Source organism: Meriones unguiculatus, chromosome 15, assembly GCF_030254825.1.
Source record: "Meriones unguiculatus strain TT.TT164.6M chromosome 15, Bangor_MerUng_6.1, whole genome shotgun sequence".
Lineage (NCBI taxonomy): Eukaryota > Metazoa > Chordata > Mammalia > Rodentia > Muridae > Meriones > Meriones unguiculatus.
The window spans coordinates 24,054,166-24,198,344 of NC_083362.1; the positions used below are offsets into that span (position 1 = coordinate 24,054,166).

Genomic DNA, 144,179 nt, shown 5'->3' on the forward strand with positions numbered 1-144,179 from the left:
CACTGTTTACACACAGACACCCAGGAACACACACACACACACACACACACACACACACACATACATTCCAAAGAAAGAAAGACAGACAGAAGAGCAAGAAAGATTTTGAAGTGAACTAAAAAATAATTATACATGGAGGATGTGAAATATTCAAACTATGTATCAGTGATAAAAATACTATGCCTTGATGATTCTAATAAAGTCTCCAAATAATAGGGGATAATAAATCCCACCTGGACATTTCTTGTCATTAAATGAAGCTTCTGGTACTGGGACTTGGCTAATTCCAATTGAGTTGTTGGCCAAAGTTTGATTGGGAATTTCCCAAACAAACCAGCTATGGCCATGACAATATGTTGCTCCCCATCAACTGAGAGCAAGAACCCTTTGTTGAAGAAAACTCCCACAAAATTCATTGAACATGGAGAGGTTGAGCTCATGCCTACAAAGAGACTTTATCCCTATGTTCTAATATCTTTGGCACAGAAAGTTACTCTGCAGTCTACCAAAATAGAAACATAAACACCAACTCATCCACAAAAGCTTTGATCTACAATGCTGTCTTGCCTTCAAAACATTCTAGGGCAATGGTAAAAGAATGCTTGTGCAAGGAACCAATCAATATCTGATTTGATTAAAGGCCAACTCCATCAGATTGAGCCCATGCCCAACACGGCTTGGGTGAGCAAGAACCAGATACCAGATAGTTCAGATAGTTCATAGACCTAGGACAAAACCAGTAAAGGCTTGTCTGAAAAAAAAAAAAGTGATAAAATGATTACACACACATACACACACACACACACACACACACACACACACACACACAGAGACAGAGAGACAGAGACAGAGAGACAGACAGAGACAGAGACACACAAATGCACACACACACACAGAGAGAGAAAGAGAGTGACTAGGCCCCAAATGGAATGTCTTCATCAAACCCTTCCTTCAGAGCTGAGTTACCTGCATAGAAAGAAATGTGGAGTGTATAAGACAAAAGGAAAAAATAATGCTCTCTAAATCAACTGAGCAAACTCCTGTGAACTCACCGAGACTGAAAGAGCAAGCACAGGTCCTACATGGGTCTAAACCAGGTTATTTGTGTACATACTATGGCATTCAGTTCATTTTATTTTAATTCTTTACTTACTTATCTATAAAAATACATTTATTTTATTACAGTTTATTCATTTTGTATCCCGGCTGTAGCCCCCTCCCTTGTCCCTTACAAGCTCACTCTCCCTCCCTCATCTCCTCCCATGCTTTTACCCAAGTCCACTGATATGGGAGGTCCTCCTCCCCTTCCTTCTGACCATAGCCTATCAGCTCTCATCGGGACTGGCTGTATTGTCTTGCTCTGTGACCTAGTAAGACTGCACCCTCCAGGAGCAGGTGATCAAAGAACCTGTCAATGACAGACCCTGTTCCCATTACTAGGGTACCCACTTGGATAATGAGCTGCCATAGGCTACATCTGTGCAGAGTTTCTAGATTATCTTGGTTGGAGTATCAGTCTCGGAAAAGACCCCTGGGCCCAGACATTTTGGTTCTGTTGATCTCCTTGTGGAGTTCCTGTCCCCTCCAGGTCTTTCTATCTCCCCCTTCTTTCATAAGATTCCCTGCACTCTGCACAAAATTTGGTTATGAGGCTCAGTATCTGCTTTGATACCCAGCTGTGTAGAGTCTTTCAAAGGCCCTCTGTGGTAGGCTCCTCTCCTCTTCCCTGTTTTCTCCCTCTTCTGATGTTCTTCCCATTTGCCTTTCTGAGTGAGGATTGATCACCTTACACAGGGTCCTCCTTCTTGCTTAGCTTCTTTAGGTGTACATATTTCAGTATGTTTATCCTGTATTATATGTTTGTATCCCTATTATGGACTTTTTCCTCATCTCCTTTCAATCCCTCCCTCCCTCCCATTTCTCCTACTATTCACCTCCCCTTGTCCACTGATAGGGGAGGTCCTCCTCCTCTTCTGTCTGACCCTAGCCTATCAAGTCTTATCAGGACAGGCTGCATTGTCTTCCTCTGTGGCCTGGAAAGGTTGTACCCTCAAGGGGAAGGTGATCAGAGAGCCTGCAACTGAGTTCACGCCAGAAACAGCACCGTCTTATCTTACTAGGGAAGCCACTTGGGGACTGAGCTGCCATGACTACATCTGAGCAGGGGTTTTAGGTCCTCTCCATGCATGGTCCTTGGTTGGGGTATCAGTCTCTGCAGGGATCCCAGGACCCAGCTATTTGGGCTCTGTTGTTCTCCTTTTGGAGCTCCTGTCCTCTCCAGGTCTTTCTATCTCCCCTTACTTTCATAAAATTCCAATCACTGTGCCCAAAGTTTGCCTATGAGTCTCAGTCTCTGCTTCAACACCTTGATCATTAGAGTATTTCAGAGGCCCTCTATGGTAGGCTCCTGTCCTGTTTTCTGTTTTCTCCTTCTTCCAATGTCCATCCTGTTTGTCTTTCATAGCAGCTTTATTCATAATAGCCAGAACCTGGAAACAACCCAGATGTTCCTCAGTGGAGGAATGGATACAGAAAGTATGGTATATTTACACGGTGGAATACTACTCAGCAATTAAAAACAAGGAAATCATGAAATTTGCAGGCAAATGGTGGGATCTAGAAAAGATCATCCTGAGTGAGGTATCCCAGGAGCAGAAAGACACACACAGTATTTACTCATTTATAAGTGGATATTAGACATATAATATAGGATAAACATACTAAAATCTGTTCATGTAATGAAGCTAAGCAAGAAGGAGAACTCTGGATAATATGATTAATCCTCACTCAGAAGGACACCTGATTTTTGGTTAAGATGCCAGAACCATAAAATGGAAAGAAAATGACATCTTTAACAAATGGTGCTGGTCAAACTGGATATCTACATGTAGAAAAATGCAAATAGATCCATAATTATGACCCTGCACAAAACTAAGTCCAAGTGGATCAAAGACCTCAACATAAAACAAGACACACTAAACCTTTTAGAAGAAAAAGTGGAGAAGAGCCTGGAACTCATTGGCACAGGTGACAACTTCCCGAACAGAACACCAACAGCACAGGCTCTAAGAGCAACAATCAATAAATGGGACTTAATGAAACTGAAAAGTTTCTGTAAAACAAAGGACACTGTCATTAGAATAAAATGACAGCCTACAGACTGGGAAAGGATCTTCACCAACCCTATATCTGACAGAAGGTTAATGTCCAGAATATATAAAGAACTAAAGAAGTTAAACAGCAACAAATCAAGTAACCCAATTAAAAAAAAATGGTGTACAGAACTAAACAAAGAATTCTCAAAAGAGGAATATCGAATGACAGAGGAACACTTAAAGAAATGCCCAATATCCTTAGCTGTCATGGAAATGCAAATCAAAATGACCCTGAGATGTCACTTAATTTTTTGATCTTAGCCATTCTGATGTGTGTAAGGTGATATGAAATATATTCCCTATAGGTAGCAGTAAACCATCTTTTACAGATGATTCTGACACCTATATCATGAAAGAATTGCTACGAAGTTTGACAGACCTTGCAACTTGCAAAATGTACTTACAAGTCAAAAGTTTCCTCATCAATTGTGATCACGAGTCTATATTGATCTGCTAAAGTTGAATTCTCAAATACAAAGTTTTTCTGAACCCTATGTTCCATGATAATACCATAGGCAAACTCACACACACAAACACATCCATATGTATGTGTGTGTATGTATATGTATGTATGTATATATATATATGTGTGTGTGTGTGTTTACCCATATATATGTATATATATATGTTATCCATATATTTATATATGTGTATATTGATAAACATACACATATACAATTGAAAGAAAAGAGGTCATAAATTTTAAAGACTTTCCATCACAGTGATTGTCTTCTCATGTTTCTGATTTTCTCTCTTTCTCTCTGTGGTTCTTTCTTTCTTTCTTTCTTTCTTTCTTTCTTTCTTTCTTTCTTTCTTTCTTTCTTTCTTTCTTTCTTTCTTTCTTTCTTTCTTTCTTTCTTTCTTTCTTTCTTTCTTTCTTTCTTTCTTTCTTTCTTTCTTATTTTAGCGCTTTTAAACAAATTTGTAACAAGTGCGATTATCCAGCTGTAGAGACATCACCCTGAAGCAAACGTGGAGATGCTGGAGGTTGGATCCCCTTTCCTACGCTTACATATCCCCCTGCCACCCTGTTTCTTTTAAAAATATTTTATTAGTTATTTCAACATTCTGTTCAACTTGATTTGATCATATTCACCTCGTCCCCCTCCCCCTGTTTTCTATCCTTCTCCTCCTCCTTTCTGAAGAAGGAACAGAGCATTAGAACCTCTGCGCGTCACTCAACCCTTCTGCAGGGACGTTGGCTTCCTACACTGGAAGTACTGTTGCCTGCAGTCTCCACAGAGCTGCTTCTGATAAGCCATGACTGAGGAGGATCCGGGACGGATACAAGACCACCCTGAGAAGATTCCGGTGAAAGATGAGAGTGAGAAAGGAAGTGTGGGCTCCAAGAAACCAAATCCTTTTCTGACAGTTACCCTGATGAAGTTTTCATATTTCCGAAGAGCTAAAAACTTTTTCGAAACAAAAGTGATTCCAGGTCCAAAACAGGTCCCTTTAGTGGAGGGGCCATTCGGCTTGGGGAGTCTGGTTTTTACTCCTTTCCAGCGTTTCAACAACATTAAGTGCTTCTTGACTTTTTATTGTCTTCTGGTCCTAGCTCAAGGTAAGTTGGAGAGGCTCTGGTGAGTGGAGAAGTAAGGGAGAAATGAACTCTGGCTTGTGTTCTAGGAATGAGAGAGCACGTTGTTACCTCCTTGCCGTTGGCCACCTGTTTGGCAGGGTGCACTCCATACTATGGGTATCGGCTTCTAGCTTCCAATAAAGAGATGATGAATAGGTGGTATTGCGTTAACGCCTGTTATCTGACAACCAAGTTACATTCTGGTTGAATCTTCAAGATTAAAATAAAGTTGAAAACAACATTGCCATCATGGTGTAGTTTCGAAGCTCAGGATTTTGAAACACTCTGGCAAAACAGCTTTCTGTGTGAATTTTATTTCCTCATCTGTGAACTGAGGAGGTGGTGAGATTTTTAGTGGTCTACATCACAGGAAGAATCACAAGGGCGTTTTTATCCACATGCTGTCTCATTTCTTCCTCCTCCTCTATGTTTTTAGTTATATTTTTATCAATATTTTATTATTATAAAACTCTTACTTTCTTGCACGTAGTCATTAAATTTTATCACTGTACCTCTGAATATACTTTTAATCAAAAGTGCTCATTTTAGCTTGGAAACTACATTTGCCCACTGCCTTCCACCCAGCTCCCACATTTAGATGTTGCCAGTGAGAGGCTGGAGCAGTATCAAAAGTGTAGCGAGAATCTTCTATGGTTTTCTGGTTTGGGTGGTGATTTTTCACAGCAGGAGCAACACTGAGGGACATTTAGAGTTAAAGTAGGGAATAAATATTCCATCAGCACCTGTCGTGACTCTTTCAGTAGCACTGTGCTCCTAGGTATGGCCCTGGTAACTGCTGGGGCAGCAGAGCAGCAGGTGTGAGTTGACTTTTAGAGCTCTAGAAAGGGTATGGACTCCCGCATCCTTAAAAACCAAGGGGTGTCACAGTAGCTATGGTGACTGCACTAATGGCCTGTGGTCCAGACACTTCGCAGACATCCATGTATTTTCATTTGTAATTATTTTCTGTTTTCACTCCATCAAATGTAAATCTTTTGTAGCTTTTCTTTGTATCAAGTTATTTTTGTTTTGTTTAGTATGATTTTTTCTTCCTTACATGATGGATGATAGTTGTATACACATTATATTATCACTTATTTAATGTTTAAGAACATAAAACAATTTGCTGAAAGTATAAATTTAAAAAAAATTGAAATTGCTCAGAAATGTTGAACTTCAAGCACAAAATCCTAGCTATGGGTGGGTGTATACATAACATTGTATCATTTATTTAATCCTTAAGAACATGAAAAAATATATTTAATACACAAAACTAAAGTCCAAGTGGATCAAAGACCTCAACACAAAAACACACACACTAAACCTGTTGAAGAAAAAGTGGGGAAGAGCCTTGACCTCATTGGCACAGGAGACAACTTCCTGGCCAGAACACCAACAGCACAGGCTCTAAGATCAACAATCAATAAATGGAACCTCATGAAACTGAAAAGCTTCTGTAAAACAAAGGACACTGTCATCAGAACACAACAGCCTACAGATTGGGAAAGGATCTTTACCAACCATATACCTGACAGAGGGCTAATATCTAGAATATATAAAGAATTCAAGAAGTTAAACACGAATAAACCAAGTAATCTAATTAAAAAATGGGGTACAGAGCTAAACAGAGAATTCTCAACAGAGGAATATGGAATATCAGAGAAACACTTAAAGTAATGTTCAACATCCTTAGTCATCAGGGAGATGCACATAAAAACAACTCTGAAATTTACACCCGTCAGAATGGCTAAGAATGCATGCATTTTTAAAAGATTAAAAATACCTTGAAATAGTACACAGAATACTAGCTATGGAAGAAGACTATATTTAAAGATACAAGCTGTGTTTCAACTGTCTTATACTTTCAATTTTAAAAACTAGGTAAACACCCACTCCATTATTTATTAATTATTCAGAGTTGATGCATAATATATTTAAAAAGAGATGATACAACTATAATTGAGCTTTAAGAAACTAATAGAAGTACTCACAGACTGCTTCTAAAATTTAAGTAAAAATATTCATGGAGGTTCATGAAATCATTTTGTAGTTTCCAAGCTAAACTGAGCACTTTTGAATGAAAGTATGTAGTGTATTTAAAAAAAAAAAATCTCACCGTCAACTTCTTCCACGGGTTTTACAAAATCATTTTGTTTATAGATTTTACTCATTCATAATAACATGTCACTGTGAAAGTTATATGTCTTGCTTATTAAAATGTGTTATATTGTCTTTTGTCTTTTTTTGACTTTTTAGGAATGGTATTTGGTCTTACTGATCTGAGTATTGGAAATTTTGAGAAGGAACTTTATCTGTCAAGAACAGAAAGATACGTATTGCCCCTCACTTACGATATTTCATCTTTATCAGTAGCAATACTTGTAGCATACTGTGGAAGTAGAGGGAACAGGGCAAGATGGATGGCAGTTTCTGCCTTTTTGGTAGGACTTGGATCGCTTTTACTTGCTATTCCATACATGAAATATGAAATTGTAAAACCCATGGAAGAAGTTGACGGTGAGATTTTTTTTTTAAAAAATATGCTACATACTTTCATTCAAAAGTGCTCAGTTTAGCTTGGAAACTACATTAAAAAATTAAATAGTTCATGATGTCTGTGTATTCTTTCTTGTTTATGTGACTATGCTAATTAATTAATTACCTGTAGCTCTATGATTTACCCTCATAGATGAATCTAGGAAAGAATATTGTGAAATAATTTATAAAATTATTTCTTTTATACAATTTTATGGATGTTACAAATATCTTGAGAAGTCTAGTAGTTCATTTTATTTTTTACTAGATGCTTTAATTATTGTCTTCATTACCTTCGTAGCATAGACCACTGTAAGTTCAAATACAGGAATAAGCTTACACATATAGAAGCGTAATTTTCTAGTTAATCCTGCCATTTCAATATTTGGACACTACTCTTGATAATCATTTGAACCTGGAAAGATCATGTTTTTGTCACATTGTTCATTGTTCATTCTACAATCTTTTTTTCTAGTAAATAAAATATACTTGAAGTAACACTACAGTAGATTTCTAACACTGTTGTCACAGATTTTTTTCCTTATCATGTAATGGCCTTAATTATCTGTAAAGCTGGGTGTTAATAAAACTTCATGAATAAGAGAAGTGTATCCATGTATGCATGTATATGAATGTTTTTAAAATTTACAATATATGGTATATTTATGTTGTTTCCAAAATGTTAAATTTAAAAGTAGTTAATAAAAGCACACTATCTTCATATTAATGTAGTTACATGCTATGTAATTCATACAACTGTAAGAACTGTATGTTACATATATCTTCGATACTTATAGAACTGACATTTGCTTTAGTGAGAAGACTATGGGGAGGTGAAAAGCATTTCCTCCTTTTCTTTACTTAAAGGTATTCTGGGCAGAAATTATAAAATCCTCAGGAACTTGTCTTGACAAATATTTTTAAAATCTTGTCAGTTGTTAAGAACATATACTCTCCTTGCAGAGTACCTGCGCTTGGTTCCAAGTATGCACATCAGGCAGTTAGCAACCGCCTATAACTACAGCTCTGGGAGATCTGATACCTTCGTCTGGTCTCTCCAGGGATTGGTGCATGCACACAAGCTCACATGCACAGACAAGCACAATTTAAAAAAATAAAAATAAATCTTTAAAAATTTGTTATCAGCCCTTGGGAAGGAATTGTAGCGGTATAAATTGCTATTTTTTCTTCCGACTGAAACTTGTTTATGTCATCTGCAATTTACACATATTGTTTTACTTGGGAATGGGTACCCAGCGTTCATCATTCTAGGTGGCTGATAGCAGGGAAGCAGATATAATTCACGGTTGAAAGTGTCCAATCATTTTTTTTGTACAAATATTTTACTTATGCTTATGATTTATTTTCTCACAACTTTTGATTATGTGCTCATATTTAATACACACACACACAGTGAGTTTCTCCATTTGTTTATCTACCCCTCTTCTCTTACTGTGATGTCTGCTGATTTTTTTTTGTGCTCTTTCCTTTTTGTGCTTAAGATTCTCACAAGTGTCATCTCACTTCATTTCTAACTTGTTTTCTGTTTGCCATCATGACATATCAAAATCTTTTAAACCTCCTCTCATGATGTCCTCAGCTCTATTATCTCACTGGCCTTATCTCCTGCTTGTAAATCTTGGGAATGAGTCATTCCCCTGCCCTTTTCCTGAGCCAGGTTTCAGCAGAGTCCTGTGATGAAACTGGGCTGCTTACTGGAAGTACTGATTTCTTCACAAGTGGGTCCATTCACCTGGAAGTCTTCGGAGCCCCCACTCTATTCTAACCTTTAAAAGTATTTTAGGCTTTCTTACTGGATTCCTAAGATGTCCTGTATTGCATGGAAAGTTATATCTTGGAGAAAAATTGCCTTAATTGCTTAACACTGAAATTTTACTATGGCTTACATTTGCATATTAGCACTCTTCATTATTTCTTTACTATGAAAATGAAGGTGTTCTCTGGCAATCAGTGTGCTCCTGTCTGATACTTTGCTCCATTAGTGATCCCCTTCTACAGCTATCTTCAAGTGGCCTTCTCTGTCAGTTCTCCCTTACTTAATTAGCACTTAAATGCACTCATGTTCTTCATATTACATGTTTAAATGTTGAACACTTATTATATTTTTGGTTTTTAAAGTAAAATAAAATTATTCTCCTCTTTCCTTTTTTTTGTCTTCCAACACTCCCCCGCACTCCACATCTCTTCCTCCCAACCCCTTCTATGGTGTTCCCTCTGCTCAATTTCTTATATTCCCCACTTAGTCACTCTAAAACTCATGGCCTCTTTTTATACTATTGCTACACCTTAATTGAGAAAAAAAGGGGTCCTTTAAATTTATTTTAAAGTTTTAAATATTAATTTTGTTTTATCTGTTTGAGTGTTTTGTATATATGAATGCATACACACTGCGTGCAGCTGATGCTGCTGTCCAGAGGGGTTGTCAGATTCCATGGAATTGGAATGACTGTTCCATGGAACTACACTTCCACTGCAGAGGACTGTGAGCCTCTCTTTGGCTGTTGGAAACACAACTCAGGCTCTCTGGAAGAACACCCAGAACTCTGAGTAGCTGAGCCTCCTCTCCAGCTCTAAGTTCTTCTCACTGTTAAAGAATAGCAATAGCAGGGAGGCTTGCAGTCAGACCTGTTTTGATCACCTGTTGAAATATTGTATGCAGACATGATTTTGTGAAAGACCTGTTCATGTTTCTTAATTTTCTATACTGATTTCTTTGGTGAACTTCAACATGATTTTATCCAAAATGTTGCAAAAGAATTATTTTCAACAAGTCACTAGTGTAATTCATGCTATTTACTATAATGAAAATTTAACTTGTTATGAATTTAGAACTTTAAACAGTATTTGCAATACTGAGAACTTTTTATGTCTTGATAGTTTCTCTTTGGGGATTTGCTATGTATTTATAATCTTCCATTTTCCTAATGGAGAATGTTTTTTATTGTTAAGACTCCGAAAGATTATATTTTATTATAGAAGTACAAAACATTTGTTTTTAGATACTATTCAATGGAAATCTGAGAAATATGATCCTTAGGAGTAAGTAGACAAGTTAGTTCAACTTTCTAGAACAATGGTCTCAGGAGGTATTCTATGATTGTTGTAGAATTATGTATTATTACACAGAAAGTAGTCATTTCATTAGTTCAATAAGTTGTAACCTTCTCTTTAATAGTTTTTCTACTATATATCAAGAGCATATGTTAAATTTCACCCAGGATGGTCATGGTTGATATGGTTTAGTATCACCTGCTTAGCTCTACCAATCTACTAATAAGTATAAAAAACACAAACCCTATAGCTTGTAAGAAAAATAAGAAATAACCTGTGACCCAAGTGATCTGAAGGATTTAAAAATCTTATGGGTAGATGCACACATAGTAACTACAGCAGTTTTGGTTTTTTGGTTTTGTTTGTTTGCTTTTAGTTTTTTGATACAGGGTTTCTCTGTGTAACTCTGGCTGTTCTAGAACTCATTATGTAGAGCAGGTTGGCCTCAAACTCAAGAGATCCTCTTACTTCTCCATCCCAATACTGGGATTAAAGGCAGGCCCCACATTATTTAACTTGATGCCTTAATACCTTGTTTTTATGATCCCAGGGTGTGCTTAGTTGTCTTGTTGCTGTGAACAAATGCTAGACACAAATAACTCAAGAATAAGAAAGTTGAGTGTTTCACTCATGGTTTCAGGCCTCTGTGGGTGCTAGTCTCCATTGTCTCTGAACTCCTGGTCACACAGTAAACTGTGAGTGTGAAAAGGAGTCTGCTTACCTCATGGTGGGAACAAAGCAGAGTGAAGATAGGAGGGAGCTGGGACAAGATATACCTTTCAGAGACCAGGTGGCCTCTCTTTCTCTCTCTCTCTCTCCAGTTATAAGAACTCTCCAAATCATATCAACATGGAATTAAGCATTTTATACACAAGACTTAGGGGGTATTTCATATACAAGCCATGGTAATATACAATAGAAGCTCAAGGCTCTAAAATAGGAAATTATTTAATCAAAGTCATAGTACACATGTAATTTAATCATTGCTAAAGAAAGTACCATGGAACTAAACTCATATGGTGAACCTTCTAGAGCTTTGCAAGTACTTTTATTCTGAGGACAAACATTAGAAGAACAGGATTGAAAGTATAGGAAAATGACTGCATATGTATTCTATAAATGAATGAATGTATATGTATATAAGCATATCTGTGTGCATGTAATCTTGTTATATATAAATAATCATGCCGTTTCATTCATAATATGTATGCCTCCTCTTGCAGTCCCACACATTTTATTTTAGGGTCAGATGGAAAGGGAGGAGGACTGCCCCTATCAGTGGACTGGGGGAGGGGCAAGGGAGGAGTAGAGGGAGGGAGAAAGGTCGAGATTGGGAGAGGATGAGAGAGGGGGCTACAGCGGGGATACAAAGTGAATAAATTGTAATTAATAAAAAATAAATTAAAATACGCTCTTTCTATTTAGAATATAATTAATTGTATGGCCACACTCATAGTGGTGGTAGCAACTGCAAATTAATTGTGCATTTTATTTTGAATTCAATTCAGTAAAATATAATTCTTATCTTTCAAAAGAGTTGTGTACAGAAGAAGAACATAGGACAGTAACAGTGTGTGAGGAAAACATATCACCATACAAATCACAAATTATCTCTCTCTTCATCGCTGGCCAGTCTCTCCAGGGATTTGCAGGGATGCCGATTTACATACTTGGCTTGACCTTCATTTATGACCACATTTCCACACACTCGGCTGGCTTCTACCTAGGCAAGTGTGCCTTTTCTAATATGCATTGCCTATTTTAAATATTCATTAGATTTCTGTCTGTTTTAAGAGACATAGAAACACTGTTGGCCCTGAGATGACACTGCAATAAGAACTGATGATCTGTTTGCTCAATCTCAAAACCATGTTGGTCTACCTAACTGTGAGATAAGGAAAATTAGGTGAATTATCTAATATCACTGCAAGATGTAGACAAATAGAAAACACATGTATGTCTTAAGGAGAGAGAGACAGAGTTAGCTGAACACAGTGTCATCTTGTGTCTTGTGTGAACTGTGTCCTAAGTAAGCATTGATAGATTCCAACAGTCTAACTTTAGCTTAATACAGTCTGATCCTACAGGTCAGAATGAATGTGTACTATAACCTAGAAATCATTTTCAAAAATATAAAATTATTTTTGTACTTACTTTGAAATCATTTCATGAGTTTATCATCTCAGTCACAAGAAGACTAAGGCATAAGCATTATGAGTTTAAAACTCTGTCTAAGGAACCCCCTAAGGAGAGCAACAGAATCAGAAAATTTGAACACAGCCAACTTCCCAGAGACTCATACTCCAACCAAGTACCATGCATGGAGATAACCTAGAACCCCTGCACAGATGTAGCCCATGGCAGTTTAGTGTACGAGTGGGTTACATAGAAATGGGAAGAGGGACTGCCTCTGACATAATCTAATTGACCTGCTCTTTGATCACCTCCCCCTGATGGGGGAGCAGACTTATCTGGCCACAGAAGATGACAATGCAGCCACTCCTGATGTGATCTGATAGACTAAGATCAGAAGGAAGGAGAGAAGGACCTCCCTTATCAGTGGACTTGGGGAGAGGCATGAGTGAAGAAGGGGATGGGAGGGTGGGACTGGGAGGGGAGGTGGGAGGGGCTTATGGGGGATACAAAGTGAATAAAGTGTAATTAATAAAAAAAATTTAAAAATAATGTAATTAAAAAAAAACACTGTCTAGATTGCACAGCAAATACCAAGCCTATTTCAGTCATAGCTATATAACAAGACTATCTGAAATGACAACTACAACAAAAAGAAATAAGCAATAGCTTGCACTGAAATAATGTAAATTTCCCCCCAGAGTAAGATAATCTTTCCAATAGACTAAAATAAAGAATATACCTATTGACATATACCTTTAAAAAAATTGTGTCTTAATACTGTTGGTCAAGAATGGTAGAAAATAACAATTTTAGTTCTACTAAACAGAAATTAAAACACATATCTTATATATAGAGAGGCGTACGATATTACCACCTCCTAATACTCTAGATGCTTAGGCAAATAATGCAAAAGTAACTATGAGAATGTATTATATTAATCTAATAAACAATTAAAGGGAATATGCTTTATGTATATATTAAATACAGATATCTTTATGCTACATTAAATATATAGATTAAGAAACAATTAAGTTCATAATTAAATTATCTGAGTATCTAGGACTTGATTAGGTAAGAAGATCTGCCACATGGCCGTACTGTCAGTTTAGATTGTTCTCTGACATTGTCTTAGGTATGATTAACATTCACAATCAGTAGACACCGAGTAAAGCAGATGACATTTATAATAAAAACAGGTCTCACTCAAGCAATATAGAGTCCTAACAAGATAGACCGACTCTTCCCCGAAAAGCAGCAATTGTAGCACAGGACTAGCATCAACTATGAGATTATCATCAACTCTTGTGTGAATTTCCCACCAGCTTCCTGGCCTACTTACTAATATGGAATTTGTTAGAATTAATTCTGAAATTATTTACAATTTTTTCTCTCCCTCTTTCATGCCCTTTTCTCCACCTCTGTCTCTTCTACCCATCAACCTTCTCTCAAGTAACAGAGAACGACATGAAAGATTTTCAAATACTGCAGATAATTCAGTTGTTTTTCTTATGACCAAGTTAAATTGTGAAGCTTTTTGGTGCTCTGTGTTCCTCAAGGTCTCGGAGAAGCTATGCAAATACTGGGCTATGGTGTGGGTTACACGGTGGGAGCACCAAATCTTAGGCCTTCACATAATCACACTGAAGAGGACTGGTAAGTCATACTGTTGACTTTTCTACTTACATTTACACTTACATGGTTTACATTGTATAGAATGTTTTCTGAATAGATACCATAGCTCATAGATAATACATAGGGAAGTACATGCAACTGTGGGTGATACATGCAGGTTAAATACATTTGTAGTGTGCATTCACATTTTTATTGTTTGAAATATAACCAAACTTTACTTAAAAATTCATTAATCTTTATGTTTTGTTGATCGAAACATATAATTTTCATTCAGTGCAATACAATAGCAATAGTTATGTTCATGATATGTAGAAGTTTTAATTTTTTAATTAACAGGTTGTGAATAGGATAGTCTGATCATATTCTTTTCCACATCACACTTCCCTAAGGTTCCCTCTACCTTCCTATCTGCCTAACATTATGATTCTTTCTCATTCATTCATTAAAAAACAAAAACAAGAAGAAAGAACCCCCATTCAAAAACACAAAAATGAAAATCAAAACAAACAATCAAAAGGCCAATAAGACAAAATTGTACCCCGCCAAAAGAAAACAAAACAAAACAAAAAACAATTCACACACACACACACACACACACACACCTCACTGATTTCATTTTGTATTGGGCAACTACTCTGGATGATAAGAGCTGTTCTGGAGTGTTATTTGTTACACATAGTGACTACTTTATTGGAGGTAACTTGTTGTTCTTTTGTAAATGGTCATCCATTGGAAATAGCTTCATAGTTTGGATTTGGACCCCATATGTACTCCCCATCTAAGTGCTAGGACCCCATCTTCATGTTCGGTTCAGGTCTTCTGTGTGATAGCATTGTCTCTGTGTGTTCACATAAATACCATTCATATTGTATCTAAAAAATACTATGTCCTTAGAGTCAGTCATCTCTTCCAGTTCCTATAATCTTTTCACCTCCTCTTCCACACAGAGCCCTGAGTCTTGAGGATAGGTGTTTTATGAAGATATTCTGTTCAAGAATTAGTACTCCAAAGTATCTCACTCCACAATATACACTTGTTGATCTTTGAATTATTTAGGCTCTACTGCATGAAGAAGCTTCTCTAATGTGGGTTGAATAAGGCACTCATGTATAGATATATGAGAATGTTAAATGGGGCCATTTTATTGCTACCGTCCTATATAAGAATAGTACTATTAGGTTTGCCCCAGGTCCAGGATTTAGCTAGTCTCTGGTTTTGACCACTTTAGCAGTGTCACTTATGGGTTATCTTATAGAGTGGATTTTAAGAACAATCAAAAAGTACTTGGCTACTTCCAGGACATTTGTAACACTATTGCACTAACATAATTTGTAGGTAGGAAACTTGTTTTAGGTCACAGGGTTTATAGCTTGGGGATATTATTACCTTTCTTTCCTACTAGCATGTAGAGCCCCTCCCACAGCATGAATGCTGGTCTGTAGGGACAAAAGCTCTAGTTAGTCACTAGCTCAACTTTTCTGTGTTTGATCACATAAATTACATGTTCTGTTCAGCAACTGGCCCTGACTATCAGGTTCCCAAGAGCAACCAATAGCCTTGACAATAGGCTTTGATATGTTGGAATTTGTAGCATGCCTTTGGTAAATGACTTAGCAAAATTTAACTGATTACTTGAACTTGATGCGATAAGATCCCTAATTGGGGCATTGTCTTGTCTATTATTTTGTGACTACATTTGGATTTTTTTCATATATGTGTCCATTTACTTGCAACTTATATAATTTCATTTTAACAGATAAATAATACTCTGTTTTGTCAATTAACAGTCAATTTTATTGACTGTTCATGAGCTGATTAACTTTTAGGTTATTTCAAACTTCTGGCTACTATGAACACAGCAGCAATGAAGATGGATAAACAAATATCACTGTATAGTCCTTTGGGTGTATGCCCACTAGTGATATAATTGGATCTTGAGGCAGACTTACTCCTAGCTTTCTGAGGAAAACTTGTCTTGGATTTCCATAACACCTGTAACACTCTGCATTCTATCAGCATTTACTATCATTTATTTTATTGATTTGGACAGCCTGAATAATGTGAGACAAAAGTAGTTCCAACTTGCATTTCAATCATGCTTAAAGGGGATGAGCATTTCTTTCAATGTTTCCATCCCTTTGTGTTTCATCTATAAAGACTCTGCTTACTTTTATACTCCATTCTTAAACTGGATTATTTTCTTGTTGTTCAGTGTTTTAGTTCTTTATATATTGTAAATAATAACATTTTATCCGACATATAATCGGTAAAGATCTTTATTCACTCTGTTTGCTGCTGCTTACTTGAATAACTGTGTGTCCTTAGAAAGATTTTCCTGTATGAATGAGTTAAAGCTTACTCCCCACTCTTTCTCTTCTATCAAATTCATCATATCTAGTCTCATGTTGAGCTCACTGACCCACTTGGAGTTTACTTTTATGCAAAGTGACTGATAGAGATGTATTTGCATTCTTGCACATGCAGCTATCCAGTTTCACCAACACCATTTTTGAAGATAATAACTTTTCTCCAGTGTGTATTTTTGTTTTTGTTTTTGTTTTTTTTTTAGTCAAAAATTCAATGTAGGTACATGAGTGGATCTTCAATTTGATTCCATTGATCAATGTGTCATTATTACAAGTTAAATTTGGAGATGGTACCTTCAGCAACTCTTTGATTATTCAGGATTATTTTGGCTTACTATGGTGCTCTCTGAGAAGAAAGTTTGTGTGTGTGTGTGTGTGTGTGTATCTATGTGTGTTTTGGCCATTTCTAGTATATCAATCCCATCTCATTGTCTTTTTCAGTGACTAAAAGTTGTTATTTTAAAAAATTTTCCCACATTTGGTTATAGTGATCTGAAGATATTTTTGAGGAACTTGTAAAACTACTGTTTCTCTAATTTTCTCTATTTGTCATTTGCACATAGGAAGGATACTAATTTTTGTGTGTTAAGTTTGGAATACTGATACTTTGCTGAAACTGTTTATGAAATGTAGTTTAATGCTGGAGTCTATATGGTGTTCTATTCATAAAATTATTTAATCTGCTCACAGAGATAATTTGACTTCATTCTTTCTTCTTTGTATCACCTTGAACTCCTTCACTGTTCTTATTACTCTAGCTAAAACTAAAAGTACTACAATGACTATGTGTAGAGAGTTATTTGATTTTGTATCTAATTTTAGTGGGAATGCTTTGGGTTTCTCTCCATTTAGTTGATGCTGGCTATAAGAGGGATGTAAATCACCTTTGTTAATGTTGAGGTATGTCCCTCATATCCCTAGTCTCTCCAGGACTTTCATCATAAAATAATGTATCTTGTAAAAGGCAAAATATCTGTGTCTTGCCTTTGTATTTAATGAAGTAATCATGTAGTTTTTGTCTTTTATTGATGTGATAGTCAATGTTTATTGATTTAAACATGTCAAACCATACCTGCATCTCTGGGATCAAGCTTACTTGATTATGGTGGGTGGCCTTTTTGTTTTACTCTTTTATTTGGTATGCAAGTATTTATTAAGAAATTTTGCATCCACTTATAAGTGAGTATATACTTTAGGTATCTTTCTGCTTCTGGGTTACCTCAGTCAGAATGATCTTTTCTAGTTCTATCCATTTGCCTGAAATTTCATGATTTCCTTGTTTTTAATTATTGGGTAGTATTACATTGTGTAAATGCACCACAATTTCTGCATCCATTCCTTGGTTGAGGGACATCTAGGTTATTTTCCATATAATATAGAATAAACATATTAAAATCTATAGTCCTAAAGAAGCTAAACAACAAGGAGGACCCTAGCAAAGATGCTTAATCGTCATTCAGAAGGGTAAACAGATAGACATTAGAAGTGGGAGAAGATAGGTAACAGGGCAGAATCCTACCACAGAGGACCTCTGAAAGAATCTGCATAGCAGGTATTTAAGCAGATGCTGAGTCTCATAGCCTAATCTTGTGCAGGGTGCAAGTAATCTTATGGAAGAAGGGTGAGATGGAAATGTCTGGACAGGACAGGAGATCTACAAGAACAACAGACCCAAAAAAATCTGGCCCCAGGAGGGCCTGCAGAGACTGATGCTCCAATCAAGGACAATGCATGGAGAGGACTTAGAACCCCTGCTCAGGTGTATCCCACAGGTAGCTCAGTTTCAATGTGCATTCCCTAATAAGAGGAGCAGGTGCTGTCTCTGGCTTGGACTCAGTGGCCTGCTCTTTGATCACCTCTTGGTTTGAGGAGTGGAGGGTCGGGGGCAGCTTTGCTAGGCCACAGAAAAACACAATGTAGCCAGTCCTAATGAGACCTGATAGGCTAGGGTCAGATAGTAGGGGAAGAGGACCTCCCCTATCAGTGGACTAGATGAGGAACATAGAGGGAAAAGAGGAAGAGAGAGTGGGACTGGAAGCAAATGAAGGATGGGGCTACAGCACGGATACAACTGAATAAATTGTAATAAATAATAGCTTAAAAAAGATAATTTTATTCAATTTATCCATTATAGTTCTGAAAAATCTACATTGCTTTAATCTTAGCAAACCTGAATTTAGGTTGTTGTCTGGTTTTTAAAAAATAAAAGTGACTACAAAATCAGAAAACAAATATCTTGGTTAGAATTTCTGATAAACTAGTGACAAAGCTGTTGATGTCATATGGTTAAAATAGGGCCAGCAAGATGCCTTATTGTCTAAAGATGCTTGCTTCCAAACCTGAAGACTTTTCTTGAATCACCAGATCCTACATGATAGAATGTACCAACTCCTGAAAATTATACAATAACTTCTTTTCATAGCATATAATAAACAGGAATGCAGAATTGAAAAAATAAAATTTGAAAAACACTTTTAAAAGAAAAAATCATTTCTAGATCCCACCATTTGCCTGCAAATTTCATGATTTCCTTGTTTTTAATTGCTGAGTAGTATTCCATTGTGTAAATGTACCACAATTTCAGTATCCATTCCTCAGTTGTGGAACAACTGTGCTGTTTCTAGGTTCTCACTATTACCAATAAAGCTGCTATGAGATGTTTGAGCAAATGTTCTTTTGTGTACTTGAGCATATTTTGGATATATGCTTAGGAGTAGTATAGCTGGATCTTGAGGAAACACTATTCCTAATTGTCTGAGAAAATGCCAGACTGATTTCTAAAATGGTTGTACAAGTTTACATTCCCAACAGCAATGGAGTAGGCTTCCCCTTTCTTCATACCCTCTCCAGCATGTACTATCACATGAGTTTTTGATGAGTGAGTTATTCCAGAAGCAGAAAGACAAACACAGTATGCACTCACTTATACGTGGATACTAGAACAATAATATAGGATAAACATACTAAAATCTGTACACCTAAAGAAGCTAAGCAAGAACAAGGACCGTGGGTAAGATGATCAATCCTCACTTAGAAAGACAAATGGGATGGACATTGGAAGAAGGAGAAAACAGGAAAAATTACAGGAGCCTACCACGGAGGGACTCTGAAAGACTCTACCCAGCAGTGTATCAAAGCAGATGCTAAGACTCATAACCAAACCTTGGGCAGAGTTCAGGGAATCTTATGAAAGAACGGGGAGATGGTAAGACCTGGAGAGGACATTGAGCTCCACAAGGAGAGCAACAGAACCAAAGTGTTTGGGCACAGGAGTCTTTTCTGAGACTGATACTCCAACCAAGGACCATGCATGGAGATAACCTAGAATCCCTGCTCAGATGTAGACCTTGACAGCTCAGTGTCTGAATGGGTTCCCTGGTAAGGGCAACAGGGACTGTCTCTGACATAAACTCAGTGTTGGGCTTTTTGACCACACCCCCTGAGGGGGAAACAGACTTACCAGGCCACAGTGAAAGACAATGCAGCCAGTCCTGATGAGACCTGATAAGCTAGGGTCAGATGGAAGAGGACCTCCCCTATCAGAGGACTTGGAAAGGAGGAGATGAGAGAGGAAAGGTGGGATTGGGAGGGAATGAGAGAGGAGGCTACAGCTGGAATACAAAGGTAATAAACTGTAATCAATATAAAAAATTAATTAAAAATATAAAAAGAAAATCTGGACTAAATATTATATTTTTATAGAGATAAAAATTTTAAAATCTTATCTTGACTGCATGGTACTGGCATAGAAAGAGAATGATGGATCAATGGAATCAAATTGAAGACCCAGAAATAAACCCACCCGGATACTTAATTTTTGAGAAGGAAGCCAAAACCATACAATGGAAAAAAGACAGCATCTTCAACAAATTGTGTTGGTCTAACTGGATGTCTACAGGTAGAAAAAATGCAAATAGATCCATACTTATCACCCTACACAAAACTGAAGTACAAGCAGATCAAAGACCTCAACATAAAACCAGACTCACTAAATCTGTTAGAAGAAAAAGTGGAGAAGAGCCATGAACTCATTAGCACAAGAGAACAGAATATCAACAGCACAGACTCTAAGATCAACAATCAGTAAATGGGACCTCATGAAACTGAAAAGCTTCTGTAAAGCAAAGGACACTGTTGTCAGCACAAAACGACAGCCTACAGACTGGGAAAGGATTTTCACCAACCCTATATCTGACAGAGGGCTGATATCCAGAATATATAAACAACTCAAGAAGTTAAAAAGCAACAAATCAAGTAATCCAATTAAAAAATGGGGTACAGATCTAAACAGAGAATCCTCAACAGAGGAATATTGAATGGCAGAGAAACAGTTAAAGAAATGCTCAATGTCCTTAAGCATCAGGGAAACGCAAATCAAAAAGACCCTGAGATTTCATCTTACACCCATTCAGAATGGCTAAGATCAAAAACCTCCCCTATCAGTGGACTGGGGAAGGGGCATGGGTGCAGAAGAGGGAGGGAAGGTGGGATTGGGAGGGGAAGAGGAAGGGAGCTACAGGGGGGATTCAAAGTGAATAAACTATAACTAATAAAAATAAAAAATAAATTTAGAAAAAGCCTAAATGCTGGAGAGGATGTGGAGAAAAGGGAGCCCTCCTCCATTGCTGGTGGGAACGTAAACTTGAACTACCACTTTGGAAATCAATACCACTCTTTCTCAGAAAATTCGGAATAGTACTACCTCAAGATCCATAATATGTCCTACAGACTCCATTAATCCACCAGTCTATTTCTATGCTGGTACCATGCTATTTTTATTACTGTTACTCTATAGTACAGCTTGATATCAGGAATGGATATACTCCTGAAGATCTTTTATTGTACAGTATTGTTTTAGTTACCATGGGTTTAATAATAATATGGCACATGAGCAAATTTAAAAAAAAAAAAATTTGGTAATTTCTCCTTCCTTGCATTTCCTCAGACACTTAAGCTGTTTATGGTCTTTGTGTCTCCATCTGAATTTTAGGATATTTCTTCTAATTAAAAAAAAATGCCATTAGTATTTGATTCTTATTCCGTCTATATATAACACATTTCAGTAATATTTTGATTTTCACAATATTAATTCTATTAATTCTCCTAACTCATGTATACAGAAGTCAATCCATCTCTTACTGGCTTTTTTTTCTCCAGTTCTTGAAGATTTTCTATGGTCTATTATTTTGTGTACTTTACCATATTGTTCTTTACTTTCATTAGTTTTCTGTAGGTACTTTATTCATGCTTTGGTGCAACTGTGAATGTCGTTCCCTGGTTTCTTTCTCAGTTTGCTTCTTATTGGTTCTAGGAAAGTCCCTAATCTTTATACACAAATTTTCTCTTCTGCTACTCTGATATAAGTGTTTATAATAATACTCTCTTAAGAGTTTTCAGGCTGAGTCTTTAGGGTGTTTTAAATATAGGATCTTATCATCTTTAAATAGATTTGTTTTCCCCCTTCCTGTGTATAATTTCTTCTATTTCTTTTCCTTGCCCAGCTGCTCCAGTTAAGGCTTTAAGGGCTCTCTCGAGTAAGGGATGCAGAGATTCAATATGCATTTTACATTCCCAGCTGCAGAGGAAATGTTTTCAGGTTGTGCTTGTTTAGCACAATGCCAGCTTATGTACTCTATTGTATTTGAGTGTCCATGATCCTTCTAAAACTACTTTCTTTGGAGTTTTTACAGTTTTTTCTTCTTTTATACTGTAATATGTTCCATGACATATTTACTTATTTCTGTGTAAAAGCTCCACTTTTTAATATTTTATATTTTATTGTAAATTTTACTTTCCATAAGCACACATCCAAATTGTCAGACTTTATCAATTAACAGGGTCTAGTTTTACAAAAGTATCTTTCAGGCTGAAAAGACGGGTCACCAACAGCAATCACTTGTTCATTTAGAGAACCTTGGTTGTACTCTGCATATGGTGTACTACATACATGCAGGCAAAACACTCATGTATCTCTACACACCACACACACACACACACACACATATATACATACATACATATATTTTTAAAAATAAATTGGATTTGGAATTACTTAAAATAAATTTGATTACTCTTCTTGGTTAATTCAGCATTCTGATAATGACCAAAGCATTTAGATTTCAATTAAATTCATGTGTCTCATTGAAAATCATTATTACTTTTCCATAACTGAAAACAACATACAGTGATATTTTTCCTAGTCTTTATGTTTTAAGTGGAATCATAATAATCTTTAGTTTTTAAACATCTATTTCTAGGATGAGGAAAATACTTTGATTTCAAAATGTATCTGGTAAATATAATCACCTGCCAAAGTTTTGCTTACATTTAATAGTTTGTTTAAGGATTTACATATAGTTGTGGCCTCAGCTATTCTAGATGTACAATTATACATTGTATGAAATAATTGTGTCATGTGTGATACTATAGTAAAAAAAAAAAAAAAAAAAAAAAAAACCAGACAGGTGAATTCAAAGTACTAAGAAGCACATTTCTGGATACTAAAAGCAACAGTCAGCCAAGGCAGTGGTGAGCCATAGATGCTCAAGAGTTTGGGGGTTAAGGTGAGGCTGTGCATCTTAGAGTGGCCTTGAAATCTTTCTAAAAGAAGAATAGGGTGTTCTTTAGTTACGGAGCTCCTGCTTAACATGTGGAAGGACCTGGGTTCAATCCTCAGTACAACAATAAGTAAATAATGACAGTAAACAAACAACAGTAAACAGATAATAACAAGAAAAAAAAAGATGTAGCTCCGATGGATGTTACATATTAACATATAGGACAAGCTGAGTGTGAAAGTGAAGGTTGGGACACTATGTCACTGCGGGTTGAAAACCTATATTTCTGAATGACACCCTCGAAAGGTAAGGAGTTACCTCACCAGTGACTAACACTGCAAACATTTCCACATTTTATAAAAGAGAAAGCCTGATGAACTCATCAACTATTGTAGGACAAGAGCTCCTTCAAAGCAAGTTGGTGTAAAAGAGAGCGTCTTACAATATCTGGTTGGTGAAGACTTTTGGTTTAGTTTTGTTTGTTTTGGTTTCAGTTTTGGTTCTTTTTTGAGACAGGATTTCTTGGTGTAGAGTTGGTTGTCTTGGACTCGATCTGTATACAAGGCTGGCTTTGAGCTCAGAAAGATCCACCTGCATCTACCTCCCAAGTGCTGGGATTCAAGGCATGCACCACCACTGCCCAGCTACAAAGATTTTAGTTTAAAAAAAGAAGATTTATTTGGTGTGTGTGTGTGTTTGTGTGTGTGTTTGCAGTACATATGTCTGTATCTTGTGTGTGAGCTGCCTGCAGAGTGGAGAAGAGGGTGTTGAATCCTTTGTAACCTAACATACAGATGATTGTTATTTTAATGTCTACTACTACTATTATTATTATTTATTCACTTTGTATCCCAGTTGTAACCACCTTCCTCTCTCTCCCTCCCTTCTATCCTTCCCCTAGTTCACTGATAGGGGAAGTCCTCCTCTTCTACTGTCTGACCCTAGCCTATCAGGTACCATCAGTACTTTCCAGATCCTCTTTCTCTGTGTACTGGTTAGGATGGCCCACCATAGAGAAGTGAGCAAGTAGCAGACCACCAAGTTCACGTCAGAGAACTCTCTTCCCCTCCTACTAGGGAACCCACATGAGGACTGAGCTGTCTATGGGCTACATCTGGGCAGGAGATCCAGGTCCTTCCTATGCATGGTCTTTGGTTGATACATCAATCTCTGCAGTCCTCCCTGGGCCCAGATGTTTTGGCTTTGTTGGTCTCCTTGTGGGTCTCCTCTTCCCTCCCAGTCCTTCTATCTGCCCCTTCTTCCATAAGACTCCCTGTGCTCTGTCCAAAGTTTGGCTGCGAGTCTCTGCATCTGCTTCAATCCCCTACTGGGTGGAGTGTTTTAGAGGACATCTGTGGTAGGCTCCCATCCTGTTAACCACTATGTGAGTACTGGAACCCAAACCCTGTTCTCTGAAAGGGCATCCATTGTTTATAATGTCTGGCTGGGCACTGTTAAGTTTTCCACAGGTGTGGAGCTGAAATATTATTACTACTGTATTCATTGACTTCTGTAGGTCTTATTTCTAAATCACTAAAACAAACAAACAAAAAACCCTTGGTAACTTTGAAAATCATTCCAAGTATACTCAGCTGCTAAACTCTGTGAGAAACAAAGGAAATCTTAGGAAGAAAATAAATTGGTCCTATAGGAAAACTGGAAAGACCACACTAAGTATCAAGTACACCTAACACAAGGGACTGGAAGGAAGGGATTTCAGATGACATGTGACCTCAAGGGTCAGATGTCATATACAAGATAAGTTGTGCAACTTTTAAAGAATAAAGCTTCCTGCTACAGAGGTCCAGGTTCAAGATTTAAAGGAGCAGGATAAAGAGGCATGACTTGGTTTTCCAGAGGCACAAAATAAAAAGAAGAAAGCTTTAAATAAGAATAAACAGCAACTTCTGCTACCTTAGTAGTGTCACTGGAAAGGCAAGTGGGAAAGCTAGGCTCTGATAGGAGTAAAAACAAACCATAACATTGAGTACTAACAAGCAACCATTGTCAGCAAAATCCAAAAATTAATAGTGACAAATTACAGGTGGATGTAACTTAACAGAAAATTCTTCCTTTCTCCCAACTAATTATGATTTGTCTTTTTTTTTAATGCCCCTAATTGAAATTTCCTACTTTTCTCTATTCAAGGTCAAATCATCAGTATAAATGGTGGCAGAGCAATTGGTTGGTTGGATTTCTTGGTGCCACTCTACTTGCTTGGTTCTTATTTTTTCCACTGATGTGTTTTCCAACTAATTTACCTGGTGAGTGTTAAAATATAATTAATTAGTTATAGTAATTTATACCCTCAGTTCCTATTCTCAAGGTACCAATAAACTACATATCTTTATGAATATGCTCCTCTTACTGGTATTGTTCTATAATAAAGAAATATACTGTCATGGTGTATTTTTAACCAAATCAAGCAATATCATATCCAAAAATTATATTTATGCACTATGTTATATGAACTTCATTAGTATATATTTATGCTGCATATTATTTGTTTTTAATAATCTCATTTTTAAAGTGCGTAGCTGTCTTTTAAAAATGAAGTATATGCAATTTTATTTTTCTAGTGTGAGGGTCATAATTCTCTAGAGTAAAAGAACTTATAGAATGAATCTTTCTCTATATATAGAAAGGGGTTTATTAGAATGACTCATAGGCTGTGGCCCAGCTAATCAAAAAATATCTACCTATAAGTGTGGGGTCCAAGACCCCTGTAGTTTTTCAATTCATGAAGCTGGATGTCTCAGCTAGTCTTCAGTATACATTAGAATCCCAAAGAAGTTTTGAATGCAGTGAATGAATGGACTTCCTAGTGATGACAAGAGCAAGTAGCCATAAAACAGATATAGCCAGGAAAAAAATCTGATTATTCAGTTATTAAGCAAACACAAATAGAAATGAAAGATGAAAATACAATATACACAAACATTTGGGACATAGCTGAAAGAGTTCTGAAAATAAAAGCTCACCATTAACAAAACATATGTTAAAACTAAGTAATTTCTTAATGAAACACAGAAGGACAATAAATATTTGAAAAATGCTCAACATCCTTTCCCATTAAGTACAAACTAAACCTGCATTGAAATTCTGAATCCTCTTGGGTAGAACATCTGTAATCAAGAGAATAAATGCTAATGAGGATGTGTTGAAAGAAAAGCTTTTATTCACTGCTTGAGGAAGTATAAACTTGTAAAATTATATATAAACTCTGCAGGGTTCTCAAAAATGTCTTGAAAATAAGGAGCTGGAGAGACGTCTTAGTAGTTAAGAATGCAAGCCACTCTTGCACAGGAGTTAAGTCAGGTCACAACTGCCTATATCTCTGGGATCCACGAGCAATTGCCTATTTGCGCAAACACACACACACACACACACATACACACACTACACATAGACACCCCAAACCCACATATTTCACATAATTAAAAACCTTTTTTTAAAAATTTAAGCTATAATTATCATATGACATAGTTATATGTATGTATATGTATGCCTGAGGATTCTGTCACAAATACAGCTCTGTATCGTTGCTTAACTGCTTCACTACTTACAGTAACTGAAAAAACTGAACCAGTCAAGATTTTCATAGCTTTATAGAATAAAAAATAAATGTGGTATGTGTGTGCTGGGAGCACGAAGGTTCTTATACCCACAAGTCTCCAGAGAAAGCAGGAATGTTAAGCACACAGGATTGTCCTCTCAAAGATATGGACACATAACTTGTTTTTCCATCCAGAGAGCTGGGAATTGGAGGCTGGTGGTCTGTGTTATCTGCTGGATCAGGCCATAGAAGCTCCTACAGTCAGGACCAGAAGTGTCTAGTAATCTTAATGACACTTACATTACCTGAACAGCCAGGGGCTCCTCCAAGCTACCATAACCAGGACCTGAGATAACTAATAATTCTCTTCTCTCTCTCTCTCTCTCTCTCTCTCTCTCTCTCTCTCTCTCTCTCTCTCTCTCTTTTATTTTGAGACAGGGTTTCTCTGTGTAGCCTTGGCTGTCCTGGACTCACTTTGTAGATCAGGTGGCCTCGAACTCACAGAGATCTTCCTGCCTCTGCCTCCCCAACTGCTGGGATTACAAGCGTGCACCACCACATTCAGCTAAATGACTCTTATATTATCCTTTTCTCCAAGGGTTCCCACAAGTGGGATCAGAGGGACTGATAACCAAAATGAACTAGATGTTGTCTATATGACCAAGAGCTGGCCAGATTTTATTTAGGTCCTTAAGCCAATAGAGGTAGCCTATCTCTGGAACCCATCTTCTTGTAAAAAATGACATGTAGAGCTCTTTGACCTCCCCACCTCCCAAGGGAGGAGCAGTACTCTTAGGCCACAGAGGAAGACTTTGCAGCCAGTCCGGAAAATACTTGACAAAAGCGAGTCATATGAAAGGGGAGGAGGTCCTCCCCTATTAGTGGACTTGGATAGGGGCAGGGAGGAGATGAGGGAGGGAGGGTGGGATTGGGAGGGAATGAGGGATACAGCTGGGATACAGAATTAACAAAATGTAACTAATCAGAAAAATAAAATTATGGAAAAAAAAAAAGAAAGTGAAAGGCTACATACAATACAGTAGTTTAAAGGAACTTAATAAAAAATGTAACAATAAAAAAAAATGACATGTACCCTGTGCTGAGACTGGATGTAATTATTGCCTCCTTATGCACTAGGAATTGTGTTACTCCAGAAAACATTTTTCCAGATTATATTGTGTTTAAATATGCTGACAACAAACTGCTTGGAATCAGATCTCTTGTGGTTTGATTCAGGAATCAGGAAGTCAGTCTGAACTGAGTTTGCATTCTCACTTTTTCATGGCTTGTTTCCCTGCCTGACACCTGCAGACACCGTGATCTATGAAAACTAGATTTTTATTCTACCATAAGTAAAAAACGAAACCATGAACATTTTAAGAAAACTGATAGAACTAGAAATTATGTTAATTCAAACCAGTTAGACTCAAAAGGTCAAATATCAAATGTTTTTCATCCATATGTGGTATATGAATTTTATGAATTTTAGAATATGTATGTCTGTACACATTGTGTGTGTGTGTGTGTGTGTGTGTGTGTGTGTGTGAATGTGCACATGTGGGGTGGAGAGAGGGTTATGGTTGTGACTGAACTAGAAAGGATATCATGTGAGGGTCTAAAAAGAACTTAAGGGAAGTTGGATATACTGTAATGAAATACAAATAACACGTAAGTAGAACTTGAGAAAGGGTTTGGCTGGAAGGGGTAGATGATGTATGGAAGAGCAATAGGAAGAGGGAACAAATAAGAGCAGAGTATGATGACATATACACATGAAAATAAAGTTAAAGATCCCTAGGGATGCTTCACTTTGATGTAGAGAAAACTCATTAAACTTGCAGGAATAAGACTGAAAAGGCACATACATTTAGGACATGAAAGGGGAACAGGAGCTATGTGAGAAGAAAGATGAAAGGACGAGGACAGGATAATGGATGTCTGTAAGAAAAAGTGTAGTGATTCATGTATGAGAATAAAAATGTTATAGTTAACGTTTGTTAATATTACTACTACTACTACCATGTTATTACTCTGTACTATTACAAAATGTTCCCACTCAGCAGTGCTTTTTATTTACCACAAAACACTTTATGATATTTGAAAGCAGTTCTTTGAGCTCATTTTAGATCTTTGTCATCAAAGATATTTATTGAATGTGGCTATTGAATTATATATTAAGAATAAACTATTTCAGCTATAGGAATGACTGACAACTAAGGAACCCACTCCCAGTACCTAAGAACCCACAGAGTGGTGGACTACAGTCCTGGGCAGTACAGATGTGAGAAATTTTCATTATCAAATAATTGTCTTTTGCAAAGCACTACTGTCAAAGAATTTACATTCTAAAATATGCATTGATGTTAGTTCTTTTAAAGTAATTCCTTGCATTTTCGTGTCAAACTGAGATTATTAAAATGTGTACAAATGCATGATTCATATTTTCTTACTGACCTTGAAATATCATAAGATTATTTTTCTTGTGACCTATAGGTGCACAAAAGATAAGACTTCGGAAAGAAAGGAAACCTTCCACCGTTGACAGGAGGCTTAAAGATAAGGAGATGGAACTTCATGTGATGGGTTTGTGGCAAGCTCTTAAGGTATAATATTTTTGTTAACAAGCGAGTTAGGGTGACCTATTTAAATTTTTTATAAAATTAAGAAAATTACAAAGGGCTTACTAAATTTGGGTGAAAGTTTTGGAGCCTCATTTAAATTACTAATTTTTCTTATAATGGAAAAAAACTCATTATTTGGTGTTGTTAAGGATATGTCTAGTATAAATACAAAATAATATAAATACAAAATAATGTAAAATATGACAAACAGAAATAAATATGACATTTAACAAGATGATATGAATTGGAAAAACTTGTATCAACACATACTCCCTTCTCCTCACACACACAATATTGAATATTAAATCTTTTGTTGCTATAGATGAGAAATAGGCCTACTTAAGTAATAGATGCCAAGATGCAGAGGAAGTCTCTTAGTCCTACTAGTCCTACATTGTACTAGTCCTACATTGAGTGGTTTTCTTCTACTTAAAACTTTCTGTCTGGCATATAGATTACATGGTTGTAATTTTCATATATCAGTTTTATTTATTTTTAGTGATTTTTACACTCTGAGTATAACTTCCAGAAGTCTTCAAAATAACATCAATTGATTCTTTTTTTAAGTTCACGTTAGAATTGTATCTCTATCTTCCCATTTTCCAGTTACTTTTTCTTTCCTGCAGATACTTGATATTTCATTGCTCAGCCTGTTGCTCTACTCAAAATATCCCACCCCTTTTAAAATTACTTTTTACTTGTAAATTAAAACATATTATGACTCTTCCCTATGGCTCTTCCCTTTTTCCCTTCCTTTTCTCCTTCTCTTTCCAACCCCCTTCATCTATGTCTCAACTGTAGAGAATGAACTATAGGCAATTAAGGAACACTGAGAACTAGAGAAATAAGCTTCATCAAGGAAGAGGCCCTTGTTCCTTTGAAAATATTTACTAGCTATATTTCCTTCCTCTTTAGAGAACTCTGAGCACAGTTCCCTACAAAGTTTGTTTGCTTCTTTTAGGTTTAGTTGTCTCTTGTACATCCTAGTCATCTGTCACACATATACCAGGGAAAGAGGTTCTTTCATTTACTAGACTACACATTCATTCAATTAATAGTTTCCTTTGCAGAAAAGCAATTATTTGATCTCATGAGATTCCACATTCCATTGTTTACATTACCTCTCAATTCATTGGAATCAATGTTTAGAAATTCCTTTATTTATATATAAATGTACTCCCAACTTTATCCTCTAGTTATTTCAGAGATTCTAGACTATTACTGGCTTCATTGGTCTAGTTAGATCTGATTCTTTGTGCAGAGTGAGAGATATCAAATTTCATTCTTATCCCTATAAATATCCAGTTTTTTCAGCATCATTTATTAAATAGGCTAACTTCTCTAATCTGTATTTTTGGGCTTCATTTTCAAAACTCAGATAGCCATAGTTGAAAGGAGTAGTATGTAAAGTTTATTCTTCTTATTATTATTTTTATTATTCTTATTTTCAATTTATTTATTTTGGTTTTTAGAGACAGGGTTTCTCCATGTAGCCGTGGCTGTCTTGGATTCACTTTGTAGAGCAGGCTAGCCTAGAACTCACAGAGGATTCTCTGCTTCTGCCTCCCCAAGTGCTGAAATTATAGGTGTGTACCCCTACACCCAGCTAAAATGTAGATCTTTTATTCAATTGGTTGACTAGTCTACTTTTGTTCCAGTACCATGCTCTTTTTATATGTGGTTCTGTAGCATAACTTGAAATCATGTCTTATGCTTCGAGCTGTGTCCTTACTGTCCAAAATGATTTTGACTGTCCTTGGTCTTACTGTGAATTTTAAGATATATATTGTTTTTAGAACTGAACTGTCATTTTTATATTTGAATTAAATTGTTGAAGAAGGTATGAAGTAGATGAATTCTTTAAAAATTAAGTAGATGCGCAATATAAGATTTATTTTCACCTGCACTTATTCAATCTCTCTTTATTAAATCCAGAAACCTTTGAAGTAAGTGATTATATTCCAACAAGACTTTAATTTAATTTTAAATTTGCACTACATTGCTCAGGCTACTCTTGAACATTTAACCTGTCTTCAGCCTCTGGAGTTATATAGTTTAAGATATGAAGCACCACAGCTAGTTATCTATTCTACACAAATTTATTGTTATTTTTTATATTTTTAACATTTATTTTATTTTTTATATTAATTACAGTTTATTCATTTGTGTCCCAGATATAGCCACCTACCTTGTCCCCTACAATCCCACCCTCCATCCCTTATCTCCTTCCATGCCCCTCTCCAAGTCCACTGATAGGGAAGGTCCTTCTCCAATTCCATCTGACCCCCAAGCCTATCAGGTCTCATCAGGACTGGCAGCATTGTCTTTCTCTGTGGCCTGGTAAGGCTGCTTCCCCCTCAAAAGGAGGTGATTAAAGAGCCAGCCACTGAATTCCTATCAGAAACAGTCCCTGTTCCCCTAACTAGGAAACCTACACAGACACTGAGCTGCCATCAGCAACATCTGAGCAGGGGTTCTAAGTTATCTCCTTGCATGGTCCTTGGTTGGAGTATCAGTCTCAGAAAAGACCCAAGTGCCCAGACACTTTGGTTCTGTTGCTCTCCTTGTGGAGCTCCTGTTCCTTCCAGGTTTTTCATCTCCCCCTTCTTTCATAAGATTCCCTGCACTCTGCCCAAAGTTTGACTATGAGTCTCAGTATCTGCTTTGATACCCTGCTGGGTAGGGCCTTTCAGAGGTCCTCTGTGATAGGCTCCTGTCCTGTCCTCTGTTTTCTCCCTCTTCAGATGTCTATACCATTTGTCTTTCTGAGTGAGGATTTATCATTTTACCCAGCATTCTCCTACTTGTTTAGCTTCTTTAGGTATACAGATTTTTCTCTTGTTTTAAAACTTTGTTTTATTTTTATTTATAACAGTTTATTGTTTTTATCCCAACAGTAGTCCCCTCCCCCAACCCTCTCAACCCCACCCTCCCTCCCTCCCTCTTCTTTTCCTATGCCCCTTCCCTAGTCATATGACCCTAGTCTATCAAGTCTCATCAGGACTGGCTTCATTGTCTTCATCTGTGGACTGGTAAGGATGTTCCCCACTCAGGTGAAGGTGATCAAAGAGCCACCCCATGAGTTCATGTCACAGACAGTCCCTGTTTCTATTACTAGGGAACCCTCTTGGACAGTGAATTGCCATGGGCTACATCTGTACAGGGGATCTAGGTTATCTCCATGCATTATCCTTGGTTGGAGTTATCAGTCTCCCAAAAGACCACTTTGTCCAGATTTTTTGGTACTTTTTCTCTCATTGTGAGGCTCCTGTCCCCTCCAGGTCTTTCTATCTCCCCTTTTTTTCATAAGGTTCCCTGCACTCTGCCCAAAGTTTGGTTATGAGTCTCACCATATGTTTTGATACCCTGCTGGGTAGACTTTTTCGGAGACTCTCTGTGATAGGCAGCTGTCCTGTTCCATGTTTTCTCACTCTTCTGAAGTCCATCCCTTTTGCCTTTCTGAATGAAGACTGAGCATCCTACCCAGGATCCTAGTTCTTGATTAGCTTTCTCAGGTATGCAGTTTTTTTGTGTGATTACCCTATATTATATGTGTAATATCCACTTATGAGTGAGTATATACCAATTGCGTCTTTCTGCTCCTGGGATACCTCACTCAGGATGATCTTTAATAGATCTCACCATATACCTGCATATTTCATGATTTCCTTGTTTTTAATTGCTGAGTAGTATTCCATTGTGTATCTATACCACAATTTCTGTACCCATTCTTCAACTGAGGGAAATCTGGGTTGTTTCCAGCTTCTGGCTATTACAAATAAAGCTGCTACAAACATGGTTGAGCAAATGTCTTTGTTGTATCCTTGAGCATCTTGTGGATATATGCCAAGGAGTGGTATAGCTGGATCTTGATGAAGCAGTATTCCTAATTGTGTGAGAAAGTGCCAGATTGATTTCCAAAGTGGTTGTACAAATTTACATTGCCAACAGCAATGGAATAGGGTTCCTCTTTCTCCACATCCTCTCCAGCATGTGTTGTCACTTGAGTTTTTGATCTTAGCCATTCTGATAGGTGTAAGGTGAAATCTCAGGGTCGGTTTTATTTGCATCTCCCTGATGGCTAAGGACATTGAGCATTTCTTTAGGTGTTTCTATGTCATTCAATGTTCCTCTATTGAGAATTCTATGTTTATCTCTGTTCTACATATTTTAATTGGATTACTTGATTTGTTGCTTTTTAACTTTTTTAGTTCTTTATATATTCTGGATATCAGCCCTCTGTCAGATATAGGATTGGTGAAGATCCTTTCCCGGTCGTTTTGTTCTAACAACAGTGTCTTTTGCTTTACAAAAACAGAAGCTTTTTCAGTTTCATGAGGTCTCATTTATTGATTGTTGCTGTTGGTGTTCTGTTCAGGAACTTGTCACCTATGCCAATGAGGTCAAGGCTCCTCCCCACTTTTTCTTCTAACCGATTTAGTGTGTCTGGTTTTATGTTGAGGTCTTTGATCCACTAGGACTTTAGTTTGTGCAGGATGATAAATATGGATCTATTTTCATTTTTCTGCATGTAGACATCCAGTTGGACCAGCAGCATTTGTTGAAGATGCTGGGTTTTTTTTAACATTGAATGGTTTTGGCTTCTTTGTCAAAAATCAAGTATCCATAGGTGTGTGGGTTTATTTCTTTGTCTTCTGTTCATTCCATTGATTCACTATTCTGTTTCTATGCCAATACCATGCAGTTTTTATTACTATTGCTCTGTAGTACAGTTTGAGATCAGGGATGGACATACCTCCAGAAAATCATTTATTGCAGAAGATTGATTTTGAGATTCTGGGTTTCTTGTTATTCCATATGAATTTGAGAAGTTTTCTTTTAAGGTCTGTAAAGAATTGTGTTAGTATTTGATGGGAGTTGCATTGAATGTATAGATTGCTTTTGGTAAGATAGCCATTTTTACTATGTTAATCTTGCCAAGCCATGAGCATGGGAGATCTTTATATCTTCTGATATTTTCATCTATTTCTCTCTTCAGAAACTGAAAGTTTTTTTCATACAAGTCTTTGACTTGCTAGGTTAGAGTCACACCAAGATACTTTATGTTATTAGTGGCTATTGTGAAGGGTGTTATTTCCTTAATTTCTTTCTTAGCCCATTTGTCTTTGGAATACAGAAGGGCTACTGATAGGTTTGAGTTGAATTTGTATCCAGCCACTTGGCTGAAGGTGTTTATCAGGTGTAGGAGTTCCTGGTAGAATTGTGGGAATCACTCAGGTATACTATCATATCATCTGCAAACAGTGATACTTTAACTTCTTCCTTTCTGAACTGAATCCCTGTGATCTCCTTTAATTGTCTTATTGCTCTAGCAAGGACTTCAAGTACTATGTTTAAGAGGTGTGGAGATAGTGGGCAGCCTTGCCTTGTACCTGATTCCAGTGGGATTGATTTAAGTTTCTCTCCATTGAGTTTGATGCTGGCTATAGGCTTGCTGTATATTGCTTTTACTATGTTTAAGCAAGTGCCTTGTATCCCTGATCTCTCCAGGACTTTAAAAATAAATGAATGCTGGATTTGTTCAACTGCCTTTTCAGCATCTAAAAAGATTATCATGTGGTCTTTTTCTTTTAGCTTGTTTATATGGTGGATCACATTGATGGATTCCCATATATTGAACCACCTATGCATACATAGATGTAACCTACTTGGTCATAGTGGATGATATCTTCGATATGTTCTTGGTTTCGGTTTGCAAGTATTTTATTGAATATTTTTGCATCAATGTTCATAAGGGACATTGGCCCGAAATTCCCTTTCTTAGTTGGGTCTTTGTAAAGTTTGGGTATCAAGGTGACTGAGGCTTCATAGAATGAGTTTGGTAATGTTCCTTCAGTTTCTATTTCGTGGAATAGTTTGAAGAGAACTGGAGTTAGCTCTTCTTTGAAGGTCTGGTAGAATTCGGAGCTGAAAACATCTGGCCCTGGGTTTTGTTGTTGTTGTTCTTGTTTTGGATGGGAGGCTTTTGATGACAGCTTCTATTTCCTTAGGGGATATAGCAGTATTCAACTCATTTACCTGGTCTTGATTCAGCTTTGGCAAGTGGAATCTACCAAGAAAATTGTCCATTTCATTTAGATTATCAATTTTGTGGCGTATAGGCTTTTGAAAGAAGACTTAATTATTGTTTGGATTTCCTCAGTGTCTGTTGTTATGTCGCCCCTTTTCATTTCTGATTTTGTTGATTTGCATAGTGTCTCTCTGCCTTTTAGTTAGTTTGGCTAAGGGTTTGACTCTCTTGTTGATTTTCTCAAAGAACCAGCTCTTGGTTTCACCGATTCTTTGTTTTATTTGTTTTTAATTTATTGATTTCAGCCCTGAGTTTGATTGTTTGTACCCATCTACTCCTCTTGGTGATTATGTCTACTTCTTTTTTATTCCCCTAGGGCTTTCAGGTGAAGCATTAAGTTGTTTGCATGAGATGTTTTGAATTTCTTCTTGAAGGCACTTAGTGTTATGAATTTTTCTCTTAGCACTACTTTCATTGTGTTCCATAAGTTTATGCATGTTGTGAGTTCATTTTCATTGAATTCTAGGAAGACTTTGATTTCTTTTTTTATTTCTTCCCTGACCCAGCTGTCATTGAGTAGCAAGTTCTTCAGTTTCCATGTGTGTGTAGGCTTTTTACTATTTCTGTTGTTTTTGAGGTCCAGCTTTAGTCCATGCTGGTCAGATAGGATTCAAGGGATTGTTTCAATTTTCTTGTATCTGTTGAGGCTTGCTTTGTGACCAACCATATGGTCTATTTTAGAGAAGGTTCTGAGGTGCTGAGAAGAAGGCAAATCTTTTTGTGTTTGGGAGAAAAGTTCTGTAGAAAACTGTTAATCCATTTGATTCATGACCTGGAGGAGCCAGCCAGCAGAGTCTAACGGTTCTTGAGTCGAGAGTGAGGATTAATATTAATAAAATAAACACACGGCATACAGGAAACTTGTCAAAGGTCCAGACTCGACAGCCACAGCAAAAAGCAGGCTGCTGCAGCAAGCAGCAAGTCTCAAGTCTCTGCCTCCTCCCTGCCTCCAGCCCTCTGACCTCTTTATTTGTGAGGAGTTACTTTCAGCCAATAAAACTTCTCAGAACAATAGGTTAATTTGCACAAGGAGCCTGAGGAAGAGGTGTGCCCCTCACAAGCTATCCCACCTGCTGTCACAAACAAAAGGAGATGGACTTGCAAGTTCTACCCTGCCTTTAGTAAAGGCCTCCTAAAAGCCATCTCTCCACTGAGATTTAAATATCAAAGCAGGCTGCTGGAGTCACGGCTCCCTCCAATGACCTCTGTCAGAGTCATTGTTTCTTTGTTTAATTTCTACCTTGTTAACTGGTCCTTTGTTGAGGGTAGGGTGTTGAAGTCTCCCACTATTAATGTGTGGCAATCTATGTGTGGTATCAATTTTACTAATGTTTCTTTTACAAATGTGTGTGCTCTCATAATTGGAGCATAGATGTTCAGAATTGTGATGTCTTTTTAGTGGAATTTTCCTTTGATGAGTATGAAATGCCCTTCCCCATCTCTTTTGATTAATTTTTTTTTTCTTTTGATTAATTTTGGTTGAAAATCTCTTTTATTAGGCATTAGAATGGCTATTCCTGCTTGCTACTTGGATCCATTTGCTTGGAAAACTGTCTCCCAGTCCTTTACTGTCAGGTAATGTCTATCTTTGTGACTTAGGTGTGTTTCTTGTATTAAACAGATTGTTGGATCTTCTTTATGTATGTATTGTTAGCCTGTGTCTTTTTATTGGAGAGTTGAGTCCATTGATGTTGAAGGAGATTAATGACTAGTGGCTGTTAGATGCTTTGATTTTTCTGTTGGTTGTGGTAGTGTGTTTGTGTGTTTGACTACTTTTAGTTTTGCTGTAGTGAGGTTATTTATTTCCTGTGTTTTCCTGAATGTAGTTAGCATCCCTGGGTGTATTTTCCCTTCTAGTGTCTTCTGTACTGCTGAATTTGTGGGTAGGTATTTTTAAAATTTGTTTCTGTCATTGCATATCTTGTTTTCTCCACCTATGATGACTGAGAATTTTTCTGGGTAGAGTAGCCTGGGCTGACATCTGTATTCTCTTAGAATCTGAATGTTATCCATCCAGGGTTTCATAGTCTCTGTTGAGAAATCAGGTGTGATTCTGATGGGTTTGCCATTATATGTTACTTAGTCTTTTTCCCTTCCAGCTTTTAGTATTTTTTCTTTGTTCTGTGTAATTACTTTAAAACAGCATGTTTTTATTTTCTGGTCTAATTTATTAGGTGGTCTGTAGGCCTCTCGTATTCTTATAGGCATGTCCTTTAAGTTTGAGAAATTTTCTTCTATGATTTTGTTGAAAAATATTTTTTAGGTCTCGGAGGAGGGAATCTTCTTTTCCCTCTATTCCTATTATTCTTAGGTTTTATCTTTTCATGTTGTTTTGGATTTCTTGAATGATGTGTGTCAGGCATTTTTTAACATTTTCTTTGACTATTACATTGATTTCTTCCATTGTTTCTTCCACATCTGAGATTCTTCCATCTCTTGTAGTCTATTGGTTATGGTTACCTTTATAAAGCCTGTTTTCTTCCCTAAGTTCTTCCTCTCCATGATTTCCTCTGTTTGTGTCTCCTTTAATTTTTCCAATTCTATCTTCAGATCTTGAGCCATTTTATTGATTTCCTTTACCTGTCTGACTGTATTTTCCTGTTTTTCCTTCAGTTCCTTCAGCTGTTTGTTTGAATATTCCTTGGTTTCTTTTATTTCTTTCAGTGATTTAATTATTTCCTCTTTAAGGGCCACAAACTGTTTGCTGCATCTTCCCATATTTCTTTACAGATGGCCATAATCTGTTTGACTTTATCTTCCTCAATTTCTTTATGCATTTTGTTTGTTTTCTCTATATCCTCTTCATAGGCATAGATGTAAGGTCATCTTCTTTAATTTCATTTATTCTGGGGTGTCCAGGGCTGCTTGCCTCTGGATAACAGGGTTCTGGAGATGCCATATTGCTCTGTCTTTTGTTGGTTGAGCTTTTACACTGGCCTCTACCCATTGGTCTATCTTGGGTGTTGGTTGTTAGCTTCTGGTGCTTCCTGGAGTCCTGGGGTAGGGAGAATCCCCTTGGCAGGAAGATAATTTTTCCTGAAGGAGGCCTACCCAGCTTTTTGGGTATGGTCACTAAATGGCTGGAGTTTCTCAGGAATTGCCACAGCTCACCTCAGGCGTGTAGACCTGAGTGATAACTGTGGTCCTTGTTAGTCAGGGAGGCTCCCTCTCACCCAGAGAAGTCCTGGAGACAGCTGCCCTGCTTCTGGGTTTCTTGCTCTGAATTTAGGGAGCTATTACTGTTGTTCTTACACTTTTTCTAGGCACAGTCCTTTGGAAGAACCTGAGAGCCCCATGGTTTGGTCAGTTTAATTAGGGAAAACTGGTTGCCCCTTGGAGCAGTATCTGGAGGCTGATCTCAGGGATCCCGGGCTTCAGTAGGTCTAAGGTTGAAGCTCTGTGCCTCAGTACCCAAGCGGCAGTCAGTGGCAGGTGAGCACAGCTCTCATGCATGCAGCAGGAGATTAGAGCCTGGAGTCTGCAGAGACCCAGGAACTTTCCTGGAGCTGGGTGTCCTGAGGTTGGACTTGATGTTTCCCCCCACCATGGGGTTTTCTCAGAACATGAATACACAGCCTGTGGTGTTTGGGGATCTACAGTTCCATCTGGGGAGGCGCATAGAGCATTCAGGCACAGGTGGGTGGTCGCTGCAAGCTGGTGACTGGGCACCTGCAGAAACCCAGGAACTTTTCTTGAGAATTTTTCCATGTGTTTGTGTGTGGGTCCACTAAGTGCCCTGAGGTTGGACCTACTGTTTCGAATGCTGTGGGGTTTCCTCCCAACAGGGTAACCCAGTATCTGGTGCCCTGGGGGCCACAGTTGTCTGGGACAGTGCGTCGGGCACACAGCAGGTCACTGGGCTAGTGGCTGAGTGCCCACTGGACCCTGGGACCTTTTTCAGGGATTGACTGGTGATCTGAGGTCAGTCCCATGTGCTTCCTTCACTGTGGGGTTTTCTCTCAGCAGGAAATCTCAGTCTCTGGTGTTTTAGTACCCACAGTTCTGCCTGGGAAGGTGATCAGGACATGCAGGCTTGTAGCTCTGGGCTGGTGACTGAGTGCCTGCCTGGACCCTGGAACTCTTCCAGGTTTTAGTTGTTTGGCCTGAACCGAACTGAGTCCCATACCGTGGGGTTTCCTCTCACCTGGGAAATATAATCGCTGGTGTTTTAGGGCCCAGAGTTCCTTCTCTTAGTCACTGTGCCGACACTGCTGTCCTGCTCCTCAGACACAGTGTCTTCCCAGTGCCACCATCGTGGATCCTCTCCAGGTTGTACAGATTTTATTTCAAGATGTACAACAGAACAATAGTAGCATATTTTATTATTAATATTAACTCTATAAAAATGTTAGAGCACACATTTTAAGATTCAGGAGCTAAACAACTATACCTACTTTACATTGTGGAATGTTTTTTTTAATCTCAATGAATATTAAAACAGGATTTATTGTTTTTAGAGGTATATATGTGAGTATATTTTTTTCTGTTTTAATTTTTTATTTATTTTGATTATTACTTACATTTTATTAACACTGTATCCCAGCTTATTCTCCTCCCTCATTCCCTCCCAGTCTTACCCTCCCTCCCTCATATCCTCCTTGCCCCTTTCCAAGTCTACTGATTGGAGAGGCCCTCCTCCCCTTTCATCTGACCATGTTTTATCAGGTATCATCAAGACTGGTTGCAAAGTTCTCCTCTGTGGCCCAGCAGGCCTGTCCTCCCTTGGGGGGTAGGGCGGTCAAAGAGCCTGCCATTGAGTTCCTGTCAGAAATAGTCCCTGTTCCCCTTACTAGGGAAAAACAATTGGTTACTGAGCTACCACAGGCTACATCTGAGCAGAGGTTCTAGGTTATATCCATACATGGTCCTTGGTGGAGTATCAGTATCAGAAAAGACCCCTGTGCCCAGATATATTTGGTCCTTTTGGAGCTCCTATCCTCTCTACATCATACTAACGCCCCCTTCTTTCACATGATTCCTTGCACTCTGCTGAAGATTTGGTTATGAGTCTTAGTATCTGCTTTGATACCCTGAGGCCCTCTGAGGTAGGCTCCTATCCTGTTGCTTGTTTTCACCTACTTCAAATGCCCCTCCCATTTGTCTTTCTCAGTGATGATTGATCATCTTACCCAGGGTCTTCTCTCTTGTTTATCTTCTTTAGGTGTATAGATTTCATTATGTGTATCATATCTTATAGGACTATAGAAGTGAGTATATTCCATGTGTGTCTTTCTCCTTCTGGGATACCTCACTGAAAATGATCCTTTCTAGATCCCACCATTTGCCTGCAAATTTCATTATTTCCACATTTTTTGATTACTGAGTAGTATTCCATTGTGTAAAAATTCCACAATTTCTATAACCATTCCTCCATTGATGGACATCTGGGTTGTTTCCAGGTTCTGGGTATTACAAATAAAGCTGCTACAAACATGGTTTAGCAAATGTCTTTGTTGTGTACTTGAGCAAATTTTGGGTATATGCCGAGAAATGGTATAGTTGGGTCTTGAGGAAGCACTATTCCTAATTGTCTGAGAAAGCACCAAATTGACTTCCAAAGTGGTTGTACTAGATTACATTCCCACGAGCAATGGAAGAGGGTTCCCCTTTCTCCACAACCTCTCCAGCGTGTATTGTCATTTGAGTTTTTTTTATTTTAGCCATTGTGATGGGTGTAAGGTGAAATTTCAGGCTCATTTTGATTTGCATCTCCCTGATGGCTAAGGATGTTGAACATCTCTTTAAGTGTTTCCCTGCCATTCTATATTCCTTTACAGAGAATTCTCTGTTTAGCTCCATACCCCATTTTTTAATTGGATTGCTTGATTTATTGCTCTTTAGCTTCTTTAATTCTTTATATTCTGGATGTCAGCCCTCTGTCATATAGAAGGTTTGTAAAGATCCTTTCGCAGTCTGTAAGTTGTCCTTTTGTTCTGACAATGGTATCTTTTGCTTTACAGAAGCTTTTCAGTTTCATGAGGTCCCATTTATTGATTGTTGCTCTTAGAGCCTGTGCTGTTGGTGTTCTGTTCAGGAACTTGTCTCCTGTGCCAATTGAGGTCAAGGCTCTTCCCCACTTTTTCTTCTAACTGAATTAGTGTGTCTGGTTTTATGTTGAGGTCTTTTATCCACTTGGACTTTAGTTTTGTGCAGGGTGATAAATATGGATCTATTTTCACTTTTCTGCATGTAGACATCCAGTTGGACCAGCAGCATTTGTTGAAGATGCTGTCTTTTTTCCATTGAATGGTTTTGGCTTCTTTGTCAAAAATTAAGTATTCATAGGTGTGTGGGTTTATTTCTGGGTCTTCTATTTGGTTCCATTGATCCTCCTTTCTGTTTCTATGCAAATACCATGAGGTTTTTATTACTATTGGTCTGTAGTACAGCTTGAGATTGGGGATGTAGATACCTCTAGATGATCTGTTGTTGTACAGGATTGTTTTGGAGATTCTGGGGTTTTTGTTTTTCCTTATGAAGCTGAGAATCTTTCTTTCAAGGCCCGTAAATAATTGTGTTGGTATTTTGATGGGAATTGCGTTGAATATGTAGATTGCTTTTGGCAGGATGGCCATTTTCACAATGTTAATCCTACCAATCCATGAGCATGGGAGATCTGTTCATCTTCTGATATCTTCTTCAATTTCTTTCTTCAGAGACTTAAAGTTTTTTTTTTTTTTTCAAACAGGTCTTTCACTTGCTTGGTTAGAGTCACCCAAGTTACTTTATGTTATTAGTGGCTATTATGAAGGGTTTCGTTTCCTTGATTTCTTTCTTGGGCCTTTTGTCTTTGGTATAAATGATTAATTTCCACCCTAATGATTAATTTCCACCCTAAGTTTGATTATTTCCAGCCATCTGCTCCTCTTGGGTGTATTTGATTCTTTTTTTTTTCTAGGGCTTTCAGTTGGGCCATTAAGTTGCTTGTATGAGATGTCACAAATTTCTTCTTGAAGGCACTTAGTGCTATGAATTTTCCTCTGAGCACTGCTTTCATTGTGTCACATAAATTAGGTTATGTGGTTCCTTCATTTTTTTTTTTTAATTCATTTAGTATCCTGCCACTTTGCTGAAGGTTTTTATCAGCTGAAGGAGTTCTCGTTGAATTTTTGGGGTCACTCATGTATACTATCATATCATCTGTGAATAGTGACACTTTGTCCTCTTCCTTTCCGATTTGTATCCTTTTGATCTCCTTTAGTTGTCTTAATGCTTTTGCTAGGACTTCAAGTACTATGTTGAAGAGATATGGAGAGAGAGTGGGCAGCCTTGTTTTGTCACTGATTTCAGTGGGATTGATTTTAGATTCTCTCCATTGACTTTGATGTTGGCTATAGGCTTGCTGTATATTGCCTTTACTATGTTTAGATATGTGCCTTGTATCCCTGATATCTCTAAGACTTTAAACATGAATGAGTGTTGGATTTGTCAAATGCTTTATCAGCATCTAAAGAGATGATCATGTGGTATTTCTCCTTTAGTTTGTTTATGTGGTGGATTACATTGATGGATTTCTTTGCATGCCTGGGATGAAGCCTACTTGGTCATAGTGGATGATAACTTTGATGTGTTCTTGGATTCAGTTTGCGACTATTTTATTGAGTATTTTTGCATCAATGTTCATAAGAGAGATAGGTCTGAAGTTCTCTTTTTTGTTGGTTCTTTGTGTGGTTTAGGTGTCAAGGTGACTGTGGCTTCATAGAATGAGTTTGGTAATGTTCCTTCTGTTTCTATTTTGTGGAATAGTTTGGAGAGAATTGGAGTTAGCACTTCTTTGAAGGTCTGGTAGAATTCTGCACCGAATCTATCTGGCCCAGGGCTTTTTTTTTTTGGAGGGGAGACTGTTAATGACTGCTTCTATTTCCTTGGGTGTATAGGACTATTCAATCTTTCTACCTGATTTTAACTTAATTTTGGTAGATGGAATCTATCGAGAAAATTGTCCATTTCATTTAGATATTCAAATTTTGTGGCACATAGGCTTTTGTAGTACAACCTAAAGATTGTTTGGAATTTCCTCGGTGTCTCTAATTATATCCCCCTTTCCATTTCTGATTTTGCTGATTTGGATATTTTCTCTTTGCCTTTTAGTTAGTTTGGGTAAAGGTTTGTCTATCTTGTTGATTTTCTCAAAGAATCAGCTCTTGGTTTCATTGATTCCTTGATTAGTTTTGTTTCTAATTGATTAATTTCCACCCTAAGTTTGATCATTTCCAGCCATCTGCTCCTCTTGGGTGTATTTGATACTTTTTTTTTTTCCTAGGGCTTTCAGTTGGGCCATTAAGTTGTTTGTATGAGATGTCACAAATTTCTTCTTGAAGGCACTTAGTGCTATGAATTTTCCTCTGAGCACTGCTTTCATTGTGTCCCATAAATTAGGTTATGTTGCTCCTTCATTTTCATTGAATTCTAGGAAGTCTTTAATTTCTTTCTTTATTTCTTCCTTCATCCAGCTGTCATTGAGCAGATAGTTGTTCAGTTTCCATGTGCTTGTAGACTTTTTTATAATTCCATTGTTGTTGAGGTCCAGCTTTAGTCCATGGTGGTCAGATAGAATACGGGAGATTATTTCAATCTTCTTGTATCTGTTGAGGGTTGTTTTATGACCAACTATATGGTCTATTTTGGAGAAGGTTCCATGAGGTGCTGAAAAGAAGGTATACTCTTTTGATTTTGGGTGAAAAGTTCTGTAGACATCTATTAGGTCCATTTGATTTAGGACCTCTGTAAGTGCCTTTATTTTCTCATTAGGCTTCTATCTAGATGATCTGTCCCTTGGTGAAAAGTGGGGTATTGAAGTCTCCCACTATTAAGATGTTGGGATTGATGTGTGATTTGAGTTTTAATAATGTTTCAGTTATGAATGTAGGCACTCTTGTATTTGGGGCATAGATGTTCAGAATTGTGAACATTGGTGGATTTTTCCTTTGATGAAAATGTAGTGTCCCTCCTCATCTTTTTTGATTAATTTTGGTTGAAAGTCTATTTTATTAGATATTAAGATAGCTACCCTAGCTTATTTTCTTGGTCCATTTGCTTGAAAGACATTTTTCCAGCCCTTTACTCTGAGGTAGTGTTTATCTTTGTTGCAGAGGTGCATTTCTTGGATGCAGCAGAATGTTGGATCCTGTTTCCACACCCATTCTGTTAGTCTTTGCCTTTTTATTGGAAAGTTCAGTCCATTGATGTTGATAGATAATAGTGACCAATGAATGTTAGTTCCTTTTATTGTGGAGTATGTGGGCGCAAAAGTGCAAATGCAGGTGTGTGTGTGTGTGTGTGTGTGTGTAAGTGTGCATGGAAGTGTGTCTCTAGAGACAGAGTGATAGAGAATGTTGAACCCTTGAGTGTGTGGGTGGGGCTCTGCCTTGCAGGCTTCTAGGGGGTTATTTGTGCATGCACTGTATATTCAGCAGGCGCTGGTCATGGTCGCAGCACAATTTCTGGCATTATCTGCCTTAACTCTCCTCAGTTGGACCTGCAGACCAGGGGCTTCAATGTCCCAAGTGACCCTCCATTTCCCACAGTTGGCATGTGGGAGGGAGTGGTCCAATACCTGGCTTCTATTTTAGAAGGACCTTGGATCTGGGGCTCTGCAGACACTCAAGGGCACACTCACTCTCAAGCAGGTCACATTGGCAAGGATCAGTGTATCTGGGCTCTCTGCAGTCTGGTTTGGCCCTTCTTGGTCTTATGCAGGTGTACTGACGTGCTCTGCCAGCTCAGTGTTGCTGCATCTGCCAGGATAGAAAGTCCAGCTGCAGCTGGAGACTGGGATGCTGGTCCAGTTGTCTTCTGGGAAGTCCTGGAGGCCCTCCACTGTGCTCTCCAGGCCTGAGATGCCCAGTGCCTGGTGTGTCTAGCTTGTATGGCTGGTCTGCTAAGCTTTTGTGGGTACATAGCATATTATCTGTCACCGAGGGTTTGGGCAGGCTGTACAGTCAGTGGCTGAGAGACCCTGTGAAACCAGTATGGCTGCTAACAGACCTTGAACCCTGGGAGGATGGTGCTGCGGACTTGGGACTCTAAGAGAGGTATAGCTGGCAGTTGCTGCTAAAGGGCTAGGAGCTTTGTCTCAGCTGCTACAGATCCCAGGCAGTGAGCTCTGAGTTGAGAATCTTGGTGAGTCTGCTGTGCCTGTGCTGAGGAGGAGAGTTGTCTGAGAAAGGGGAAGTGCCAAGAGATCAAAGGATCATTTCTCTCCTTCCCCAAACAAGTCCATGGTGACCTGAAACCAAAGTTCTCACCTTGTGCAATGTTCCCTCTTGTTTAGAAAGCCTCACTGTCATTTCCCTGGCTTCAGAAGTCCTTCCACTCACCAACTCAGGCGTTCAGTTCTTCCACAGCTCAGAAACTGTGCATACTAGTCACCATCTTGGCTCTGCTCCTGACATTGTGGAATATTAACCTGAAACTTTTAACATGTGAAGTTTGAGAATGGACATTTTAAAGGTTTTTATCATTCAAATTTTTAAATATAGAGAACTAACTGTCCATATTTATGAGGTTCATTATAACATCTCACAACTTAAAAATAACAGAAATTGACTGAATCATGTCATTAGTGGTATTTCATTCCACTCTCATAACTTTTCTGTATTTGTAGTCTTTAAAACACTATTGAAAGTCTTTGTAAATTACAACAAAAAAAGTCATGGTCATCTACCTATACAAAATACTAAAGCTTATTTATTCCTTGTATTGTTTTGTGCCAACTTTTATTCTTGCCCAACCTTACTTCTCTAACCTGATTCTACATGCAGATTAACTTGATTCTTAGCCCATAGATGCATTAGAGAGCATTTTAGATTTGTCTTTCTGTGTCTAACTTAGCTTCATATAATTACCTTGATTTCCACAAATTTGTTTACAAATGATAAGATTTTATTCTTCATTAAGGCTGAATAATACTCATGTAAATATATTTTCATGTATACTTATATAGAAATATTTATACTTATTTATCTGTTACTGATTAACAGCTATGTAGGTTAATTGTGTATCATAGATTTTGAAAATATTAGAGTAATTATTTTGGGGTATGGATATTTCTTTCTTATGCTCATAATTTTTCATTGTGATTGCCAAAGTTTGAACAGTTCTTTAGTGTGCTCCAAAGTTTAGCATGGTATGAAGGGCTTATTTCCCAGAAATATATTAAAATTAACTGGGAATTCTAAGAGATGCAGCCTAACCAGAAGTTGTTAGGTCAATAGGCATGTATCTTGGAGGGGACTGTGGAAGGCTGAGTCCATTACTGTCTCTCTTTTTCTGTCCTGGCGTAGGGGAGAAGGGTTGTATGAGTATGTGCTTCCTGAGTCAAAGTAAATTAGGCCAGTAGCCATGGTCCTTATCCTTAAAAATATCAGCAATATTAATGCTTATGTTTTTACATGAGGAGTTGCCTGACCATACAGTAGATCTATTTTTGATCTTTGAGTAACACAAATTTATTTTGTTCATAATTGCTGTACCAATCTTCATCCCCAGAAACAATGAATAACAGTTTCTTTTTCTTCATCCTCAACAGAATTTTTATTTGTTTTATTTTTTATAATAGCGTTTTGTTATCCCTGTGGTAGGATGCCTGCCTAAAGCAACTTAAGAGAGGAGGAGTTTAATTTGGTTCAGCATTTTGGGCAATACAGTTTGTTGTAACAGAGAAGACATGGCCATACACAAGGAGCAACAGGTAGATAGAGCTCCCTCATCATTAAATGTTCTTGTTGGACTAGAATGCAGAGAGGAGGGAGAAAGTAAGTCCAGGATATAAAGCTCAAGGCTGTCCTTGTTGGGGCATACTTTCTCTGTGTAGCCACTCCTGCCCAACAAAAGTTCTAAATCTCCACATATAGTACCATCTGCTAACATTTAAGTGAGCTTGTGAGGAGAATTTTATATCTAGACCATAGTATTGTTCTAACTGAGATAAATGAGATAAGATATATCTCATTGTAGCTTTCATTTGCATTTCCATTACGCTTGATTATTTTTCATATTTTATGTATCATTTTTCAGGTGTTTATATTTGTTCTTTTGATACATACTCAGAAAACATATGTCTACCTTTAAATTGAATCACTTTATTTATTTATTTACTTATTTTTATTATTAGTTACATTTTATTAACTCTGTATCCCAGCTGTATCCTGCTCCCTCATTCTCTCCCAATCCTACCTTCTCTCCCTCATCTCCTCCCTGCCCCTTTCGAAGTCCACTGATCGGACTCTTCCCCTTTCATCTGACCCTGGTTTATCAGGGATCTTCAGGACTGGCTGCAAAGTCCTCCTCTGTGGCCTAGCAGGACTGTTCCTCCCTTTGTGGGGTGGGGATGTCAAAGAGCCCGCCATTGAGTTCATCAGTGAAGAAATGGATACAGAAATTGGGGTATTTTTACACAATGAAATACTATTCAGCAATCAAAAATGAGGAAATCATGAAATTTGCAGGCAAATGGTGGGACCTAGAAAAGATCATTCTGAGTGAGGTATCCCAGAAGCAGAAAGACACACATGGTATATACTCACTTATTTAGATCTATAAGATATGATAAGCATAATGAAATCTATACACCTAAAGAAGATAAACAAAAATGAATTACTTTTTTGTTCTTAAATTTCTTCAGAACCTTACCCATTTTGTGTATTAATCCCTGGAAAGAAAAGCATATGGAAAGTGTTTTCTCACATTCTCCAGGTTGTCTCTTCACTCTAGTAGTTATTTTCTTTCCCGCACAGAAGCCTCTTGGTTTTTATATTTATCTACATTGTGTCTGTTTTCTGTACTTTGGAGTCATAGACAAAAAAATAATACTGTCATTTTTCATGGTAGCCTTTACATTTCATCTTCATGGATTTATACTTTATTGTCCTATGTTTACATTTTAATCACCTTTGAGTTGACTTTTGCTACAAAATGAAAGACTGGTCAATTTACAATTTTCTGCATATAGATGCCCATATGTAGAAGAACTTGTCTTTCTTCAGTGTACACTCTTACCCTTTATCAACTGGCTATAAATGGCTGAATATTTCTTGGACAACATGCAGAGCTCTATTTTTGGCTCACTGTATTCTATGTCTTCTGTATCATGCTTTTTGTTTACTGAGATGCAATAGCATGAATTGATATCTGACACTTCCAGTTCTTTACAAATTAATTCAATTTATTGGCATCTTGTTTTTCTATCTTAGGAATTTCAATTTGTTTTTAATAGTTATGGAATAACATCACTGGTATTTTGATTAAGGTTGCATTGAATAAACAGATCAGATTTTTTTTTTTATTTTTCAGTGTTAATTCCTTCTATCACTACGTATATAATATTTTTGGTGTGTGTGTGTGTGTGTGTGTGTGCTTCAGTTTCTTTCATCAATGTTTTAGAATTTTCATTACAGAGGTACTTCACGTCCAAGGTGAAACTTATTTCTGAGCATTATCTTGACAGGTGTTTTGATTACACTTCCATGATATTTTTTTCTCTATGAGTTCATTTGAATATTTAAATGCATGTAGATTTTATAGTGTTTTGTTTTGTTTTTTTTACAAGTGTCTTCATTTAAGGTAACAGTTCTCTTTTAGTATTGATGTTAGGTTTCTCTGTACTTAAAATCATAAAATCTTTTAATAGTGATAATTTGACCCTCCCTGTACCTTGCTAATTGTAGACCATTTATCTAAATCTAAAATTGAATTATAGATTAAAACATAATCAAAAAATTTTAAAAAATAATTCAGGAACTAGTTTAACAGTAATTCATAATTAATTCATGAAGAAAAAAAATGAACTCAGTATGTTGTGTTGACTGTGTTCTTTGCTTTACAGAAGCTTTTCAGTTTTATGAGCTCCCATTTATTGATTGTTGATCTTAGAGCTTGAGCTGTTGGTGTTCAGTTCAGGAAGTTTTCTCTTGTGCCAATGAATTCAAGGCTCTTCCCTACTTTTTCTTCTATCAGATTTAGTATGTCTGGTTTTACGTTGAGGTCTTTGATCCACGTGGACTTTATTTTTGTTCAGGGTGATAAGTATGGCTCTATTTGCATTTTTCTACTTGTGGACATCTAGTTAGACAATTTGTTGAAGATGCTGTTTTTTTCATTGTATGGTTTTGACTTCTTTGTAAAAAATCAGGTGTCCATAAGTGTATGGGTTTATTTCTGAGTCTTCTATTCAATTTCATTGATCCTCCAGTCTGTTTCTATGCTAGTACCATGCAGTTTTTATTACTGTTTCTCAATAATACAACTTGAGATCAGGGATAGAGATACCTCCAGAAGTTCTTTTATTTTACAGGATGGTTTTGGTTATTCTGTTTTTGGTTTGTTTCTTTGTTGCTTTGTTTTGTAATTCTATATGAAGTTGATAATTGTTTTTCAATTTCTGTAAAGAATTGTGTTGGTACTTTGATGGGAATTGCATTTAATCTGTAGATTGCTTTTGGCAGGATGGCCATTTTCACTATGTTAAATCCTACCAATCCATGAGCCTGAGAGATCTTCCCATCTTTTGATATCTTCTTCACATTTTTTCTTCTGAGACTTGAAGTTGTTTTTTTTTCCTATTGGTCTTTCACTTGCTTATTGCTTGGTTAGAGTCACACAAAGGTACCTTATTTTATTTGTGGCTATTGTGAAGGGTGCTCTTTTTCTAATTTCTTTCTCAGTCCAATTGTCATTTATATACAGAATGGCTACTGATTTTTTTTTTTAGTTAAGTTTGTATCCATCTATTTTGCTGAAGGTGTTAATCAGCTGAAGGAGTTCTCTGGTAGAATTTTTGGGTCACTCATGTATACTATCATATCATCTGTGAATAGTGATACTCTGACTTCTGCTTTTTTGATTTTTATCCCCTTTATATCCTTTAGTTGTCTTATTGCCCTAGCTAGGACTTCCAGTAGTGTGTTGAAGAGGTATGGGGAGAATGGGTAGCCTGGCCTTTTCCCTGATTTCAGTGGGATTGATTTAAGTTCTTCTGCATTTAGCTTGATGTTGGCTGTAAGCTTGTTGTATATTGCTTTTACTATTTTTAGATATGTGCCTTCTATTATGATCTCTCCAAAACTTTAAACATGAAAGGTTGTTGGATTTGGTCTAATGCTTTTTCAGCATTTAAGGATATGATCATGTATTGTTTTTTTTTTTTCCTTCACTTTGTTTATATGGTGGATTACATTGATGGATTTCCATATATTGAGCCACCCCTGCAATACTGGAATGAAGCCTACTTGGTCATGGTGGATGATATCTTTGATGTGTTTTTGGATTTGTTTTTCAATTATTTTGTTGAGTATTTTTGCATCAATGTTCATAAGGGAAATTGGTCTGAAATTCTCTTTCTTTGGTCTTTGTGTGGTTTAAGTATCAAGGTTAGTGTGACCTCATAGAATGAGGCTGATAATGTTCTCTTTCTGTTTCTATTTTGTGAAATAATTAAAAGAGTATTGGTGTTAGCTCTTCTTTGAAGGTCTGGGAGAATTCTGTCCTGAAACCATCTGGCCCTGGACTTTTTTATAGAAAATTGAACTCAAAAACTCAGGTAAATTGATAGATGTGCTAATACATGAGATGGATATATTTTAAAGAATAACAAATTGTTCTAAATTTCATATGATAAAATACAAGCACAAAATTGAAGAAAAACAGCACCAGTAAGCTATTATATTAACAAGAAGTCACTCTAAAAGATAAAAATAGAAACAATAGTGTAACATGTTTTATCTGCTCTAACTGATCCATAGTTATAGAATAGAAAACTTAACAATTGGTTATATGTGTGTATATACATGCATATGTTAAAGAAGTATTTGCTGAATGATATAAGCAATGTAAAGAATGTTGTTCAGTGTATGCAATGATAAATATTAGATTTCATAACTTATAAACATAGAAACTTTCCAGTTTAATAAACTGGAAAGTTTATTAAATAGGCTAAAAATATTTATTTAATAGGCTAAAAATGGAGTTAATGTTGATAGTGGTAGATATGTATAACACAGAAGTGTTAATGTATTTTAAACAACTCTTAAACAATGAAAAACACAAAATAAGTTTATAGATTAAATAATATAAAATCAAGAATGTTCTTTTTTCTGAATGAATATGTAGACTGTACAGTAGATGAGTAGTGACTACCAAAATCCAAGAAGATAATAGATAGAATAGAGAACTTTTAGAAAATCTACCCAAAGAATAAGGAAATGTGATAGAATATTACAAACACACACACAAACACACACACACACACACAAAGTGAGAGAGAAGCTTCTACTTTATATGAAGAAAGACACAGGTTTGAGTGTGTTTGCATGTATGTAAATGTGCAGGTAGGTTCAGGTTCACATGCAAACATGTAGACATGCATGTGGAGGCCTGGAAACTTCAGGTGTCCTTCTCAGGTACTAGCCACCTTTATTTTCTGGGACACGCTTGCCTGTAACTTAGTGTGCAGGCTAGACTAGCTTGCCAGAAGGCCTCAGGGCCTCCCTCTCCTCTAATCGCTCAACACTGATACTAGGAGTGTATGCCACTGTGCCTGGAATTTTTTTAGATTTGTTCTGAGATTGAATTCAGGTCCTTGAGCAAAGCAAGCACTTCACCAACTGATGATTCTCTCCAGCCTCCAAAATGCACATTTATATTTAAAACCATAGAAGCACAAAAGGAATATTATCTTGTGTATATCTCTATGATAAAATTCTGGAAGCCTACAAATGTCAATAAATGTTCACAAGTGTTTCAAATTATGTGGTCTATGCCAGTTAGCTATTGCTGAATATAAGTTTTTGTAGCATAATACAAAATTGTTTTACTTATCACTCCAAAATTTGTCTGAGTGTTTATTTCTCTCAGCTCTCCATGGGGTTGGTTAAAGTGTTCACAGTGTGAAGGGTGGATGTACCTCAAGGCTTCGTTGCTCTCCTGTCAGCAGTACTGCACTCAGACAGAGCTGTGCTGGCAATTATGAGGTCTGCCCATGCTCAGTACTGATGGAATTGCAGACTTCTACAAGGACTTGCAAAACCTGAAGTATTTTCTGATGAATCTTAGAATACAATTCAGCTCACTAAGCGAACTGGACTCTAAAATATTGAAGTGTTGCTATTTAAAGATATTATCTGGAGAAAAATCTGGACCAAAAAATAAAATAAATTACTCATAAACACTAATATCCAAAAACCCCTTTCAAGGGTACACATTTCTAAAGATACTTTCATGGGAGAATAAGAGTAAATGCCTAGAGATTTTTATTATAACCATGTTTGTATCATTGGAGAGTTGAAGGTGGCATAAATATTTAATCCTAGAAGAAGTGATAATACATTGAAATCACATGAATCAAAATTACATAGCACTCACCACCTGAGTTAGGTATGACTGTATCTAATAAGGCAACAAAGAAACACTTTCAACAAGCTAATGGATCCAGAGGTAAAAATCTATGTTTGCTGTAGAGAGAAACCAAACTACAAGTGTTTTATGGAAAATGCCTATTGGGGAGCTATATAGATTTGTTTTCATAATTCAGTACACACTATAGGAAGCCAAATCTGCAGACTGATCATCATTGTGATGTGACCTGCTTTGTTTCAGAGTCTGATAAAAAGCCCTCTGATGATGTGCTATGCGATGTGCAAAGCCACAGAGTCCCTGGCTAATATTGGATCTGCGGAATTTTTGCCAAAATATTTAGAAAATCAGTTTTTGTTAACGCCCTCACTTGCCGCTCTGCTCACAGGTAGATTTTTGTTGTTGTTGTTGTTACTGTGCTGATTTAAAATTTGTGTGTGTGTGTATACTTAAGAAATATGTATACTTTGTATATATCTGCAAATTTAAGAAATAGGTCATGTAATCAGAAGACCCAGGGTGCTGTACACTTGAGTGCCACTTGATAAAACTTAAAATCATAAGATAACTTGTCTCTGCTCCCAAGGCAGAGATACAATCTCTATTGATGTTTGCAGTGCAAAGAAACCTGCTTGCAAAAAGTTTAGAACAAAGAACAATCTGCTTCAATATTCAGTATGCACATAAGATTTAGGTTGATAGGAAAAACATTCACCTACTAACTATATGTGAAGTGTATAATATAGGAATAGACTAAACATCACCACAATGGAAGAAATTATAATATATATAACTTAATTGAAGCTTTCCTTAAATATAGAGACACAAGATTTGAAAGAAAGTAACAAAAAAGTATACTATGTGAACACCAACCAGAGCAAATGCTTGTGTAACTGCATTAATTCTAAGTTTAATGTCTTTTCAAGCAAAGTAAAGAGAGCTACTGGTATAAGAATCAGTAATTGATGCATATCATAAAATTATAAGTAGACATTCCTCAATAACATTGCTTTCAAGTATATAAAACAAAAATCACAGAAAAATCAGTGACCCTCTAAGAACTCCTGTTTTCTTCTTTATCCTTTCTTTCAGTTCTCAGGTTCTAAAGTAAAATATTTTTCTCTTCAATTTCCTTACCAGATTTACTGTCCACTCTTCTGAAGTCCTTCAGATTAATCCTAATCCACAATATTATCTTCAAAATTATTACCCACATGACATATTTTACTTTCTATTAAATATACCTATAAACTTCTACATAAAGCACCAAATATTCACTTTTCCATTAAAGTTTTTCAAACACAAAACAGAAGTGCATTTAAAGGTCCTTACAAGTATATGATGGAAGTATTATTATTTATGTGATTAATTCAATAGTTTCATAAACTTTTGGAAATCATTTTAATTGGCTCTTTACACTTGTGTGTGAGTGTGTGTATGTGTGTCTTGCAATTGGTCTTGCAAGTGCACATACGTGGAAGTCAGCCGACAACTTGTGGGAGTTCATTTTTTCCTTCTACCATTTGGGTTCCAAGGATTGGTGGCAAGCATCTTTCCTAGTGCCCACCTTATGTCCTTCTCTTTAGCTTGACTTAATCCAGTGGCAAGCCTTTCAAATAATTTGGATTGTTGAGGTGGGGTGAGTTGCAGCCAAGAACTTGACCTTGGTCTGTATGTAAGGCTAGTTTTCAAGTCTTCCTCCTTTTCTTTTTAAGTGTACTCGGCCACACCCAGTTTAATTGGTTTTGATTCATTTCATCAAACTTTTCATTTTCAAGATTTGAATTAATTTTCAGAATCTCTTTTTTTAATTTTTTTTATTTTTTCTATTAATTACAGTTAATTCACTTTGTATTCCAGCTGTAGCCCTCTCCCTCATTCCTTCCCAATCTTACCCTCCCTCCCTCATCTCCTCCCATTCCCCTCTCCAAGTCCACTGATAGGGGAGGTCCTCCTCCTTTTCCATTTGACCCTAGCCTATCAGGTCTCATCAGGACTGTCTTTCTCTTGAAATGTCTTACTAAATTCAATCATATGTCATTTTGTTATATATATATATAATATATTTTCATATTTCTTTTTTATAATGAGATTTCCACATGTGTTCACATGGAAAATTCTTTACTTTTATATGGCAGGCTTCTGATAGTGTGACTTGTAATAATTGATTTCTCATGTAATGTTGAATTTACATATAAAGGTACTCTATAATAAAATGTCTTATAGGTTCGTTGTGAACACAGTTTCAGAAAAGAGATTACTATGTAAGGAAAGAGTAAACTAGCCTTTCTGCAAGTTGTGAAAAAGTGGACAAACTTAGGCACTTCAAACAGATGTATAGGGATTGTTGTCCTGGTGTGCATATTCAGTAGTGACGCCTAGTGGAGTGACAGCACCGTCAAGAAGTGTAGAGCTCTAAAGACATTGATAATAGCAAGTGAGTTGTTTGGAAGGGATTCTTGGTTGTTGCTGAATTCATGAGGCAGGGTCTATGGATTGACTGAAGGTACTTAATGGTGAAGGTTAACAATTAGAGTGTATCTTTTACTCTTTGACACCTCATCACCAGACTTACCAGTCACATATAATCTGCCCTGCTGCAACTGGCTACTATAAAAGAAAGAAAGAAAAATTAGAGATAAAATATAAATAATAAAAAATATATATATAAATAATAAGAAGAAAATATATGAAAAGAAAAAAGAAAAGAGAGGAAAACCTAATTAAAATGAAGATAAGAAAAATAAAAAAATAATTGCAATATTAAATTGTAAAGAGAGGTAGTGCTAGTCCCACTTTTCAGAGAAAGCACGAGATTGATTTCCAAAGTGGCTGTACAAGTTCACTTTCCCACCAGCAATGGAGGAGGATTCTCCTTTCTCCATAACCTTTCCAGCATGTGTTGTCACTTGAGTTTTTTATCTTAGCCATTCTGATAAATATAAGATGGAATCTCAGGGTCATTTTGATTTGCATTTCCCTGGTGACTAAGGATATTGAGCATTTCTTTAAGTGTTTCTCTGCTATTTGATATTCCTCTGTTGAGAATTCTCTGCTTACTCTGTACCCTATTTTAATTGGACTATTTGGTTTGTTGGTGTCTAATTTCTTCAGTTCTTTATATATTCTGTATATTAGTCCTCTATTGGATGTAGGGTTGGTGAAGATCCTTTCCCAGTCTGTAGGCTTGTCATTTTGTTCTGCTGACAGTGTTCTTTGCTTTACAGAAGCTTTTCAGTTTCATGAGGTCCCAATTATTAATTGTAGATCTTAGAGACTGAGCTGTTTCTGTCTTCTGTGCCAATCAGTTTGAGGCTCCTCCTCAGTTTTTCTTGTAATAAATTTAGTATGTCTGGTTTTAGGACTAGGGGAAGAGGATGAGAAGAGAGAAGGGTGGGACTTAGGGAGTTGAGGGAGGGAGCTTCAATTGGGATTTATAAAGAATAAATTGTGAAGAAAAAAGTTTTTTAAAAAATGAATAAACCAATTTAAGTGAAAGCAAATAGTAAACATGTCCAGCAAATAGTAAACAGGTCCTCCTTGCCTCTTTTCTTATCCTAGCCTATCTAGTCTCATCAGCACTGTCTGGATCCTGTTTCTCTGTGGCCTAGTAAGGCCACCCTACTAGGTTGAGATGACCAAAGAACATGCAACATAGTTCAAGCCAGAGACTGCCATTGCCCCTCTTACTAGGGAACCCCCATGGAGACTGAGCTGCCCATGGGCTACATCTGTGCAGCGTGTCTAGGTCCTCTCTATGCATAGTCCTTGGTTGAATCATCAGAAGGGCATGGGAGAAAAGATAGAGAGAAGGTGGAACCAGGAGATGAGAGAGGGTGTTACAGCCTAAATTGTAAATAATAATAATAATAATAATAATAATAACAAATGTGAAAAGAGAGAGGGAGAAAAAAGGTAATTGACAACATCTTCCTGTCTAAGATCTTTCTGGATCTTCTAGATCTGAAATTCATAATGAATAGACTGGTAATAGTCTAGTGTATTTTCAGAATATTCTAATTCCTCAAATTAGTTAGAGCAAAAGCAGGATGTACTCAACATCTGACACAGTCAGGGGATGTAGAAAGTTGTAAGGGTGTGCAGTCTCTGGAGTATTTTCATGGATACCCTTTTCATGGATATTGATGGTAGAGCCTGTGAACCTGTGAAATGAACCTGTGAAATACCAGCGAGAGCTATGGAACAAAACCATTGATGCAATCAAGAGAGTTGAAGAGATCAAGCAGAAACGCCAGGCTAAGTTTATAATGAACAGGTTGAAGAAAAACAAAGAGCTGCAGAAGGCTCAGGATGTCAGAGAGGTCAAGCAGAACATCCATCTCATCCGGGCTCCTCTTGCAGGCAAAGGAAAGCAGCTGGAGGAGAAAATGGTACAGCAATTACAGGAGGATGTGGACATGGAGGATGCTTCCTAATGGTGCTGCCTGAAGCCAGCCCCATGCACACTGGAAACCAGTGGAGACTGTGGGTTCCTAAGTTCCTAAGTCTTGCCACATAAATGTAGAGAAAATATATGCTTTTTTAGGTATATCTTCACTTAGGAAGTTTTATTTTGTACAGTTGATATGTTGACAGTATTGGGGCTACAGAAAGCTCTTCTTAAAACACTAAATTTGGGCAGAGTGTGGACCATGCGGAATGGGTATACATTTGCTCCGAAGGCTTTTACTTTTGAAATCTGGGGCACAGGAAACATCCAAGACATGGAGCATGTCTAGAGCGTCCCTCACAGTGTGTCTAAGCACACACCTGTCGGGCTGTTGTGTCGGAGACATTCACCCAAAGTATACCCATCTCACTGCCTGGGGTTGCTGCTTCACCAGCTGACACACATGAGAAGTCTGAGACTCTGCTGAGACGTGAGAGACCAGGCCAGGGTTTCCAACCTCAAAGTAGCTGAGTCCCTGACAGCAGAACATTTCCTGAGGCAGCTCTATAGCTCAGTTCTCACTTAGCTTCTTGTTAATTTCTTTTGTGAAGTTAGCGTGTTCTCAGACACCAGGCTGTGTTTCTACTGAGGCTGACTTGTCTCAAGATGCAGCCTTCATTGCCATGTCTTGGCTTTCACTGTCATTTACTGCCTAGTAGAGAGTCCACATCTCTGCTTAAAGTTTTGTATACAGAGCCAGGACGTTTGCTCATCTGACTTTGTCATTCTCCCTAGTCTATGAAATGTGCCACGTTTTATTTTCTATGCAGATATGCAGACAATATCTAGTTCTTATCCACTCTTCATTTCATGACAAGCTCCAAGTCTACAATTTTGTTTCCACCCTATGGAAAACTATTCCTGAGTGTCCCTATACCATCACCTTGGACCTGAATTTTATCAATTATGCATTTTATTGTACACTTTTCTTCTCTGGTCTTTTTTTACATCCATCAACCTTATTACTTTTCTCTTTGCTTTTATTTTTTGCATTGGTATGGAACATTTCCTTTGTATACATTCAAATCATCACTAGACTTAATCTAGTGTTTATGTTTATATACAGTGGACTATATTTCATTTACTTGCTATATTGAGGTTTGTTTCCATTTTTCTCTTCCTCGTATTTTCTTTTTTTTTTTTTACCACATTCTTCTGATTTCCTCTTTTGAAATATTTATGTTTAAGGAGAAAAAAAAAAACCCATACCTTATATTAGGTACAATGGAGGCTCACACTGTTGTAAGACTGTCCATGTGGACCATCTATGAAAGATCTCAGTGAGATGGTTGTTCCAATTCTTATTCATGGGATAATTTGAGGAAGCCTGTTATCATTTGAGTATAGTCTATATACATATATAGTATAGTCCATATACATATATAGTCCATATATAGTCCCTTAATAGTCCATATGTTAAAATTTTAATAATTGAAGCAATAACATGTCTCAATAACATAGCTCCTAACTGCTAGGTGGCATGGACTATGTTCCTGGTTTGTATTTGATACCCAGTAGTATAGGAGCAAAACATCACCTTTACTACAAGAATCCAGTAGACCTATAATGGCCCCATTCCCATGCACAAGACTGTATGTATTATGAAATTTGAATTTATTCAAATACCACGCCTTTTTGGCTTTTTTTTCTTAAGTCTGAAAATCTGTTTTTGAGTAGAGGGAGTGGCACCTATATGTAATTTTTCAGTACTCTCAACTTGTATGTTTAAAAGTATTTTGTTTTTCCTTTCATAGGAATCATTTTAATTCCAGGTGGTGCAATTGGCATTTTCCTGGGAGGTTTCGTTGTCTCAAAGTTGAAATTGTCATGTAGAAGTCAAATGAGATTTATAATGACAACATCTATTATATCGCTTGGGCTCTTGGTATTAGTCATTTTTGTAAAGTGTGAAACAGTGGATTTTGCTGGAATCAATGAAGATTATGATGGGTAAATATAAACTGGTATACAAGATTTTTAAATTATAACCAAAGGCATACTTTTAGACTAGTAATCCAGTAACCTTAAGATATTTATGTAACTCTTGCAATTATTAAACATTCAAATAAAGTATTAAATATGTTTTCTTCATATTAACATAGATACCTCACAGAGATATGTTTGTCATGCAGTTATAAGTGATTTATGATCAAATCTATAACTTTCTATGCGGCAAGTACAAGATATTACTAGAATATGTGTAAAGGGATTTGACCTTGTATTCTTCAACTGTTCTGTCTGACTTCTTCTAGACATCAAAGACTATTTTTAAAGTATATTTGAGTGTGCACATGGACATTGAAAATTAAATATCTAATGATCAAAGAGCTTGACATGAGTTAATATTAAATGTTGTACAACATAAATGCAACTGAAAACCAAAGGACTAAGCAGCAGTTCTCCATTTTAAAAATATATTTTTTAATTTTTATTTATGTGTGTGAATGAGCATCTGTATTTCATGCACATGTGTGAGTGCCTGTAAGAGCTAGAAAAGGTGTTAGATTCACAAGATCTGGAATTACAGACATGTGTGAACTGCTAACCTTGGTCCCGGAAACTGAACTTAGGTTATCCAGCAGGAAGAGCCACAAGTGCTCTTAATGGCTGAGCCATTTCTCCAGGACCTCCAGAATTAGTTTAGCACAGCATCCTTCTTTGAAAAATGCAATATCATTAGGCATAGTTAAAAAAAAATAACCAACAGTAAAATTAACGAAAGAAGTAAATTAGTGCAGAGAAAGTTATAACTACATAGTAAGTTCAAGGACAACCTAGGTTAAATTTTTAAAAAGAAAATAAAAATTAAAACCATAACATCCTGTTGATCAAAATGTAAAGCAGTGGCTCTCATAAACGCTTGGAGGGTTGGAGAAATGAGAAGCACATAGAAAACTAATGGAGAAAGATTGCCATAAACTGGAGGTGAGCCTGGTTATATAATGAATTTAGGTTAAGGTGGGCTAAGGGGAAAGATCTGTAACACAGAAGGTGAAAAACAGGAGAATGAGAGTGAGAAAAGAATGGAAAAGAAAGAAATCAAAAAAGAAAAGACGGGAAGAAAAAAGGAAAGGAAGAAACACAGGGAGAATGAAATGAGGAAAAAACAAATTAAGAAAACTGGAGGGGGCAGAGCCAAGATGGCGACTAGCACACACAGTTTATGACTTGTGGAAGAGCTGAACGCCTGAGTTGGTGAATGGAAGGACTTCTGAAGCCAGGAAGAGGACCTTGAGACTTTCTAACAACAGGGAACATCCCACGAGGTGAGAACTTTGGTCTCCGGACATCCATACACTTGTTTGGGGAAAGAGAGAAACGATCCTTTGATCTCCCTGCACTCCCCTTTCCTGAAAAAACCTCCTCCTTGGCACAGCCAGGTCACCGAGATTCTCAGCTCAGAGCTAACTGCCTGGGCTCTGCAGCCAGGAGCTGAGGCAGAGCTCCTAGCCCCTTAGCAGCAACTGCCAGCTATACCAGTCTTGGAGTCCCAGACCCGTGGCACCATCCTCCCAGGGTCCCAGGTTTGCCAGCTACCATACTGACTCCCAGGATCTCTCAGCCACTGACTGTATGGCCAGCCCAAACCCTCAGTGACAGATAATGTGCTTATACCCACCAAAGCCAGGGAGACGAGCCATACAAGCTAGGCACACCAGACACTGTTCCTCCCAGTCATGGAGAATACAGTGGAGGACCCCCTGACTTCCCAGAAGGCATCTGGACCAGCATCCCAGTCTCCAGCTGCAGCTGAACTTCCTAACCTGTCGGCTGCAGCAGCACTGAGCTGGCTGAGCACATCAATCCTCCTGCAGACCAAGCAGGGCCAAACCAGAGAGCAGAGAGCCCAGATACCCCAATCCCTGCCGATGTGACCTGCTTGAGAGTGAGTGTGCCCTTGAGTGTCTGCAGAGCCCCAGATCCAGGGTCCTTCTAAACTAGAAGCCAGGCATCGGACCACTCCCTCCCACATACCGACTGTGTGAAATGGAGGGTTACATGGGACATTGAAGCCCCTGCTCTACAGGTCCAACTGAGGAGTTAAGGCAGATAATGCAGAAAATTGCGCTGGGACCATCACCACTGCCTTCTACATATATAGTGCATGCACAAATAACCCATTAGAGGCCTGCAAGGCAGAGCCCCTCCCACATACTCAACATTCTTTATCACTCTGACTGTCAAGTCACACTTCCACACTTCCTCCCACACACACTCGCGGGCACGTGCGCGCGCGCGCACACACACACACACACACACACACACACACACACACACACAGGACTGCATTTGCCCTATTGCGCCTGCATACAGCTAATGCATCAACGCACACACTGATGACACTCTCTCAGCTTCCTGAAGAACTCTCCAGATGCCAGAGAGACACTAGCAGTCTGAACTGCAGAATCCAGAAACAAACAGGGAAGCCTTCATAAATCAGAACATCAAGACTTCGCCAGCAACCCACAAAATTGATGCATGCTCCAATTTATCAGAAGCACAGGAAAATGACTTTAAAGCTGTGCTTACCCAATTATTTGAGGCTCATAAAGAGGACACAAACAAATCTCTTAGAGCAATAGTCATGCAAATTCAAACAGTTAAAGAGAAAATGAACAAATCTATCAAAGATTTGGCCAGTCAATTGGAAGCAAAGAAAGAAGAAATGGACAAAATTCTTAAAGAAACACAGGCAAATATTGCCAAACAAATAGAGGCACAAGTAGAGATACAATTAGTGGCATATAGAGAGGAAATGAACAACAACAACAACAAAAAAAAAACCAAAACAATAGAGACCATCATAGAGAGACAGGAATCCAAACTCAAACAGATGAAGGAAATGGTGCAAGGCATGAAAACAGAATTAGAATCAATAAAGAAAACACAAACTGAGAAAACTCTGGAGCTGGAGAACTTGGAGAAAAGATCAGGAACCACAAAGGTAAGCATCACCAACAGAGTAAAAGAGATGGAAGAGAGAATTTCTGGTGCTGAAGATATACTCACAGAAATTGATACCTCTCTCAAAGAAGAAGTAAAATCAGAAAAGTCCCAAACACAAAATATCAAAAAAATCAAGGATACCATGAAAAGGAAAATCTAAGAATAATAGGAATTGATGAAAAAGAAGACTCCAGGCTCCAAGGTCCAGAAAATAGTTTTAAGAAAAGCATGGAAGAAAATTTTCCCAACTTAAAGAAAGAGATGTCCATAAACATGCAAGAGGCCTACAGAACACCAAATAGACTAGACCAAAAAAGAAACATATCATGTCACATCATAGTCAAAACACTAAATTTACAGAACAAAGAAAAGATATTAAAAGCAGCAAGGGAAAAAGGCCAAGTAACATATAAAGGTAGACCTATCAGAATCACACCTGAATTCTCATCAGAAACTATGAAAGCCAGAAGGGCCTGGGCAGGTATCATGCAGATTCTAAAGAGACCACAGATGCCAACCCACACTATTATACCCTGCAAAGCTTTCAATCAACATAAATGGAGTAAACAAAACATTCCATGACAAAAGTAAATTTATGCAATAACTGCACAGCAAACCAGCCCTACAGAAGATACTAGAAGGAAAACGCCAATCCAATGAAAACAACTTCATCCAAGAAAACATAGCATATAGATAATATCCCCCAAAATTAAAAGAAAACAAGCAATTAAACACAACAAGACCACCAACTGCACAATAAAAGGAACTAACATTTATTGGACACTATTATCTATCAACATCAATGGACTCAATTTTCCAATAAAAAGACACAGACTAACAAAATGGGTGCAAAAACAGAATCCAACATTCTGCTGCCTCCAAGAAACACACCTCTGCAACAAAGATAAATACTACCTCAGAGTAAAGGGCTGGAAAAATATCTTTCAAGCAAAGGGACCAAGAAAACAAGCTGGGGTAGCTGTCCTAATACCTAATAAAATAGACTTTCAACTAAAATTAATCAAAAAAGATGAAGTGGGACACTACATTCTCATCAAAGGAAAAATCCATCAAGAGGACATCACAATTCTGAACATCTATGCCCCAAATACAAGAGCGCCTCCATTCATAAAGGAAACATTATTACAACTGAAATCACACATTGATGCCAACACCTTAATAGTGGGAGACTTCAACACCCCACTTTCACTAAGAGACGTATCTAGAAAGAGGCCAAATAGGGAAATAAAGGCACTTACAGAGGTCCTAAATCGAATAGACCTAATAGATGTTTACAGAACATTCCACCCAAAATCAAAAGAGTATACCATCTTTTCAGTACCTCATGGAACCCAATAGACCACATATTTGGTCACAAAACAACCCTCAACAGATGCAAGAAGATTGAAATAATCCCCCGTATTCTATCTGACCACCATGGACTAAAGCTGGACCTCAACAACAATGGAATTATAAAAAAGCCTACAAGCACATGGAAACTGAACAACTTTCTGCTCAATGACAGCTGGATGAAGGAAGAAATAAAGAAATAAATTAAAGACTTCCTAGAATTCAATGAAAATAAAGTTACAACATAACCTAATTTATGGGACACAATGAAAGCAGTGCTCATAGGAAAATTCATAGCACTAAGTGCCTTCAAGAAGAAATTTGTGCCATCTCATACAAGCAACTTAATGGTCCAAATGAAAGCCCTAGAAATAAAAAGAAGCAAACTGGGTTCTTTGAGAAAACCAGCAAGCTAGACAAACTTTTAGCCAAACTAACTAAAAAGCAGAGAGAAACTATGAAAATCAGCAAAATCAAAAATGAAAGGGGGACATAACTACAGACAACGGGGAAATCCAAACAATCATAACGTCATACTACAAAAGCTTATGTGCCACAAAATTTGAAAATCTAAAAGAAATGGACAATTTTCTAGATAGAGTCCATCTACCAAAATTAAGTCAAGATCAGGTAGAAAGTTTGAATAATCCTATATTCCACAAGGAAATAGAAGCAGTCATCAACAGTCTCCCTTCCAAAAAAAAAAAACCTTGGGCCAGATGGATTCAGTGCAGAATTCTACCAGACCTTCAAAGAAGTGCTAACTCCAATTCTCTCCAAACTATTCCACAAAATAGAAACAGAAGGAACATTACCAAACTCATTCTATGAAGCCACAGTCACCTTGATACCTAAACCACAGAAAGACCCAACAAAAATAGAGAACTTCAAATCTATCTCTCTTATGAACATTGATGCAAAATTAATAAAATTCTTACAAACCAAATCCAAGAACACATCAAAGATATCATCTCCCATGACCAAATAGGCTTCCTCCAATGCATGCAAGAGTGGTTCAACATACAGAAATCCATTAATATAATCCAACACATGAACAAACTAAAGGAGAAAAAAAGCACATGAACATTTCCTTAGATGCTGAAAAAGCATTTGACAAAGTCTAATACCCATTCATGTTTAAAGTCTTGGAGAGATCAGTGATACAAGGCACATACCTAAACATAGTAAAGGCAATATACAGCAAGCCTATATCCAACATCAAAATCAATTGAGAGAAATGAAAATCAATCCCACTGGAATCAGGACAAGGCAAGGATACCCACTCTCTCCACATCTATTCAACATAGTACTTGAAGTCCTAGCTAAAGCATTAGGACAACTAAAGGAGATCAAGGAGATACAAATCAGAAAGCAAGAGATCAAAGTGTCAGTACTCACAGATGATATTATAGTATACATGAACAAACCCAAAAATTCAACCAGAGAAGTCCTTCAGCTGATAAACACCTTCAGCAAAGTGACAGGATACTAAATCAACTCAAAAAAAATCAGAAGCCCTCCTGTATACTAAAGACAAAAGGGCTCAGAAAGAAATCAGGGAAACAATACCCTTTACAATAGCCACTAACAACAAAAAGTACTTGGGGTGACTCTAACCAAGCAAGTGAAAGACCTGTTTGAAAAAACGTTAAGTCTCTAAAGAAAGATATTGAAGAAGATATCAGAAGATGGAAAGATCTCCTGTGCTCATGAATTGATAGGATTAACATAGTGAAAATGGCCATCCTTCCAAAGGCAATCTACATATTCAATGCAATTCACATCGAAACACTAACACAATTATTTACAGACCTTGAAAGAAAGATTCTCAGCCCTATATGGAGAAACAAAAACTCCAGAATCTCCAAAACGATCCTGTACAACAAAAGATTATCTGGAGGAATCACCATCCCTAATTTCAAGCTGTACTACAGAACAATAGTAATAAAAACCACATGGTATTGCCATAGAAACAGAAAGGAGGATCAATGGAACCAAATAGAAGACCCAGAAATAAACCTACACACCTATGAATACTTGATTTTTGACAAAGAAGCCAAAACCATTCAATGGAAAAAAGACAGCATCTTCAACAAATGCTGCTGGTCCGACTGGATGTCTACATGCAGAAAAATGAAAATAGATCCAAATTTATCACCCTGCACAAAACTAAAGTCCAAGTGGATCAAAGACCTCAACATAAAACCAGATACTCTAAATCGGTTAGAAGAAAAAGTGGGAAAGAGCCTTGACCTCATTGTCACAGGAGACAACTTCCTGAACAGAACACCAACAGCACAGGCTCTAAGAGCAACAATCAATAAATGGGACCTCATGAAACTGAAAAGCTTCTGTAAAGCAAAAGACACCATTGTCAGAACAAAAGGACAACCAACAGACTGCAAAAGGATCTTTATCAACCTTCTATATGACAGAGGGCTGGTATCCAGAATATAAAGAACTAAAGAAGGTAAAAAGCAATAAATCAAGCAATCCAATTAACAAATGAGGTATGGAGCTAAACAGAGAATTCTCTGTAGAGGAATAAAGAATGGCAGAGAAACATTTAAAGAGATGTTCAACATCCTTAGCCATCACAGAGATGCAAATCAAAATGAGCCTGAAATTTCACCTTACACCCATCACAATGGCTAAAATAAAAAAACTCAAATGACAACACATGCTGCAGAGGTTGTGGAGAAAGGGGAACCCTCATCCATTGCTGGTGGGAATGTAAACTGGTACAACCACTTTGGAAGTCAATTTGGCACTTTCTCAGACAATTAGGAATAGTGCTTCCTCAAGACCCAGCTACTTAGCATATACCCAAAATTTGCTCAAATACATAACAAAGACATTTGCTCAACCATGTTTGTAGCAGCTTTATTTTTAATAGCTAGAACCTGGAAACAACCCAGATGTCCATCAACGGAAGAATGGATATAGAAATTGTGGTATTTTTATCACAATGGAATACTACTCAGCCATCAAAAACGAGGAAATCATGAAATTTGCACACAAATGGTGGCATCTAGAAAAGATCATTCTGAGTGAGGTATCCCAGAAGGAGAAAGACACTCATGGTATATACTCACTTATATAGACCTATAAGATATGATAAACATAATGAAATCTTTACACCTAAAGAAGATAAACAAGAGAGAAGACCCGGGGTAAGATGATCAATCCTCACTTAGAAGGAAAAAAATGGGAGAGGCATTTAAAATAGGAGAAAACAAGCAACAGGACAGGAGCCTACCTCAGAAGGCCTCAGTGTATCAAAGCAGATACTAAGACTCATAATCAAATCTTCGGCAGAGTTCAGGAAATCATGTGAAAGAAGGGGGCGTTAGTATGATGTAGAGAGGATAGGAGCTCCACAAGGACTGAACATATCTGGGCACAGGGGTCTTTTCTGTGACTGATATTTCACCAAGGACCATCTATGGATATGACCTAGAACCTATGCTTGGATGAAGCCTGTGGTAGCTCAGTAACCAATTGGTTTTCCATAGTACAGAGAAGAGTGATTATTTCTGACAGGAACTCAAAGGCAGGCTCTTCCCCACCCACCAAGGGAGGACAGTCCTGCTAGGCCATAGAGGAGAACTTTGCAGCCAGTCCTGAAGATACTTGACAAAACAGGGTGAGATGAAATGGGAGGAGGGCCTCCGTAATCAGTGGACTTGGATAGGGGCAGAGAGGAGATGAGGGAGGGAGGGTGAGACTGGGAAGGAATGAGGGAGGAGGATAAGCTGAAATACAGAGTTAATAAAATGTAACTTATAATAAAAAGAGAAAAGAAAAAAAAAGAAAACTGAAATTTGATGGTTAGTACTTCAGTTCATAATGAGATTCTGAATTACTACAGCTAACTTTATACTTAAAATTTCTGATGTGAATGTTCTTAGTCTGGCCTGTTTTTCACATTTTAATGGCTTCATCTCCTGTGTTATAATATTTATTGGACCTCTGGGGGAATTATATGTCTTTGTTGAGTGCATACGGATGAAGAATACAGGAGTCACATTAGTTTTCTCACAGGTAGATGTACCCTGAGTCCTTATTGCATTTAAGAACATTTTGAAAATGTGGTCCTCTGTAATATAGTGGGTTATCACTGAAAATGAAAATTGTTTCTCTGGAATTATTCTGGCTAATGTTTTTTTTTTTCAATTTCACATAAGTTAGCATCATCTGAGAGGAAGGAGGCTCAATGAAGAAAATGCTTCCACAAGCCTGTGTAGCATTTGATTTATTAATGATAGAAATGGGATGGACCAGGGTATTGTAGATCACACTATCATTGGAAGTTGTCCTGGTGTGTAATATGATAGTAGACATAAGTGACCCCAAAAATTCAACCAGAGAACTCCTTCAGCTGATAAACACCTTCAGCAAAGTGGCTGGATACAAAATTAACTAAAAATCAGTAGCTCTCCTATATATGAAAGACAAATGGGCTGAAAAAGAAATTAGGGAAGCAACACCCTTCACAATAGCCACTAATAAGTACCTTGGGGTGACTAACCAAGAAAGTGAAAGACCTGTTTGAAAAAAAAAAAAACTTCAAGTCTCTGAAGAAAGTAATTGAAGAAGATATCAGAAGATGGAAAGATCTCCCTTGCTCATGGATCTGTAGGATTAACCTAGTGAAAATGGCCATTTTGCTAAAAGCAATCTACAGATTAAATGCAATTCCCATCAAAATACCAACACGATCCTTTACAGAACTTGAAAGAAAAATTATCAACTTCATATGGAATAACAAAAAACCCAGAATTGCTAAAAGTCCTGTAAAACAACAGATCATCTGGAGGTATCTCCATCCCTGATGTCAAGATGTACTACAGAGCAATAGTAATAAAAACTGCATGGTATTGCCATAGAAATAGACTGGAGTGTCAATGGAATCAAATAGAAGACCCAGAAATAAACCCACATACCTATGGATACCTTATTTTTGACAAAGAAGCCAAAACCATTCAATGAAAAAAAGACAGCATCTACAACAAATTGTTCTGGTCTAACTGTATGTCTATATGTAGAAAAATGAAAATAGATCCATATTTATCACCCTGCACAAAAATAAAGTCCAAGTGGATCAGAGACCTCAACATAAAACCAGATACACTAAATCTGATAGAAGAAAAAGTGGGGAAGAGCCTTGACCTCTTTGGCACAGGAAACAAGTTCTTGAACAGAACACCAACAACACAGGCTCTAATATCAACAATCAATCAATGGGACCTCATGAAACTTAAAAGCTCTGTAAAGCAAAGGACACTGTCATCAGAACAAAATGAATGCCTACAGACTGGGAAAAGATCTTTACCAACCCTATATCTGACAGAGGGCTCACATCCAGAATATATAAAGAACTCAAGAAATTAAAAAAGGAACAAATCAAGTAATCCAATTAAAAAATGGGGTACAGAGCTAAACATAGAATTCTCAATAGAGGAATATTGAAAGACAGAGAAACACGTAAAGAAATGCTCAACATCCTTGGTCAACTGGGAAATGCAAATGACTCTGAGATTTCACATTACACCCATCAGAATGGCTATGTTCAAAGAATCGAGTGTCAATACATGCTGGAGATGTTGTGGAGAAAGGGGAATCATCCTCCATTGCTGGTGGGAATTTAAACTTGTACAACCTCTTTGGAAATCAATCTGTAGATTTCTCAGGCAATAATAGTGCTACCTCAAGATCCAGTTTTAGCACTCCTAAGCATATATCCAAAATGTCCTCAAGGATACACCAAAGATATTTGCTAAAACATGTTCATAGCAGCTTTATTCATAAGAGACAGAATCTGGAAACAACTCAGATGTCCCTCAGTTGAGGAATAGATACAGAAATTGTGGTACATTTACACAATGGAATATTACTTAGCAATTAAAAACAAGGATATCATGAAATTTGCAGGCAAAGGGTGGGAATTAGAAAAGGTCATTCTGAGGGAGGTATCCCAGAAGCAAAAAGACACACACGGTATATACTCACTTATAAGTGGATATGAGACATATAACATAATATAAACACACTAAAATCTGTAGACCTAATCAAGAAGGAGGACCATGGGGAAAGATGATCAAACCTCACTCAGAAAGGCAAATGGGACTGACATCAGAAGAGGGAGAAAACAGGGAACAAGAGAGGAGCCTACCACAGAAAGCCTCTGAAAAACTCTACCCAGCAGGGTATCAAAGCAGATGCTGAGGCTCATAGCCAAAATTTGGGCAGAGTGCAGGGAATTAGAAGAAGAAGATAAAAAGACCTGGAAGCGACAGGAGCTCCACAAGGAGAGCAACAGAACCAAAAAATTCTGGGCACAGGGGGCTTTTCTGAGAGTGGTACTCCAACCAATGACCATGCATGGAGAAAACCTAGAACCCCTACACTGATGTAGCCCATGGCAGCTAATGTGGCTTCCCTAGTAAGGGGAACAAGGACTGTCCCTGACATGAACTCAGTGGGTGGCTCTTTGAGCACTTCCCCCTGAGGGGGGTGCAACCTTACCAGGCCACAGAGGAAGACAATGCAGAAAGTTCTGAGGAGACCTGGTAAGCTAGGGTCAGAGAAAAGGCGAGGAGGTCCATCCCTATCAGTGGACTTGGTGAAGGACATGGGAGATGAGCAAGGGAGGGTACAATTGGGAAGGGATGAAGGAGGAGGCTACAGCTGGGATACAAAGTGAATCAAATGTAATTAATCAAAAAAAATTAAAAAAGAGAGAGGGAATAAAGAAAAAGAAAAGAAACCTAGAAAGCCATTAAGCATCATTCCTCCATGGGTTCTGCCCTTATATTTCTGCCTTGAGTTCGGGCCCTGTCTGTGACATGAGACATAACACTTGTAAACTGGAGTAAATAAACCCTTACTTTCTTAAGTTGCTTTTGGCCAGGAGGTTTTACCACAGCAAAAGAATCCCTAACTAAAGCCAGGCATGGTGACATATGCTCAATAGAGGAATATAGAATGGCAGAGAAGCACTTAAATAAATGATCAATGTTCTTAGTCATCAAGGAAATGCAGATCAAAAACACCCTGAGATGTCACCTTACATCCATCAGAATGTCTAAGATCAAAAACTCAAGTGACAATGCATGCTGGAGAGGATATGGAGAAAGGGAAACAACCTGCTCTTGCTGGTGGGAATGTAAAGTTGTAAAACCACTTTGGAAATCAATCTGGTGCTTTATCAGATAATTAGAAGTAGTACGGCCTCAATGTTCAGCTATACCACTCCTAGGCATATATCTGAAAGATGCTCAAAAATTCAAAAAAGACATTTGCTCAACCCTGTTTGGAAGCAGCTTTATTCATAAGAGCCAGAATCTGAAAACAACCTAGATGTCCCTCAACAAAGGAATGGATACAGAAAGTGTAGTATGTTGTTTAAATACTACTAAGCAATTAAATTTTTCAAGGAAATCATGAAATTTGCAGGCAAATGGATGGCACAAGAAAAGATGCTCATGTATCCCAAAAGAAGAAAGACACACATGATATATGCTTACATATAAGTGGATACTAGCCATATAATATTGGATAAACATACTAAATTCTATAGTCCTAAAGAAGCTAAACAACAAGGAGGATGATAGGAAGATGCTTAATCCTCATTCAGAAGGTCAAACTGATAGACACTGAAAGTGAGAGAAGACAGGAAACAGGACAGGAGCCTACTTACTACAGAGGGCCTCTGAAAAGATCAAGAAGCAGGGTATCAAAGCAGATTCTGAGACTCATGGCCAAACCTTGGGCTTCATGCAGGGAATCTTATCGAAGAAGGGGGAGATAGAAAGACCTGAAGGGGACAGAAGCTCCACATGGAGAGAAACAGAACTAAACTATGTAGGCCAGTGGAGGCCTGCAGAAACTGATGGTCAAACCAAGACCATGCATGAAGAAGACTTGGACACCTGGTTCAGATGTAGCCCATGGCAGCTCAGTCTCCAACTGGGTTTCCTAGTAAGGGGAGCAGGGGCTCTCTCTGATGTGAACTCAGTGTCTGGCTCTAGATCACCTCCCCCACTGGGGTTGCTGGAGTGCAGTCTTACCAGGCCAAAGAAGAAGGTGATGCAGCCATTTCTAATGAGACCTGGTAGGCTACAGTCAGATAGGCAAGGGGCTTAAGGGAAGAAGAAGGAGGGAGGGTGGAACAGAGAGGAGATGAGGGAGGGGTCTACAGCAGGGATACAAAGTGAATAGTTGTAATAAATAATAAGTAAATAAAAGAGTAGCACTTGGGAGACAGAGACAGGCAGAACTCTGACTTTGAGGCTAGCTTGCTCTACAGACAAAGTGAATTCTAGGATATCCAGGGCTACATATAGAAACCCTGTCTCAAAAACAAAACAAAACAAAAACTCTAAGAAAAACATCTTGGTTCTTTATTTCACAACTCCCAGAAATAACTTCTCAAAACTGGAATGATGTTTATTTTTGACATTTTATTTTCAATTTTTTTTAATTTTCTTTTATTTTATTAATTACACGTTATTCACTTTGTATACCCCTATAAGCCTCTCCCAGTCCCACACTCCCTCCCCCTTCTTCACGCATGCCCCTCCCCAAGTCCACTGGGAGGTCCTTCTCTCCTTCCTTCTTATCTTAGTCTATCAGATCACATCAAGAGTGGCTGCATTGTCATCTTCTGTGGCCTGGTAAGGCTGCTCCCCCTTAAGGGGGAGGTGATCAAAGAGCAGGCCAATCAGATTATGGCAGAGGCAGTCCCTCTTCCCATTACTATATAACCCACTTGGACACTAAACTGCCATAGGCTACATCTGTGCAGGGGTTCTAGGTTATCTCCATGCCTGGTACTTGGTTAGAGTATGAGTCTCTGGGAAGACCCCTGTGTTCAAATTTTCTGGTTCTGTTGCTCTCCTTGTGGGGTTCCTGTGCTCTCCAGATCTTACTATTTCCCACTTCTTACATAAGATTCCATACACTCTACCCAACAGTTGGCCATAAGTCTCAATGTCTACAGGGCAGAGCCTTTCAGAGGCCCTCTGTGGCAGGTTTCTAGATTGTTTCCTGTTTTCTTCTTCTTCTCATGTCCATCTTCTTTGCCTTTCGGGATGGGGATTGAGCATTTTAGTCAGGGTCCTCTCTCTTAATTAGCTTCTTTAGATGTACATATTTTAGTAGGTATACCCTATGTTATATGTCTATATGAGTATATACCGTGTGTGTCTTTCTGCTTCTGGGACAGCTTACTCAGAATGATCCTTTCCAGGTCCCACCATTTACCTGCAAATTTCATGATTTTCTTATTTTTCATTGCAGAGTAATACTCCATTGTGTTGATGTACCACAATTTCTGCATCCATTGTTCAATTGAGGGGCATCTGGGCTGTTTCCAGCTTCTGGCTATTACAAATAAGGCTGCTACAAATAAGGTTGAGCAAATGTCCTTATTGTGTACTTGAGCCGCTTTTGGATATATGCCTAGGAGTGGAATGGCTGGATCTTGAGGAAGCACTATTCTTTGTTGTCTGAGAAAGCACCAGTTTGATTTCCAGAGTGATTGTACAAGTTTACATTCCCACCAGCAGTGGAGGAGGGTTCCCCTTTCTCCACAACCTCTCCAGCATGTGTTGTCACTTGAGTTTTTCATCTTGGCCATTCTGATAGGAGTAAGGTAAAATCTCAAGGTCGTTTTGATTTGCATTTTCCTTATGGCTAATGACCTTGAGCATTTCTTTAAGTGCCATTTTTTAATTGGATTACTTGGTTTGTTGCTTTTCAGCTTCTTTAATTCTTTATATATACTGGATATTAGCCCTCTGTCAGATAAAGGGTTGGTGAAGATTCTTTCCCAATCTGTAGGCAGTCGTTTTGTTTTGATGACAATGTCCTTTGCTTTACAGAAGCTTTTCAGTTTCATGAGGTCCCATTTACTGTTTGTTGCTCTTAGAGCCTGTGCTGTTGGTGTTCTGTTCAGGAAGTTGTCTCCTGTATCAATGAGTTCTAGGGTTTTCCCTAGAACTGATTTAATGTGTCTGGTTTTATGTTGAGGTCTTTGATCCACTTGGACTTTAGTTTTGTGCAGGGTGATAAGTATGGATCTATTTGCATTTTTCTGCATGTAGACATCTGCATGTAGTTAGACCAGCAGCATTTATTTAAGATGCTATCTTTATTCCATTGTATGGTTTTGGCATCTATGTCAAAGATCAGGTGTCCATAAGTGTGTGCTTTTATTTCTGGGTCTTCTGTTCGGGTTCCATTGATCCACCATTCTGTTTCTATGTCATTACCCTGCAGTTTTTATAACTGTTGCTCTATAGTATAGCTCGAGATCAGGGTAGGAGATACCTCCAGAAGATCTTTATTGTGTAGGATTATTTTAGCAATTCTGGGTTCCTTGTTATTCTGTATGAAATTGAGAATTTTTCTTTCCAGGTCTGTAAAGAATTGTGTTGGTAATTTGATGGGCATTGCATTGAATCTGTAGATTGCTTTTGGTAAGATGGCCATTTTTACTATGTTAATCCTGCCAAGCCATGAGCATGGGAAATCTTTCCATCTTCTGATATCTTCTTCTAATTTTTTCTTCAGAGACTTGAAATTTTTTTCATACAAGTCTTTGACTTGCTTGGTTAGGTACTTTATGTCATTTGTGGCTATTGTGAAGGGTGTTGTGTGCAGGCTTTTTTCTATTTCTGTTGTTGTTGAAGTCCAGCTTTATTCCATGGTGATCAGACAGGATACAACCGATTATTTCAATCTTTTGTATCTATTGAGGCTCACTTTGTGACCAACTATATGGTCTATTTTGGAGAAGGTTCCATGAGGTGCTGAGAAGAAGGTAAATTCTTTTATGTTTGGGTGTAAGGTTCTGTAAATGTCTGTTAGGTCCATTTGATTCATGACCTCTGTTAGAGACATTGTTTCTTTGTTTAATTTCTGTTTTGTTGACCTGTCCTTTGTTGAGAGTGGGGTGTTGAAGTCTCCCATTATTAATGTGTGGGGATCTATGTGTGGTTTAAGTTTTATCAATGTTTCTTTTACAAATGTGGGTACCCTTGTATTCGGGGCATAGATGTTCATGACTATCATGTCTTCCTGGTGGAATTTTCCCTTGATGAGTATGAAATGTCCTTTTGATTAATTTTCATTGAAAGTCTATTTTATCAGATATTAGAATGGCTACTCCTGCTTGCTTCTTGGGTCCATTTGCTTGGAAGTCAGTCTTTCAACCCTTTACCCTCAGGTAATGTCTATCTTTGTGCCTTAGGTGTGTTTCTTGTATGCAACAGATTGCTGGGTTTTGTTTACACATCCATTCTGTTAGTCTGTGTCTTTTTATTAGAGAATTGAGTCAAAGCCTTTGACTTTCATTATTCTTTAACATTATTTTTTAACTTTTTTTGTTTTGTTTTTTTAGGTCCTTTGCATATAAAGAGTAATATAAGATTTTTATTGCTAGTATCTGCAAAAGACAGTCTCATGGGATTTTGTTGGTACAACACTAAATACACACCAGCAATTTGGGAAGAAGTCAAATCTTCACAAAAATGAATCCTCTAGTGTCGATTCCCAAGGACATTTACTCAACCATGTTCATAGCACCTATATTTGTAATAGCCAGAAGCTGGAAACAACCCAGATGCCCCACAGTTGAGGAATGGATACTGAAATTGTGGTACATTTACACAATGGACTACTACTCAGCAATTAAAAACAAGGAAATCATGAAATTTGCAGGCAAATGGTGGGAACTAGAAAAGATCATCCTGAGTGAGGTATCCCCCCAGAAGCAGAAAGACACACATGGAACATACTCATTTATAATTGGATATTAAATATATAATATAGGATAAACATACTAAAATCTGTACACCTAAAGAAGCCAATCAAGAAGGAGGACTCTGGGTAAGATGCTCAATCCTCATTCAGAAAGGCAAAGAGGATGAACATCAAAAGAGGGAGAAAACAGGGAACAGGACAGGAGCCTACCACAGAGGGCCTCTGAAAGACTCTACCCAGCAGGGTATCAAAGCAGATGCTGAGACTACTTTGGGCAGAGTGCAGGAAATCTTATGAAAGAAGGAGAAGATAGAAATACCTGGAGGGGACAGGAGCTCCACAAGGAGAGCAACAGAACCAAAAAATCTGGGCCCAGGGGTCTTTTCTGAGACTGATACTCTAACCAAGGACCATGCATGGAGATAATCTAGAACCTCTGCACAGAGGTTGGACACAGATCAGTGTCAAAGTGGGTTCCCTAGTAATGGGAACAGGGACTGTCTCTCACATAAACTTATTAGCCTGCTCTTTCATTACCTCCCCCTGAGTGGGGTGCAGCCTTACCAGTCCACAGAGGAAGACAATGCAGCCACTCCTGATGAGACCTGATAGACTAGGATCAGAAGGAAGGAGAGGAAGACCTCCCCTGTCAGTGGACTGGAGGAGGGACATGGATGGGGAAGAGAGAATGAGGGTGGAATTGGGAGGAGGAATTGAGGGTGGAAGAAGGAGAAAGCTACAGGTGGGATACAAAGGTTATAAACTATAATTAATAAAAAAATATTGTACAAAATAATGAAAGTAAAGGACTAACCCTATTTGCTTCTAATACATATTTCAGAACTATGTTAATTGAGAGGGTGATAAAAGCACAACAATGGAATAGATTAGAGTGTCGAAATGAATAGAGTTGTATATATGTATAAAAGGTTGATCTTTGGCAAGGCACGGATGCAAAGTAGAGACTCTAGATTCATTTTCAAAAATACTAGCAGCTGACTATTTGGCCCTGAAAACATACACATATATAGCTTTATATGGAATGAGGAGATTATATACTTAGAATTAAATATGTATCTACATATACAAATATACATACAATAACATTTAGTGAAAAAATAAACCATTAATTTGAAGGAGAGTGGGTAGGATTTAGAAGAAGAAAGGGAGCAGAGAAATATTGAACTTAAATTATGGTCTCAAAATAAAAAAACATTTGAATAAAAAATACAAATAATATACGATATATAAAATATGATATATTCATTTATATTAGTGTATAACACATGTTATAATATATGATACAGTATACATTATATTCTGTATTTTACATTATAAACTATACACTATATGTTATATATTATTATATATTAATTATATCATATATAATATATTACATGTTAATTATTGCATATAATTAAATATCATGTATTATGTTATACAATATATATTACACATTGCATATCATATTTCATGTCATATATCATATATGTCATATATTACATGTTATATATTATATATTGTTGTCTGTGCATATCCCCCATGTGACATATTCTTATACAGATACAGTATATGCAAACTCACAAATAAAATTTAATGAAAATAATTTAACTGCATAACAATGCTGTTTAGTTAGGAACATTTGATATCTATATGTAACTTGGATGTCAACTTTAAGGTATACAAAGGAGTTAAAAATGTAAGTATAAATGTAAATCATATTGTTCTAAGAATATAAGGGAAAGTCTTTTTGGTCTTCAATTCAGCAGGGATTTCTTTCACATGACATAAATCTCAAAATCCAGGAAAAATTGTATGTCAGACTTCATAATAGCTAAAACTGCCCTTTTAACTACTCCTTTTGTTTTTGTATTTGCTTCTATTTGGAGACCCAAGTGTACACAGATCCTCATTATGTATATCTGAATATCCTTAAACTCACCATGTTGTCATGTATGTAATTTTAAACTCACATGTATGTCACTATGTAGACAGAGCTCACCTTAAAACAAAGCTGGAGCCACCTGCCTCTGCCTCTCAAATCCTGAGACTAAAGGTGTGCACCATCATGCCTGGCTTTCAAGGACTAAAGGCCAAAATAAAAACCACACCACAGAGTGTAAAAAAAGTAAAGTATACAGAATAAAAGATTTATTTCTGTAAAACACCTAATAATGTTTTTACTAGTAATAAAATACACAATGAAAATGGGCAAATAATTTTAAATAGGCTTTCATCAAATAATATGTATATACAGATGGAAAATATGAGGTTAGAAGTAAGTCCACTCTCATTAGTCACTAGGAAAATGTGAATCACAAATCACAATCATAACTGTTGTTCCCATATCAGAATGGCTAAAGTCAATGAAATCATATTGTTACAGAGAAATATGGAGAACAGGTGAAAATCTTGTATACTGTTAGCTGAAGTATAACAATACACTACTTGGAAAACAGACAGATTCTTTAAAGGTTAAGGGGGGAGCAGTTCATGGAGCTGCAAGAGGTTGTCCAGTGTTCTCCATTCAGAGGCACCAGGTTTGGTTCCCAACATGCACATGGGGGTTCATAACTGTCCATAACTCAACTCACAAGAAATCCAATCTTAATTTTGCACCCACACAGTGAGTATACAAATATTCTAGCAGAACCACTCATATACGTAAAGTTTTAAAACAGTTACATAAAAACTTTCACACCGTCTAAATATTCTAGTTTTAATACTCACATAAGGATCATGGAAATGTCCACACAAGAGCAAATAAAATCTTCTGTGCAATAGAAGCAGAAAAAATGTTGCATTGTGTGATAACTCTATAAAATCTGACAAATGAACACGGAGATATTACTAATAAATAGAGGTCACAAAAGGGTAATGGAAATCTTGGAAGTGGGGGAAAAGGAAAGCAATGTAGATAGTGGTGATTCTGTTTGTTAACATGACTGTGGCAACAATATTTTTATAGCATAAAAAAATCAAGTGGCATCTCTTTCAGATTTATTTAAGTTAATTTTTTTGTGTTTAACTATTCACCTATATATATGTGTGTGTGTGTGTATCACCTGCGTACCTGTGCCTGCAGAAAATGTAAAAGGGTAGCAGATTGCCTGGAATTGGAAGTATGGATGTTTGTGTGCTGCCATGTAGATGCTGAGAATGGAATTTTGGACCTCTGGAAGAGCAGGAAGTGCTCTTAACAACTAAGCCATCTCTCTAGTACCATCAAGTGTTACATTCTTAAATGCGCATTACCTTCGTAAATCTGTGAAAAATAAGTTGTTTCAACAAGCACATTTGTGGGACTTATTGATAACTTGATACATACTTCAGCAATTTAAATGATGGTATTGTAATTGTATTTAATCTCAACCTCACAGATTGGGTACCTTTGGAAACCTCACGGCTCCATGCAATGAGTTATGTGATTGCACAAGTTCTGTCTACTCTTCTGTGTGTGGAAGAGATGAGACTGAATATTTCTCTCCCTGCTTTGCAGGCTGCATTGCTAGTAAAATCCTACACAATGAAAAGGTAATTTTTATTACACTTCTTCCTTTCCAGTAACATGCTCCATTTGTAGATAGTGATTAGATTTTAGTCCTAACTCTCTCTAAAATTTTGCTTTTATATTTAATTTATTTTTAATAAAGAATATTAACTAATATTAACTATTAACGACATGGAAAGAAAACTTACCTTTTGTTTCCAGAGCTTCCTTTCAGCAGGGCTCACTGAACTTTGAACATAATCTTTCATACACTAAAGGCTTGCCACAGTGTTATCCCAAACATCATCTTTCCTCAAATGTTCCTTCTCTGGAGATTCAAAATGCCTACTCTGTATTTTCCTGCTGTTTCTCTGTCTGCTCCACAGTAACTCAGATATGTGTATTATTTTCTATATGTGTGTGTGTTGAATCCAGTGCTCTACCTCTGAGCTACATACCCAGTCCCCAGTTCTTTGACTGTGCACCAGATCTTACCATATATCAAGGCTTTCACAAAACATACCTGGCATTCTCGAAACCTGAGAGCTATAGAGACTTTACATGAATGGAAGACATAAAACTTAACTGAATTGTTCCTCCTGTAAAACTCTAGTTACATGTCTTCTGCTACTAGCATGAAATGTCTTATCTCCTGGGCTGCTACTCCCACTCAGAAATAATCTCTATCTATCTATCTATCTATCTATCTATCTATCTATCTATCTATCTATCCAGTCTTTTTCCTGTTGTGCAGAGCAATTATGTTTGCATGCTTGTGTATATGTGTATACACATGGAACGCATGGGCACAAGTATGATAGCATTTGATAATTTAAAAAAATGGAAGCAGTATTCAGTCTCAAAATATGTAAATGAAGTGGTCAGTGAACTACCTCTGATGCCATTCCTCAGTAACAGTTTACCTTGATGTATGAGGCATTCTTTCCCAGGCTTCGCACTTCTCCAAGTAAGCTAGGATGCCTGACCCTAAGAGCCCCTTGAAAGAAGGGGGGCGGGGTGGATAGAAAGACCTGGAGCGGACAGGAGCTCCACAAGGAGAACAACAGAACAACAACAACAACAAAAATCTGGCCTCAGGGGTCTTTGCTTGGTCTCTGGTTAACCAAGGACCATTCATGGAGATAACCTAGAACCCCTGCACTGATGTAGCCCATGGCAGTTCAGTCTTCAAATAGGCTCCCTAGTAAGGGAAGAGGGGCTGTCTCTGACATGAACTCAGTCACTGGCTCTTTGATCACCTCCTCCTGAGAAGGGGCAGCCTTACCAGGTCACAGAGGAAGACAATGCAAACAGTCCTGATGAGACCTGATAGGCTAGGGTCAGGTGGAAGATGGAAAGACCTCTCCTATCAGTGGACTAGGAAAGGGGCATGGGAGGAGAAGAGAGAGGGTGGGCAGGATTGGGAGGGGATGAGGGAGTGGGCTATAACTGGGATACAAAGTGAATAAATTGCAATCAATTAAAAAATTTTTAAAAAGAATATACTGCTCATCCTTTTAATTTAATGTAGTTAATTTGAATTTTATTATTGTTTTAATTTGCTTGGTACTTAATTTGTATATCTGTAGGTTTTATGGATATTAAAAAACATTAACATAAACATCATTGTAGAGCTTTATCTTTATACACACAAGTAATTTTATAATAATATCCTTCCAGGTGAGAAAAAATTTCTGCAATGCTTTGCCTGGGGTATTTATTTATTAACTACAGATCATTGGTTATAAAGTAGAATTTTCAATTTGTTTATATGGATTTTCTAAGTAAATTAAATGTGTGTCTCAGCAGCTCTATGGGTTTTTTTAAATGCTTTTTCTTTGGCTTTTTTCTTTATTTCTACTATATATTTTATTTCATCATTATTTTCATATTATTATTATTATTATTATTATTATTATTATTATTATTATATGTCTGCTTGCTTTCTGACAATAGAGAGAAAGAAAGGCTGTGAATTTGATGGGTAAGGAAGTAGGGAAGATTAAGTAGGGGATGAGGGATTAAAAACTGTACTCACAATATATTGTACAAAAAATTTTATTTTCTATTTTAAAAAGTCAAAAATAAAAGTATAGGAGTGTCTACAAAAAAAAATGTATGAACAAATAGAGCTTGCGAAATGGCTTATTCAGTAGAGTGCTTGCCACTCATCAAATGGAACCAAACTTTCGAATGCCCATCCTACTTAATGTGATATATTTCCACACTTTTACTGAACAGATCTTAGCTAATTTATAGTCAGAATCTTTATTCAGTTCACTACATAAATATTAATTGTCTTGCACAACAGCAAGGCCATTTCTTTCACCTCATGGTAATATTACCTCTCAAATTCTTCAATGTTGCATAGCCTAATATGCCAAAATCTCACCAATTGACCACTAAACCATTTTTAGTGTTGCACTTAGTCACTTTAGTTTCCGTGCTTTGTAGAACATTACTGCACTGGATCTTGGTCCTCAAGATCGACTCAGCACCCATTTGCCTGCAAATTTCGTGATTTCCTTTTTTTTTTTTTTTTTTTTTTTTTTTTTAGTAGGTGAGTAGTATTCCATTGTATAAGTGTACCACAATTTTTATATCCATTCTTCAGGTGAGGGACATCTAGGTTGTTTCCAAATTCTGGCTCTTATGAATAAAGCTGCTATGAACATGGTTGAGCAAAAGTCCATGTTGTATACTTGAGCATTTTTTCGCTATATGCCCAAGAGTGGTATAGCTGGGGCTTGAGTAGCACTATTCTCAGTTTTCTGAGTAAGTGCTAGAATGACTTCCAAAGTGGTTGCACATGTTTACATTCCCACCAGCAGTGGAGGAGGGTTCCCCTTTCTGCACAACCTCTCCAGCATGTGTTGTCACTTGAGTTTTTGATCTCAGTGTTTTTCATCTCAGACATTTTGATGGGTGTGAGGGGGAATCTCACCGTCGTTTTGTTTTGCATTGCCCTGATGACTAAGGATTTTGAGCATTTCTCTCTTTTTTAAAAAATAAATTTATTCATCACTATTTATTCACTTTGTATCTCAGCTGCAGCCCCCTTCCTCATCCCTTCTTAATCCCGCCCTCCCTCCCTCATCTCCTCCCAGTCCACTGATAGGGGAGGTCCTCCTCTCCTTCCATATGACCCTAGTTTATCATGTCTCATCAGGACTAGCTTCATTTTTGCCTCTGTGTCCTGGTAAGGATTTTCCCCACCTCAGGGGGAGTTGATCAAATACTAGAGAAATCAAATACTTGGAAACCGAGCTACCGGGCTACATTTGTGCAGGGGTTCTAGGTTATTGCCATTCATGGTCCTTGGTTGAAGTATCAATCTCAGAAAAGACCCCAGGGGCCAGATTTTTTGGATCTGTTGTTCTCCTTGAGGAGCTCCAGTCCCCTCCCTGTCTTTCTATCTTCCCCTTCCTTCATACAATTCCCTGCACTGGACCCAAAGTTTGGCTAATGCATTTCTTTAAGTGTTACTCCACCATTCAATATTCCTCTGTTGAGAATTCTCTGTTTAGCTCTGTACCTATTTTTTTAAATTATATTACTTGCTTGGTTAGTGTTTAACTTCTTGAGTTCTTCATATATTCAGGATATTAGCCCTCTGTCAGATATAGGGTTGGTGAAGATCTTTTCCCATTCTTTAGGCTGTCGTTTTGTTCTGACGACAGTGTCTTTTGCTTTACAGAAGCTTTTTCAGTTTCATGAAGTCCCATTTATTGATTGTTGATCTCAGAGCCTGAGTTCTTGGTGTTCTGTCCAGGAAGTTGTCTCCTGTGCCAATGTGTTCAAGGCTCTTTCCCACGTTTTCTTCTAACAGATTTAGTGTGTCTGTTTTTATTTTGAGGTCTTTGATCCACTTGGAGTTTAAATTTTGTGCAGGGTGATAAACATGGATCTATTTGCATTTTTCTACATGTAAACATCAAGTTAGAGCAGCACAATTTGGTGAAGATGCTGTCTTTTTTTCCATCATAAAATTTGCAGGCACATGAATGGAACTAGAAAAGATCATCTTCAATCAAGTATCCCAGAAGCAGAAAGATACACATGGTATATACTCACTTATAAGTGGATATTAGCCATAAAATATAGGATAAACTTACTAATATCTACTGACCTAACGAAGTTAAACAACAAAGAGAATCCTAGGGAGTTTGCTTAATTCTCATTCAGAAAGGAAACTAGGATAGACACTGGAAGTTATAGAAGAGAGGGAAGCCTACCATGAATGTCCTCTGAGAGACCCCAACCAGCAGGGGAGGGAAGCAGAGTTCCACCATTATCCTTAGCTAGTCTGAAGCTCACCTCTGCTTTCAGAGTACTGAGATTGAAGGCAGATCTCACCACACCTAGCTCAGAACTCATAGTTTTGATAGATATTCTCATAATAGATTACTCTCATACTATTCTAATAATAAATATTCTTATAATAAAATTACATTTTACCTGCTATTTGAAACATAGACAATTATCCAGTTATGAATGATTGTGTAACCTTGTTAGTATTTTGTTATGTGTATAATCATGATAACCTCCCCTTGTATGTTGGCTAAAATTTAAATTTTATAGTAATAAGGTCATTTTTTTCCTGACTGCTTCTGACTTGCTGTTTCTTTTATGTTCTACATTCACAGACATACTACAACTGTTCCTGCATTAAAGAAGGACTGACAAACGCAGACAGTCAAGGTGATTTCATTGATGCCGTTCCTGGAAAATGCAATACCAAATGCTTTACATTACCTTTGTTTTTTGCTTTTTTCTTTTGTGCAATTGCCTTCTCTAGCTCGGGTAGCATACCAATCACCTTGATGATTCTCCGGTAAGTATGTAATGTTCGTAACTGTTATATATTTACTATATAATACATTTAAAAACAGTTCAGATTATTACAGCAAGTTATTTGCTGTGTTTCAAGGGAATAAATGAAGAGGGAAATGTTTGTATTGTTAAACATCATGGATATCTATAATTTTTTCTTTTGTTTATTAGCATAATGTATGTAGATGTTAATTTTAGTTTGGCTTAATTTAATACTAGGTGCACACATTTTTGGAATTGTCTGTATTACTTTCTAATTATTTAGAAAATATAGGTATTTATATACACATAACAGAATTAAATTTTTACAAACCATAGAGTGCCTTCACGTAGTATAACACACATCAAGAATCTATATGTAGGAAAATTTTTAATTGTAAATTTTATTCTTTAGTGCTAAATTAGGAACTTGAGAAAGTGTAAGTGTCATCCACAGAGGAACCCAGTAACTTTTACAGTTTCATTTTGTTATTCAAAATTGAACCATTTGTCACATATGTGTTCTTTCAGAATATGATAAGCCCTCCTAACACTCATCTTTATTCTAGGAAGATAATATAAGGCATTATTCTAAACTTACTCTGTCAAGTTATTTTAAAGTATATCTTTATAATTATAATGTAAGGATTGACCAACAAAATGGAAAAAACAATAGTTTACTTTTGGCGTGTTCTCAAAAAGTTAAGGAATGACAATAGAGACAGAAATGTGTAGAATATCCTAGCTAATATATGGTTTTCATGAGAAAAAAAATAAAGCAGGAGAGAAAATAAGAAGGAACTGGAGGGGAAGGAAGATGAGGGTAAGTTTTGTCAAAATGCATTATATTCAAAATTAAATTTTCTACAAAAGATGAGCAAAATTCACAATGTAAGTGTTTTATTTTTGTTGGTGGTGGTGTTTTACGTTGTAGTTCAAGTGTTTTGCTTTGTTTTGTCTTTGATGGATAGGGTCTTCCAGGATAACCAAAGTTTGCCTCAAGCCTGTGATCCTCTTGCCTCAGCCCCTCCATTGCTTGGGTTATAGTCAGATGGGCATCTTGATAGGGAAGTTTGAAGATAGTGTGGGAAATGGTGTTAAAGGTGGAAAGTGTAGAAAAAAGAGTAAGAGTGTGATTGTAATAGAAGTTTGGTTTCTTTGTAAACTCAGTTATGTTATGTAAATACGTTTTTATTTTAATCCCTAGTGCGGGGGATTTAGTTGGGTGTTAGTTTGTCCACAGCTGACATTTTTCTCATGCGGGGCGTGATTTTTGACAGCTGGCAACAGCCTGCCATGTGCAGCACAAAGAGGGTCATTATCTAGGACTCTGAGGATATAAAGATGAGAACCCAGAGTAGCAGTTTGGAGAGACCAGAGACAGATGGTATGGCAGTTTAGAGCAGACAGAAGGAGGGAACACAGCAGCTTGACGGAGACTTCTGGCTGTTGACAGAGATTGGTATAGAGCCCTAAAAGAACACATTGATCCTAAACATCCGGGAGAAATAAAGGGGTCTGTTCCCCCTCTCCCCACTAACCTTCTCTCTTCTACTTAGGGTTGGAGGATTGGTGGAAGGAAGGTAGAGACCTAAAACACCCCAAATAAAATAGTTTAAAAAAAGAGTGCTACATGTCATTGTGACATATAGAGATAATTTGGTAGATCATATCTGAAAAGTACTTTTCTGTGTGAAAGTGTTGAGAGTTATAACCGATGTTATATGGAGAAATCTAGGATCATATTCAGACTTCCTATTTGGGTAATTAAAAGGATAATTCTCTTAACTTAAGTATAAAATTCAAAGAAAAGAAATGCAAAGGGACCCATAACTGAGTTAGCGAAATACTTCAGTGAATAAAAACACTTGCTCCCAAGTCTGAGTACCTGAGTTCAATTCCTTATAAACCACATGGTAGATGGGAAAAAAAAAACTCACCTCTTGAAAAGTTTCCTCTGACCTCTGCAGCACCCCTACCCCTTCTCTCTTTCTCTCTCATTCTCTCTCTACCTTCCTTACAGAAACACACAAATAAATGATTAGGAAATAATGAATATTACTTCCTAAAATTTATGTGAAATATACTAGCAAAGGTATTCATCAGAGAGAGTAATAATATTCCTGGAACTTTATTTTTAACCTCAATTTTATTCATTACTAAAAGGAATTTTAAAAAGTACCTCACACATACTTTTCTGTAAGTTATGAGATAAACAGAGAAATTTAAATTTCACTATGTAAAAAGTGAAGCAATATTTGAATTTCTTTTTGATTTTGTTTTTTACTATAATTTTTATTTATTACAATTTATTCATTTTGTATCCCAGCTGTAGTCCCATCCTCGACCCCTCCCAATCCTGCCCTCCCTTCTTCCCTCATCTCTTCCCATGCCCCTTCCACAGCCCACCAACAGTGAAGGCTCTCCTCCCCTTCCATCTGACCCTGGCCTATCAGGTCTCATCAGGACTGTCTTTATAGTCTTCTTCTGTGGTCTGGTAAGGTTGTTCCCCCTCAGGGGAAGGTGATCAAAGAGACAGCCATTGAGTTCATATCAGAGACACTCCTGCTCCTCTTACTAGGGAACCCACTTGGAGACTGAGCTGACATGGGCTACATCTGGGCAGGGGTTCTAGGTTATTTCCATGTATGGTCCTTGGTTGGAATATCAGTCTCAGAAAAGACCCCTGTGCCCAGATTTTTTGGATCTGTTATTCTCTTTGTGGAGCTCCAGCTCGTTCCAGGTCTTTCTATCTCCCCCCTTCTTTGAATTTCAACTAATACTTTCAAAATGAGGTTTAGAAGGAACAATAAATGTGGCATGACTGTGCTGACCTCAGCACTGGGTACTGAGGCTGGAACTTCCAAGTCTGAAGCCAGCCTGGCTTAATACCAAGCAAGTGATACCTTGTTCTAAAGCAAAAAAAGAAATGTGAAGAATATCCCAGAATTCATAGATGTCATATATTTTCTGCATATAATTCTGCTCAGAATATGAGAACCACACCTCGAGATGAATGTAAACAGACAAAGCAGTCTCTTTGGAACGATGTGACTGAAGACAAAGAAAATGTTCAGTAAATGAATGCATAATCTTTGAAAGTGTGACATCTCACAAAGTCTTAGAAACTTGCAATGGCACTGAAAGTTCATTTAAAGTAGGAAATCTTGAGAAGAAGGCTTATTATCACACACAGGAACAAAGTGTAGTTTTCTATAATGAGGTAAGAGAGAATCCTTTGATTTTGAAACTTTGAAATGGCCCAAATGACTTATGAAAAGATCTTAGACACAACACAAAAATCAGTTGCAGGTAGGAGGTATACAAATCAAAGTGCATGCATTAAAATGTTACAGAGATTTCAGCAAATGTATTAGTGATGTGTCTTAAGCTTCTAGGAAAAGAAGACTAACACAAAAAAGTAGAAAGAAATGGAGGCCTGTGGTGCTGTTTGGAGAGAACTTACTGAGTATTCACAGAGCCTTGGGCTTCATCACTAGCAAGACAAAAACTAGGAAGTGTTGGTATATACCTGTAATCCCAGTATTTATAAGGTGAATGTGGGGAAATCAGGGGTCAAGATCAGCCTTAGAAACAAAGGGAATTTGAAGAGAGCCTAAAATTAAAACAAACAAATGAACAAAAAAAAAAAAAAACAATTAAAAAAAAAACAAAACAAGAAGAGAAAGAAAGTGAACTGGAGAAAGAGCAAAGGAACAAAGGAGTAAAGAAGGAAAGAGAAATATAGCAAAGGAAAGAAAAAAACCCACAAAGTTCAGCACTGAAATTAGTGAAATAGATGCAAAAAGAATAATGCAAAAATCACTGAAACAGAGTTGGTTTCGAAAACACATGGAGAAGATTGATGAACTTATTCAAAATAATAAAATTTTGAGAAAATCAAATGCTTAAATAAGAGATGAAAGGAAAATATTACTAAACATACATCAAAATGAAAGGGATCTTTAGGGAATACTGTGAACATGATGCAAGGAAAAATACAGAAGTTGATAAATTTCAAGTTGCAAACTACCTATAAAAATTAGCCAGGAATATATGAAAGAATCTAAATGGATTAATGCTAAGCAATGAGATCCCCTCCATTATAAAAATAAAACAATGGACCATTTCAAATCATTTTCATTAAGGTACACAGAAGATTTTGTGTATGTGAGTCCATATACATAGTATAGAAATAGTCAAGAATAAAATTAAGGTCATCCATTAGAATCTCACAAAGGGGTTACAACCTCTTTGTGGGTTGCATATCAGATATTCATATTACAATTCATAGAAGTAGCAAGATTACAGTTATGAAGTACCAACAAAGTATGATTGGGGTAACCATAACCTGAAGAACTGTAATAAAGGGTCTCTGCATTGGGAAGGTTGAGAACCGCTGTATTAGATGACAAAAAATGTAATGAGAAATGCAACATCCTTTAGGCAAAGAGCCTTGTAGAAACTAGAAATAGAGGAGTCCAACTGGTGCAATTAAATATTACAATCCAATAGCCAACATTAGGCTGAATGAGGTGATTAGATAATTTCTGTGTAACTCAAAATGAGACAGGGTTGTTTACTTCTCACTATTATTCTTTGATGTAAGGCTTGCAATCTCAGCTAGAATACCAAAACACGAATAAGAAATAAAAAGGGTATGAACAAGAAAAGAAGTATCATAATTTACAGATGGTCTGATGTTATGAATATGAATAGCTATTGTTCCATGACCTAGAAGACATAGGCAGGATGACCATGAGTTCAAGCCCAGCCTGGGTGCACATACCAAGACCATGTCTTAAAATAAATAAAATAGCAAATAACCTTCAGTATCCTACCTGAATGCTAGTAACAAAGCAGTAACACACGAAGTTGATAAACAAACATCAGTGTGTTTGGATAGGGTGTAAGTAAATGAGACAAACATCAAGGAAACCATCACATTTAGAGTTACTTTAAAATTAGTGGAATATCAAGGAATAAACCTAAATAAGGAGGTGAAATGACTTTTGGATCAGAACAATAGAAAGGGAAAGAAATTGAAGAAGAAATTAGAAAATATTTAGAAAATTAGAAATATTTATAAAATATTTAATGTTTAATGTATAATTGATACGACCAAATACAATCTAAGAATTCATGCAACCTCCATCAATGTATTCTAATGTCATTAAATATGTTGCATTTCTCATTACATTAAAATTAGAAAATATTTAATGTTTACAGATCAGTATAATTGATACGACCAAATACAATCTAAGAATTCATGCAATCTCCATCAATGTATTCTAATGTCATTCTTCAAAAAGCAAGGAAAAAATCCTAAAATTCGTGTAAGTGTATAACCTTCTGAATATCCAAAACACTAATGAAGATAAAAGTAAATGCTGGAATTATACTTTAAACTATACAACCAAGCCATAGTCACAATCCCCCACCCCCTTGTCACCTTAGGCCCCTCTCCTAGTCCACTGATGCTGGAGGTCCTCCTCCGATTTTATTTGACCCTAGCCTATCAGGTCTCAATAAGACTGGTTACATTGTCTTCTGTAATAGCCTATCAAGGCTTCACCCTCCCACCCTCACCCAGGGGGAGGTGATCAGAGAGCCTGTCACAGAGTTCATGTCAGAGAAAGCACCTGGTACCCTTATTAGGGAACCCACTTGAAGACTGAGTCTATGGGCTACATCGGAGGTTTTAGGTCCTCTCCATGCATTGTCTTTGATTGAGGTATCAGTCTCTGCAGGGGCCCCAGGGCTCGGTGTTTTGGGCCCTGTTGGTCTCCTTTTGAAACTCCTGTTCCCTCCTGGTCTTTCATCTCCCCTTCTTTCATAAGATTACCTGTACTTTGCCCAAAGTTTAGCTATGATTCTAAGCCTTTACTTCGATACCTGGATCAGAGGCCTTCTGTGGTGGGCTCCTGTCCTGCTCACTGTCTTCTCTTGCTTCCAATGTCTATAGCACTTGTCCTTCTGAATGAGAATTGACCATCTTCCCTAGGGTCTTCCTGGTTGTTTAGCTTCTTTAGAGTATGAATTTTAGTAAGTATATCCTATATTGTATGGCTAATATCCACACTTATGAGTGAGTTTATACCAGTTGTGTCTTTCTGCTTCTGGATAACCTCACTCAGGATGATCTTTTTCTAGTTCCCACCATTTACCTGTAAATTTCATGATTTCCTTGTTTTTAATAGCTGAGTAGTATTCCATTGTGTGAATGTACCACAATTCCTGTATCCATTCCTCCATTGAGAGACATCTAGGCTGTTTCCACATTCTACCTATTATGAATACAGCTGCTATGAACATGGTTGATCAAATGTCCTTGTTGTATAATTGAGCATATTTTGGATATATACCTAAGAATGTTATAGTTGGATCTTGAGGCAGCGCTATTCCCAGTTTTCTGAGAAAGCACCAGATTGATTTGCAAAGTGATTGTACAAGTTTATATTCCCAACTATGGAGGAGAGTCCCCCTTTCTCCATATCCTCTTCAGGATGTCTTGTCACTTAAGTGTTTATATATATAATTATAAATATAATTATATATTATATACAATTATATAATATATTATATATAATTATACATAATAAATATATAATAAAATTATATAATACATTATAATATATAATATATAATAATATATAATATATATAATATATTATATAATATATTAGATATTAGATATATTATATAATATTTTATATTATATATAATATATTATGTATATTATATAATATATTATATGATATTATAGTGTATTATATTAATATATTAATAAATTATTAATATTTAATGTGTTGAATATTTATTATTTAATATGTTAATGAATTGCAACGTGTTATTATATATTATTATATAATATATTATAATATGTGATATATATTATTCTATATAATATGATTTTTATTATATATTTATTATATATTTATTATGTGATATTATATTATTATATATAATATAATTTTTATTAATTACAGTTTATTCACTTTGTTCCCCAGCTGTAGCCCCTCCCTCATCCCCTCCCAACCTAACCCTTCCTCCCTTATCCCTCCCATGCCCCTCTCCAAATCCACTGATAGGAGAGATCCTCCTACCCTTTCCTCTGACCCTAGTCTATCAGGTCTCATAAGGACCAGCTGAATTGTCTTCCTCTGTAGCCTGGTAAGGCTGCTCTCCCCTCAAGAGGAGGTGATCAAAGAGCAGGCCAATCAGTTCCTGTCAGAGACAGTCTCTGTTCCCATTACTAGGGAACCCACTTGAGTTTTTGATATTAGCCATTCTGATGAGTGTAAGGTAAAATCTCAGGGTTGTTTTGATTTGCATTTCCCTGATGACTAAGGATGTTGAACATTTCTTTAAGTGTTTCTTCGCCATTCAATATTTCTCTTTTGAGAATTATCTGTAGCACTATTCCTAATTTTTTGAGAAAGCACCAGATGGTTTTCCAAAGTGATTGCACAAGTTTATACTCACACCAGTAATGAAGGAGGATTCTCCTTTCCCCACAACCTCTCTAGCATGTGTCATCCCTTTAGTTTTTTATTTAGCCACTGTGATTTGTGTAAGGTTGAATCTCAGGGTCCTTTTGACTTGAAAAAAAGATAGCATCTTCAACAAATGGTGCTAGTCTAACTGGATGCCTATGTCTAGAGAAATGAAAATGTATCCATATTTACCACCCTGCACAAAAGTAAAGTCTAAGTGTATCAAAGTCCTCAACATATATATGACTACACAGATAAGTTTATTTTTCCTCTCTCACTATAATTTGTAAATATACATATATTCAACACAGTAGACCTAGCAAAAAATTTTTAAAATACTTTTTTCTTTTAAAATACATTTTAAATTAAAAATAGAGTCACACCCATTTTCCCTTTCCCCTTTTTCCATCTAGCCACTCCTATACATAGGACAAATGGGATAGATATTGGAAGTAGGAGAAGGCAGGGAACTGGACAGGAGCCTTCCACAGGGAGCTTCTGAAAGATTCTACCCATCAGGGTATTAAAGCAGATACTGCGACTCATAGCCAAACTTTGGCAGAGTACAGGGAATCTTATCAAAGAAGGGGGAGACAGAAAGAGCTGACGGGGACAGGCGTTACACAAGCAGACCAACAAAGCCAGAAATCTGGGCTCAGGATGTCCTGCAGAGGCTGATGAATCAACCAAGGACCATGCATGGAGAGGACCTAGACCCCCTGCTCAGATGTAGCCCAGGGGAAGTTCGGTCTCCATGTATGTTCCCTAGTAATGGGAACAGGAGCTCTCTCTGACATGGACTCAGTGGCTGGCTCTATGATCACCTCCCCTTGGTGAGGTGTCCTAACTAGGCCACAGAGAGAGAGGATCCAGATAGTCTGATAAGACCAGAAAGGCTAGGGTCAGATAGTAGGGAAGGGGATCCTCCCTTATTCATGAACATATGGGAAGAAAGGAAAGGAGGGTGGGACAGGTAGGAGATAGGGAGAGGGCTACAGACAGGATACAAAGTGAAGAAATTTTAATAAATAACAATTATAAACAAAAAAATTAAAAAGTAAAAGAAATGTAGGTGTTCTCCGGTTGAATTTTGGGGGTTGCTTTTGTATACTATCATATCATCTGCAAATAGGGACACTTTGACTACTTCTTTTCCAATTTGTATCCTCTTGATCTCGTTTAGTTGTCTTATTACTCCAGCTAGAAGTACTATATTTAAGAAAAATGGAGAGCATGGATAGCTCTGTCTTCTTCCTGAATTTAGTAGAATTGCTTTGAGTTTTTCTCCATTTAATTTGATGTTGGCTATTGCCTTACTCTATACTGTTTTTATTATGTTTATGTATGGGCCTGTATTCCTGATCTCTCCAAGTCTTTTGTCATGAAAGGGTATTGAATTTTGTCAAAGGCTTTTTTTAGCATCTAATGAGATAATCACAGCTGATAAACAGCTTCAGCAAACTGGCTATATACAAAATTAACTCAAAAATAGCAGTAGCTCTCCAGTACACAAACAACAAATAGGCTGAGAAAGAAATAAGGGAAATAACACCATTCAAAATAGCCACAAATATAAAGTATAGTGGTGTAACTCTACCCAAGCAAGTAAAGACCTATGTGACAAGAATTTCAAGTCTCTAAAAACAGAAATTGAAGAAGATATCAAAAGATGAAAAGAGCTCCCATGCGCATGGATCAGTAGGATTAACATAGTAAAAATGGCCATCTACAGATTCAATGCAATTCCTATCAAAATATCAACACAGTCCTTTACAGACAAAAAAAAAAAAAAAACAGAATAGCTAAAATAATCTATACAATAAAAGAAGTTGTGGAGGAATCTCCATCCTGACTTCAGGCTGTAGTACAGAGCCATAGTAATAAAAACTGTGTGGTGCTGGTGTAGAAAAAGACATGCAGATTAATGGAATCGAATTGAACACCCAGACATAAACCCATACACCTATGGACAGTTGATTTTTGACAAAGAAGCCAATGGAGAAAAGGAAGCATCCTCAATAAATGGTTCTGGTCTATCTGGATGTACACATGTAGAAAAATGCAAACAGATTGACATTTGTCAACCTGCACAAAACTCAAGTCCAAGTGAATTAAAGACCTCAATGTATAGCCAGGAACACTAAATCTATTAGAAGAGAACATGGGGAAGAGCCTTGAACACAGTGGCACAGCAGAGAAGTTCCTGAATAGTACACCAACAGCTCAGGCTCTAAGATCAACAATTTATAAATGAGACCTTAGTGCTGGAGAGATGGCTCAGAGGTTAAGAGCACTGGCTGTACTTCAAAGGTCCTGAGTTCTGTTCCCAGCAACAACATGGTGGCTCATAACCATCTACCCTGAGATCTGGTACCCTCTTCTGGCCTGCAAACACATATTTATGCAGTATATAATATAATATAATAAATAAATAAATAAATCTAAAAAGAATAAAATAAAATAAATGGAACCTAAAGAAAATAAGAAGCTTCTTTAAGGGAGAGGACACTGTCAACAGAACAAAACAGTATCCCACAGTTAGGGGAAAGATCTTCAACAACCCAACATCTGACAAGGGTCTAATATTCTAAATACATAAGGAACTTAAGAAATTAAATTAAACATCAACAAACCAAATAATCCAATTAAAAACTTGGGTACTGAGCTAAACAGAGAATTCTCAAGAGGAATATCGAGTAGCTGAGAAGCACAACTCTGAGATTCCATCTTAAACCAGTCAGAATGGTTAAGACCAAAAACTCAAGTGACAGCGCATGCTGGAGAGGATGTGGAAAAATGTAACACTCCCCCGTTGCTGGTGGGATTGCAAACTTGTACAAACATTTTGGAAAATAACCTGGCACTTTCTCAGAAAATTGGGAATAGAACTACCTGGGGATCCAGCTATACCACTCCTGGGCATATACCCGAAAGATGCTCAATGATAAAACAAGGACACTTGTTCAATCATGGTCACAACAGCTCTATTTGTAATATCCAGAATCTGGAAACAATCTAGATGTCCCTCAACCAAAGAATGAATAAAGAAACTGTGGTACATTTACACAATGGAATACTACTCAGCTATTTAAAACAAGGAATTGCAGGCAAATTAATGGAACTAGAAAACATAATCTTGAGTGAAGTAAGCCAGACCCAGAAACACACACAGGGTATGTACTCACTTATAAACACTTATTAGCCATATAGTACAGGATAACCACCCTATAATTCACAGACCCAAAGAAGCTAAGAAACAAGGAAGGCTGGAGGGAAGAAGCTCAAATCTCACTCAGAAGTGGAAATAGAATCATCAGTGGAAGTAGTTGAAGAGAAGGAACAGGAGGAAAGGGGAAAAGAACATTAGGGTAGGACTGGAAAGAGAGGGAGGAGAAGGCTGGCATCAGGTTATAAAGAGATTAAATTAATGAATAAATGAAAAAAAAATCCAACACATTCTTTACAGACCAAACAGAATGCATGGGCTGGACTTATCCCCCTACACATATGTAGCAGATGTTCAACTTGGTCAACATGTGTGTGTCCCCTAACAATAACAATGGGAGTGGGGGCTGTCTCTGACTGTGTTGCCTGTCTTTGGATCCCTTCCCCCTAGGTGGGCTGCCTTGTAAGACCCCAAAGGGAAAAGATGCACTTAGTGCTGCTGTGACTGGAGGAGCTTGGCTGGGCTGATACCCCTTGGGAGCCTCCCCTTCTCTGAGAAAAACAGGAGGGAGGGATGGAGGAGGGCAGGGTGGAAATGGGAGAAGACAAGGAAGGGGGCTTAGATCATGTTGTAAAGAGATTAATAAATAAATGGAAAAATACAGATGCTTTACTATGAATAAAAGAAAAACAAATAACAAAGTCATGTGAGGACAAGGGAAAGACATCCCCTTGAGTTGATTGAAATAGCTCTTTATATGCACCATGAAAATCAGTATTGACGTTCTTCAAGAAGATCATAAATAGAATTACCAAATGACTCATAAACACTGCAGGGTACATATTTGAGGAACCACAGCACAAAGTGTGACAGGTTAAAAAAATGAAGAAATACAAAGACTTAGGCTGTTTATAGGCCAAATTGAACTTTTGTCAACTGGGGAAAGATTTGTAGGACAAATTGTATACTATATGTATACACATGTATACATATTTGTGTATATATGTCTATATGTTTGTATATATGTATATTTACTTATTTAAATGTGACATATGTAAGTAATATTACTGCTATTTATTTTTAGAACTTTACCTTCCAGTTTACAATCGCTGGGCATAGGTGTGACCTATACAACTTTGAGAATATTTGGTAGGTATTTCCGAAGGATCAAACTGTTCATTGTTGATACATAAATTTTTATACGTATATTTTAAATTACAAATAAATAATGATGCAAAAGACAGTAAACAAGTGAATAGTAGCTTACTTTGAAAGCTTTAGGAGCATATTACATAGAAAGAGAAAATACGTGAAATAAAAGCCATCCTGTTAAACAGTATGTGTAGCAATTATATCGCATCAGCTACAACCATGCATTTGGACCTGAAGTAGCTTCATAATCTCCTACAAGTGGCCCTGAGAGATTGTATGAAACATCCATGCACTCAAAGTAATTAAGTACTTATATGCTTGTGAAGTCATCACATAAAATGGGTTCTTAAAAATATTTTTATCACCGATGATTCTTAGTGTGATGATTTTTTATGGATTTAATTACCCCCAGAACAAAATGGATTTTCTTTGGCCTCTTCTGCCATTCCAAATCCAGGGTGGTATTTTTAATTGACTTGATCTTTTAAATGCCTGTGGAAGCAGCAACAACTATTATGAATTTATATTTGCAACAGCTATTTCATGTACAGAAGACAGTATTTTGCTGTTCTTTTCTCCATCCTCTGGCTCTAAACATTCCTTCAACACTGACTTTTATGATGTTTCATGCGCCTTAGATAAGAGAAGAGTGATACAGATGCCATATCTATGGCTGAGTACCATGGTTAAATATTCTTAGCACTTTGAATAGTAATGAGTCTGTATTAACTACTGCAAAGAGAAGCTTCTCTGATGCAGAGCAGCAAAAATCTAAGGAGATAGCATTTAGAATGCAATTTTCCTACATGACTAATTAGAAAAACAACATTAATTTGTTCTTTTCTAGGGTATATGACTTCCCTACCCATGTTTTTTGACCATATTTATAGTATTAGTCATGAATTCCCTCCTTCAGAGCAGCCCCCAGAGTCAATCAAGAGAGTAGTTGAATGTCTCCAAAAACAATTTGCAGCTCTTGCCCCATGCGTAGTACCTGCCTGAAAGGTTGACACTGTGGCTTCCAATCATTTGTATATTTAACCTAAAGTATATGATAAAATTTAGAAATGGTCCATTGCTTGATAAGATGTATTTGCAAAGGAGGGATAGTAAAATATACTAGAGATGAAAATAGAGAGAGAAAAAATAGGGAACTGAAGGGTTCAGACAGGTTGTGTGGAAAACAAAGTTTTTTCTCAAGCTGTGGACAGGTGTTTGCCTAGCTCGCTTGCTTTGTTATAGATGATTCAGTGAAAAATATGCTTCAGTCTTTACCTTGAGACAGAAATAAGCAGAGGGTTCTGCCAAGTTTCCTTAACTTGTCTGTGAGACCATGTCTGCTATACAGGAATGTGGTCTTTGAAAACAAGCTTGACTGTTTCATGAACCCTGTCCTTGGGCCAATATGAGCTGTGTATTCTTTGTCTTTATAAAGGATTGGAAAATAAACTTGGTGGTTTTTCAGTACTGACTGATAGCCGTCTCGAAATTATCCTAAATTTTCTGTCTCTCTCTTTGTGTCCTGAATTAACTATGGCAGGTTCTGTCAAGACTGTGAAGTGACAAAGCAAGAGACAGAAGGACCAGGGGAAGCTTTAGAAAATATTAAATTTTCATAAAGAAGCTACATGGGAAATAATGGTCTTGTAATCTAAGTAAACAGTGATATAAAAAATTGAGGAAGAATACTGGATACTATAGCTTTAAGAGGAGAGGCATGAGAAGGAAGAAAGAAATAGCTATTATAATGAAGATGCATGAAATCCCACTAGTCTGCAAGTCAAAGGAAAATAAAAGACATGAATAGGAAATGTGTTTTAATTTAATTGATAGCAGAATATTGAACCAGAAAGTAATGTGTTTGTGCACGTTCGTGTGAATGTGCACAGTTTGATATCACATACATGCCCACTGGAGAACATTGGAATATAGTTTCCCAGTATAAGCAAAGAATACTGTAGAAATATAAACAACAGAATTCAATGAGAAAACAGCATTAAGTTATTTTCAATCATTAAAAATATCAAAGTTCTGTAACTTTAACGATACTGGAAGTCCCAAAATCATGTAGTCTACTTCTCTTGTTCTAAATATGTCATCAAAACATTCCCTGAAAATTCAATAACTGCATGAATAAATAACAGACTGGAAAGAATTCTAAAATAATATCAGACTACTAATATTGGTACACATGGAAGTACCAAGATTAATGAGCCAGGGTTAATGAGCCAAATCATAAAAGGCTATTGCAGAATTTTAAATAATGTGTTTATAGAAGTGTGTGTTTGTTTGTGTTTTAAGAAGATATTATTCTAATCCTACCCAATAGTGTTTCTTCATGAAGAATTCATGACCATTGACTATTTTATAGGAACCATCCCTGGACCACTGATTTTTCGAATAACAGCAAGTAGCTCTTGCACTTATTGGGACATTAATAAATGTGGAATCAAGGGAAGATGTTGGATCTATAATAAGACAAAAATGGTCTACATATTGCTAGGACTATGTAAGTAATATTAATTGTATAAATTTAAGTAAATAAAAAAGATTTAACATTTGTAATTGAGTATAGCAAGGTAATAATTAACCATGAGCAAATACTTTAATAATTAAAGGCTTATACAGTTATATAGGAAGCATTTTATGAACTTGTACTAAAGAATTTATGTAAATATTTGCATTATGGTTTTAAGAGCACCAGAGTCCTATGTTAGTCTCTAAGAAAGGTGAAACTTTAATTTGTTAACTAATTCAGCTTGTATGTTTATGTAGACAAATTGATTTCCCTTATGAGTTTTCTGTTTTGCACTATTAAATATTAGATAAATTTGTATAAAATATTATAAATTGTAATATTTGTAAATAGCATCTTCAAAATGCTATTACTCTCTGAAGACTAAATCTGAAAGCTTCTCTTTTTATGGCAGTATAAGACAGGTATTTTGTTATTTTTAAGTTAATAAAAAAATGTCACAAAACTACTCAGCAACTTTCTTCCAAATACATATTTCCACACATTATTGCCTTAGACACAGAGATGGTATATGCTGAACAAACCCAAAGCAGAGAGAGTGAACTGGAAGCAGGGCAAAGACTTGAGCTCTAAGCTGCCCTGCCCCCTGCCCTGCCCCTATGATGTGCTCTCTCCATTGAGGCTGCTCTAACCTCCCAACAACAGTGCAAACAACCGGGAGTCAAGCGCTCAAATCCCTGACCCTATGGGGACATTCTCATTCAAAGTACCACAGTCCACTTCTTGTCTCTTATAAGCTCATGGCCATACCATAATGCAAAAGGCATCTAGTTCAACTTTAAAAGTCCTCATAAATTTCAACACTCAACACCGTTTAAATGATCAATGTCAAAAGTATCTTTAGAGATTCAAGGCAATCTCTTAACTGTAAAAGTCAATTACTTGCTCCCCACATTTAAAGGCACATTCTACACATTATCTTTCCAAGGGGAAGGGATTAAGACGTAGTGAGGAAATAAGAGACAAAAGCAAGATTAAAACTATGAAAGTATCTGATACTGTTGTTCCATGTGAAGTGTCAAAGGTTTAAGATGTTTCTATCCCTCCAACTTCACTTACTGCAATATGATGTTCCACTTTCTGTTTGCTGCTCTCTCTGGAAGATATTTCTCCACTCCCACTGAGGACTCACTTTCACAGCTTCATACAACTAACAGTCTCTCATGGCCTTTTGGATTCTCAGAGCCTTCCGAATCTTGAAGGGCCCCTCCTGCCATGTGTTTACTGCCCTCCTCAGTATAGTGAGTAATGTAGCAACCCCTCACTTTTGCATCCTTCACATCTCAATAATACCTAGTGAGCAATACTGTCAGATCTGGCTTCCAGCTTGTCATGGACCCTCATCTCCTTGAATCACATATGTAGGACTTTTGTAAACTTCCTCAAAGCAAAAAGTGTTCACACTCTCTTTTACAGATTGGAATGTTACCTGGGTGCCCTTGGGTACCTTTTTATTTATTCCAGTGAAAGGTCTCTCCTTACTAGTGTTAATCTCTTTAGCAAATATAGCCTCTCTTCCGGTACCTGCCTTGACTAGAACAGTAAGCTTCCTAGTACTCTCTTTCCAAACTGTACATTTTTATTTTATTTTTCTGTCTTGCATCTTCATTTTCATTGTAGACCTGAAGAATAGAATTCAATACCAACCAAACCAGGAGTTCCATGTTATGCTATCTTGAAAATGTTTTCAACAATGAAATTAGTCCATAATTTTTATTTTGGCTCCAGTGAAGTTCTTAGAAGACAGGCAGAAGACTGGAAAATTCTATACCAAAGCAGCACAAGGAAGGCTGCTATCCCCATTGTCTTTACTTCCCTCTGAAACTTCTCAAACTGTGCCTCTATAGACCACACTTCTCTCAGCACTGTTGTCCTTGGAGATACTACTTGAAGAGCCCATTAAGTTATACTTAGAGAATTCAATTGCTTTTCTAGTTCACAGTTCCAAAATTTTCTTTATTTCTCAAAAAAAACTTTCATGGTCAAGTTCCTCACTTCCTCATCCCATACTAGAACCAACTTCTGCATGAGTTATTTTTCTGTTGTTGTGATAAAATACAGTGAGTAAAAGCACCTTATGGAAGAGATTACTTCGGCGCATGTTTCTAGAGTAATTAAAAAGCCCGTGGTTGGGAGGCACCATAGAAAGTGGCAAACAGGATAGCAGAGGTGGGAACCTAAGAGATTACATCTGCTACAGCAAACACGAAGCAGGAAGAGTAAACTAGAATGGGGTGAGGGCATGAAATCCCAAATCATACCTGCAGTGGCATGTTTTCTCTAGCAAAGCCGCCTCCCTAACAGTGCTGGGGACCAGTGCTCAAAGACCTGAAAATGTAAATGAAATTCTCCTTCAAACCACTGACAATGAGTTTCTTTTAGAAGTGGGAGTTGGGGAACAAAGGTAGGATGGTAAGGTGGAGTGTGTTAGGGAGGAGTTAGAGGTTGAGTGGAGGGTGAATATATCAAATAGAATGGATGAAACTCTGAAAGAATTAATTGTAAAAGTTACATTAAAAGGAACCTCAGCAGCTTAGTTAAAAAATAAAAAAGCATAGACCTCTAACATAGGGATCTTGTGATGCCAAGAATGCAAAGCACCTGTGACCAAGTCCAAAGACTGCCTGACACAATAAAAATGAATCCTTTTAAAGAAGCTAAGGAAACTGCCAGTGTGGAGGGGTGGGGCCTTAATCATGGTTCCAGTCCTCCACCACCAACTGAAGATATTAAAAGGAGAATACAGAAAAAATAAAAACTTACAAATTTTAAATTATAGGCCACTTTGAGTAGGAATACGCAATCCTGTTTTTCATCCTCTTAGGATGAAAAGCAACTCTTTATCCAAGAGCCTTTTCTACGTACTAACCAGTCAGCAGCCATCTTGGTCTAAGTGTCAACTGCTTTGGTATCCCAAGGCTTGTGGTCAGGTAGCCTGTAATTTACATAATAACTGCCTCAAATGTATGAGAGAAATGATGTTCAGTTATGGTGGAGAGGAATCACCAAGTGTTTCTTTTAAATGAAGTGAGAATTAACAACAGCACTTCATTAGAAAAAAAAATTATTACATCAAGTTGCTAAGAGCAACAAAGAACATCTGTACTGATGAGACTACACGAAAGGGCGAGGGGAGCCAAGCTAGCATAGATATTTTACCTGACGGATCAAGAACGACGGACCTGGCATAAGAAGAACGCTTAAATTAAAAAAAAAAAAAAGTGTGAATAAGACAAATGTGTTTTGTACGAACCAAATAGCAAATGTGTTTTAATTTAATTGATAGAATGCTGAACTAGAAAGTCTATGTGGTGCTTGCTGGAGTGTGGGCAGTTCGGGGCAAAGCAGTTTCATAGCCACCGGAGAGCCTTGGAATATATCCCTACGTTAGGGCGGAATAAAGGCAGGCTCCCGGACACAAACAACAGGATGCAAGTAGAAGATAATATATAAACAGCAAATAAATGCAGTAGAAATAAAAAAAAAAAACATAAAAATCAATTAGAGATTCAAAGCTAACTAAGGTAACACCAACTGGTAAGTCTAGAAATATCACCAAAAAAAAAAAAGGCAGCATTTTGAATAATGGCAATATGTCATTACTTGCCAAAGATACTATTCTGCCCTGAAGAAGAAAAACTTGTCTTTTGACAATATGATCAAACTAGATATGAAGAGTTTAAGTTAGCCTGAATATAACTCCATTTTGAAATAAAGATCTTGACTGGGAACTGAATTCAGTTACCAGCAAATATCACAGAATGTACACCTGGCAGAAAACAAAGTTAACTCTCCTAGCAACAGCCTCCAGGAAATATAACAGAATAAATGCTTCATAGAAAATAGAGACAAACTCCTTGGTAATAATCAATGGGAATTGGTTGAAAATCGGGTGGGAAAATTCTCCCCAATGTTTCAGGTGTGGTTTAGAAAAATAACCATTATGATTATATGCCTTAGCCACTGTGATTGTGTGCCTCAGAAAAGGTCACCCCGCCCTGATAAACTTTACCCAATTCTGTAACGCTAAGACGTGTGCCCCCCTGCTTGCTGCCAATGGAAACACCCTGATCACAGACTTTCCCTTTAAAAATCCTGTTCACTCAGAGCTCGGGGTCCCACTTCTCTACTGCTTTGTCAGAGAGACTTGGGTCCCGAGTTCAATTGTTCTTGTAATAAAGCTCTCTTGCAATTGCATCAAGTCGTCATCTGGTGGTCTCTGAGGGTCCCGTGAACCTGGCATTACAGATACATGTATGTATATTATTATTATTCCATTTTGATTGCTATAAAAAAGCAGTTGAATCTTGGTATTTTTATAATGAAAAGAAGTTTATTTAGTCCACAGCTTGTGAGTTTAAATTTCAAATAAAACTAAAATTCTTCCCCCTGAGGGAGGCACAGCCTTACCAGGCCACAGAAGAGGACAGTGCAGCCACTTTTGATGAGAACTGATAGACTAAGATCAGAAAGAAGAGGAGAACCTCCCCTATCAGTGGACTTGGGGAGTGGCATGCATACAGAAAGGGGAGGGAGGGTGGGATCCGGAGGGGAGGAGGGAGGGATTTATGGGGATATACAAAATGAATACAGTGTAATTAATAAAACATTAAAAAAAAAAAAACCTAAAATTCTTTAAGGGCCTTTTTGCTGTGTCAGACTGTGGTCCTCGCGCCATGTCTGGACCTGTGTGTTAGAGAGCTAACACACTGTGAGACAGCAAGCTAGAACATCCAGAGCTTAGGCTTCGTGGGAAACAACTAAGGTCAATCACTTGTAAAGATTCATACCCCTAGTGTTCTATGAATCTCTTATTGTGCCCAACCTCTTACAGGACTCATCATCATGGTATTAACACAATGCAATCAAGCTTCCAATGCACGAATATCCAATCTACCTCAATCCATCTCTACCCTCCAAGGTCCATGACCTTCCCCTAGCATACACTATAATAACCCCTTCCTCACAATGCCAATGATGTTCTGTATGATCCTGCAGAACCTACAGTTTCTCTTTTGGTATGGCTTTTCATGCATATCTACAGCTTTCTTTGAAGATGGTGCTTAATATTGCTAACTGCTCTGGCTGCCTGTTGTCTACTCTAGAGGCTCACTTCTAAAGCTCCACTTGGGGTTGCCCTTTTGAGCCTGTTCTGTGTGGGCTCCACCCTTGCAGCAGATTTTGGTCCGGTCTTCCTGATTTCCTCTGAAAATTTTTGTTGAAGTTGTCAGAACCAACTTGCATTTTGCTTCTCTGGAGAGGATATTCAGGACTGTGCCATGGCTACTTAATGTTACTCACATGAAATCAAGGAGAGAAAGTTCCCCCAAACATCAGGATGGTTCACAGTTAGGATGCTCAGCCAACAAAGGACATTTCTCATTGTTTGGATGCACAACAATCCACTCTTATTTAGTCACACTAATCTCATCAGCAAATATTTACTGTGCCACACTTATCCTTTGTTCTTCCAAACATTTGGTTTTGCTTTTTCCTGACTGGGCTATGAACCTACCAAGTCTTTCCATTCTGTTTTCTTCTGTTCCACTGTAATTCTGAATAAAAACAGCCAATACTACCCACAGCATATCATTACTCTTTGGTTGTTAGAAATTCTGCCCTCTCAATACTAAGCACATTTATTGGTACTTCTTTGCACTCTTTGTTCTACACAATCATTCCATTTCAGCTTTGTTAAGAGTACAACAGAATGCCCCTCTCAGTCACGGATTCTTCTAGGATAAAAGTGAGGCTTTTCCATCTTTTGCTCCCTTCTGCTCTGGAAAATGTCCTCCATGCTACTGCCATGTTTTTCTATCTCATATTCAGATGTTAATTCTTTATTTCCTTAAACGTAGACAATTTCATTGCACCATCTGAATTTTTTTTCTATTGTTGTCAGATAAGTTTCTTGCTAGCACTGTACTCTTCTTTGAAGCACTACAGGATGTGCTTTTCATAATTCTTCATTTGTTTTTCAAACTCTGTGTTTCCAAAAGAATATTACAGTCATTCACTACCTACAATTTTCATTATGACAACTGTGTCACAGGTAACTGTATCTTTGATATAATATCCCTTAAGATACATGAAATATTTCATAAATGAAAAAGACTTATTAATTGTCTCGTGATGTAGCTGTATTAGAAAACTGATATTTGTTTTGCTACCTTTTGCCTCTGACAGGATTTCTCACTTGTGAAGTTTATTTTTACGTATTATTTGTAATTTTCAGAAATTTAAAACAAAAAAACCTATTAATTATATTTTCTATAAAATAATGTTTGTGTGTAGAATTTGATCAGTATTTCAAACACTAAAGCTCCTTAAAGCAAATTTCAGTTTCTATTGATAGATAAATTTGAAGCATATAATGCACTTACGTGTTTTCAAATTAATGCAGTGCATGAATTCATAAAACATTACCCTTACTGAGGGTATCTCATTAATAAGAAAAAAATTAAGCATTTTAAAATATTTAATTTAATATTACTTTATAATATTAATTTTATTTTGTGATTGGGAAATTAATACCTTCAGTAGTAAACTATACTTATCTTTTCTTAGGGTAAATGGCATTCTTTAAAAAAAAAATTCTGTTAAAAATACTGTTCCATTGTAACTAATAATTTTTTTAATGCAGGTATTTTTTGCAAAGTGGCCACAGCATTGCTTACTTTTTTGGCACTTGTTAAATATGATGTTACAATAGTTGAAAGTAGTGAGATCTTGGCAAAGCCAGAAAAGCGAAAAAGAAGCAGCCAAAAAAAGAAAAAAAGAAAAAAAACTTCACACTAATTTCTTCTTTGGTAAGAATTTCATTTTTTCCTTTGTCAATGATATAGTTACAATTGAAAATATGCATAATATAATCCCACAAGTTTATACTGGACATAAAAATATAGTCTATTTTAAGATTACTGAAGATATTAGAAATTTAGTATTTTTTTTAACTTCTAAAAAATTCCAGGATATTGTGTATATCTTTAATACCAGCACATGGGAGACAGAGGTAGGCAAATATCTGAGATTGAGGCCAACCTGGTCTACAGAGTAAATTCCAGAACAAACAGAGCTACAAACTCTGTCTACAAAACAAAACACAGCAAAAATCCAGGCAAAGTAAAAAAAAAAATTAAAATTAAAAATAAAGTAAAGACACATAAAATTTTACATTGTATGATTCTATTTATACAAAATATCTAAAAATAAATCTATAGCAAGAAAAGGAAGGGAGTGTAAAGAGCACCGGCTGCTCTTCCAGAGGTTCTGAGTTCAATTCCCAGCAATCACGGCAGCTCACAATCATCTGTAATGGGATCGGATGCCCTCTTCAGGTAGCAGGCATACATTCAGATTGAGCACTCATAAACATACAATAAATAAATAAATCTTAACAAATACACAGTGTAAGTCTTTTTTTCCCATTCATTTAAAATAGATTTTTTTTTCTCGTACAATATATTCTGATTACAGTTTCCCCTCTCTCTTCTCCTAGTTCTTCTCCAGATTTACCCACTTTCTGTGTCTCATTAGAAAAGAACAGGCTGTTACCAGATAACAACCAAACATGACAAAATAAAATATAATAAGAAAAAAGAAAACCATTACATTGGGGCTGGACAAGGCAACCCAACAGAGGAAAAAGGCCTCCTAAGAGCAGACACAAGAATCATAGGCCCACCCTTTCAAATACTCAAGAGTCCCATAAAAAACACTAAGCTGAAAACTAGAATCTCTAACAGGACCTGGTACAGACCCCTGTAAACCCTTTGATTGCTACTTCAGTGCCCATGAGTTCATATGAGCCTTGACCAGTTGATTCAGAGAACCTTGTTCTCCTGGTATCTTTCATCCCCTCTGGATCTTATACTTTTTCCTCCTCCTCTGCTGGGTTTCTTGAGCTCTGAGGGGAAGGGCTAGATGGCAGGAGACATCCCATCTAAAGCTGTGTGTTCCAAGAACTCTTTCTATCTGAATAATGTGTGGCTGTGGGTCTCTGCATCTGTTCCTCTGCTGCAGAAATAAGCTCCTCTGAGGATTTGCTGAATAATATCATTAGGAGTCATTTTACTGACACTTTTTTTTTTTTTCAGAGCAATAGTGTTGGTTTGATCCTAGCACTCTATCCTAGTTATTTAGTGACTGGTTCTTGGTCAGTAGTGTCAGGTGTGAGTTCTGGCTCATGAAGTGGTTAAGTCAAATCAGACATTGGTTGGTTGGCTCCACAAGTTCTGTGGCACCATTGACTTACCATATGTTAGAGGCAGGACAGATTGTAGGTCAAGGGTTTTGTGCCTTTGTTAGTGTTTGTTTCCTTTTTGGTAACCCACAGAGTACTTCCCACACCAAAAAGACAAGTATGCGTAAGTGATGGGCCATTTAGGCACCAGATGGTCTTCTCCATGTTCAGTGAGTGATGTGGGTGTTGTCCTTGGCAATTGGGCTCCTGTCATTTTATGGAGAGAGAGTTAATTGTTTTAGCAACAGCCTAATCTGTTTGGGAATTTCCATTGGACCCCTTTAGTCATCAACACAGTTGAACGCAACATATTCCCTCTTCTGCAACATATTCTTCTCTTCTCATTTGAGATGAGAGATGGTCTTTTGTCCTCTGTCTCCCCATTATTAAAAGACTTTGTTTAGATCACCTTTATATATTCTAGGGTGTTTCTGCTGAACTAGGTTTTTATACTATTCCTCAAATTCCCATGAATCCCAGCTGTGTCTTCCCACATTACTTCCTTTAACACAACCTCCACTCCTACTCCTGACTTGATCCTCCTGTTTCCATCTGCATCCGCCTTCAGTCAACTCATAAAATCTGTTCTGTTTTCCCCTCCCAAGAAGATCCACGTTTCCCCACTTCCCTTCCTCGATACATAGCCTTTCTGTGTGTATGGATTGTAGGTTGATTATCATTTATTTAATGGCTAATAATCACATAAAAGAGAACACACCATATTTATTTTTCTGGGTCTGGATTACCTTGCTCAGGATGACTTTTTTCTACTTCTATCTATTTGCCCGCAAATTTAATGATATCTTTTTTTCAATACCAAGTAATATTCCACTGTGTAAATGTAGCAAATATTCTTAATCCATCCTTCAGTTGAGGGACATCTATGTTATTTCCAGAGTCTTGATATCTATTATAAGCAGCAATTAACATGATTAACATGTCCTTGTAGTAGGATGGATTGTCCTTTGGTTATGTAAAAGAGTAGTATAGCTGGCTCTTGAGGTGGATTGATTCCCATCTTTCCGAGCAACCACCACATGGATTTCCATATTTGCTACACAAACTAGCATTCCCATCAGCAATAAAGGACTGTCTCCCTTATTTCACATCCTCCAGAGCATGTGCTGTTGCTTGTGTTTCTGATCTTAGCCATTCAGACAGGTGTGAGAGAAGCAGTATCAAAGAAGTTTTCATTTGCATTTCCCTGGTGCTTAAGGATGCAGGACATTTCTTTTAAGTGTTTCTCAGTCATCCGAGTGTCCTCTACTAAGAATTCTTTATTTAGATCTGTACCCCATATTAATTGAATTATTTGGGTTTTTTTGATACCTAGTTACTTAAGTTCTTCATATATTTTTGATATTAGTCCTCTGTCAGATGTGGAGTTGGTGAAAATATTTTCCCATTCTGTAGACTGCTGCTTTGTCCTAATGAAGGTGTACTTTGCCATACAGCTTTTCGGATTTATTAGGTCCCATTCATTAATTGTTGATCTTAGTGTCTGAGCTACTGGTGTTCTGTTCAGGAAGTCTTCTCTTGTGTCAATCTATTAAAGGCTTTTCTCCCAATTTCTTTTTTGTCAGGTTCAGTGTACTAAGATTATCAGTCTTGGTAAAGTTGTTACCTGTGGAGCCAATTCTCCAGTCCTTAATGTCTACTATTTTTTTTATTAATTTTATTTGGCCTATTGGTAATTTTTCTTAATAATCTTATAAATTAAATTAGATATTTCACCATGTATGATATCATAAAAATTAAATTAAAATCATATTAAATTGTCAAGATACATTATTTTAGTCTTATAAGAGTAAAAATTTGATTCATTGATGATTTGACATAAAGAATTTACTCCAAAAATTTGCAGTATACATTTTCTACTAAGTTTTGTTTTAGAAGACATAAAGTTTATTGTTGTCACATATCTCTACATTTTATATTTACTTGAATTTTTATTAACAGGGCCTGACAAACTGAATAGCTTACCTGTTTTTTCCTTTATCTTTTAGTTTATAATTAAGCATGATTATTTCTTATGAAGAAACATTTGCACTTAAATATAGAAATATATAAATTAATGTATGGAACTTTTCTCAAGTCAAATTGTGCTTCTAAATAAATTTTAATTTTTCTTATATTATATGCATTATTTTGTTATATTTTTCAAATACTAGACAAAATTATTTTTCTATATCATGAACAAACAAGCCAGTTTTCTGTGCTGCTTCCTTCTCTGGGAGAAGCAATAACCTTCATATGACCTTGCATGGAAGGGGGTCCCCTTTGTGGCCCAGGACAGGCAGAAGAGAGTGTGAGGCAGGAAATATTCATTGCACTCACACTCCTTGAATTGAACATGAAATATGAAAGTCTATAAACTAGTTTTATGTGAAAACTGACTAACTCTTTTTGGTTTACCTCTGCAGAACCGGAGAACCTGTGAGGGGCCAGGTTGTAAGGACAACAGCCTACAGTTTGGAGATTTCATAAAATTTGTGGCTGGGCTATAATTTCAGAAGAGAAAAAAAGCACTATCTATGTAGGAATCCATTTTGATAATAAAGCGTACTCTAATGAAACATTTCTGATCATGTCTTATAGATTAGCATATTTTCTTATTTTATTGTGGACAGGTGTGTTCCTTCCATAGGCAGATTTCAGGAGTCAGTTTTCCCATAAGCGATTGTAGGCTGTGGGCATTGAGCTCAGGCTGTAAGCTCAATGGACAGGCACCCATACCCACTAAGTAATTTGCTAACCTAGAATAGGATTTTAAAAATCACTTTATGTGTATAATATAGATTTTAGTAAGAATTAGTTTTAAATTATCAAATTATAATTTTTTAAATATTCTTAAATCTAAATATCATTTGAATATTTATATGCAGTAAGATAATGATAAAGATAATAACATTAAGTTCTCTTTGAATGTATGCGTAATGTGTGTTGGTACATTAAGGACATATTTAATCTTCATTTGTTCTCTCTCATGATGAAAAACAAAATTTATAATATACATTATGAGTTGAGTTGTAGAGTGAAAGCTTAAATTAGCTTTTTGCAAGGGCAGAATATACATTCTGGTTTGCAATTTAACACATAGAGAAGTGATAAAGAACAAATAATTGTTGTAAATAAAAACTTAGCAACTTCTTTGTTTAAAACCAATTTTACTGCTATTGAAATAATCCCAGGAAAATATCCCAGTACTGGATAATAGAGTTTAGCACTTTTTAAAAAGTCAGCAGGATGAGAAATGTGTATCTTGGCACCCAAGTATGTATACCTATATTTGGATCTTATAAAGCCAGACATGGAACCATGCCTCTGTAGTTTTGGCAATCTTATTGTGAGATGGAGGGTGGAGAAAAGAGAATCCCTGGCAGCCTGACACATGCAACAGTGACAAAGGAAAAACCCTGTCTGAACCAAAGAGCAAGGCAAGCCTCAACATCTAAAACATCAAAGGTTGCCTTTTGATATCACATGCATGGTGGGTTTGTAATTCTCATACATAGACATGAATGCATAAACATGTACAAACCCACATCACCACACACACACACACACTCAAAGATTTTTAAAAAGAAATCATTACACATTTGAGGGTGCAAATACAGATAAAGTTTTTTTTTTATCCTTGCTCACAATACTTTTATTTATTACAATTTATTCACTCTGTATCCCAGCTGTAGCTCCCTCCCTAGTCCCTTTGCAATCCCATCCTCTTCTCCTCTTATGTCCTCCCCTAGTGCTCTGATTATGGAAGTCCTCCTTCCATCTGACCCTAGCCTATCAAGTCTGCATTGTTTTCCTCTGTGGCCTGGTAAGTCTCCCTCCTCCCCCTTCATCAAAGAGACAGCTACTGAGTTCATGTCAGATACAGCTCCTGCTTCCCCTACTAGGGTACCTACTTAAAGCAGATGCTAAGACTCAGATGAAAAGTTTTAAGGATTTCTAATTTTAATGAAGCTGGTATCTTTGGAGAGTTCATACTTTGAATGTCCTATGTTCTTTTTATTGGCGTAATTGCCATTTTTAGTTGCAGATTTATGAATACAATTCAAAATCATCAAATCTAGGTAAGTTCATCCTTTACCTCAGCTACGTCTTCAAAGTGGAGATAAATAGAACTTCACAGAACCGACTGACTTTGGTGTTGGCTTAAAATGTTGTTTTCTCTCCCCTGACTTACAATACTGGAAATTCATGGTAAGGTTCTGATTACAAAGTTACATAGCTACCTTGTTATTGTTTTAGTTGTTTGCCTCTGAGGTATTTTCTCTCTGTGTCCATTTATTTCTGTTTTGTTTTAGAAATAGTTCAATATTATTTTATTTTCCAGTTTTCCCATGGGGTTCCATGAGTGCTGAGAAGAGAGATTTGATGGAGATAGCTGACTCAGAGCTGAGTATTGAAGGTTTCTCACTCTTTGCACAGTGCCTGGCTATGTACCACTGTATTTGTTCCCATCTCTACAGGGGGAAGATTCTCTAAGGATGGCTGAGCATGATGCTTATTGGCGTTTTTTGTTGTTGTTGCTTTGTTTTGTTTTTTGGGTTTTTTTAACTGTTTTATTTACATTTCTTTTATCTTTTTCTCCCTACTCCACCCCAGTACCTTCCAACATCCCAACACCAGGTAGGAGAGAGAAAGGGTTAGTGGGAGACGGGCACAGTTCTTTCTCTGGTCAGGGTCCTCTGGTTCCTTGGAGCCAGTCCAGTCCTCTTTTCAGTAGACATCCAACTTCTTGTCTCTGAACAACAACCAGGAGCAGCAAGGGGGAAAGCAGGAGCTGCCTTGTTCTTTCTTTGAGTTCCACACACTCTGGTCTCTAGCTTTTATTCTCTCTCCAGAGTACCCAGATTTAAAATTTAAACTATCTGCAGTTGGCAAAGATCTCCTCTCAGAGCCTGCAGAGTCTGCTGCTGTGGACAGTCTGAATCAGTCCCACATCCCACACCTGGGATTAAAACAAAAACATGTTCATATCCACATTTCCCCCCTTTCTGTTTTAAAAAAGTTTTTCTTTTAATAAAAATGAAACTGCTGTTGCTTTCTTAAAAGGAGGTAATCAAGGAACCAAACCCTTTTTCTTTTATAACCTGCTGACTTTCGGTTGCTCTTGTCTGGATTGACTTACACTTTAGCCTTGAGCTAGGTTCCTAGGTTCCTAGGTTCCTACCCACACTTTCTTGCAGAGAACCCAGTGCTGCCAGAAATGGCTCATTCGCTCCTCTTGCAGAACTTAACCATGTTTCTGAGTTAACGCATGTGCCATTGTAAGCTCTGAGGCAGAGCTTACATTGAGCATTTCAGTATCTAAAACTTTGACGGCTACTGGGAAAGCTAAAATTGTTAGCCTCATAACCTGAGGCTACTTCTCTGGCTCACTTTGCTCAAGATTAACGTGTTTTCTTGAAGCAGGCTTTTTGTCTTTAACCCTTTTGGCCTGTAGAGCCTTCTGCTCCTTCCGGATCCCGAGCCCGCCCAAAGGCTGTGGGACTTTAATACCAAAGTACATAGAGCAGGGCTGGGAGGCAACTTTGGAGAATTCTGGCTTTTAGTTACCAGGTATTCTCCCTTTACCAATGATGCTTTTTGCTTTCCAAACATTTCAACCTCTACCTGCTAACTTTGTAGTTGCATTGCCAACTCTGCAATGAAACAAAACCAGAGAATCCTCTCTGGGAGTAAAGTGGAAATAAAACCAGTGGTAGCATCCACAATAAACCTTATGCTCCTATTCTGAAATGGTACATTCATCTCTCTGCATTCTACTGTTTCCTGTAAAGCATTCTCAATATTTTAAGCAGCACAATGGGTGTCATTTGTTACCATACATTAAAAAAAATAAAAATAAAAATAAACCTTTTATTTACAGTGCTTATATTGTTTTCTTCCTACTCCACTCTCTTCCAACACCCCAACACCAGGTAGGAGAGAGAAAGTGTTAGTGGGGGAGGGGGTGCTCTTCTTTCTCAGCTGCTTCCTGCTGGTCAGGGTCTTTGGGTTCCTTGGAGCCAGTCCAATCCTTTTTTCAGGAAATCTCCAACTTCTTGTCTCACAATAGCAACCAGGACCAGCACAGGAGAAGCAGGAGCAGCCTTGTTCTTTCTCTGGGCTATGGCATTTATTCTCTCTCCAGAGTCCTGAGATTCAAACTATCTGCAGCTGGCAAAGAGCTCCTCTCAGAGCCCATGTGAGGCAAATAGTCTGCTGCTGTGGAACACCTGAATCAGTCCCACATTGTACACCTGGGACCCAAATAAAAACATGTTTATGTCCACAACAGATGCTGATTCATGAGTATGGCAGAATGTCATTAAGAGTAACTTTATGGCTATGGGTTTGTTTGTTTGTAAGCATATGCATGTGCTCTTGCATGTGGAGAGGGTGATGTTTAGAAAAGTAATATTTGATTTTACCCTAGGTCTCTGGGCTATCTAGTTCTCAGATTCTTGGTCATCCAAGCAGTGTTAGGTATGGGTTCCATCTCTTGAAATAGGCCTTCAGTCAAATCAAACATTGCTTGGTTGCTCCCACAAACATGCCACCATTGCCCTAGCACATCTTGCAGATAGGACACCATTGAAGATCAGAGATTCTATGGATAGGTTGGTTTTTCCCTTTCTACTTTGGTAATCTGCAGAGTGCCTTTCTGTACCAGATGGGTGAGAAAGATTCTGTGTTGGCACCATCTCAACTTCTACATGCATTGTGTGGGTGCTGTCTTCAGCAATGTGACCTCGCTCTCAGTTTTCAGAGAACAACCTACAGTCTTGGCAACAACCTTGTTTTTTTCAGTATTCTCATGGGGCACATTGGACAAAAACTCAATTAGATGTAGCCCAGTCTCAGTACTTGAAGCTTCATTTGATCAGATGTCCAGTTCAGTACCCCATTATCTGGTGGTTTCATTTAAATCGCCTTTGCAAACATTTGTATCTTAGAAAACTTCTACTGCATTAGGTTATCATACTACCTCTCCTATGGACCATAATCTTTGCTGTCTTTCTCCATACTTACTGATACATCACCCTCCTCCCACCCTGCCTTCCTACTTGACCTCCCATTCCAGTCTGCATATCCATCTATACATAACTATTTCTCTTTCCTGGGAAGATCTATTTGTCCCCATTAATCTATACCTAAAACTCTGTGATTCTATAGATTGTACATATGTAATGGTTTTATATTGTTTATATGGTGGTTCTATGGCTTGGTTACCATTGACTTGACTGCTTATAGCTACATATGAGTAAATACATACCATATTTATCTTTTCTGGTCTGTGTTACTTCAGGACAATTTCTTCATTTTTTTGGTTTTTTTAATTTTTTCAATTTTATGATGTTTTTTTAAATGGATGATTATATTTACACGGCGGAGAATTATCTAAATGTACTCAGACCATTAAAAAAAAAAAACTCTGTTGTATGAATTTACTACCTTTTCCTTATCCATTCTGTTGATAGACATCTAGGTTGTTTCTAATTACTGGCTACTGTGAATAAAGCAGCAATAAAGATGGTTGAGCAAGTGTCTCTGTGGTAGGATGAAGCATCTTTGAGGTATATTGCCAAGAGTGGTATAAATGGATCTCGAGATACACCAATTCTCATCTTCGTCAGAAACTGCCACACTTATTTCCATAGGATCTATACAAGATTAAATTCCCGCCAATAACGAATGAGTGTTTCCCTTATTCCACTTCCATGAAGGCATGAGGTGGTTTTTGTTTTATTAATCTTAGGCATTCTGACAGGTATAAGATGGTATCACAAAGTAGTGCTGATTTGCATTTCTTTATGATTAAGGATACTGAACATTTATTTTAAGCATTGCTCAGAAATTTCAGATTCCTGTTTTGAGAATTCTATTTAAGTCTGTACCCATTTTAACTAGTTATTTGTTTTCTAAATATCCAGGATTTTTTTTTTAGTTTTGTTTGTGTGTGTGTGTGTGTGTGTGTGTGTGTGTGTGTGTGTGTGTGTGTTGGCTATTAGCCCTCCATCAGATGTATAGTTAGTAAAAATATTTTCTGTTGGCTGCTCCTTTGTCCAACAGATGGTGTCATTTTCCTAATATAAGTTTTTTAGTTTCATGAGATTTCATTCATTAATTGTAGATCTTAGTTTCTCTGCTGTGTTCTATTTAGAAAGTTTTTTGTGTCAATGAATTCCTCTTATGTCAAATTCAGTGTATTTTGTTTTATGTTGTGGTCTTTGATACATTTGGAGTTCAGTTTTGTGAATGGTGATAAATATAGATCTATTTGGATTCTTCAACATGCAGCCATTTAGTTTGCCAAGCATCATTTGTTGAAGCTACTATCTTTTTTTTCCAGTGTGCTTTTTTTTTCTCTCTCTTTATCAAAAATCAGTTGTGAGTAGGTGTGTAGATATATGCCTAGGTCTTCAGTTTGACTCTATTGATCTATGTGTATGGCTTTGTGCCAATGCCATGCTGTTTTTATTGTAGTACAACTTGAAATTGGGGATGATGATTCCTCTAGCAGTGCATTTATTGTTCATGATTCTTTTAGCTGTTTTGTGAAGGTGTATTTGTGTGTTTCCATATGAATACGGAAAATGTCCTTTCAAAATCTGTGAATTGTTACAAAATTTTGATCGGGATTGCATTGAACCTATATATTGCTTTTTCCATAATGCCATTTCCCTAATACTAATCCCACCAATACATGAGCATGAAAGATCTATCTTCTGCTATCTTCTTCAATTTCTTTCTTCAACATGTTAACATTTTTATCATATTTTAGTATTTCAGTTGCTTGGTTTAAGCTACCCCAATATATTTAATAGTTTTTATGCAATCATGGATAGTGTTATTTCTCTGATTTCTTTCTCAGTCTGTCGGTCGTTTTATATATAGGAGAGCTACTAATTTTGTGAGTTAATTTATTTTTATTTTTTTATTTTATTTTTCTTTTTAGTTACATTTTGTTAACTCTGTGTCCCCTCTGTATCCCGCTCCCTCATTCCCTCCCCAACCCCACACTCCCTCCCTGGTATCCTCCCTGCCCCTTTCCAAGTCCACTGATAGGGAAGGACCTCCTCCGATTTCATTTGACCCTGTTTTATCAGGTATCATCAGGGCTGGCTGTAGAGTCCTCCTCTGTGACCTAACAGAACTGCTCCTCCCCTGGGGGGGGGGGGGAGGGAGTCGAGGAGCCTGACCTTGAGATCCTGTTAGAAATAGTCCTTGTTCCCCTTACTTTGGAAAACTATTTAGTTACTGAGCTACCACGGGCCACATCCGAGCAGAAGTTCTAGGTTATATCCATAGATGGTCCTTGGTTGAGTGTCAGTCTCAGAAAAGACCCTGTGCCCGGATATATTTGGTCCTTGTAGAGCTCCTATTCTTTCCATATCATACTAATTCCCCTTTTTTTCATATGATTCCCTGCACTCTGCTGAGGGTTTGGTTATGAGTCTTAGTGTTTGCTTTGAAACACTGCTAGGTAGTCTTTCAAATGCCTTTTGCGGTAGATTCCTGTCATACCTTAAATGCACATCCCATTTGTCTTTCTAAATGAGGATTGATCATATTTGCCCGTGTCCACTTTCTTGATTGTCTTCTTTAGGTGTGTAGATTCCATTATGTTTATCATATCTTGTAGGTCTACATAAATGAGTATATACCATGTTTGTCTTTCTCCTTCTGGGATACTTCACTCAGAATGATCTTTTCTAGATCCCACCACTTGCCTGAAAATTTCATGATTTCCTCCTTTTTGATTGCTGAGTAGTATTCCATTGTGTAAAAATACCACAGTTTCTGTATCCATTCCTCCGTTGATGGACATCTGGGTTGTTTCTAAGTTCTGGCTATTACAAATAAAGCTGCTACAAACATGGTTGAAAAAAATGTCCTTGTTGTGTACTTGAGCAAATTTTGGGTATATACCTAAGAATGGTATAGCTGGGGCTTGAGGTAGCACTACTCCTAATTGTCTGAGAAAGCACCAGATTGACTTCCAAAGTGGTTGTACCAGTTTACATTCCCACCAGCAATGGAGGAGGGTTCCCCTTTTCCACAACCTCTCCAGCATGTGTTGTCATTTGAGTTTTTCATCTTGGCCATTCTGATGGGTGTAAGTTGAAATCTCAGGGTCATTTTGATTTGCATTTCCCTAATGGCTAATGAGGTTGAGCATTTCTTTAAGTGTTTCTCTGCCATTCGAGGTTCCTCTTTTGAGAATTCTCTGTTTAGCTCTGTTCCCCATTTTTTAATGGGATTACTTGGCTTGTTGCTTTTTTGTTTCTTTAGTTCTTTATATATACTGTATATTAGCCCTCTGTCAGATAAAGGGTTGGTAAAGAGTCTTTCCCAATCTGAAGGCTGTCGTTCTGTTTTGATGACAGGGTCCTTTGCTTTACAGAAGCTTTTCAGTTTCATGAGGTCCCATTTATTGATTGTTGCTCTTAGAGCCTGTGCTGTTGGTGTTCTGTTCAGGAAGTTGTCTCCTGTGCCAATGAGTTCTAGGCTGTTCCCCACTTTTTTTTCCAACTGATTTAGACTATCTGGTTTTATGTTGAGGTCCTTGATCCACTTTGACTTTAGTTTTGTGCAGGGTGATAAATATGGATATATTTTCATTTTTCTGCATGTAGACATCCAGTTGGTCCAGCACCATTTATTGAAGATGCTGTCTTTTTTCCATTGAATGGATTTGGCTTCTTTGTCAAATATCGAGTATTCATAGGTGTGTGGGTTTATTTCTGGGTCTTCTATGCGGTTCCATTGTTCCTCCTTTCTGTTTCTATGCCAATACCATGCAGTTTTTATTACTGTTGCCCTGTAGTACAGCTTGAGATCAGGGATCGAGATACCTCCAGATGATCTGTTGATGTACAGGATAGTTTTGGAGATTCTGGGTTTTTTGTTACTCCATATGAAGCTGAGAATCTTTTTTTCAAGGTCTGTAAAGAATTGAGTTGGAATTTTGATGGGAATTGCATTGAATCTGTAGATTGCTTTTTGGCAGGATGGCCATTTTCACAATGTTAATCCTACCAATCCATGAGCATGGGAGATCTTTCCATCTTCTGATATCTTCTTTGATTTCTTTCTTCAGAGACTTGAAGTTTTTCTCAAACAGGTCTTTCACTTGCTTGGTTAGAGTCATGCCAAGGTACTTTATGTTATTAGTGGCTATTATGAAGGGTGTTGTTTCCCTACTTTCTTTCTCAGTCATTTTGTCTTTGGTATACAGGAGGGCTTCTGATTTTTTTGAGTTGATTTTGTATCTTGCCACTTTGTTGAAGGTGTTTATCAGCTGAAGGAGTTCTCTGGTTGAATTTTTGGGGTCGCTCATGTATACTATCATATCATCTGCAAATAGTGACACTTTGACCTCTTCCTTTTCAATTTGTATCCCCTTGATCTCCTTTAGTTGTCTTGTTGCTCTGGCTAGGACTTCAAGTACTATGTTGAAGAGATATGGAGACAATGGGCAGCCTTGTCTTGTCCCTGATTTCAGTGGGATTGATTTAAGTTTCTCTCCATTGAGTTTGATGTTAGCTATAGGCTTGCTATATATTGCCTTTACTATCTTTAGGTATGTGCCTTGTATCCCTGATCTCTCCAAGGCTTTAAACAGGAATGGGTGTTGGACTTTGTCAAATGCTTTTTTGGCATCTAAGGAGATAATCATGTGGTTTTTCTCCTTCAGTTTGTTTATGTGGTGGATTACATTGATGGATTTCCATATGTTGAACCACCCTTGCATGCCTGGGATGAAGCCTACTTGTTCATGGTGGATGATATCTTTGATATGTTCTTGGATTCGGTTTGCAAGTATTTTATTGAGTATTTTTGTGTCAATGTTCATAAGACAGATAGGTCTGAAGTTCTCTTTTTTTGTTGGATCTTTGTGTGGTTTTGGTATCAAGGTGACTGTGGCTTCATAGAATGAGTTTGGTAGTGTTCCTTCTGTTTCTATTTTGTGGAATAGTTTGAGGAGAATTGGAGTTAGCACTTCTTTGAAGGTCTTGTAGAATTCTGCGCTGAAGCCATCTGGTCTAGGGCTTTTTTTGGAGGGGAGACTGTTAATGACTGCTTCGATTTCCTTGGGAGATATAGGGCTATTCAGCCTTTCTACCTGATCTTGACTTAGTTTTGGTAGATGGAATCTGTCAAGAAAATTATCCATTTCCTTTAGATTCTCAAATTTTGTGGCATATAGGCTTTTGTAGTATGACCTAATAATTGTTTGGATTTCCTCAGTGTCTGTGGTTATGTCCCCATTTTCATTTCTGATTTTGCTGATTTGGATAGTTTCTCTCTGCTTTTTAGTTAGTTTGGCTAAGGGTTTGTCTATCTTGATTTTCTCAAAAAACCAGCTTTTTGTTTCATTGATTCTTTGGATAGCTTTATTTGTTTCTAATTGATTGATTTCAGCCCTTAGTTTGATTATTTCCAGCCATCTGCTCCTTTTGGGTGTACCTGCTTCTTTTTTTTCTAGGTTTTTCAGTTGGGCCATTAAGTTGTTTGTATGTGATGTTACGAATTTCTTTTTGCAGGCATTTAGTGCTAAAAATTTTCCTCTGAGCACTGCTTTCAATGTGTCCCATAAATTTGATTATGTTGTGCCTTCCTTTTCATTGAATTCTAGGAAGTCTTTAATTTCTTTCTTTATTTCTTCCTTAACCCAGGTGTCATTGAGTAGTAAGTTGTTTAGTTTCCATGTGCGTGTTGGCTTTTTGTTGTTTCTGTTGTTGTTGATGTCTAGCTTTAGTCCATGGTGGTCAGATAGTATACAAGGGATTATTTCAATCCTTTTGTATCTGTTGAGGCTTGCTTTGTGACCCACTATATGGTCTATTTTGGAGAAGGTTCCATGCGGTGCTGAAAAGAAGGTGTACTCTTTTGAGTTTGGGTGAAAAGATCTGTAGACGTCTATTAGGTCCATTTGATTTAGGGATTCTGTGAGTGCTTTTATTTCCATATTTGGTGTATGTCTAGTTGATCTGTCCCTTGGTGAGAGTGGAGTGTTGAAGTCTCCCACTATTAAGGTATTAGGATCAATGTATGATTTATGCTTTAATAATGTTTCATTTACGAATGTTGGTGCTCTTGTATTATGGGGCATAGATATTCAAGATTGTGATGTCCTCTTGGTGTATTTTTCCTTTGATGAGAATATAGTGGCCCTCCTTATCTTTTTTGATTAACTTGGGTTGAAAGTCCATTTTATTAGATATTAGGATAACTACTCCAGCTTGTTTTCTGGAACTATTTGCTTGAAAAACGGTTTTCTAGCCCTTTACTCTGAGGTAGTGTTTATCTTTGTGGCATCGGTATGTTTCTTGGATGCAACAGAATGTTGGATCCTGTTTCTGTAACCATTCTGTTACCCTGTGTCTTTTTATTGGAGAGTTGAGTCCATTGATATTGATAGATAATAGTGACCAATGCATGTTAGTTCCTTTTGTAATGGAGTCGATGATCTAACCCTGTTTCATTGCTTGTTTTCTTTTCATTTTTGTTGGGATATTATCTGTATGCCCTGTTTTCTTGGGTGAATTTGTTTTCGTTGGATTGGAGTTTTCCTTCTAGTATCTTCTATAGGGCTGGTTTGCTGTGTAGATATTGTGTAAATTTAGTTTTGTCATGGAATATTTTGTTTTCTCCATCTATGTTGATTGAAAGCTTTGCAGGGTATAGTAGTCTGGGTTGACATTTGTGATCTCTTAGAGTCTCTATGATATTTGCCCAGGCCCTTCTGGCTTTCATAGTTTCTGATGAGAAGTCCTGTGTGATTCTGATAGGTCTACCTTCATATGTTACTTGGCCTTTTTCCCTTGCTGCTTTTAATATCTTTTCTTTGTTCTGTAGATTTAGTGTTTTGACTATGATGTGACGTGATGTGTTTCTTTTCTGGTCTAGTCTATTTGGAGTTCTGGAGGCCTCTTGTATATTTATGGACATCTCTTTCTTTAAGTTGGGAAAATTTTCTTCTATGATTTTCTTGAAAATATTTTCTGGACCTTGGAGCCTGGAGTCTTTTTTTCATGAATTCCTATTATTCTTAGATTTTGTCTTTTCATAGCATCCTTGATTTCTTGGATATTTTGTGATTGGAACTTTTCTGATTTTACTTTTTCTTTGAAAGAAGTATCCATTTCTGCAAGTGTGTCTTCAGCTCCAGAGATTCTCTCTTCCATCTCTTGTATTCTGTTGGTGATGCTTACTTTTGTGGTTCCTGATCTTCTCTCCAAGTTCTCCAGCTCAAGGGTTTTCTCATTTTGTGTTTTCTTTATTGATTCCAATTCTGTTTTCATGCCTTGCACCATTTCTTTTATGTATTTAAATTTGGATTCCTGTCTCTCTGCGATGGCCTCTATTTCTTTGTTCATTTCCTTTTTCTATGCCACTAATTTTTCCTCTACATGTGTATTTATTTGTTTGGCTATGTTTACCTGTGTTTCTTTAAGGATTTTGTCTATTTCTTCTTTCTTTACCTCCAATTGACTGGCCAACTCTTTGAAAGATTTGTTCATTTCCTCCTTATGAGCCTCAAATAATTGGGCAAGCATGGCTTTAAAATCATTTTCCTGTGCTTCTGATGAATTGGAGTATCCATCGATTTTGGGGTTTGCTCGTGAAGTCATGATGTCCTGATTTATGTTGGAAGTGTTCTTTCGCCTACCCCTGGCCATTGGCTTATCTGAAACCGTCTCTGTTTGTTTTTGGAATCTGTAGATCAGACTGGTACTGTCTCTCTCCGGTGTCTGAAGAGTTCTTCAGGAAGCTGAAAACTCTCAGCGTGTGCTGAGGACTAGCTGTACCTGTGGGAGAAAAGTACGCAGGCGCAAATGGGGCAAATGCAAGCGTGCGCACGCGCATGTGCACGTGTGTGTGTGTATGTGTGTGTATGTGTGTAAGTGTGTGTGGACATGAGTCTTGAGGGACAGAGTGATGGCTAATGTTGAACTCTTGAGTGTGTGGGAGGGGCTCTGCACTGTATATGTCGCAGTGATGATCACAGCGCAATTTCTGGCATTAACTGCCTTCACTCCTCAATTAGACCCACAAAGCAGGAACTTCAATGTCCCTAGTGCCCCTCTGTTTCCCAAAATGGGTATGTGGGTGGGAGGGGGTTCGATGCCTGGCTTCTGTTTTAGAAGGCCCAGGATCTGGGGATCTGCAGATTCTCAAGGGTGCACTCACTTACAGGCAGGTCACTTGGCAGAGATCGGGATATCCTAGCTCTCTGCTCTCTGGTTTGGCCCTGCTTCTTTGATGTGCTCCACCAGTTCTGTGCTGCTGTCACTGCAAGGTTCTGAGGTCTTGCTGCAGTGGGAGATTTCAGGGTGGTCACGTCAGTAGGGATCGGGGTAACCAGGCTCTCTATTCTCTGGTTTGGCCCTGGTTAGTCTTAAACTGGAGGGCTGTTGTGCCCTGCCAGCTCAGTGCTGCTCAGCCGCCAGGTTAGAAAGTCCTGCTGTGACTGGAGACTGGGTCGCTAGTTCCGATGCTTTCTGGGAAGTCCTGGGGTCTCTTCACTGTGCTTTCCAAGCTTGGGAGGCCCAGCGCCTGGTGTGTCTAGGTTGTATGACGTTTCTGCCTGGTTTTGGTGAGTATATAGCGTATTCTCTGTCCCTGTGGGATTGGGCGGAGCCGTACTGTCAGTGATGGCGATCCTGCGGAGCTAGTTTGGCATCTAGCAGACTCGGGCCCTGGGAGGATGGTGCAGCCGCCACGCAAATCTGGGACTCGGGGACACGTACTGCTGGCCTTTGCCTGCCGCTAAAGAGCTTGGAGCTCTGCCTCAGAGGCTGTATACCCCAGGCAGTTAGGTCTGCACTGAGAAAGACCAGCCCGATGTACCGAGGAGAAGGGAGGTCTGGAGGAGGGGAGTGCTGCGAGATCAAAGGATCATTTCTCTCCTTCCCCAAACAAGTCCATGGGTGACCCGAGACCAAAGTTTTCACCTCCTGCGATGTTCCCTGTTGTTTAGAAAGCCTCACTGTTGTTTTCCTGGGTTAGAGGTCCTTCCATTCACCAACTCAGAAGTTTAGGTATTTCATTGCTCAGAAACTGTGTGTGCTAGTCGCCATCTTGGCTCCGCCCGTGAGTTAATTTTGTATCCAGCTACTTTGCTGAAAGTACTTACCAGTTGTAGGAGTTCCCTGGTAGAATTTTTAAGGTCACTTATCTATACTATCATATAATCTGCAAATTTGACTTTTTCCTTTCCAATTTGCATTCCCATGATCCCCTTCAGTTGCCTTAACTTCTCAAGCTAAGACTTCAAGAACTATATTGAATGTGTATGGAGAGGGTAGACAACCTTGTCTTGTTTCTGATTTTAGTGTAATTGCTTTGAATTTCTCTTCATTTAATTTGATGTTTGCGATGGGCACATGCCATGAGATGAAACCCATATCCAATGTTGCTTGAGTAGCCAAGGACCTGAGACTAAATAGACCAGGGAAGTAGAATAAAACCAAGCACTCCTATACTTCTGAAGGATCCCTGTCTTAAAATGACTCCTAAGAACATCCTGCTATACTCAGAGATTAGTGCCTTGGTCACCCATCATCAGAGAAGCTTCCCCTTCTACAGTAGATGGGAGCAAACACAGGGGCAAAAGCCAGGCATTGTACAGAGAGTGGGAGATGTTGTAACAGTAGGCCCTAAATTTGAGGTCTCTATAATATCCCTGTCTTCGGTTTTCAGAGGAGACAGAAAGAGTTTGGGAGCCATATGGAATGGGTGACAAGAAATTAAGGCCTTCTAAATACAGTAGGCCTGGAACACAAATGAATGCATAGACACTGTGGCAGCATGTATAGGGCCTGTATAACTCTGTACCAGATGTGGTTCTAGACCTGAAAGAAAAAGAAGGTGCGTGTTCCCATCCTTAACCCAGGAGCTATATCCTTCTGATAGCCATTGTGAATGAAAACTTAGTTTTCTCCATTTGAGTTTTCCTGAGGAAACAAAGCACTCTTAATGGTGGAAACCATTTCCAGTATTAGATGGTAAACAAAGTTAAAAAAAACAAAAACAAAAAAACCTCAGTATTATCTTTGCACGTTATTTGTCTCATAATGTTAAGTCAAGGTATTTTTTTTAACCTTCAAGTCCTCTGCATAAATATCATGACTTCCAGTTTTCTATTTTTATGGATTCTAGTGTGAGAGGCAATGTCCATCTCTGTGTGTATATAAATTTCTTGTGCTCTTTTCCTTTGGCTTTTTTATTGTTTGGTTATTTTGTCATGTTCTATTTTGTTTTGATGTATTTTGTTTATTTTATTATTACTGTTATAGACAGAAGGGGTATGAATATAGGAGGAGAGGTGGGGAGGAACTGGGGGGCAGGAGAAACTGTCATCAGAATATGCTGTGTCAGAAAAATCTGCATTCAATAAAAGAAAAAAACAGAATATTGGGTTCAGGGGACCTACATAAAATGATTTTAATGATAAAATTATTATTGCCTGGGCAGCTTACAGACTGACTAGATAACATCTCAGTTATAAATCAAATATCTTTTACTAATTGGACTGTTGTGGTTATTAATATTATTATTGATTTACCTTTTAGTTAAATAGTGGTTATTCCTAAACCAGCTGTATACTGAAATCACCACACAGAGACTGGGATTTATTTAATTAACCTAGAGCACAATGCTGGGCAATAATTACTCCATCCTAAAGCAACAAGCCCACATAGTTTCCTACCATTCAGATTTCATCCATTATACTTGCTTTTAGTCATATCTTATATCCAGTTCATCTCCCTTGTAGTCTGAATTCCTGCCCTGCTGATCTCTGCCCTCCTACTCACATTCACTTCCGTCTCCTCCCCTCTGGACCAGGATGTCACAGCCTATTCTCTCCATTTCACAGCATTGGCTGGTCATTTAATTGAAAATACAGAGAACAGATAGTGGCGTATTTACACAAACTTGAGACAGGTGATGCTTAGAAACAATGCAAAGTCCAGACTGAAACCAGATAGTTAGGTAGAGAAATCATCATTTGAATAAGCAAAGGTGAATTGTATACATTCCACAAGACCATTATACCAACATTGCACATTATACTTTCAAAAGCTAGTTCATTTTTCAGAAGTAATGTTTTTCTGTTTACCAGAAAAATATTTGTATCATAATTGTCAACAAGTCTTGGCAGGTTAAGTAATGAATACATGAAAAATCAAAAGCCTTAGGAAACACATGAAAAATTTTTGTGCCTTGTTTGCTTAGACTGATTTTAAGAATTTTTATGAAACTTACAAGGAGATAGCCTTCAAGTCTTTAAAGTCTTTCAGTTTTACTTAATCAGAAATGTAGCTTCTCAAACAGCACAGCCCGAACTTTGGAACAAAAGTACATTTAGTTTATGTGTATGATTTTTCTTTTCTTTTTTTTTAATTTTCATTTTATTTTATTAATTACACTTTATTCAGTTTGTATCCCCCTCCCAGAAGCCCCTCCTTCCTCCCCTCCTGGTCCCACCCTCCTTCTCCTTTCTTCACACATGCTCCTCCCCAAGTCCACTGATAGAGGAGGTCCTCCACTCCTTCCTTCTGATATTAGTCTATCAGATCACATCAGAAGTGGCTGCATTGTCATCTTCTGTGGCCTGGTAAGGCTGCTCCCTGCTCTGGGGGAGGTGATCAAAGAGCAGGCCAATCAGATTATGGCAGAGGCAGTCCCTCTTCCCATTACTATGTAACCCACTTGGGCACTGAACTGCCATGGACTACATCTGTGCAGGGGTTCTAGGTTATCTCCATGAATAGTCCTTGGTTGGAGTATGAGTCTCTGGGAAGTTCCCTGTGTTCAAATTTTCTGGTTCTGTTGTTCTCCTTGTGGGGTTCCCATCCTCTCCACCTCTTACTATTTCCCAGTTCTTACATAAGATTCCATGCACTCTGCCCACCAGTTGACCATAAGTCTCAGTGTCTGCTTTGATAGTCTGCAGGGCAGAGCTTTTCAGAGGCCCTCTGTGGTAGGTTCCTAGGTTGTTTCCTGTTTTCTTCTTCTTCTGATGTCCATCCTCTTTGCCTTTTGGGATGGGGATTGAGCGTTTTAATCAGGGTCCTCTCTCTTGATTAGTTTCTTTAGTGATTTTTATTTTCAATTTGCTGCATTTCTTTAACTTTTCTTTCTCTTCTCAATGTCACTGTTTGATGAAGAAGAAAGATTCTAAATGACATTAATCTGATTAGGTCTGAATTACAAAAGGGAACAGCAAAGCCTACACAGGTGTTAGGAAAGGATGGGCAGGAGTTGAGGACTGCACATAAGAAATTTCACAAGGCAAAGTCTTCTTTTCAGAGCAGTTCAGAAGGCCCACAGGAAGCCTGGACACTACACAGTTCCCCCTCACAAAATCTCTTTGATGTTTTCAAAATCTTTCATGATTTCAAGCATGAGAATTTGTTTCTAAAGTACAGAGAACCAGCCTTTTTTACTATGCAAATAGCATAGAGTTTATAAAAGGGAACATTAAGTGATTATAAAACATTTCATTACTACCTTACAGTTGACAGAAATTGATTCATTTCCCCAGTAGTTAACATGTACAACAAATAGAAACAGATTTTATTATATTGTACCTGAAACATTTTATCTCAATTTATGCAGTTATTTTTTAACAGAATTTTTGAGAGAAAACTTCATCTCATTAAATGAAAGTGATATAAATATTAATCATTAAATATGAACTGAGGAACTTGAGGGTGATAAAATTGATGTGAGACTCAGAATCTGTCATTAATTTACTATTAAACATGACAATTGATGGGAATGAATTAAATCATGATGGCTACAACAGGTTTTATATGAAGAGGTTTATTAGGTGGATATAAAGAGAGGGAGAGAAGAGACAGCAGGACGTGATGGGGAAAAGAGAGAGAAGGAGAGAAAAGGGGAAAGAGAGAGGGGGTACCCCAGTAGAGAAAGGGGAGAAGAGCAAGGGGTCAGGAACAGGAGAAACGAAGATAGAAAGGACCAAGAGAAAGACCACCTGTCTGTTGTCCCTTTAAGGGGAAAGGTAACCACACTTTCCAGGTGTGGCCACCTGGCCAGTGACATATGATGACATCATAAGTTGCTAGGCAACCTAGAAGCAGGTTTTGTTCCAAAATCCTAACATTCCTCCCTTTTTCTATAACTAAAAAAAAATGAGTAACTTGGGTTACTTTTTATGTAAGGTAAGTTAAAGTATATAAATTTAGGTTCATTGCCATTAGAGAGTTGCCAGCCATGCAAGGCAGCAGGTAGGGACTGAGGAATGCTGGGAGAACCTGGAACTGCTTGTCCTGGTCCTGAAGCACACCATTTCAGTCTTTTGTTAATAATAAGTGAATAACAGGTGTAGATTCTCTTCTGGCTACTTCCTGCTGACACTGGGGGCGCTGTAGGAAGGTCAAAAGTCTGAAATGTTGGCCAAGTCCAGGAAGAATAGGCTGTTTTGATGCTGTCCAGGGTCTGCAAGAATATCCACGGCTGGGAGGGAAAGTGCAGGTTCAGCTTGTTGGAAGTCTGTGAGGTCAGAGTTGAACACTTGTAGCTGCTTTGGCGCTGTTGTGGCTGTAGGAAACATCTGTCTGGCAGGACACTGAAACATGTATATATGGGCAAAATTAAGCAGGTTATGGGGAAAATCCTTTAGGTATACATTCAAAATTTTTGGGAGAGCAAACAGATGTGGATGGTTTGGATCAAAGAGACTTGAACATGGGAACCTCCATTTACCTGGGGGGACCTTTATTTACCCAATCACTGGCAGTATCATTGAGGCAAGGTTTGGTTATAGAAGTGTGTAAACTTAGAGGCCCTCATGCTAGGAGTCACTAGGAGTCACTTCTGAAATTCTCCAGAAGACATCCCAGAGGAGATTCTGGAGGAACGGGCATCTTGGCATTCCCCATTGGGAGGCAGAGAAGTCAGTGACCTTCCACAGGCATCCCAAAGGCAAGGTGTGACTCAGACAAGAGGTCCTACCTGACCCAATAGCTCATCAGCTTTGGCCACAGACCAGGGCACAGATGCCCGAGAGCACAGTCCGCCTAAGGCTAGGATTTTCCTGTATGAGTGAGGGGGATGGAGAACAGACCATGTATGAGTGGGATGCTCTCCCAAGGGAAAGTGAGGCCCTAAAATGGAGGTCAGCAGAGAGGGTCAACCATAGCCGTGAAGACTATGGCAGAGGGGGAGTCCCTCCATCTCAAAAGGTAGTAGTAAGTTGCTGGGGCTCAGCAGTCAAGCTTCCCCACCAAGAGAGGCATTTTATCCTGATAAATGAGGTGAACTCACCAATCCAGTGGCTGGTCAATGAGGAGAACTCACCAATTCAGCCAGTATTGTATTTGGTAAATAGCAGTCTGGTAGCCAGGAAAGGGGCGTCCCAAAACCAGGGAAAGGGGAGAAGTCCCACCTTTTGAGATAGGTAGTAAGTGCGGTACTTATCTGGAGCACAATTGACCTAAGAGGTAGATTTAGGTGGACTTCCTGCAGCTTACAAGAATTACTTTTAAGTTTTAAGAAGGAGATAAAACTTTAGACATGTTAGCATCACAATTGTAATCTGCACTGAAATATACATTGTAGAAAAAGCAGTGGACATACACATTTGTGTTAACAGCATAAGCATTCTTTAAGTGAGCTCTGAAAAGGCACAAGCCTTTTGTGCAGAAGGAACAAAACTCCCTTGATCTGAACCTTTAGTATAAGCATACATTACTGAGATTTAAAATCTCAAACTTAGAACCATAATAGTAGGTGGTATAGTGGAAGTTTTGTATTAGAGTTAGATTAATAAATCAGAGCTCTATTGATAAAGGTCAAGCTCTGGATGGTGAATGCAACAGTAGCATAGGAACAGAAGGAAATATTAAAGTAGTTTTATCTTTTTAGGATATCTTAAATTATCTTAGACCTTGTAACCTTTATAATTTGTATTTACCAACCTTAAAACATTTTTTAGATATTTAAACATTTATAACTTGTATTTGCCAACCTTAAGACATTTTCTTAGACTCTCAATTATGTATAACTTATGCTTACCAATCTTAAGGCATTTTTTTTTTTAGACTCTCAAGCATGTATAACTGGTGTTTATCAATCTTAAGATGCTTTCTTAGACTCTCAAACAATATTTTTTTGAGAGGGACCTTTGTATTTAGTTATTTACCATCAGATGGTAAAAGGTTGCATTTAGGCCTGTTTTTGTTTTTGTTTTTGTCTGGAAACAAGGCATATTATGTCTAGGCCTGACAATAGCAGCTCTACATCTTAGGTGTAAGGCTTGGTCTCCTGCATATGAAGAGAACTGGGAAGGCATCTCAAGTCCCCCAAGACAGAAGTTGGCAATATGTCCGTGGGACCCCATTATAAGGCCAAAACAGACCTGTAATGTTACTCTGGGCTGCGTGAGAGTGGTGGAGGTGGCTGAATCAAGGAGCCATATATTAGTCCTCCACCAGGCCAGAGAGCTAGAAGGCTGGAAGTGTCTATGGCTCTTGTGCTGGTTGAACCTCCATGGCTGGGCACAGAGGACAAGCCTTCTTGGGAGCATTTTGACTTCCTGAGGCCAGTCTGCCAGCAGGCAGTGTGTGGCTTGTTGAGGTAGCTGTAGGACCAGTGTGCCCTTTGGCTGCATTTGAAACAGTCACCTGGCAGAACTGACTTTTGGCTATACCCCAGTGGGATGGGGCACTGCAGACCTCTTGTCTTTCGTGCAGGAATGACAGCAGCCTCAGCAACAGTCAAGATCTAAAGCATAGCTTTTGGTCTGGATGAGCCAGTCGGCAAGGCCATGATTTTTACCAACTCCTATATGGTGACTCAAGGACCATTTCCAGCTCCTTATTAAAAATTGCAGTGAGACCATGTTTACATCTGTAGGACTATAAATATATATTTGGATATCTATGAGATGACTATTAACTTGCATTTGTTAACCATTAAATATTAGGACTCTAGGTTTTGTCCTTGCTAAGTTGGAACCTTAAAAGTCATAAATATAGTCCATTAAAGTGAGAGCACAAGAGTTTTTTGTATGGTTTATAGCTTATAAAAGTCTAAGGCTATATTATAGATTAATAATAATACCATTTTTAGAAAATAAGACCAAGCACATTTTAACCTTTTGATAGTAGCACAATGACCAAGTTTTAACATAAATACCTCTAAAATTAATAGACCTTAATTTAGAATATTGGTAAAATGCTATATGTAGTAATCAACCTGAGTTACGTGTTTTAAAATCAACGATTTAGTAGAACAGTATAAAGCAATTTTGAAATTATATTTGAATTTATTATAGCAAACCATTAGCTGGAAAGCCTAGTGGTGAATCTTGATCATAGGCAGAAAATAGCAGGAGAAACAGCAGCAGCATTTATTAATTTAGGAATGGAAAAAACATAGGCAGTTAGATGTACATTTTAAACCAACTTAATTTAATAGCTATTTATAACTTTGAAATTTTATTATTATATAAAATTTATTTTGAAGCAGGGTTGAATCATAGATAGTTAAAAGTAACTTTGAATATAAAAATCCGTACCAATTTAGAATGAGGCTTGTGGTTGAAGCCTAGTCTGAAAGATAAACAGTTATGATTAAGGAAGTCATATAAACCCAATGAGAAATTATATAAATCATTGGATAAGGAATTTAAAGCATTTAAAATATAAGAGCAGAGTGTACAGAAATCAGGAAGAAAATGATTTTTTAAAGCTTGGAAACAACACCTTAGGGTAGTCAGAATTTTTAAAGCCAGAGTACAAACACGGAATGAGGAACAAAAGCGGCATGGTGGGGGAGGGGCAAGTGCATGGCAAGGAGGAGCCCAGTTGCCTTAACTCAAAATGGCAGCCACACCTCCTGAAGCTTTGGTTCTGCCCATTTCCTCCCAAAGCCAACATGGCGTCCGAAGTCTCACGGGAGATTTAAAATCTCGTTCAACGGATCTCGGCCGCTGAGCAGATCTATGTATGGGGTTTTTAGCCATTTTTACCTGAAGCAGTGTGCCAGATGTTCCCAAGCCGATTTTACCGCGGCTTGAATCTCCAGGGCTTGGCACCAAATAGCAAACTCACACATGGTCCCTGTGGCTTGCCCCCAGGGACAGCGGCACAGCTCAGACCACCACTGCCAAACTGTCTGCGCCAGTCATCCAGACGTCGGGGCTGAGGGGTCCAGAAGCGGCCACTGCTGGGTAGCCGCCTTAGCACGCCACGCCTGGCCAGGTCCCCGGCTGCAGACAGCTGGGTCATACACGTGGCTACCCAAGCCTGGGGAAAGTGGAGGCAGCAGCAGCAGGACCGCCATGTGGGTTCCCTGGTCCAGTAGCCACCCCAGGGATCCAGTGGCTAGATAGTTGAAGAGTAAAGATTTTTAGACATAGGTAAAGTAGAGAACATCTGTTGTAGCCATCTGAGTCCAAGGATGGTTTCTGGCTGGGCCAGGATAACCCATCCAAGTCATGGCACCAGATGATGGGAACAAATTAAATCATGATGGCTACAACAGGTTTTATATGAAGAGGTTTATTAGGCAGATATAAAGAGAGGGAGAGAAGGGAGAGCAGGACATGATGAGGGAAAAAGAGAGAGAGAAGGGGAAAGAGAGAGGGGGAAAAAGAGAGAAGGGGAAAGAGAGGGGCGCGCCCCGATAAAGGGGAGAAGGCCAAGAGGTCAGGAGCAGGAGAAATCAAGATAGAAAGGACCAAGAGAGAGACCACCTGTCGGGTTGACCATTTAAGGGGCAAGGTAACCATGCCTTCCAGGTGTGGCCACCTGGCCAGTGACACATGATGACATCATAAATTGCTACGCAACCCAGAAGCAGGTTTTGTTCCAAAATCCGAACAAAAAGTTATTTTCCTTTTCCACTGTGATAGAATTATTAGATGGTGGGAAGTTATTAAAAGCATTTATTGTTGTGTTAATATTTTATTCTCTGCCTAAGCAAGCCAAGGTCCAAAGATTTCCAAAATTTATTGAGAAAAAGAAAGTTTAATTTCTTTTACTCAGATATTATGGAAATAATTCCAAAGGCAAATTCCTTGTGCCAAAGCAGGAGATTGTTCTGCCCCTTACTCCTATACACTGTCCCTCACATAAAGCTTGAGACATTTTGTTTATTGAGAGGTGGTGAGGAGCGCAGAAGAGCAAAGGAGTGGGTTATGATATGACGTTACATGTGTACAGCCGAAATTGTTAGTCATTAGCTGTCAGGAAAGAGAACAGTTAGGAATGTTTTACCTATCACAAAGGCATTTTGCTTCACTTGTAGGTGTGCATCGACAGTATGTTCTCTAGGCCAAGACACAGACTTGCTTGTTGAATATGGTCCTTTGTGACCATTTTAAAACCATGCCAAATAAAACTCAGGTTATAAATTTTAAGTATATGTGTACTTAGGAAGAGTTTTTATGAAATCAATATAAAACATTGAGAAATATGCAACATACTTCTTCACATTATAATGAAAAGACTTTATCTTAGGTGCATCTGCAAATGTGAGTTATGGCCTTATAATGCCAGAACCCATGGCAGAGTTGAACAGTACCTGATTGGGGAGTGAGAATTTAAAATAATTAAAACAAAACATACTATACACAGGACGGCTTGAGAGGGTTGTCAGTATAACTGAAGAAGCCTGGGTTTATTCCAGGGTTCCAGGGTTCATTTTTTTATAGGTAAAACAAAGACAAGTCTCATCAATTCAAAAGGAAAAGGTTTGTGGAAACGACTATCTCCCTAAAGCAGATAAAGTCCTATTCTTAAACTAATTCCCTAAAGCTGTTATGGTCCAAGGTCACACAGATAAGCTTTTAAGGAATTTGGAACATGCTTTTAAGAAATTTGGTGAAACTTCCTCCTTTCTTTGTCAAGGTAAAAGCTAAGAGGAAAACATAACAATGCAGCTTAACGAGCAGCTCTCCACAGGAATATATCACTACCAAAGCTAGCTAAATTTTCTTTCTTTCCTCATTTTAATGGATTATTTTTGTTCCTAATACAGGCTATATTTATTAAAGTAAATATCATGTTCTTCTGTCAGGATTAAATATGGTGTGTTACTAAGAGACCAAAAAGATTAAAAATTAGCAGCTATTATTAATTAAGGCCTGAACTAGGTGGGTGGAGAAGTCCAGTAATGCCCTGAGGGGAAGGACCACCTTACTGCATTCTTTCCCCACCCACTAGAGAGACAGTTGCTAGGAAACTGGACTATCCCCCTAGGGAGGGACACCAGATCATTAATGGTCTGGGGACCTTCCTTTAGCCAATCGATTAAAAATGTAGCATTTTGACCAATAGATGCTTGCCAGGCAGGAATTGCCTCTGCCTTGGGCATGCTGGGATGGACCAGAATCTTTAAATCACCCAACTAACCTGGGCACAGCGTGCTTGGCTCCCACCGATTCAGGGTTGGGTGGGTGTGGGCCCAAGTTGCAGCTTGTAATTTACAATAAAAAGAGCCTCTTGTATTTACAGTGGAGTCTGTTTATTCCTGGTCTTTTGGGGTTCGTGAACTGGGCAGAACATTACCACTCTTTAGATAACTTTGAAGGCTCACTGATAGTACTGAAGATTATATATACAGATCTACTGCTACAAAGCAGCACTTTTCTCATATAAACATATTGTCTCACATACTTAAAAAAAAGATGCCTATTCTAGTTAACAAGAAACCGAGACTGCAGGAAGAATTTTTCGTCCATCACAGCAGTACAAAAATCGGGAAAAATATGTTTCCGGAATATTAATTTACAGGTATTAATTAATTTTTGTTCTAAGGAACAAGAATGTTTCCTTAGAGATTAGAGATTAGATGTGATTGGATTCCTGTTACACTACACTTGAAGATATTATCAGTCTGGTTGTAGAGCACTAAGGTAAAGAGAAGAGTATAATAAAAATACCTATTTCGGTTTTCTCATTCATATAGAATTACATTTATTTCAGAATATAGCTTTGTGAAATGTGAAATAACACTACTGTAAAATAACTACTATCCTGAGTGAGACTCCACATTAATTTGTCAGTTTGAAATGGGCACGTTGTATATGGCCATGCCACATTGAATGTGCCTGGTCTCATCTGAAATGGAGACATTTTCCTAATACTCTGATTTTCCAGTGCTTAAAAACTCTAGCTGTCAGAAATACATTGTTCATCTCTTAACATTAATAGGCACCTTTCATGAGTCACAAGCCCATACCCCCAATGTGTTTGTGTTCTGGTGTATCATGATTTAAACTGGTATGTATAATTATTTTCAACTTTACAAAAGATATTTCTGTGCCTTGGGGCATATAATTAGAAAATAATGGTCATTGTTTTGATGATATTAACATGTCCTATCCATTCCAGGAATGATATTTGACTTTATATATATTTGTGCATTAGACTGTTCCCTTATAAATCTGTACACAAATTAGGTAGTTGAGAAACATTTTAATAGCTAGAAAAAAAGTATTTTGGAACAGTAAAATGGCTCAGGTGAGTAAGGGCATTTGCAACCAGACCTGATGACTCTGAGTTGGTTCTCAGAACCCACATGGTAGAAGGAAATAACAAACTCCAGCCAGTGATCCTTTATTTTCCACCTGTGTGACATGACATTTATCCACACACTTACATTCACACACATCTAAAAAAAAGGTATAAAAAGCTATTTGAAAAGAAAAAAGAAATAGTAATTGATATATTACACTTTAAAATTTAAATGTAATTTTGGTTCACTGTGAATAGAATTTTTTCATTCAGAATTAGCTGCAGAAATAATTTAATATGTAGAAATAAAGTGCGTACTCAGATGTGTTTGGAATTCTGTAGAAACACAGCACAAGTAGAAACCAGATAAACTGCATCAGCAGAAGTAAATATATTAAGAAAATTTCTTATAAAATCAGGAGCCTACCACAGATTGCCTCTGAAAGACTCCGCTGATTGACATATTGAAGCAGAGACTGAGACTCATAGCCAAACACTGGGAAGAGTGCAGGGAATCTTATGAAAGTAGGGGGAGACAGAAAGACGTGGAACGGACAGGAGCTCCACAAGGAAAGCAACAGAATAAAAAAATCTGGGCACAAGGGTCTTTTCTGAGACTGACACTCCAACCAAGGACCATTCATGGATATAACCTAGAACCCCTGCTCAGATGTAACCCATAGACTCAGTGTCCAAGCGGGGTTCCCTAGTATAAGGGGTACAGGGGCTGTCTCTGACATGAACTCAGTGTCAGGCTGATCACCTCCCCCTGGAGGAAAACAATGCAACCAGTCCTGATGAGACCTGATAGGTTAGGGTCAAATAGAAGGGAAGGAGGACCTCCCCTATCAGTGGACTAGAGGAAGGGCATAAGGGGAGAAAAAGGAGGGAGGATGGGGTTGGGAGGAGACAAAGAGGGGGCTACAGCTGGAATACAAATTGAATAAATTATAATAAATGATAATAAAAAAATCAGAAACTAAGAAGTCTCATAATATTACATCTCTGCTTCTGAAGAACTAAAAAGCCTAGATCAAATACCATTGCAAAATAAATAAGTAGATAAATAAATGTAAACAATAAACAACAAGTAACACAGTACCTTAAAGGCAAATTAAATATTATGAATTCCAGTTAGTACAACATAAAAATATTCCCAGGATAGTTAAACTGGAGATCAGCAACATTGCACATCTCTGCTTTAGGCAATGATAGCACCAAGTATCTCATAGCGATATATTTAAAAGTTGCAAGCTACACAAGCAAAATATAATAAGCTCACAGGCTAATGATAAAAATCATAGGTTTAAGCCCCCAGGGGAAGCGTGCGTGCGTGCATGTGTGCGTGTACACAACGACCCTCCCTTGACAAGCTGAGTTTTTGCTAAGGAATGTGGTCCCTGAGTTGGCTAGGCAGACAAGCAGGAGCTAGAGTCAGGGAGCTCAGAGGCCCAGCCAGGCAGGTGTTCATAAAATGTACATTTTTGTGCACACATATGTTACATGTAAGTGAAAGTAGGAGACTATGAGGAGGAGTTCCAAAGGCAGGACCAGGAGAGGCTAATGGGAAGAAAGACAAAATATTACATGTTTTCTCTCACATGTGGTATGTAGACTTAATTATACATACACCAGTGAGTCTGTGTGTGTCTTCTAGTTTTCATTCTATTGCTGTAATAAACACCATTATCAAACACTACAAAAAAAAATCATAGGTTTATAAAATCTAAAAGTAGAATATTAATTCTTTTGAGTTTGAAATTAAATAAACAGAAATTAAATAAATAGAGTCATTTGAGTATAGGAAACAGAGATTGCCTGACGTTTAATATTCTTTCATTCACTTATCCAAATGTTCATGAGTACTTAATAAGCTTGTTTGTGTCCCGACCTGCGGGAGTTCAACAGAGTCCTAAAGGGAGGGGGGCGGTGAAAAGAATGGGGTAGGGGCAGAGAGACACGAAGAAGGAGGCCAAGTCTGTTTGTCTGATCAAAGTCTCGTTTATTAGAAATATTTACCCAACTTACATAGGGAGAAGGCAGGAAAGGAAAGGGGGAAGGCTAAATTACTGCTGCAGGAGATAGCAAGAGTGCTTTCATGGCTTGAATATTGCACCTGCAAGATACCATAAGGATGTTTCCTTAAGATATCTCACAGATGCTCTAAAACTAACAGACAGATGTCCTCACAAATCTATCACCCATGACTTAGGGTCCTAGATAACTCTTTCACTAAATAGCTTTAGGTCTCCACTAAATGACCTTTGCTCACTATTTGACTTTGGCTTCAGTAAATAGCTTTGTCTCCACTAAATAGTTTTGGCTCACTATTTGGCTTTGGCTTCAGTAAATAGCTTTGGCTATTTACTGGCATGTTTGTTTGTTTGTTTGTTTGTTTGTTTTGCTTGTATGGAAGGTACTGTTCTAGGCATCAGGAAAAGAGTAATAATAAAAACAGACAAGCTTCTGTCTGTTATAATTCTGTCACCCACAACATATGTCTACAGGTACAGGTGATGAGAAACTGTTAACATGTTAAATAGAGATTGGCACTGATAGAAATCGTGCAGAAGAATTACACGGGCAGGTTCACAAATCACTGTTCCACGTGGGAGGTTTATTGAGGGAAGAGGAAGGGAAAAGGAAGGGGTAAGAGAGAAGGGAAGGGAAGGGGTAAGAGGTCACAGTGACTGTTTCTGGGCAAGGCAGGAGAGAAAGGAGGGGGACTTCCAGTTCTCTTATAAGGTGACTCAGAGCATACACAAGTGGTTCTAGGTGGCTTCACAGATGCCTGATAACCAGTTTGTCAGGTCCCGTGGGGCTGGCCATAGAGATGCCTGCTCAGGGATCCCAACAGGCACCTTGAAGTAAAATGATGACATAAGATGAAACTGAGTAGGTGCTTTTACAGTAGGTGGAGGGGCGTCAGTTTCTAAGGAAGTGCAGTGTAGTGTTCACTGAGGTGAGCAACTGCGCGTGCCCTGTGTCGAGAGAACCCCAGGAACAGCAAAAGCCTTTGAACATCAGCCTACCAGCTTCCCCAACCTTGGACTCATCGTTATTATGAGACAAATCAGAGATGGTGAGAAACAAAAACCACATCATGATGGTTGGCACTTCTTAAGGTTCTGACTTTTCACCTTAGTGAATGCAAAAACTGGAAGATCATGATTACACTTGTGTCTTTTAAGTTCTTCTCTTATTGTTTAGGTTTTTTTGCTATTGTTGTTTGCTTTTTTTTTTTTTTAATTTTGAGATAAATTCTCACCATGTAACCATGGCTTACCGAGCACTTTGTCTCTTGACTAGTCTGGCCTCAAACTAACATAGATCTGCCTGCCTCTACCTTCCAAGTGCCAGGATTAAAAGGCACAAATGAGGATGCTGAGTGACATTTTGTTTTCAGTTTTTAAAATTAATTCAGCAGTTCATTAATTTTGTAATTAGGCCTGATTATGGAGTTTAGGCTGGCCCAGAATTAACAAAGTAACCAACACAGGCCAGTAATTCACTATATAATCCAGGTTGGTATCAAAGCAACTAGTAAAACCGCCAAGGAAAAGTGGCAGTGACATTGTCAGCTGGAGCTGAAGCACTTTAAGGCTTAAGCAGCATCATGGAAGAAGGAGTGGAAAGAATGTAAGAGGTGAGGAAGAGGAGTTGTGCAAAGTATCTTATGGACATGACATAACCACTGCACTGATAAACTCACTGCAGCCATGGTTGTCTGTACAAAACTTGCACAAAATTGGGCCAACCAACATTTAATCATACATGAAGGAAGGACTCATGAGGCCCTCATCTTCCCACAATGACTATTGGTAACTAATGCTATTGAGGGAGGAGTGTCACATTTTTTTTTTTTTTTTTTTTAGTGGCATAGTCCCTGGTAAGATGCCAGAACGGGGGGAAATTCCCACCCAAACTTAGGCAATTTGTTCTAATTAAACACAAAAAGATATGAAAGTGAAAGAGAGACTTACTGGAAAGAAGGGATAGAGATGAGAAAGGGGTGATGAGCATAGGAGCTGAAAATAACTTAATTATGTAAATTATGAAATTTTCAAACACCTAAAACATGGGGATTGATCATCTTATCCCAGGTCCTCTTTCTTGTTTATCTTCTTTAGGTGTATAGATTTCATTATGTTTATCATATCTTATAGAATTATATGAGTGAGTATATACCATGTGTGTCTTTCTCCTTCTGGGATACCTCACTGAGAATGATCTTTTCTAGATCCCACCATTTGCCTGCAAATTTCATGATTTCCTCGTTTTCGATTGCTGAGTAGTATTAAATTGTGTCAAAATACCACAATTTCTATATCCTCTGTTGAGGGACATCTGGGTTCTTTCCAGGTTCTGGCTATTACAAATAAAGCTGCTACAAACATGGTTGAGCAAATCCTTGTTGTGTACTTGAGCAAATTTTGGGTATATGCCTAAAAGTAGTATAACTGGATCTTGAGGAAGCACTATTCCTAATTGTCTGGGAAAGTGCCAGATTGACTTCCAAAGTGCTTGTAGCAGTTTACATTCCCACCAGCAACGGAGGAGGGTTCCCCTTTCTCCACAACCTCTCCAGCATGTGTTGTCATTTGAGTTATTCATCTTAGCCATTTTGATGGGTGTAAGGTATAAGGTTTTGATTTACATCTACCTGATGGCTAAGGATGTTGGGCATCTCTTTAAGTGTTTCTCTGCCATTCTATATTCCTCTACAGAGAATTCTCTGTTTAGCTCCATACGCCATTTTTAATTGGATTACTTGATTTATTGCTTTTTAACTTATTTTTTTTCTTTATATATGCTGGATATCAACCCTCCGTCAGATATAGGGTTGGTAAAGATCCTTTCCCAATCTGTAGGCAGTCGTTTTGTTTTGATGAAGGTGTCCTTTGCTTTACAGAAGCTTTTCAGTTTCATGAGGTCCCATTTATTGATTGTTGCTCTTAGATCCTGTGCTGTTGGTGTTCTGTTCAGGAAGTTGTCTAGGCTCTTCCCCGCTTTTTCTTCTAACTGGTTTAGAGTATCTGGTTTTATGTTGAGGTCTTTGATCCACTTGGACTTTAACTTTGTGCAAGGTGATAAATATAGATCTCTTTGCATTTTTCTGCATGTAGACATCCAGTTAGACCAGCACCATTGTTGAAGATGCTGTCTTTTTTCCATTGAATGGTTTTGGCTTCTTTCTCAAAAATCAAGTATTCATAGGTGTGTAGTTTCCATTGATGCTCCTTTCTGTTTCTATGCCAATACCATGTAGTTTTTATTACTATTGCTCTGTGGTACAGCTTGAGATCAGGGATGGTGATACCTCCAGATGATCTGTTGTTTTACAGGATCGTTTTGGAGATTCTGGGTTTTTTGTTACTCCATATGAAGCTGAGAATCTTTCTTTCAAGGTCTGTAAAGAACTGAGTTGGTATTTTGATGGGAATTGTGTTGAATCTGTAGATTGCTTTTGGCAGAATGACCATTTTCACAATATTAAACCTACCAATCCATGAGCACAGGAGGTCTTTCCATCTTCTGATATCTTCTTCAATTTCTTTCTTCAGAGACTTAAAGTTTTTTTCAAACAGGTCGTTCACTTGCTTGGTTAGAGTCATGCCAAGGTAATTTATGTTATTAGTGGCTACTGTGAAAGGTGTTGTTTCTCTGATTTCTTTCTTGGTCCTTTTGTCTTTGGCATACAGAAGGGCTTCTAATTTTTTTGAGTTGATTTTTTATCCTGCCACTTTGCTGAAGGTGTTTATCAGGTGAAGGAGTTCTTTGGTTGAACTCCTTTTTGGGGTCGCTCATATATACTATCATATCATCTGTGAATAGTGAAACTTTGACCTCTTCCTTTCCAATTTGTATCCCCTTGATCTCCTTTAGTTGTCTTATTGCCTTAGCTAGGAGTTCAAGTACTATGTTGAATAGATATGGAGAGAATGGGCAGCTTTGCCTTGTCCCTGATTTCATAGGGATTGGTTCAATTTTCTCTCCATTGAGTTTGATGTTGGCTATAAGCTTGCTGTATATTGCCTTTACTAAGTTTAGGTATGTGCCTTCTACCCTGATCTCTCCAAGACTTTAAACATGAATGGGTGTTGGACTTTGTCAAATGCTTTTTTGGCATCTAAGGAGATGATCATGTGGTTTTTCTACTTCAGTTTGTTTATGTGGTGGATTACATCGATGGATTTCTCTATGTTGAACCACCCTTGCTCGCCTGGGATGAATCCTACTTGGTCATGGTGGATGATATCTTAGATATTTGCATCTAAGTATTTTATAGATGTTGGTCATGGTGTATGATATCATAGATGTTTGCATCTAAGTCGGTTTGCAAGTATTTTATTGAGTATTTTTGCATCAATGTTTTTAAAAAAGATAGGTCTGACATTCTCTTTTTTTTGTTGGGTCTTTGTGTGGTTTAGGTATCAAGGTGATTGTAGCTTCATAGAATGAGTTTGGTAATGTTCCTTCTGTTTCTATTTTGTGGAATAGTTTGGAGAGAATTGGAGTTAGCACTTCTTTGAAGGTCTGGTAGAATTCTGCACTGAATTCATCTGGCCCTGGGCTTTTTTTGGAAGGGAGCCTGTTGATGACTGCTTCTATTTCCTTGGGGGATATATGACTGTTCAATCTTCCTACCAGATCTTGACTTAATTTTGGTAGATGGACTTTATCTAGAAAATTGTCCATTTGTTTTAGACTTTCAAATTTTGTGGCATATAGACTTTTGAAGTAAGTCCTAATGATTGTTTGGATTTCCTCAGTGTCTGTAGTTATGTCCCCCTTTTCATTTCTGATTTTGTTGATTTGGCTGGTGTCTCTCTCTGCCTTTTAGTTAGCTTGACTAAGGGTTTGTCTATCTTGTTGATTTTCTCAAAAAACCAGCTCTTGGTTTCATTGATTCTTTGAATTGTTTTATTTGTTTCTAATTGATTGATTTCAGCCCTGAGTTTGATTATTCCCAGCTGTCTGCTCCTCTTGGGTGTACTTGCTTCTTTTTTTTTTTTCTAGGGCTTTCAGTTGGGCCATTAAGTTGCTTGTATGAGATATCACAAATTTCTTCTTGAAGGCAATTAGTGCTATGAATTTTCTTCTGAGCACTGCTTTCATTGTGTCCCATAAATTATGGTATGTTGTACCTTCATTTTCATTGAATTCTAAGAAGTCTTTAATTTATTTCTTTATTTCTTCCTTCATCCAGCTGTCACTGAGCAGCAAGTTGTTCAATTTCTATGTGCTTGTAGGTTTTTTCTAATTCCATTTTTGTTGAGGTCCAGCTTTAGTCCAAGATAGAATACAGATAGAATACAGGGGATTATTTCAATCCTCTTGTATCTGTTGAGGCTTGCTTTGTGACCAACTATATGGTCTATTTTGGAGAAGGTTCCATGAAGTACTGAAAAGAAGGTATACTCTTTTGAGTTTTGGTGGAAAGTTCTGTAGACAGCTATTAGGTCCTTTTGATTTAGGACCTCTGTAAGTGCCTTTATTTCTTTATTGGGTTTCTGTCTAGATGATCTGTCCCTTGGTGAAAGTGGGATGTTGAAGTCTCCCACTATTAAGGTGTTGGGATTGATGTGTGATTTAAGTTGTAATAATGTTTTCTTTATGAATGTAGGTTCTCTTGTATTTGGGGCATAGATGTTCAGAATTGTGATGTCCTCTTGGTGGATTTTGTTTGTTTTGATGAGAATGTAGTGCCCCTCCACATCTTTTTTGATTAATTTTTGTTAAAAGGATATTTTATTAGATGTTAGGATAGCTGCCCCAGCTTGTTTTCTGGGTCTGTTTGCTTGAAAGACATTTTTCCAGCCCTTTACTCTGAGGTAGTGTTTGTCTTTGTTGCAGACGTGCATTTATTGGATGCAGCAAAATGTTGGATCCTGTTTCCACACCCATTCTGTTAGTCTGTGTCTTTTTATTGGAGAGTTGAGTCCATTGATGTTGATAGATAATAGTGACCAATGCATGTTAGTTCCTTTTATATTGGAGTTGGTGGTCTTACTGTGTTCCATTGCTAATTTTCTTCTATTTTTTTTTTTTTTGGATATTATCTTGTGTGCTATGTTTTCTTGGGTGAAGCTGTTTTCATTGGATTGGAGTTTTCCTTCTAGTCTCTTCTGTAAGGCTGGTTTGCTGTGTAGATACTGCATAAATTTAGTTTTGTCATGGAATATTTTGTTTTCTCCATCTATGTTGATTAAAAGCTTTTCAGGGTATAGTAGTCTGGGTTGGCATCTGTGGTCTCTTAGAATCTGCATAACACCTGCCCAGGCCCTTCTGGCTTTCATAGTTTCTGATGAGAAGTCCGGTGTGATTCTGATAGGTCTACTTTCATATGTTACTTGGCCTTGTCCCCTTGCTGCTTTTAATATCTTTTCTTTGTTCTGTAGATTTAGTGTTTTGACTATGATGTGACATGATATGTTTCTTTTTTGGTCTAGTCTATTTGGTGTTCTGTAGGCCTCTTGTATATTTATGGACATCTCTTTCTTTAAGTTGGGAAATTTTTCTTCTATGATTTTCTTGAAAATATTTTCTGGACCTTGGAGCCTGGAGTCTTCTTTTGCATTGATTCCTATTATTCTTAGATTTCATCTTTTCATGGCGTCCTTGATTTCTTGGATATTTTGTGTTTGGGACTTTTTCCGATTTTACTTTTTCTTTGAGAGAAATATCAATTTCTGTGAGTGTATCTTTAGCTCCAGAGATTGTCTCTTCCATCTGTTGTATTCTGGTGGTGAGGCTTACCTTTGTGGTTCCTGATCTTTTCTCCAAGTTCTCCAGCTCCAGGGTTTTCTCTGTTTGTGTTTTCTTTATTGATTCTAATTTTGTTTACATGCCTTGCACCATTTCCTTCACCTGTTTGACTGTGGATTCCTGTCTCTCTATGATGGTCTCTATTTTTTGTTCATTTCCTCTCTATATGCCACTAATTGTATCTCTACTTGTGCCTGTATTTTTTTTGGCCATATTTGCTGTGTTTCTTTAAGAATTTTATCCATTTCCTTTTTCTTTGCCTCCAATTGACTGGCCAAATCTTTGACAGATTTGTTCATTTCCTCTTTAACTGTTTGAATTTGCATGGCTATTGCTCTGAGAGAATTGTTTGTTTCTTCTTTAAGAGCTTCAAAAAAAATGGGTAAGCATAGCTTTAAAGTCATTTTCCTGTACTTCTGATGAATTGGAGTATCCATCAATTTTGGGGGTGGCTGGTGAAGTCAAGATATCCTGATTTATGTTCGATGTGTTGTTTCACCTACCCCTGGTCATTTGCTTATCTGAAACCTTCCCTGTTTGTTTCTGGATTCTGTAGTACATACTGGTACTGTCTCTCTCTAGCATTTGGAGAGTTCTTGAGGAAGCTGAGAGTGGTCCCATGGCCTCAGCGTGTGTGTTGGTGCACTATCTGTACCTGTGGGAGGAAAGTACACGGAAGCAGAAGGGCAAATGCAGGCGTGCACACATGCGCATGTGTGAATGTGTGTGTGTGTGTGTGTGTGTGTGTGTGTGTAAGTTTGTCTTGAGTGATAAAGAATGTTGAACCCTTGAGTGTGTGGGAGGGGCTCTTCCTTGCAGGCTTCTAGGTGGTTATTTGTGTATGCACTGTATATTTATCAGGCGCTGGTAATGGTCACTGTGCAATTTCCGGCATTAACTGCCAGTATGGTGGCTAGCAGACCTGGGACCATGGGAGGATGGTGCCATGGTTCTAGACTGCATAGCAGGGGCTTCAATGTCTCAAGTGACCCTCTGATTCCCACAGTGGGTATGTGGGTGGGAGGGGTCCAATGCCTGGCTTCTATTTTAGAAGGACCCTGAATCTGGGGCTCTGTAGACACTCAAGGGCACACTTACTCTCAAGCAGGTCACATCGGCAGGGTTCGGGGTATCCAGGCTCTCTGCTCTCTGGTGTGGTCCTGCTTGGTCTGCAGGAGGACTGATGTGCTTCACCTGCTCAGTGCTGCTGCAGCCACCAGGTTAGGAAATTCAGCTGAAGCTGGAGACTGGGATGCTGGTCCAGATGCCTTTTGGAAAGTCCTGGGGGCCCTCCACTGTGCTCTCAAAGCCTGGGAGGCCCAGTGCCTGGTATGCCTAGCTTGTATGGCAGGTTTGCTGGGCTTTGGTTGGTATATAGCATATTATCTGTCACTGAGGTTTTGATCAGGCTTTTCTGTCAGTAGCTGAGAGACCCTGCGGGGCCAGTATGGTGGCTAGCAGAGCTGGGACCCTGAGAGGATGGTGCCACGGGTCTGAGACTCCAAGACCAGTACAGCTGGCAGTTACCACTTATGGGCTAGGAGCTCTGCCTCAGCCGCTGGCTGCAGACCCCAGGCTCTGAGCTCTGAGCTGAGAATCTCCATGAGCTGGCTGTGTGGAGGAGGAAGGAGGTCCCAGAAAGGGGAGTGCTGGGAGAGCAAAGGATCTCTCCTTACCCAAACCAGTCCACGGGTGACCGGAGACCAAAGTTCTCATGTCATGCGATGTTCCCTGTCATTTAGAAAGCCTCTCCATCGTTTCCCTGGCTTCAGAATTCCTTCTACTCACCCACTCAGGCATTCAGCTCTTCCACAGCTCAGAAACTATGTGTGCTCATTGCCATCTTGG

At 37.8% G+C, this 144,179-nt stretch overlaps 1 protein-coding gene across 1 annotated transcript; it reads left to right on the top strand.

Moving 5' to 3' along the window:
- The first annotated feature begins 4,415 nt into the window (after nucleotides 1-4,415).
- On the top strand, nucleotides 4,416-104,618 carry LOC110541030 (solute carrier organic anion transporter family member 6A1-like). The gene is made up of 16 exons (XM_060367827.1): nucleotides 4,416-4,719; nucleotides 6,994-7,254; nucleotides 11,880-12,071; nucleotides 14,037-14,133; nucleotides 25,184-25,299; nucleotides 29,085-29,128; nucleotides 34,222-34,235; nucleotides 41,960-42,007; nucleotides 44,374-44,376; nucleotides 52,898-53,040; nucleotides 58,857-59,052; nucleotides 78,549-78,702; nucleotides 83,305-83,492; nucleotides 95,217-95,281; nucleotides 97,656-97,793; nucleotides 104,464-104,618. The coding sequence occupies exons 1-16, from the start codon at nucleotides 4,416-4,418 to the stop codon at nucleotides 104,616-104,618; spliced, it is 2,118 nt and encodes a 705-aa protein (XP_060223810.1).
- Nucleotides 104,619-144,179: the final 39,561 nt, after the last annotated feature.

Coding starts and splice junctions, on each gene's coding strand:
- LOC110541030 (XM_060367827.1), top strand. CDS start 4,416: ATGACTGAGGAGGATCCGGGACGGATACAAGACCACCCTGAGAAGATT. Junction 25,300..29,084: donor TTTTCCAACTAATTTACCTG/GTGAGTGTTAAA, acceptor TGTGACCTATAG/GTGCACAAAAGATAAGACTT. Junction 59,053..78,548: donor ATCAATGAAGATTATGATGG/GTAAATATAAAC, acceptor TCAACCTCACAG/ATTGGGTACCTTTGGAAACC.